This window comes from Hylobates moloch, unplaced genomic scaffold, assembly GCF_009828535.3.
Source record: "Hylobates moloch isolate HMO894 unplaced genomic scaffold, HMol_V3 SCAFFOLD_1, whole genome shotgun sequence".
NCBI lineage: Eukaryota > Metazoa > Chordata > Mammalia > Primates > Hylobatidae > Hylobates > Hylobates moloch.
In genome coordinates this window covers 113,904,787-114,014,911 of record NW_026652276.1, presented here as the reverse complement: position 1 = coordinate 114,014,911, position 110,125 = coordinate 113,904,787, and the positions used below count along the sequence as shown (strand labels likewise).

The 110,125-nt window shown below is 44.6% G+C and overlaps 2 protein-coding genes across 6 annotated transcripts; both read right to left on the bottom strand.

Moving 5' to 3' along the window:
* Window positions 1–7,078: 7,078 nt before the first annotated feature.
* On the bottom strand, window positions 7,079–13,387 carry MRPS17 (mitochondrial ribosomal protein S17). Of its 3 annotated transcripts, none has more exons than XM_032757991.2 (3): window positions 13,257–13,387; window positions 11,859–11,998; window positions 7,079–8,720 (listed from the first exon to the last, which is right to left on the bottom strand). In XM_032757991.2, the coding sequence occupies exons 2-3, from the start codon at window positions 11,979–11,981 to the stop codon at window positions 8,451–8,453; spliced, it is 393 nt and encodes a 130-aa protein (XP_032613882.1). In that variant the 5' UTR covers window positions 11,982–11,998; window positions 13,257–13,387; the 3' UTR covers window positions 7,079–8,450. The 3 variants fall into 3 exon arrangements, with proteins under 3 accessions (XP_032613882.1, XP_032613883.1, XP_058300643.1); XM_032757992.2 differs by having other exon boundaries at window positions 13,239–13,321; XM_058444660.1 differs by lacking the exon at window positions 13,257–13,387 and adding an exon at window positions 13,221–13,243.
* A 13,814-nt stretch (window positions 13,388–27,201) lies between these two features.
* ZNF713 (zinc finger protein 713) lies at window positions 27,202–85,948 on the bottom strand. 3 transcript variants are annotated; one of them, XM_032757986.2, is made up of 8 exons: window positions 85,773–85,948; window positions 65,134–65,262; window positions 61,870–61,979; window positions 60,881–60,969; window positions 49,678–49,804; window positions 49,269–49,361; window positions 32,777–33,757; window positions 27,202–27,418 (listed from the first exon to the last, which is right to left on the bottom strand). In XM_032757986.2, the coding sequence occupies exons 3-8, from the start codon at window positions 61,892–61,894 to the stop codon at window positions 27,333–27,335; spliced, it is 1,401 nt and encodes a 466-aa protein (XP_032613877.2). In that variant the 5' UTR covers window positions 61,895–61,979; window positions 65,134–65,262; window positions 85,773–85,948; the 3' UTR covers window positions 27,202–27,332. The 3 variants fall into 3 exon arrangements, with proteins under 3 accessions (XP_032613877.2, XP_058300641.1, XP_058300642.1); XM_058444658.1 differs by having other exon boundaries at window positions 27,202–27,413; XM_058444659.1 differs by lacking the exons at window positions 65,134–65,262; window positions 85,773–85,948 and having other exon boundaries at window positions 60,881–60,937; window positions 61,870–61,918.
* Between the last annotated feature and the right edge of the window lie 24,177 nt (window positions 85,949–110,125).

Here is a 110,125-nt window from a genome sequence, read left to right as displayed (position 1 = left end):
TCAGCACCGGTGGGCACTGGCCATGGGGAATGCCCACTTGGTACCTACCCTCAAGGCCGTCTGGGTCTAGTGGGGACAGAATGTACAATGATGATTGGACTGAGTGTGCTAAGTGTCAAGATGGACAGGTTCACGAGACGTGAAAGAGGCATGGAAAGAGAGCATGCAACCAGGGGTGGCTGTGAATTAGAGGATAGACGGGGAGAAAATTCTCCAAGGAGCTGGCAGGACATATCAGTCCCAGGGGAAGAAGGGAGGGCATCCCTGACCGAGGAGATAACTTAAGCAAAGGCGTGGATCTGGGTGGCTGGCGCTGTAAAGGGAAAAATGTGTCCTCCAGGAAGATTAAAAAAAAAGCCACAAATGTAGCCGGGCGCGGTGGCTCACATTTGTAATCCCAGCACTTTGGGTGGCCGAGGCGGGCGGATCACTTGAGGTCAGGAGTTCGAGACCACCCGGCCAACACGGTGAAATCCCATCTCTACAAAAATACAAAAATTAGGCAGGCATGATGTCGGGTGCCTGTAATCCCAGCTACTCGAGAGGCTGAAGTGAGAGAATCGCTTGAACCTGGGAGGTGGAGGGTGCGGTGAGCCGAGATCGTGCCAGTGCACTCCAGCCTGGGCAACAGAGTGAGACTCCGTCTCCAAAAAAAAAAAAAAAAAAAGAAAAGAAAAGAAAAAGAAAAAAGCCATAAATATAACCATGAAAACTGCAACCAAGGCGAGGGCAGGAGGAAGGAAGCTGGACCCTGGGGGTGGGGGGAGAACGTGGGAGGAGTAGGGGCTCTGGCCACCAAAGGCAGCATTTCCAGGCCAGTGCGGGGCTGCAGAGGCAGAGAGGAAAGTGCCCTCGGGACTGGGTTGCTTGGAGGTCATAAGGTGGACAAAAACTGGGAGGTTCCCTGAAGCTGGTAATCTTGGGGGCCAAGGGAGCATCAGGGCTCAAGGGGTGCAGTTTTCTGACTGGGGTAGAATTTGAACACGTTAGTATGGCAAGGAGCCACCAGGGAGGACAGAGGTGGACCCTGTGGATGGAGGAGGGCTTTGCCCCAGAGCATGGAAAGGCACCTGTCCCTTGGAGGCCAGTGGGATGGAGGCCAAGGGACACAAGGATAGGAGGCCAGAGGCTGTGTGGCTGAGGACCTCCTGGCCTCAATTAGTGTATGCTTAGTAAAGCCGTGGAGAACCCTGTAAGAAGTACTTTTTAAGCGGTCCATTTTCAGAAAACAGATGGACAAGTCTGGGCAGCTGCCTTGTGGATGTGACAAGACGCACGGTACAGACATCTGGGAAGAGTGATAAAACTCACGGAAGTCAGAGGGGAGGGAGAAAAGTGGCGGGGGTGTCTAATCCATAAAAGGAAAGAAAGCTTCGCCACTGGGAAATCGAAACTTCAAGTAGGGAAGAGGACAAGATGTAACCTAATAAGAGGATAATGAAAGGTGATGTCCAGGAAGACTGCAACCCCATATTACTCAGCCTGTGAGAAACGGGGGGAGGGACCTGTGCTCTAGGGGATAAATTGTTGAAACTGCACTGGGTGTGCCTGCCCATCACACATCCAATCTTGCAAAACCGTTACTAAAAAGTCTCACTTTTGTCTGGGTGCGGTGGCTCATGCCTATAATCCCAGTATTTTGGGGGGCTGAGGCGGGTGGATCACCTGAGGTCAGGAGTTCAAGACCAGCCTGGCCAACATGGTGAAACCCCATCTCTACTAAAAATACAAAAATTAGGCAGGTGTGGTGGCACGTGCCTGTAATCCTAGCTACTCGGGAGGCTGAGGCAGGAAAATCACTTGAACCTGGGAGGTGGAGATTGCAATGAGCTGAGATCGCACTGTTACACTCCAGCCTCAGTGACAGATCGAGACGAGGTCTCAAAAAAAAAAAAAAAAAAGTCTCACTTTCACTGTTCTTCATGCCTCTAAGTCCATTCTTTGGGTTTGAATGGGTGAGTGTGTTTCTCACACTCCAAAGAGAGGCAGAAGTGAGCTCTCTCCAGGGTATCAAGGACTTGGCCCAGCCCTACAGAGCAGGAGGCCAGGCCTCTTTAAGGGTGGATGAGCTCCTGTGACTGTCACAAATGCCCCCAATTTCTCAGCTCTGTTTCATAAGACACCTGCTTTTAAATTTATTCTGAAATATAAACTGTAGCTAGACACTTCTTTGCTGACCTTGCTTTTGTGTTTGGTATTAGCCTGCTTAGCCTGCATTGCTTTTCTCCACTATCATTTTGTTGTGGAGTTCCATTCACTCAGGACTTTTTACTGGGGAAAAAGAGGGTACTCCGATTTCACGGCTGTGTGGCTTCAGGTATTTGAAGCCATAGAATAAACATAGCAAGTCTTCCTGGAGCATAAGTTTTATACAAAGACTCTCAGGAAAAAGTATGTGTTAAAATATAAACAAGTATCATTTATATGTTAACACTTCAGTGGTACTTAGGTATAATTTATATTTTAATACTTCGATGGTACTTAAGTATCATTTCTATTTTAATACTTGAATGATACTTAGGTATCACTTATATTTTAATGCTTCAATGGTACTTAGGTATCATTCATATTTTAATACTTCAATGGTGCTTATACATCATTTATATTTTATTTTAATTTTTATTTTTTTGAGACGGAGTCTCACTCTGTCAGCCAGACTGGAGTGCAGTGGCACGATCTCGGCTGACTGCAACCTCCGCCTCCCAGGTTCAAGCGATTCTCCTGCCTCAGTCTCCTGAGTAGCTGGGATTACATGCATGCACCACCACGCCCCGGCTAACTTTTGTATTTTTAGTAGAAACGGGGTTTCACCATGTTGGTCAGGCTGGTCTCCAACTCCTGATCTCGTGATCCGCCTGCCTCGGCCTCCCAAAGTGCTGGGATTACAGGTGTGAGCCACCACGCCTGGCCATCATCATTTATATTTTAATCCTTTGATGGTACTTAGGTACTATTTATATTTTCACATGCTTTTAATTTTATATTTATGCTTTAATACTTCATTGGTACTTAAGCATCATTTATATTTTAACATATTTATAAATTATGCTTATTTATAAATGTTTAAATATTTAAACCTTTAAAATATTTTAGAGATGGCTTGGACTCCATCCCAGAGCTGGTGACACATGTGTCACCATATGCTAGGAGCACCACTTGGAGATGTCTGATGCTTTATTTTTAATTTTTTTTTTTAATTTTAACTTCTGGGATACATGTGTAGAACATGCAAGTTTGTTACATAGGTATACATGTGCCATGCTGGTTTGCTGCACCTATCAACCCATCATCTAGGTTTTAAGCCCCACACGCATTAGGTATTTGTCCTAATGGTCTCCCTCCCCTTGCCCCCAACCCCCCGACAGGCCCCAGTGTGTGATGTTCCCCGCCCTGTGTCCATGTGTTCTCATTGTTCAACTCCCACTTATGAGTGAGAACATGTGGTGTTTTGTTTTCTGTTCCTGTGTTACTTTGCTGAGAATGATGGTGTCCAGCTTCATCCATGTCCCTGTAAAGGACATGAACTCATTCTTTTTAATGGCTGCATAGTATTCCATGGTGTATATGTGCCACATTTTCTTTATCCAGTCTATCATTGATGGGCATTTGGGTTGGTTCCAAGTCTTTGCTATTGTAAGTAGCGCTGCAATAAACATATGTGTGCAGGTGTCTTTATAGTAGAATGATTTATAATCCTTTGAATATATACCTAGTAATGCAGTTGCTGGGTCAAATGGTATTTCTGGTTCTAGATTCTTGAGGAATCACCACCCTGTCTTCCATAATGGTTGAACTAAGGTGATCTTTTTTTTAAGCTGCTTATTAGTGATATGCACTCTCAAAGCAAAAACAGCCAAGCATGTTATTTTCACAGATGTCAGACTACACAAGTGTGTTTTCAAAATCTCTGGTTACTCCTTGGGTTTCTAACCCTTCCCCTCAACTGTGTAGATGGTATTCTGGTGTTTTCTTGAACTTTCTATCATAGAGAAAAAGCCAGGGTCAGTCTGATTTTCATTCAGTTCTAAGTAATTTTCTCAGATCCTGGAATGGTTTAAAGTTTTCCAGCATTTCAATACATATTTGGCCAGGATGTGTCTATGTGAGGATCTCTTTTTATAGAACATGATTTTTCTAAAGGTCAAGAAAAAATGTTTTCTATTTCTTTTTTTCATTAGTTTGTGTTTTCGTTCTACTCTATTCTGAAAAACGTATTATATTTATATTGGAGTTTTAAAATTGAGTCTCACAGAACTATCATTCTCATTACTTTCATTCCTTTATCCTTTTCCTCTACATTCTTAGAGAACTTCTGAAGTGTATTCTTACTATCACCGATTTGACTTTTCTTTTTTTCTTTTTGAGACAGAGTCTCGCTCTGTTGCCCAGGCTAGAGTGCAGCGGGGTGATCTTGGCTCACTGCAACCTCCGCCTCCCAGGTTCAAGCGATTCTCCTGCCTCAGTCTCCTGAGTAGCTGGGATTACAGGCGCGCGCCCTCATACCCTGTTAATTATTGTATTTTTAGTAGAGACGGGGTTTCACCATTTTGGCCAGGCTGGTCTCGAACTCCTGACCTCATGATCTGCCCACCTCGGCTTCCCAAAGTGCTGGGATTACAGGCGTGAGCCACCACACCCGGCTGATTTGACTTTTCTACGATATCAGTCTTGCCTCACTTCCATGTGGATATTTAAATGCTTTTTGATTTCTTGCAAATCTTATGGCACATATGGTGGTCCCCTCCCTGTGTCCACATGTGTGATGTTCCCCTCCCTGTGTCCATGTGTTCTCATTGTTCAACTCCCACTTATGAGAATATGTGGTGTTTGGTTTTCTGTTCCTGTGTTAGTTTGCTGAGAATTATGGCCAGCTTCATCCATGTCCCTGCAAAGGACATGAACTCATTCTTTTTTTTTTTTTTTTTGAGACGGAGTCTCGCTTTGTCGCCCAGCCTGGAGTGCAGTGGCACGATCTCCATTCACTTCAAGCTCCGCCTCCCAGGTTCACGCCATTCTCCTGCCTCAGCCTCCTGAGTAGCTGGGACTACAGGAGCCCGCCACCACACCAGGCTAATTTTTTTTTTTTTTTTTTGTATTTTTAGTAGACAGGGTTTCACCGTGTCAGCCAGGATGGTCTCGATCTCCTGACCTCGTGATCCACCTGCCTCGGCCTCCCAAAGTGCTGGCATTACAGGCGTGAGCCACCACGCCTAGCCTTATTTTTTATTTTTTTTGAGATAGAGTTTCACTCTTGTTGCCCAGGCTGGAGTGCAATGCTCACTGCAACCTCCGCCTCCCAGGTTCAAGCGGTTCTCCTGCCTCAGCCTCCAGAGTAGCTGGGATTACAGGCATCTGCCATCACGCCCGGCTAATTTTTGTATTTTTAGTAGAGACAGGATTTCACCATGTTGGTCAGGCTGGTCTCGAACTCCTGACCTTATGATCTGCTCACCTTGGCCTCCCAAAGTGCTGGGACTACAGGCATGAGCCACTGTGCCCAGCCGAACTCATTCTTTTTTGTGGGAGATGCCTGATACTTTCATGCACCCTTCCAGGCTAAGCAGTCCCACAGCCCCACCTGTCGGAGACCTGGACAGTCTAAGATGCTTCCCTTTCATTCACCTACCCTGGCACCAGTTCTACCTTGGAACCTGTTATTTAATCCCTCACTGCTGTTACTCAGTCCTTTCCTGCACAACTCAGTTTGGGTCTTAGGACCAGTCTTTGAACTGTGGTCTCCCCACCTCTATCTAACATGTCCCCTTCCAGTCTGTTCTCTACAATCATGCAATCACTTTTATTAAAATGCAAATGCAATTGTATCACTCTTTAAAATGTTCAGCCACTATCACTTATAGTTACTTTCACCTATTTCTGAGTTCCACCACTGCTGAAAATGTTGCAGCAATCCTCATCTGCTTCCAGAAGTCCTGGTTATACTTTCATTCACTTTGTGGATTTTACATTCCCTTTCCTCTGCCTCAAATGCCCTTTCCACCCCATCATCTACTGTCCTGGAGACTCTTGCTTCAATGCTTACTTCTAGCACCATCTCATCTCTCCTGAGAAGTGACCTTCAGTTCACCCTCACCCATATCCTGTTTGCCATGGAGGCACCTGTGCATACCTCCCCAACTAGATTGATCCCTGAGGCAGGCAAGGCCTGTGATCATCCTGGAAACCCTGTGCTTACACAATACATCTATCAAGGCTGGGCGTGGTGGCTCAAGGCTGTAATCCCAGCACTTTGGCAGGCTGAGGCGGATGGGATCACCTGAGGTCAGGAGTTCAAGACCAGCCATGTCCAACATGGTGAAACTGTCTCTATCAAAAATACAAAAAATAGTAATAAAATTAAAAAAAAATTAGCTGTGCGTGGTGGCAGGCAGCTGTAATCCCAGCTATTTGGGAGGCTGAGGCAGGAGAATCGCTTGAACCCAGGAGGCAGAGGTTGCAGTGAGCCGAGATCACACCATTGTGCTCCAGCCTGGGCAACAGAGCGAGACTCCATCTGAAAACAAACATGTATCAGCTAAGATTGAAATATTCCCCTTTTGGCCAGTCACAGTGGCTCACGCCTGTAATCCCAGCACTTTGGGAGGCTGAGGCGGGGAGATCACCTGAGATAAGCGTTCGAGACCAGCCTGGCCAACATGGTGAAATATCGTCTCTACTAAAAATACAAAAAAAAAATTAGCTGGGCGTGGTGGTGCACTCCTGTAGTCCCAGCTACTCGAGGAGGCTGAGGCAGAATTGCTTGAACCCAGGAGCCGGAGGTTGCAGTCAGCCAAGATTGTGCCACTGCACTCCAACCTGGGCAACAGAGGGCGATTCCATCTCAAAAAAAAAAAAAAAAGAAAAAGAAATATTCTCCTATTTCTCTTTCTAGGGGCCAGAAAACAGAAATATACTGCTCAATGCTTAAGTCAAAATCTAAATTATCGTGGTATATTAATGAATAGCAACAAAACTCACTCTCCATCTCAAATGCATGTGGGAGAAGTCCTACAACTTAATGTGTCAGATTTTAGGAACTTAACACCTATTTAATCTAGCCTAGGATGTAAGAAAAGTGACACAGAATTGTAAAATTTTATTTTCCACGCATCAATATTCTTATTAACACAGCTTGATTGAAAGAATTCTGAACAGTGGCTGGTCATTACATGCAGTGGCTCATGCCTGTAATCCAAGCACTTTGAGAGGCCCAGGTGGGCAGATCACCTGAGGTCCGGAGTTCAAGACTAGCCTGACAAACATGGAGAAACCCCATCTCTACTAAAAATACAAAATTAGCCAGGCGTGGTGGCACATGCCTGTAATCCTAGCTACTCGGGAGGCTGAAGCAGAATCACTTGAACCTGGGAGGCGGAGGTTGTGGTGGGCCGAGATCATGCCATTGCACTCCAGCCTGGGTAACAAGAGCGAAACTCCAGCTCAAAAAAAAAAAAAAAAAAAAAAGACTTTCTTCCTTCAAAATAAAGGTTCTAAGATAAATTCAAAATTCCTTTGAATGAAAAAAAAGGAAACCGGCTGGGCACAGTGGCTCAGGCCTGTAATCCCAGCACTTTGTTAGGCCAAGATGGGCAGATTGCTCCCAGGAGTCCGAGACCAGCCTGGGCAACACAGGGAGACCCTGTCTCTACAAAATTTACAAAAAATCAGCCAAGTGTAGTGGTATGTTCCTGTGTTCCCAGCTACTCAGAAGGCTGGGGTGGAAAGATGCTGGGGCCAGGGAGGTCGAGGCTGCAGTGAGCCAAGATCATACCACTGCACTCCAGCCCGGGCAACAAAGCAAGACCCTGTCTCAAAAAACAAAAATAAAACCTAAAACAGTGAGCTTGCCGAGCACAGTGGCTCACGCCTGTAATCCCAGCACTTTGAGAGGCCGAGGCAGGCGGATCACGAGGTCAGGAGATCAAGACCATCCTGGCTAACACGGTGAAACCTTGTCTCTACTAAAAATACAAAAAGAAAAAAAAAAAATTAGCCAGGCATGGTGGCAGGCGCCTGTAGTCCGAGCTACTCGGGAGGCTGAGGCAGGAGAATGGCGTGAACCCGGGAGGCAGGAGAATGGCGTGAACCCGGGAGGCGGAGCTTGCAGTGAGCCAAGATCGCACCACTGCACTCCAGCCTGGGTGACAGAGCGAGACTCCATCTCAAAAACAAAACAAAACAAAACAAAACACAGTGAGCTTACAAAATGCAACAGACTGCTAGGCACACTTAGTGTAACGTGGAAGTATGTTCACTGAAATGATGAAAATTTGAAACATGACCATAAACCTTTATGAAAAACCATAGTATGCCCTTTACTTCATTTGCTTTTAGCTATTTCATAAACACCACAGAGAAACTGGACACGATTTGTGATGAAACTTAGAAAAATTTCTTTTTCCATAACATAAACATGTCAGTTTTTCCCTTTAGATCCTTCTTCCACTCCCGCTTCACTGTGCTGAAGAGATATTGAGTTCTTCCAGATTTTTGCTTAGCTGGGTGGTTTCCGAACTCAGCGGACTCTCCAGGTAGGTAGTTCCTGCACAGGGCTTTCCTGTCACTGGATCTATGACTTTTCCAACTTTGAAAACGATCTCAGCCAGTTCATGTTTCACATGCTTTGCTCGTGGAACAGGTAAAGCTCTGAGAAGCACAATATCCCCAACTGTGCACTGCTGAAGGGCATCGTGAGCAAAGTAGGTTTTCCGCTTATTAAAATACTGTTGAGAGAGGGAGAGAAGCAAATCAGTAGTTCCCATCTGTGACCTGGTAATGTAATACGTAATATGAAAAAGTAATGCACAGAAAACAAGCCAGGACTTAGGAAAAGATAAGATACTTAAGGAGGCTTCTAGTACAAAAATTAGAGCCTGAGTGATACAGTGAGACCCCTTCTCTAACAACAAAAAAAAAATTGCCAGGCATGGTGACATGCCTCTAGCCCTAGCCACCTAGGAGGCTGAGACAGGATGACAGCTTGAGCCCAGGAGTTTGAGGATGCAGTGAGCCAGAATCATGCCACCGTACTCTAGCCTGGGCAACAGATATCCTGTCTCAGAAACAAACCCCACAAAATTAGCTGCTTACTTTTTAGAAAACAGGATGACGTTTCCAGAACTGATCTTCTCCCCAAGCTCTCCAGGCCATTCCCTTCAGCACCCTTGCTCTACCAGTTACCATCTCTTCCTATACGGTTTACATTCTTCCTTCCCACTGGAGCCTTCCCTCTAGCCTAAAAGCATGCTACCCTCACCACTAGCTGTGAGTCACTTAACTACTCCAAGCTCAGTGTTTTCCACGATAAGATGAGGCTCCAGTACCTGTACTTCTAAAGTTATCAAGACAATTCAACGTTATAATATACATCAAGCACTTAGCTCTATGCTTGGCTCAAAGTATCACAAATAAACTACAAATGGTAAGTAGAATCACCTATTATACTGATTGATTGACAGAGTTTCGCTCTTGTTGCCCAGGCTGGAGTGCAATGGCACGATCTCGGCTCACTGCAACCTCCGCCTCCCAGATTCATGAGATTCTCCTGCCTCAGCCTCCCACGTAGCTGGAATTACAGGTGCCTGCCACCATGCCCGGCTAATTTTTTGTATTTTTTTTAGTAGAGATGGGGTTTCACCATGTTGGCCAGGCTGGTCCCGAACTCCTGACGTCAGTTGATCCACCTGCCTCGACCTCCCAAAGTGCTGGGATTATAGGCATGAGCCACCGCGCCCAGCCTAGAATCACCTATTCTTTATAACAACCCTGCTGCAGCAGGTATTCCCATTTTACATATGAGAAAAACAAGTTCAGGGAGGTTAAGCCATGTGTGTAGCTGGTAAACAAGAGTCAGTATTCAAACTAAGGTTTCCCAAAGGTCAAGGATCATGCAGTCACTCTTCAGCTTGCTCCTGTGTTTCTAATCCTTGATAATGAACAGCATTGCTACCCACCTGTGTGCCGAACTTTGGATATGAAACCATCCTTGGCACCTATCCGTCCCCTGGGCACAGCAAACAAATCAATGACTCTGTCCTTTCTTCCTGAAATATTTTTTCCACTCCATCCCCACTACATCAACTTTAGTTCAGGTCCTTATTTCCATCCTAGACTTTTGCAGCAGCCTCTTTGCCCATTCCCTTACCTCCAGTCTTCATCCCTACCCGTGTTTCCAAGCCTGTCTTTGGGTTCAAGCAGGGATCCCCAACCCCCAGGGCAGCAGACTGATACCATTCAGCGGCCTGTTAGGAACAGGGCCGCACAGCAGGAGGTGAGCGGCGTTGAGCCAGCATGAGTATTACCGCCTGCACTCCACCTCCTGTCAGATCAGCAGCAGCATTAGATTCCCACAGGAGCACAAACCCTATTGTGAATTGTGTATGGGAGGGGTCTAGGTTGTGTGCTCCTTATGAGAATCTAACTAACGCCTGATGATCCTGATGATCTGAAGTGGAACAGTTTCATCCTCCCCCCACCCCTCCTCTGTGGAAAAATTGTCTTCCATGAAACTGGTCCCTGGTGCCAAAAAGGTTGAGGACTGCTGGCTTAGAGGATGAAATCTAGCTACTCGGGAAGCTAATGCATAAGAATTGGTTGAACCAGGAGGCTGCAGTGAGCTGAGATGGCACCACTGAACTCCAGCCTGGGTGACAGACTGAGACTCTGTCTCAAGAAAAAAAAAGGATGAAATCTAAAACACAAAAGACCCTTCACAGTCTAGCCCAACTGTCCTTGTCATTCATTTAAGAATGCCTACAAAATGCTAAGTTCTAGGCTCAATGTTGCCAAACCACTGTATGTTCCTGTAGAATGTCATGCCCTATCATGGCTAAATGAACTTCCACAAACCACTCATCATAGCTGAAATGACTTCCCCCAACTCAGTCCTCTGGATGAAATCATTTTCTTTTTTTGAGATGGAGTTTCGCTCTTGTCACCCAGGCTGGAGTGCAATAGCATGATCTCAGCTCACTGCAACCTCTGCCTCCCAAGTTCAAATGATTCTCCTGCCTCAGCCTCCTGAGTAGCTGGGATTACAGGCATCTGGCACCACGTCTGGCCATTTTTTGTATTTTTAGTACAGACAGGGTTTTGCCATGTTGGCCAGGCTGCCAGGCTGGTCTCGAACTCCTGACCTCAGGTGATCTGCCTGCCTCGGCCTCCCAAAGTGCTGGGATTACAGGCGTGAGCCACTGTGCCCGGCTGGATAAAATCCGTTTTGAGATTCAGCTAAAATGTCCCTTAATCAAGGTTGCTCTCCTACAGCACCCATAGAGGAAAGAATGAGATGCCCTGCTCTCTGCTCCCACAGTACTGTTTTTTGTTGTTGTTGTTGTTGTTTTTTTTTTTTTTTTTTTAAAGGCGGAGTTTTGCTCTTGTCCAGGATAGAGTGCAATGGTACAATTGTGGCTCATTGCAACCTCCGCCTCCCGGCTTCAAGCGATTCTCCTGCCTCAGCCTCCAGAGTAGCTAGGATTACAGGTGCGCACCACCATACCCAGCTAATTTTTGTATTTTTAGTAGAGACGGGGTTTTACCATGTTGGCCAGGCTGGTCTCGAACTCCCGATCTCAGGTGATCCAACCGCCTCGGCCTCCCGAAGTGCTGGGATTACAGGTGTGAGCCACCTCATCTGGCCAGTACTTTGCAAACCGAATGACTACAACAGTTAGAGTGGATTGACATTAACTCTGTTTTCTTGGAATGTGTGAACTGTGTTATACCCACAGACCAGCAGAATGCCTGGCTCAAAGCAGATGAGAGACAAGACATCTTTACTGAGAGAGAAATGCTTTTTTGCTCACAACCCAGGACATGGTGGTGATTTACCAAAGCCACCCCGAAACAAGAATGTTTCTCACCTTTAATAAATAGGGATCCAGAACAAGCCTGGTCACTCTTACTTTAGCAGTCTTTTGCATTTTTGTCCCAATCACCTTCCCCACAATCCATTTGGCATGGACTGATGAACGAACTACGGACATTACGTGGCTTTGGTCACCTGAAAAGCAAATTCCAAAGTCTCATATTCTGGTGGTTATGATGCCAAATGAATTTTGTCACAAGAACTGTCCAAGTTAGTCCAGAAACAGTTTTTTTCTTTTTTTTTTCGTTCCCCTCTCCATTTTTTTTTTTTTTTTTTTTTAGACGGAGTCTCTCTCTGTCGCCCACGCTGGAGTGCGGTGGCGCGATCTCGGCTCACTGCAAACGCCGCCTCCCGGGTTCACACCATTCTCCTGCCTCAGCCTCCCGAGTAGCTGGGACTACAGGCGCCCGCCACAACGCCCGGCTAATTTTTTTGTATTTTAATAGAGACAGGGTTTCACCGTGTTAGCCAGGATGGTTTTGATCTCCTGACCTTGTGATCCGCCCGCCTCGGCCTCCCCGAGTGCTAGGATTACAGGTGTGAGCCACCGCGCCCGGCTATATTTATTTTTCTTGAGATGGAGTTTGGTTCTTTCGCCCAGGCTGGAGTAAAGTGGCGCGATCTCGGCTCACTGCAACCTCCGCCTCCCGGGTTCAAGCGATTCTTCTCCCTCAGCCTCCCGAGTAGCCAGGACTACAGGCCCGCGCCACCACGCCCGGCTAATTTTTGTATTTTTAGTAAAGATGGGGTTTCGCCATGTTGGCCAGACTGGTCTCGAACTCCTGACCTCAGGTGATCCGCCCGCCTCAGCCTCCCAAAGTGCTGGGATTAAGAGGCGTGAGCCGCCGCGCCCGGCTCGAATCACCATTTTAGAGATGCTTACATGTTCCCCATTACCCAACCTCTCATCTTTACAGCGCTTACAAAGCGGTAACTTTAACCGCCAAGCCTCACGTTCCCCTTCTGCAAAATGGGCGGGCCTATTTCGCAGGAGTGCTTTGAGAATTTGACCCACAGAACGCTCAATACCACGGACAAACGCTGGCCGTTACTGGTCCCTTATCTCTCTCCACCCCGCTGGGCCGCCTCTCCCCACAGGCTCAGTGCCCAGGTAGCACTCAGCAGGGCCGCCGCGGTGTCCCCCTCCCCGCCCCAGCGACGGATGACTTGGGCTGCTTTTGAGATCAGTTCATAAGCCATTCCACCAGGCTTCGGATAGGTTGGGGTGATTCGTGCCCTCGCCCCGGACAACCCCGAGGTCAGACGAAGCGATTCGCTCTCAGGGCTCTCATGCGAGGGTGCCTCGGATCCCCAGCAAATCCTCCCCCGGCAGCAACACTCCGGAGCCCGCGCTCACCTCCACCACGGGACTCACCTCCGCCACGGGACTCACCTCCGCCAAGACTGTGCAGCCACCTGCCCCGGGGAGCGCCGGTCGCAGCAGGATGGCGTCACGCCGTACGCATTGGCTCCGTCCCACACTGCGCCTCTCGTAGGCCGTGCGACTCCTTAGCCGTGGGCGGAGTTAAGGCAGGAACCCGCTCACTCTCCCTTAAAGGGACCCGCGGCGGTGGCGGGGCGGAGGGCGCTGACCTCTCCTTTCCTAACGCGCGTAGCTAGTGGACAGTGGCGCAGGAGGTTTCGGACTTTTCTTTCATTCTTTTGTTTTCTTTCTTTCTTTTTTTTTTTTTTAGACGAAGTCTCGCTCTGTCGCCCAGGCTGGTGTGCTGTGGCGCGATCTCTGCTCACTGCAACCTCCGCCTCCCGGGTTCAAGGGATTCGCCTGCCTCAGCCTCCCAAGTAGCTGGGATTACAGATTACAGGCACGCGCCACCACGCCCAGCTAATTTTTGTATTTTTTGTAGAGACGGGGTTTCGCCACGTTGGCCACGCTGGTCTCGAACTCCTGAGCACAGGTGATCCGCCCGACTTGGCCCCGCAAAGTGCTGGGATTACAGGTTGAGCAACCACGCCCGGCCTCTTTTTTTGTTTGTTTTTTGTTTCTGTTTTGTTGTTGTTGTTGTTGAAGATAGTGTCTTGCTCTGTTGCCCAAGCTGAAGTGCAATGGCGGCGTGAACATGGCTTACTGCAACTTGACCTCCTGGACTCAAGCGATCCTCCTACCTCAGCCTCCCGAGTATCTGGGACCACAGGCGCGCCACCATGCCTGGCCAGTATTTGCATTTTTTGTAGATAGGGGCTCGCTGTATTCTCCAGGATGGTCTCTTAACTCCTGAGCTCAAGTGATCTGCCTGTCTTGGCCTCCTGAAGTGCTGGGATTACAGGCGTGAGCCACCCTGCCCAGCCAGCGCAGAGAAATTTCTACCTTACCTTGCTTTCCTGCTTCCTTTCTCCTTTCCATCCTTTAAATTGTCTCTCCTCTCTTCTCTATTGTATTCTGTAATTATTTCATTCTGGAAATCTTTAATTTTTTTTTTTTTGACGGATTCTTGCTCCGTCTCCCAGGCTGGAGTGCAGTGGGGAGATCTCGGCTTACTGCAAGCTCCCCCTCCTGGGTTCACGCTATTCTCCTGCCTCAACCTCCTGAGTAGCTGGGACTACAGGCACCCACCACCACGCCCGGCTAATTTTATGTATTTTTAGTAGAGACGGAGTTTCGCCGTGTTAGCCAGGATGGTCTCAATCTCATGACCTCGTGTTCCACCCGCCTCGGCCTCCCAAAGTGCTGGATTACAGGGGTGAGCCACTGCGCCTGGCCTAAAAATTTTTTTATTACTTTTTTTTGAGTAGCCGGGATTATAGGTGTGGGTCACCATGCCCAGCTAATTTTTGCACTTTCAGTAGAAATGGGATTTTACCATGTTGGCCAGGCTGGTGTCGAACTCCTGGCCTCAAGCAGTCCACCTGCCTCGGACTCCCAAAGTGCTGGGATTACAGGCAGGAGCCACTGCGCCTGGCTGTTTATTTAATTTTCTATGGATGGTGTCTTTGAATGATAAATTTTGTTCCCTTTTGTATTAAAATGTTTAGCTTTACTTTGGGAGGCTGAGGTGAGTGGATTGCTTGAGCCCAGGAGTTCCATATCAACCTGGGCAACATGGTGAAACATACAAAAAAATATGAAAATTAGGCTGGGCGCGCTGGCTCACGCCTGTAATCCCAGCACTTTAGGAGGCTGAGGTGGATGGATCACCGGAGGACAGGAATTCAAGACCAGCCTGGCCAACATGGCGAGACCCTGTCTCCACTAAAAAAAAATGCAAAAATTAGCCGTGCGCAGTGGTGTGCACCTGTAGTCCCAGCTACTCGGGAGACTGAGGCAGGAGAATCGCTTGAACCAGGAGGTGGAGGTTGCAGTGAGCCAAGATCCCACCACTGCACTCCAGCCTGGGTGATAGAGTGAGACTCCATTTTAACCACACACACAAAAAAAATTATCCAGCGTTGGTGGTGGCACAAGCCTGTAGTTCCAGCTACTCAGGAGGCTGAGGTAGGAGGATCACTTGAGCCCAGAAGGTTGAGGCTGTAGTGAGCCATGCTCATGCCACTGCACTCCATACTGGGTGACAGAGTGAGACTCTGTCTCAAAAAATAAAAAAAGTTTTGCTTTCACATTTCTCCTAGCTGAAATGTTAGAATTATGTAATGTAGGTGTTCATCTAATTATCTGATCCTGAATATAAAAGTACCACACACGGACCCAAGAAATATCCATCTTTCTTACCATACTGGGAGGCTGAGATCTATCTGGAAACATTTTGGTACTCATTGGCAGGTATTATTATTATTATTATTATTATTATTTTGAGTCTCATGCTGTCACCTAGGCTGGAGTGTAGTGGTGCGATCCTGGCTCACCCCAACCTCCGCCTTATGGGTTCAAGCAATTCTCTTGTCTCAGCCTCCTGAGTAGCTGGAATTACAGGCTCCTGCCACCACATCCAGCTAATTTTTGTACTTTTAGTAGAGGTGGGGTTTTACCATGTTGGCCAGGCTGGTATCGAACTCCTGACCTCAGGTGATCTGCCTGCCTCTGCCTCCCAAAGTGTTGGGATTACAGGTGAGAGCCACTGTGCCCGGCCTATTATTATTATTATTATTATTATTATTATTATTATTATTATTTTCGTGACAGAGTTTTGCTCTTGTTGCCCAGGCTGGAGTGCAATGGCACGATCTTGGCTCACTGCAACCTCCACCTCCCGAGTTCAAGCGATTCTCCTGCCTCAGCTCTCGAGTAGCTGGGATTACAGGCATGGGCCACCAAGCCTGCCTAATTTTGTATTTTTAGTAAAGATGGGGTTTCTCCATGTTGGTCAGGCTGATCTGGAACTCCCGACCTCAGGTGATCCGCCCACCTCGGCTTCCCAAACTGCTGGGATTACAGGCATGAGCCACCATGCCTGGCCTATTATTGAGATGGAGTTTTTGCTTTGTTGCCCAGGCTGGAGTGCAATGGCACGATCTCAGCTCACTTCAACCTCCGCCTCCCGGGTTCAAGCCATTCTCCTGCCTCAGGCTCCCGAGTAGCTGGGATTACAGGCGCGCACCAACACGGCCAGCTAATTTTTGTATTTTTAATAGCCACGAGGTTTCATCATGTACGCCAGGCTTGCCTCGAACCCCTGACCTTGTGATCCACGTGCCTCAGCCTCACGAAGTACTGGGATTACAGGTGTGAGCCACCATGCTTGGCCCACTCTGGGCTAATTAAAAAAAGTGTTTTGTAGAGATGAGGTCTTCCAATGTTGCCCAGGCTGGTCTTGAACCAGACCTGCGCTCAAATGATCCTCTTGCCTCGGCTTCCCAAGTGTTGTGATTGCAGGCATGAGCTACTGCACTCAGCCTCTTTATAGCTTTAATAAAATTGATCTAGGATCTAATCAAGAATGACGCATTACATTGAGTTGTCATCCTTCAGTCTCCTTGACTCTAGAGCAATCCCTCTGCCTCCTTTTTTTCTTTCATGACACTGACATTTTAAGAGTCCTGGCCAATTGTTTTGCCAACTGTCTTTCAATTTGGTTTTGATAGTCTCCTCATGGTTGAAATCAGGTTAATATTCTTGGCAGGAATATTACATGTGATGTGTCTTTTTTTTTTTTTTTTTTTTTTTGAGACAGAGTCTCACTCTGTGCCCAGGCTAGAGTGCAGTGGTGCAATCATGGCTCACTGAAGCCTCGACCTCATGGGCTCAAGTGATCCTCCCACTTCAGCCTCCCAAGTAGCTGGGACCACAGGTGTGTGCCACCATGCCTGGCTATTTCTTTTTTTATTTTTCTTTTGTAGAGATTGGGTCTAGCTATGTTGATCAGGCTGGTTTCAAACACCCGGCTTCATGCGATTCTCCCACCTCAGCCTCCCAAAGTGCTGGGATTACATGCGTGAGTCACTGCACCCTGCCCTTTTTCAGAGCATCATATCCAGAGGTACATGCAGTGTGTCCCACTTTTGATATCAAAATTTGGTATTTGGTTGACATAGTGTCTGCCAGATTTCTCCACTGTAATTCTCATTGTAATTAATAAGTAATTGCTGAGATGATTTTGAAACTGTGTGAATATCCTGCTTTTGAAACAAATTTCAGACAAAAAAATGTAGCATCCATTGATGATTGTTTCCTCAAGTAATTATTACTATGGTGGTTACAAAATGGTGATTTTTCTCCATCCTATTGTGAGAAACAAATTCGCCCATCCAAACCCAAAGAATGGACTCAGAGACCCAGAGAACAGCGAAAATGAGATTTTTAATGACGGCCTTGCAAGATCGGGTGTCTTGCAGCAGACACACCCAGCACAGTTTCAACAAGCAATTTCTCCCCTAGTGCGCAGGTCGCTCCCCCGGTTCCTCATAGGCTGAGTACTATGGGGGTCACAATCTTCCTGGACGTCGCCTATTGTTAGGCAGGGGCTTCAAGTATGTTCTTTGGGGTCTTTCTGCTGCATTTTATTGTTTTATTGTAGCCCACCATGCATTGTGACTGTCTCAGGACTCTTCAAACTTTTTTTTTTTGGAGACAGAATCTTGCTCTGTCACCCAGGCTGGAGTGCAGTGGTGTGATCTCGGCTCACTGCAGCCTCTGCCTCCTGGGTTCAAGTGATTCTCGTGCCTTAGCCTCCCAAGTAGCTGAGACTACAGGAGCCTGCCACTATGCCCGGCTAATTTTTTTTTTTTTTTTTTTGTATTTTTTGTAGAGATGGGGTTTCACCATGTTAGCCAGTCTGGTCTTGAACTCCTGACCTCAGGTGATCCACCTGCCTCAGCCTTCCAAAGTGCTGGGATTACAGATGTGAGCCACCGTGCCCAGCCTCCTCTTCAAACATTGGACTTATAGCCCTAGTGGCTGCACTTAGCTTATAAGAAAGGGTACAATTATCTATGTTGCAAGCTAGCCTAAACCAAATTCTCAGTGGGGTGGGGAGGGAGTAGTTGAGGGGGCCCTAACTGATAGGTGCCTGGCCGCTGGGTGAAAGGGAAGACAGGAAAGAGGAGGGCAGTGACTCAGTACACTCTGCTTCTTTATCTCATCATTTCCATGTAGCATGCTTAAAACTAAGGCACTTAGAATTGAAAATAAACCATCACATATAGGTTATTTCCTACACTATTATATTTTTAGTTGGCATTCTTTTGTAAAAAAAATAGCTTTCCTTTTTCCCTACATCACATTTAAAAATTTAATTGCATTTGGGAAGCCGAGGCAGGCAGATCACTAGAGGGTCAGGAGTTCGAGACCAGCCTGTCCAACATGGTGAAACCCTGTCTCTACTAAAAATACAAAAATTAGCCGGGCGTGGTGGCATGTGCCTGTAATCCCACCTACTCAGGAGGCTGAGGCAGGAGAATTGCTTGAACTGGGCAGGTGGAGGTTGCGGTGAGCTGAGACCATGCCACTGCACTCCAGCTTGGTGACAGAGTGAGACTCTGTCTCAAAAAAAAAAAGCGATATAAAATGCATATATAGGCCAGGCATGGTGGCTCAGTGCTGTAATCCCAGCACTTTGAGAGGCTGAGGTGGGCAGATCATCTGAGGTCAGGAGTTCGAGACCAGTGTGGCCAACATGGTGAAACCCCATCTCTACCAAAAATACAAAAATTAGCTGGGCATGGTGGTGCACGCCTGTAATTGTAGCTACTCAGGAGGCTGAGGCAGGAGAATCTCTTGAACCCAGGAGGGAGCAGTTGCAGTGAGCTGAGATTGCATCACTGCACTCCAGCCTGGGCAACAGAGCAAGACTCCGTCTCAAAATAAAAAAAAAGTAAATAAATTTAAAAAATGCGTAAGTTTTTTCTTTCTTTCTTTCTTTTTTTGATACAGGGTCTTGATCTGTCGCCCAGGCTAGAGTGCAGTGGCTCAAACTTGGCTCACTGCAACCTCCTCCTGGGCTCAAGGGATCCTCCCACCTCAGCCTCCAGAGTAGCTAGGACTACAAGCATGTACCTCCACGCCCAGCTAATTTTTGTATTTTTTGTAGAGATGGGGTTTTGCCATGTTGCCCAGGCTGATCTCAAACGCGGGCTCAAGCAATCTACCCACCTCGGCTTCCCAAAGTGTTGGGATTACAGGTGTGAGCCACCGTGCCTGGCCCTAAAGTTCTCTCTTGCTCCTTCCTCGTCAACTGATCTTCTCCAGAAGCAAACACTGGTCTAATTTCTACCACCATACATCAATATTGCCTATTCTAGAGCTTCCTATAAATGGAATCATACAGTATCTATTAAGTCTGGCTTCTTTCCCTCAGTATATTGTTTCTGAGATTTTCAGGCTTTTGCACTCACACCTTTTAAAAATTTAACTTTTTTTTGTTATCTGTATGAAGTTATGGATTTTAAAATATAATCTTTTAGTCCTGTTACTCATTTTGAGTTCAAATTGTTCTCAAATTCTACTAGCATATTTGGGATTAAGAAAAAAAAAAAACATTGTTCTAAAATTGGCCGGTGGGAGTTTTTTTTTTTTTTTGAGACAGAGTCTGGCTTTGTCGCCCAGGCTGGAGTGCAATGGCGCAATCTCGGCTCACTGCAACCTCCACCTCCCAAGTACAAGTGATTCTCCTGCCTTAGCCTTCCAAGTAGCTGGGTTACAGACACCTGCCACCACTCCCGGCTAATTTTTGTATTTTTAGCAGAGACAGGGTTTCACCATGTTGGCCAGGCTGGTCTCGAATTCCTGATCTCAGGTGATCTGCCCACCTTGGCCTCCCAAAGTGCTGGAATTATAGGCGTGAGCCACTGCGTCTGGCCAGGTGGGAGCCTCTTTAAGCTGAGGGCTGCATCCTCTTCTCTTGTATCCATCAGTTTTTGTTTATTTCCTTACTTTCTGGCACAAACGTATGATCCAGGTTTCCTTCCTTCCTTCCTTCCTTCCTCCCTCCTTCCCTTTCCTCCTTCCCTCCTCCCTCCTTCCCTTTCCTCCTTCCCTCCTCCCTCCTTCCCTTTCCTCCTTCCCTCCTCCCTCCTCCCTCCCCTTCCCTTCCCTTCCTTTCTTTCGAGACAGGGTCTCTCTCTGTCACCCAGGCTAGAGCGCAATGGCATGATTTCGGCTCACTGCAACCTCTGCCTCCCGGGTTCAAGCGATTCTTCTGCCTCAACCTCCCAAGTAGCTCGGATTACAGGCGTGCACCACCATGCCCAGCTAATTTTTATATTTTTAGTAGAGATGGGGTTTCACATGTTGGCCAGGCTGGTCTCGAACTCCTGGCATTAAGTGATCCAATCACTTTGGCCTTTCAAAGTGTTGGAATTACAGGCGTGAGCCACCGTGCCCGGCCTAAAAGTGTCTTTTTTTTTTTTTTTTTTTTGAGACAGGGTCTCACTCTTGTCTCCCAGGCTGGAGTGCAGTGGCATGATCTTGTCTCACTGCAACCTCTGCCTCCTGGGTTTAAGGGATTCTCCTGCCTCAGCCTCCTGAGTAGCTGGGACTACAGGCATCTGGCACCATGTCCAGCTAATTTTTTTTATTTTTAGTAGAGATGGGATTTCACCATGTTGGCCAGGCTGTTCTTGAACTCTTGGCCTCAAGTGATCCACCTACTTCGGACTCCCAAAGTTCTGGGATTACAGGCATGAGCCACTGTGCCTGGCTGGTCCAGATTTACCTATACTTTCCCTGACCAGTTATTGTATCAGAAGTTTTTCAAAAGAAATATGGGAGTAGTACTTAGCAACAAAGCTCTGAGTGCTAGGTGAGCAACTTGCTACTGGGATTTTCCTGCCTGTAGGCTATTTCAGCAGATGTAGCTATCGATATACTGAAACACACACATGCACACACACACCCCTACCTTTAAACACCAGTGGGTTTCTTTCTTTCTTTTTTGGGATGGAGTCTGTCTCTGTTGCCCAGGCTGGAATGCAGTGGCGCGATGTCGGCTCACTGCAAGCTCCGCCTCCCAGGTTCACGCCATTCTCCTGCCTCAGCCTCCCGGGTAGCTGGGACTACAGGCGCCCGCCACCACGCCCGGCTAATTTTTTTTGTATTTTTAGTAGCGACGGAGTTTCACTGCGTTAGCCAGGATGGTCTCCATCTCCTGACCTAATGATCTGCCCGCCTTAGCCTCCCAAAGTGTTGGGATTACAGGCATGAGCCACCGTGCCTGGCCTTCATTTTTATATGTTTGTATACAATTTTGTATTCGAGGATAGGAAAAACCCTATCCTTTTAATCTTATTTTTTGAATGTGTAAATCATTAAAATGGTTCAAAAATTAAAACTTTAAGGCTGGGCGCAGTGGCTCACGCCAATCCCAGCCCTTTGGGAGGCCGAGGCATGTGGATCACCTGAGGCCAGGAGTTCGAGATCAGCCTGTGGCAACATGGTGAAACTCCATCCCTACTAAAAATACAAAAATTAGCTGGGCATAGTGAAACACGCCTGTAATCCCACCTACTCAGGAGGCTAAGGCAGGAGAATCGCTTGAACCTGGAAGGTGGAGGTTGCAGTGAGCAGAGATGATGGTGCCAGTGCACTCCAGCCTGGGTGATGGAGTGAGACTCTGTCTCAAAAAAAAAAAAAGGGGGGAAGGGAAGGGGAGGGGAGGGGAGGGGAGAAGGAAGGACTAAAACTTTAAAAAGATACAAGTAGAGAAATTTCATTTCGTTCCCAAACTTTTTGATCTTGTTCTTGTTTCCCATAGGTAACTAATTCGTTAGTTTTTGGTTTGGCCTGCTTATATTTCTTTTTGCAAAGATTGTATACATTCTTTCTTACAAAAGTAACATTCTATGTAGACTGCTTTGTATTTGCCCTTTTCACTTAACATATCCTGGAAGAATCGCTCCAAATCAGCTTCTGGAATGGACTGAACATGCTGATCTTTCTTTTCAGTTGCACAGAACTTTACTATGTGAATGTACAATAGTCTTTTTTTTTTTTTTTTTTTTTTGAGACAGAGTCTCACTCTGTCACTGAGGCTGGAGTGCAGTGGGGTGATCTTCACTCACTGCAACCTCTGCATCCTGGGTTCAAGTGATTCTCCTCCCTCAGCCTCCCCAGTTGCTGGGATCACAGGCACTCGTCACCATACCCGGCTAATTTTTGTATTGTTAGTAGAGACAGGGTTTCATCCTGTTGGCCAGGCTGCTCTTGAACTCCTGGTCTCAAATCACCTCCCAAAGTGCTGGGATTACAGGCGTGAGCCGCTGCACCCAGCCTTATTCATTATTGACACCAAAAATATATATTTTTTCTTACTAGGTATGGGCATATGTACACACACACATATATATGTATGTGTATATAGATTTGTTCCTCTTTAATCAAGAAATAATAAACACTGGGGTGCTAGGCAAGCCAAGTAATCTTGGAAAAAGTTACTTCAACAAAGTAGGAAGATGGTCTAACAGTTCACTGGCTCTAATGATTACATACAATAATAACAAAGGAGCAGCAGGATTCAACAGTGTGTTTCAAAATGATTAAGCAGCCAAATGTTCTACAATGAAAAGCTGACTACAAAAACTGTACTCTTCACGAAGAAGGAGCTGGATGGCCTTTTAATTATACAAATAAGGAATATAAAGGCTTTGGAATAATGCTAGCTAAAAAGATCATTATGTCCTGTCATAAAAATGACCAGACAATGGCTAGATGCTTTTGGGAAAGTTCAAGTCTCAAAAATTTAAAGTTTATACAAAAGGTCTTAAAATGTCCCACAACATTACACGTGATATTTTGTTATAAAAGGAGACCAAATAAGAGTTATCTCATCGATGCAAGGTCTTATGGATGACGTGACCAAGGATGAGGCATTGCTATGCATATGCTACAATTTAGTTTGAGAGAGTATTATTATTTTGGGTCTGGTAAGATTGGCAGGCAGATCACAAGGTCGGGAGTTGGAGACCAGCCTGGCCAATATGGTGAAACCCCATCTCTATTAAAAATACAAAAAAAAAAAAATTAGCTGGGCGTGGTGGTGCATGCTTGTAATCGCAGCTACTAGGGAGGCTGAAGCAGGAGAATTGCTTGAACCCAGGAGGCGGAGGTTGCAGTGAGCTGAGATCACGCCACTGCACTCCAGCCTGGGCAACAGAGCAAGACTCTGTCTCAAAAAAAAAAAAAAAAAAAAAAGGTCAGGCGCAGTGGCTCACGCCTGAAATCCCAGCACTTTGGAGGCCAAGGCAGGTGGATCACCTGAGGTCAGGAGTTCGAGACCAGCCTGGCCAACATGGCAAAACCCCATCTCTACTAAAAATACACAAAAGTAGCTGGGCGTGGTGGTGGGCACCTGTAACCCCAGCTCCTTGGGAGGCTGAGGCAAGAGAATTGCTTGAACCTGGGAGGTAGAGGTTGCAGTGAGCCAAGATCGTGCCATTGCACTCCAGCCTGGGTGACAGAGTGAGACTCTGTCAAAAAAAAAAAAAAAAGAACATAAACCTAGAAACATATGGAAAATTGGAACCCTGGTAAAGTGTTCAAATAAGGATAAGAAAAAAATTAAATCCATGCAGTTAACATTTTTATAACTGGTTTTGGTATAATGATTGTGACATCTGGGTGTATCTTTTCTGTTTCTTGAAGTATTTAAAGCATTTAATAGAATCTGACAGTTTAAGTTTGGATATAATGAAACATTAAGATCTGTTTACATCTGAAGTTAATGTTTAAAAGAGTAGGCATATCTAATTTTAGAAATTCTAATTTTTTATTTATTAGTTGCAAATGTCCAAATAAGTAGAGGAATGCTGACTGTTTAAAGAATGTCAATTGTTTTCTTAAATAAATACACAGAGTTAGGTGTCATACCTCATGCCTGTAATCTCAGCACTTTGGGAGGCTGAGGCAGAAGGATCACTTGAGCCTAGGAGTTCGAGACCAGCTTGGGCATGAGACTCTGTCTCTTGAAAAAAAAAAAAAAAAGCCTGCCTGCCTGCCTCCCTGCCTCCCTGCCTCCCTCCCTCCCTCCCTTCCTTCCTTCCTTTCTTCCTTTCTTCCCTCTGTGGCCCAGGCTGGAGTAAACGCTGCTCGCTGCAGACTCCTTGCGTCCGGCTCCCGTGATTCTCCTGCCCTGGCCTGCGGGCTGCCTGGGATTGCCACCGCGCGCCACCACCACTCCCTGGTTGTTCTCCTTTGGCTGGAGGCGCGGTTTCGCCGTGTCGGCCAGGCTGGTCTCCAGCTCCTGACCTCCAGTGCTCTGCCCGCCTCGGCCTCCCGAAGTGCTGGGACTGCAGACAGAGGCTCGCTCATTCGGTGCTCGGTGTTGCCCGGGCTGGAGTGCGGTGGCGTGGTCTTGGCTCGCTGCAGCCTCCGCCTCCCAGCCGCCTGGCTTGGCCTCCCAGGGTGCTGGGATTGCAGCCTCTGCCCAGCCGCCGCCCTGTCTGGGAGGTGGGGAGCGTCTCTGCCTGGCTGCCCATCGTCTGGGTTATGAGGAGCGCCTCTGCCCGGCCGCCCCTTCTGGGATGTGAGGAGCGCCTCTGTGCGGCCCCCCGTCTGGGAAGTGAGGAGCGCCTCTGCCTGGCCACCCCGTCTGGGAAGTGAGGAGCGCCTCTGCGCGGCCGCCCCTTCTGGGATGTGAGGAGCGCCTCTGCGCGGCCGCCCCTTCTGGGATGTGAGGAGCCCCTCTGCCTGGCCGCCACCCCGTCTAGGAAGTAAGGAGCATCTCTGCCCGGCTGCCCTATCTGGGAAGAAGTGAGGAGCGCCTCTGCCCGGCCACCCATCGGCTGGGATGTGAGGAGTGCCTCTGCCCGGCCGCCCCGTCTGGGAAGTGAGGAGCGCCTCTGCCCCGCCACCCCGTCTGGGAAGTGAGGAGCGCCTCTGCCCGGCCACCCCATCTGGGATGTGAGGGGCACCTCTGCCCAGCCGCCCCGTCTGGGAAGTGAGGGGCGCCTCTGCCCGGCCACCCCTTCTGGGATGTGAGGGGCACCTCTGCCCGGCCGCCCCGTCTGGGAAGTGAGGGGCACCTCTGCCCGGCCGCCCCTTCTGGGATGTGAGGAGCGCCTCTGCCCAGCCACCCATTGTCTGGGATGTGAGGAGCGCCTCTGCCCAGCCGCCCCGTCCAGGAAGTGAGGAGCCCCTCTGCCTGGCCGCCACCCCGTCTAGGAAGTGAGGAGCGTCTCTGCCCGGCCGCCCCATCTGGGAAGTGAGGAGCACCTCTGCCTGGCCGCCCCGTCTGGGATGTGGGGAGCGCCTCTGCCCAGCCACCCCATCTGGGAGGTCTACCACAGAGGCCAGAAGCAATGTGGGGGCTGGACGTGGTGGCTCACGCCTGTAGTCCCAGTACTCTGGGAGGCTGAGGCGGGTTGATCACTTGAGGCTAGGAGCTTGAGACCAGCCTGGCCAACATGGCGAAACATATGAAAAATACAACTGTCAAACCAACCAACGAACCAAGCGACAACAAAACAGGTCTACCCTGGAGTCATACTCTAATTTTTTCTATTTTCCTCCCTTTCTGATCCTTTATCCCATTTTCTTTTTCTTCCTCTTCCTTCTCCTTCGTCAAATTTTGAGTTATTATCATTGATCCATACAAAGTCCCTCTCTCATTTATTTTCTTTAATTCCCACCCCCCATTTCTATTCCCCGTCTTCCCATGTGCAACCTTCCTAATATGTTTGATATGCATCTTTTTGTTTGTATGTACTTTTAGAAAATGTTTATCGTTTTGTGTGCAAAAAAAAATAAAATTAAATTAAAAAAAAAAAAAGGCTGGGCACCGTGGCTCATGCCTGTAATCCCAGCACTTTGGGAGGCTGAGATGGGTGGATCACAAGGTCAGGAGATCGAGATCATCCTGGCTAACATGGTGAAACCCTGTCTCTACTAAAAATATAAAAAATTAGCCAGGCGTGGTGGTGGGTGCCTGTAGTCCCAGCTACTCAGGAGGCTGAGGCAAGAGCATTGCTTGAACCTGGGAGGTAGAAGTTGCAGTGAGCCGAGATTCTGCCACTACACTCCAGCCTGGGCAACACAGTGAGACTCCGTCTAAAAAAAAAATACACTGAACATTAATCAAAATACAAATTCTAATGAGTATTTGTATTAGTCTGTTTTCTCACTGTTACAAAGAAATATCCGAGATTGGGTAATTTATAAAGGAAAGAGGTTTGACTCACAGTTACACATGGCTGAGGAGGCCTCGGGAAACTTACAATCATGGCAAAAGGGGAAGCAGGCATGTCTTACATAGAGGCAGGCAAGTCAGAGTGTGAGTGAGCGAAGTGGGAGAAATCCCTTATAAAACCATCAGATCTCATGAGAACTCACTCACTATCACAAGAACAGCATGGGGGAAAATGCCCCCATGATTCAATCACCTCCCATTAGGTTTCTCCCTTGACACATGGGGATTACAATTTGAGGTGATATTTGGGTGGGGACACAAAGCCAAATCATATCAGTATTTTTCTCCATGCTAACAAGCTCTTTGGACATACAAGAACCAATCAACAGAATGATTCTTTACTAATACTTTGAGGTTATGAGAAATAGTCACACAGATTTTGGTGTTGAGCAGCAATCTTTCCTTTTATTAAAATTCATATATTTACCAAATGTTTTCAGAGTGTTATAATAGACTGTCCCAGGCACTGTTTGTATCTACTGGATTAGGAGTCAAATGACTGATGTTATAGTGACATTTCAGTCAGAGAAACCCTGAATAATAAGTCATCTACTACTATGTGTAGCTTAAGTATTTCTTCTCATAGAAGGACAACAACACCTGGGTGGATGCACCAAAGAAACTAATACACGTGAAAGGGTAATATATTGCTCTCCTAGATAGAAACAAGTCATAACAAATAAGTGCTGGAATGTGTACACCTCTGGCTCCCATACACTTGGGGGTACCAGTATTTTGATATAATGAACATATTTAGGCTTCACTCCTTAACTTGGAACATTTTGAAGAGAACAAAGGACAACATGAGAATGAATCCGCACCAATTTTACTGTACAATTAACATAATCATTTGTGACCCTAAGGAATATATAATAGGATTCTAATGTACCATTCCTATGTATGAAGAATTGGTGAAAGTCCTTGGCCAACTGTGGTCGGGTTCAGTCCAGACACCTTTTTTCTGGGATGTCCAAGTTCTGCTCATCCTCTTCTGAGAATTCCATCTTGTTCTTGTTTTTCACCTGTGCTGTGATACAGATACACTGCCTTATAATGGAGCCTTTAGAACTCTTTGCAAAGTACATTTTTTTCCTGGTTGCAAAAGTAAGCTTTTTTTTTTTTTTTTTTTTTTTTTTTTTTTTTGAGATGGATTCTCACTCTGTCACCCAAGCTGGAGTGCAGTGGCATGATCTCGGCTCATTGCAACCTCTGCCTACCGGGTTCAAGCGGTTCTTCTGCCTCAGCCTCCCGTGTAGCTGGGACTACAGGTGCGCACCACCATGCCCGGCTAATTTTTGTATTTTTAGTAGAGACGGAGTTTCACCATATTGGCAAGGCTGGTCTCGAGCTCCTCACCTCATGATCTGCCCGCCTCAGCCTCCCAAAGTGCTGGGATTACAGGCATGAGCCACTGCGCCCAGCCACAAAATTAAGCTTTGATCAAAGATTTTACCAAGTGTAATTAACCATTACTTTTAAAAAGTACATACTTGGCTGGGTGCGGTGGCTCACGTCTATAATCCTAGCACTTTGGGAGACCGAGGGCAGGCAGATCACAAGGTCAGGAATTTGAGACCAGCCTGGCCTAAAAATACAAAAAATTAGCTGGGCGTGGTGGCAGGCGCCTATAATCCCAGCTAATCAGGAGGCTGAGGCAGGGGAATAGCTTGAACCCAGGAGGCGGAGACCGCAATGAGCCAAGATAGTGCCGTTGCATTCCAGCTCAGGCGACAGTGCAAGACTCCGTCTCAAAAAACAAAAAAAAAAGTACACACCTCTGCTGTCTGAGACGTCACCTTCGCTCACTCTCTCCCCTCCTGAAATCTGAGTGCCCTATATCCTGCCTCATTATGGCAAATGAATGTTAAATGTGGCTTTTTTTGGGCAAGGATGCTTCCAGAATTGATTTGCCCTGAAAATGCATCGCCACTGCACAGATGTTTGGACAAAATACTATTAGAAATCCTCCCTGACTACAGTAACTCAAGGTTTTATTAACTATTTCATACCTACTGTTGCATGGGACAAAAATGCTTTTGAAAAGTTTAATTTCTACAATGAAATGAGCTTTTTTTTGGGTTTTAGTGTTTTTGTTTTTCAGTCTTTAAATCATTTCAGCTTTGACTCAGGGCCTATAAAATCTAGTCCTTTCTTGGGGAGAAGGAATCAGGGAAGTCTTGAGCCAGGCTCAAGTTAGAAGAAAGATGAGAAAGCAAGCGGGCTGCACTCCTACCTTAACCTTATGGTTTCTTCAGCCATGCCTGAAAAGACAGAGGAAACCTGAAAACCAAGAAACTGGTGTCCCTATGCTTGCAGCTATTCATGGTTTATGACCGTTTACATTTTGAATGCTTTAAAACATCAAACGAGGCCGGGCGCGGTGGCTCACGCTTGTAATCCCAGCACTTTGGGAGGCCGAGGCGGGCGGATCACGAGGTCAGGAGATCGAGACCACAGTGAAACCCCGTCTCTACTAAAAATACAAAAAAATTAGCCGGGCGTGGTGGCGGGCGCCTGTAGTCCCAGCTACTAGGAGAGGCTGAGGCAGGAGAATGGCGTGAACCCGGGAGGCGGAGTTTGCAGTGAGCCGAGATCGGGCCACTGCACTCCAGCCTGGGTGACAGAGCAAGACTCCGTCTCAAAAAAAAAAAAAAAAAAAAAATCAAATGTGGGGCCAGGCACGGTGGCTCACGCCTGTAATCTCAACTCTTTGGGAGGCTGAGGCGGGTGGATCACCTGAGGTTAGGTGTTCCAGACCAGCCTGACCAATATAGTGAAACCCTGTCTCTACTATAAATACAAAAATTAGCCAGGTGTGATGGCGCGCACTGTAATCCCGGATACTCAGGAGACTGAGACAGGAGAATTGCTTGAACCTGGGAGGCGGAGGTTGCAGTGAGCCAAGATCAATCCACTGCACCTCAGCCTGGGTGACAGAGCAAGACTCCGTCTCAAAAAAACAAAAAAACAGAAAAAAACATCAAATGTGACTTCTGTCAAACAAGGCAGCAATCATAAAAATCAAATGAAATCACCTTAAATTCTGATACTTTGGATATTTGTCCCTTCCAATCTCAGGTTGAAATGTGATCCCCAATGTTGGAGGTGGGGTCTGGTGGGAGGTGTTTGGGCCATGGGAGTGGATCCCTCATGAATGGCTTGGTGTCCTCCTGTGTTACTGAATGAGTTCTCACTCTGGTAGTTCATGTGAGAGCTGAGTGTTTAAGAGCTTGCAACTTCCCCCATCTCTCTTGACCCCTCTCTTGTCATGTAATATGCTGGCTCCCATTGACCTTCCACCATAATTGGAAGCGTTCTGAGGCCGTCAACAGAAGCAGACACCAGCACTGTATTTCCTGGACAGCCTGCAGAACTATGAGCCAAATAAAGGTTCTTTTCTTTATAAACTACCCAGTTTCAGGTATTCCTTTATAGCAATGCAAACAAACTAATATGAATTCTTTTTGGAAAAAAGTGTTACAGATATATATTTCTTTTTTTTTTTTTTTTGAGATGGAGTCTCACTGTATTGCCCAGGCTGGAGTGCAGTGGCACAATCTTGGCTCACTGCAACATCCGCCTCCCAGGTTCAAGCAATTCTCCTGCCTCAGCCTCCTGAGTAGCTGGGGTTACATGTGTGCATCATCATGTCCAGCTAATTTTTGTATTTTTAGTAGAGACGCGGTTTTACCATGCTGGCCACGCTGTCTTGAACTCCTAACCTCAAGTGATCCACCTGTCTTGCCCTCCCAAAGTGCTGGGATTACAGACGTGAGCCACTGCGCCCGGCCCGGATATATATTTCAATAAATAAAATAAATGATTAAGCCAATTAGACTACTTCTTTAGGTGTTTATATAAGCCACTGCAGCTCTCCCAATTCCCACCCTCAACATGGCACCAGGGCTCACCAGCAGGTACAGGTCCTCACTTCTCCATCTTCCAGTGATACAGGGTGGCATGGGAATTCTTAGCCTCTGGTCATTATTTTACAAAAACCCAAAACTTCTATTCTACAAATACAGCAGAAATAATTTTAACTGAAAAAAATCTAGACTTGCCACAGGGAAATTTAAAGCTAAAACAAAATAGAAAAGCAGACTTCTCTGAATCAATATTTCAAAGTTCATCAATAGGACCCTCAAGTCTTCAAGGCTCTTCTCAAAGTGATCCTAGGATTCATGTGATGAAAATAATGTCAAGATTGCAAAAAGAATCATCACAGGATATTGCCACAAACTATCACACTGTTTCTCAAACAACGGCGCACAAGATTTTGGGTGGTACATCAATGAATATTTTTTAATTTCAAGGTTATGTATCTATTTTGATGAATAGTAGAATAAATTTAATTAGCATATAAAACTAGCATATAACTTATTAGTTTTATATGCTAAATAGTATTTCCTAGGAGAAGGCTAAAAATCTTGTATCCCTTTATAGAGAATATTAAGTAAATACTAGATATGGTAAAAACTGTAAAGAAAGCATACAAATAACTGATGTTTGTGAAATATTGCTTTTTTTTTTTTTTTTTTGAGACGGAGTCTCCCTCTGCCTCCCAGGCTGGAGTGCAGTGGCGCGATCTCGGCTCACTGCAAGCTCCGCCTCCCGGGTTCATGCCATTCTCCTGCCTCAGCCGCTCTGAGTAGCTGGGACTACAGGCGCCCGCCACCACGCCTGGCTAATTTTTTGTATTTTTAGTAGAGACGGGGTTTCACCGTGGTCTCCATCTCCTGACCTTGTGATCCGCCCGCCTCGGCCTCCCAAAGTGCTGGGATTACAAGCGTGAGCCACCGCGCCCGGTCTGAAATATTGCTCTTTTATGTTTATTTCAAGTTAATGTGACGGGCTGCGCTACAGCATTACCTTTATTTTTTAATTTTACTTATTTTTTTTTTTTTTTGAGACAGAGTCTCACTCTGTCGCCCAGGCTGGAGTACAGTGGCGCGATCTCGGCTCACTGCAACCACCGCCTACCGGGTTCAAGCAATTCTCCTGCCTCAGCCTCCCAAGCTGCTGGAACTACAGGCGCACACCACCACACCCTGCTAATTTTTGTATTTTTAGTAGAGATGGGGTTTTACCATATTGGCCAGGCTGGTCTCAAACTACTGACCTCAGGTGATCACTCCACTTCGGCCTCCCAAAGTGCTGGGATTATAGGCGTGAACCACTGCCCCCAGCCAGCATTGTCTTTAATTAATCAAAATTTCTGATTTAAAAGTTTTATACCATAAACTGCCAGGTGCAGTGTGGCTCACGTCTATAATCCCAGCACTTTGGGAGGCCGAGGCAGGCGGATCACAAGGTCAGGAGTTCGAGACCAGCCTGGTCAATATGGTGAAATCCTGTCTCTACTTAAAAATACAAAAAAAAGTTAGCTGGGCCTGGTGGTACGCACCTGTAGTCCCAGCTACTCGGGAGGTTGAAGCAGAAGAATCGCTGGAACCCAGGAGGTGGAGGTTGCAGTGAGCCGAGATTGCGCCATTGCACTCCAGCCTGGGTGACAGAGCGAGACTCCGTCTCAAAAAAAAAAAAAAAGTTTTATACCATAAAACTTACAGGTAAGTAATTACAAGCCGTTGCCTATAGGCTTTCTTTCTTTCTTTTTTTTTTTTGAGACAGAGTCTTGCTCTGTCGCCCAGGCTGGAGTGCAGTGGCATGATCTCAGCTCACTGCAACCTCCACCTCCCATGTTCAAGTCATTCTCATGCCTCAGTCTCCAGAGTAGCTGGGATTGTAGGTGTGCACCACCATGCCTGGATAAGGATTTCTGATTTTTTTAAAACTTTTATATCAGATTTGGAACATGACTCCAAATATAATCTCATTTGTAAAATAAATTATTTTTCCTTTTTATAACCCCTCCTGGGAATGTAATATGCTGCTAGTTTAAGGTCTAAATTAACTTGGTTTCTACGTATTGAAAGTTTATGGCCAGGCACAGGGGCTCAAGCCTGTAATCCCAGCACTTTTGGAGGCCGAGGTGGGCAGATCACCTGAGGTTAGGAGTTCAAGACCAGCCTGGCCAACATGGTGAAAACCCGTCTCTACTAAAAATACAAAAAATTAGCTGGGCGTGGTGGTGCGTATCTGTGGTCCCAGCTACTCAGGAGGCTGAGGCAGAAGAATCGCTTGAACCCAGGAGGCGGAGGTTGCAGTGAGCCGAGATGGCACCACTGCACTTCAGCCTGGGTGACAGAGTGAGACTCAGTCTCAAAAAGGTTTATGTATAAGCTTTCTCTCCACTATGAATAATTTGATATTGAATGGGATAAAAAGGTCTGACCAAAAAATCTCCTACATTTATATATTTATCTGATTTCCCCCACTATGACTTATGTGCTGCTAAGTGAAGGACTGTGGCGAACGGTTTGCTCACATTTATATTCACATAATTTCTCCCGAGTATGGATTTTCCTATGTTGATTAAGGTGTGCGCTCTGGCTAAAGGCTTTCCCGCATTCATTACATTTATAGGGTTTCTCTCCTGTATGAGTTCTTTCATGTTGATTCAGATGCGTCCTCTGACTGAAGGCTTTGCCACAGAAACCACATTCGTAAGGTTTCTCTCCGGTATGAAGTCTATGATGTTCAGTAAGGGATGTGATGCGGCTAAAAGCTTTACCACATTGATTACATTTATAGGGCTTTTCTCCAGTATGAATCCTCAGATGCTGACTAAAGGATGAATGCTGACGGAAGGCTTTCCCACATCCATTGCATATAAACGGCTTTTCTCCTGTGTGAATTCTCTGATGTTGAATGAGATGTATCCTCTGGCTGAATCTTTTTCCACATTCATCACACTTATAGGGCTTCTCTCCTGTAAGCACCATCTGAGGCTGGGTAAGAGATGAGGTGTGGCTGAAGGCCTTCCCACACTCACTGGGTTTCTCTGCATTATGAATATGATCAGTAAGAAGAATATGTTGATTGAAGATTTTTCCACACTCATTGTATTCATAGGGAGTCTCTCTTACATAATTTCCCTGATAGTAAATCAAGTCTGAATTATGTTTTATGCTGTTTCCCTGTGTGTCAGAATTCAGGGGTATTTTAATGGAAGGAATTCTCTGCTGCATAAGGTTTGAGTTCAGATTACAGTTTTCTGCAAATTTATTACACTCAAGGCTTCTCTCCCGTGTGATCTTTTTGTGGGTCAAAGTTATTTGTCCTAAATATCTCTTGTGGTTTTCTTGGTTAAACTCTGGATGGTAATCAAGATCCCAGAGTCCTCCTAGGATGGAGTACCAGAAGCTGTCACCTGCGAGTCTCTCCATTATCATCTCATGGGTTTGATTTTCATCAGAAATATTCTGGCTTGTGGTTGACTTTTTTATTTCGGGTCTGTTTTCTCCATCTAAAAGAAATTCAGAACATACAAATACTTTCCAATATTATCATGTTATCTATGATTTGAAAAAGAAATTGTTGCACAGCGAATTACCAAATAAAACTGACAGTAATGTGTACAAGGCATACACGGCATTCAAAGTTTTCCAATGTGGCCACATCACAAAGGGAAAGACTATGAGAAGTCACAAGAAGCAAGGAGCAGGGGGAAATTTTTAAACATGGGCAGTAATCACAGAAAGAAGAGATCATCCAGGAGTATCCGTGCTTGAAAGCAGATGGACAGGAGAATAAGACATATCAGGGAAAAGTCTCTGATCAGTGATGGGGTACAGAGGAATGATTTAATTAGAGAAGGCTGGTCTGAGGCCAGGCCTTTAAAATCCCATATGCCAATGACTTGATTGTAATGCCAGCTACTTGTTCATTTAAAAAGTATTTCTTCCTATTTTTATCTTTTGTTTAAAATGATAAAACAAATACTTGCTGATAGAAACATATTCAAATAACATGAGAATGTGTAAAGAAAGAATCCCACCCATTAAAGGAAATCCTTCTTAATAGTTTGGAGCCTGTCTTGTCAGATTTTCCCTGTGTGCACACAGGTATATATGAAAAACATATTTTGGACAAGCATGACTTATGGATTATGATTTTTAAATTTCATTTTAGTCTCCCACAACTTCTTTAAACTTTACTTAGTGGAGGTATTCTTTCTCTACTTCTACATGAAGACTTGAACAGGTCCCATGGCTTTCCCCTTCTTTTTTCTTTTTTTTTTTTTTTTTTTTTGAGATGGAGTCTTGCTCTATCGCCCAGGCTGGACTGTAGTGGTGTGATCTCGGCTCACCGCAACCTCCACCTCCTGGGTTCAAGCAACTCTCCTGCCTCAGCCTCCCAAGGAGCTGGGATTACAGGCGTGCACCATCACACCCAGCTAATTTTTGTATTTTTAGTAGAGACAGGGTTTCACCATGTTGGCCAGGCTGATCTTGAACTCCTGACCTCAGGTGATCTGATTGCCTCAGCCTCCCAAAGTGCTGAGATTATAGGCATGAGCCACCGCGCTCGGCCTCTTAATTCTTATTTTTTGAGAAAGTGTCTCACTCTGTCACCCAGGCTGGAGTGTAGTGGCATGATCATAGCTCCCCGCAGCCACCTCCTGGGCTCAAGCATTCCTCCCACCTCAGCTTCCCAAGTAGCTAGGACTACAGGTGCCATGCCTGACTAATATTTTGATATTTTTATTTTTTAGAGACGGGGTCTCACTATGCTTCCCAGGCTGGTCTGGAACTCTTGGCCTCGAGCAATCCTCCTGCCTTGGCTTCCCAAAGTGCTGGGATTACAGGTGTGAGCCACTGCTGCTAGCCTCCCCTTAATTCTTAGGTAACAGATGTTCGTACTGTTACATTGTCACAAACACAGTATCTACTCAATAATTAAAATGCTCAGTCCTGGGTAATAGTCAAAACCCCCAAAGTAATTCCTTTGCCTTCCCCTGGGTGGGTTACAGAAAGGGCCATGTTCTATCTTCCTCCCTGCTTGAGTCGCTCCCCCACTCTACCCTCTCCCAGTGAGTCTCCTTGTCTCTACTCTCTTGCTTCTTTCCCCGCTTAACTACTTCCCTGCTCAGCCCTGCCCTCACTCACTGTAGTTTTTTTCAATTTTAATTTTTATTTTGTTTGGAGACAGAGTCTTGCTCTGTGGCCAGGCTGGAGTGCAGTGGCGTACTCTCGGCTCCCTGCAACCTCTGCCTTCTGGGTTCAAGTGATTCTTGTGCCTCAGCCTCCTGAGTAGCTGGGACCACAGGCATGCACCACCACACCTGGTTAATCTTTTGTATTTTTAGTAGAGACAGGGTTTTGCCATGTTGGTCAGGCTGGTCTCGAATTGCCGAGCTCAGGCAATCCTCCCACCTTGGCCTCCCCAAGTACTGGGATTACAAGAATTAGCCACCGCACCCAGCCCACTCACTGTTGTTTAGTTTCTAACAAGAGTTAGAGATTAGGGACTGTGTGGAGGGAAGAGAGAAAGGCTCATTTTTGTATGGCTGACTGGCTTCACATTCTCAGCTTGGCAGATGGTTAAAATGGCTTCATTTTGGAGAAACTTTACCACTTTTGGGAGGCTCTTGCTAGACACCTCCCCCTCACCCCTTGTCATTTCCATAATCTAGATAGATATATCTCTACTTTGGGCATGCATCCTACTTGACAAGATCCAAGACCACGCTGGCTGACCCATGGGAAACACTGATGATACCTTGCCCCAACAAAGTGGGGCAGTGCAGACTCATCCCAATTCAGCAGCTTCTCCTGGCTGACCCATAAAGGCCATTTAAGTCATCTCTTCCTGCTCTTGGACTTTCTGAGTGGGTCAGCTTCAGCTTTCTTACACATGAGGTCCACACCAGTCTTCACCTTCCAACCATAGGGAACAGACATTACAACTGCCAGAGTGGTCCCCTTGAAGCTGGGTTACCAGATAATTATTGTCTTAATTGGGACACTTGATGGTAAAAGGCAGTATCATCATTAATTCTGCCAGGAACTGTCACGGGAAACTGGGTGGGGAGAATTCTGACCATTCCACCTTGGCTCAATTCTTAATATGCATCCTTCTACCTCTTCCCTCAAAAGGGGGTCAGGAACTCACAACATGGTTTTCTGCTCTTTACCCAATCTCCTCACAGAAGTCCCTCTCAGATCTCTTTTTTTTTGAGACAGAGTCTCACTCTGTTGCCCAGGCTGGAGTGAAGTGGTGTGATCTCAGCTCACTGCAACCTCCGCCTCCTGGGTTCAAGTGAGTGATTCTCCCACCTCAGCCTCCCAGGTAACTGGGACTACAGATGCACACCATCATGCCTGGCTAATTTTTATATTTTTAGTACAGACAGGGTTTCACCATGTTGGCCAAGTTGGTCTTGAACTCTTGACCTCAAGTGATCTGCCTGCCTCGGCCTCCCAAAGTGCTGGGATTACAAGCATGAGCCACCATGCCTGGCCTCTCTCAGATCTTTCTTTTTTTTTCTTGAGATGGAGTCTCGCTCTGTTGCCCAGGCTGGAGTGCTGTGGCGCCATCTTGGCTCACTGCAAGCTCCGCCTCCCGGGTTCACGCTATTCTCCTGCCTCAGCCTCTTCGAGTAGCTGGGACTACAGGCGCCTGCCATCACGCCCGGCTAATTTTTTTTGTATTTTTAGTAGAGACAGGGTTTCACCATGTTAGCCAGGATGGTCTCGATCTCCTGACCTCGTGATCCGCCTGCCTCGGCCTCCTAAAGTGCTGGGATTACAGGTATGAGCCACCGCGCCTGGCCATCAGATCTTTCTCATATCCTTGCCCTGGCTGGCCAAGGGATGAGGTTCATGAGGCCATTTCCTGTGCTCATGGAGATGTGGGTGAGGGTTCCTACACCTACTTTGGTACGCAGGTATCTTCTGTCAACTCTCAGGGAGGAAGAGTTCCTTCTAACACACACATATATATGAGTAACTATGTGTATGTATTTATACATACATAGTTTTAATTTATTTTTAAATCAAAACAGGATAATGTATGTATTGCCTACGTAATTTTGTTACTTAATAATATTCTTTCTAAATGTGTATATATATATAGGTCTACTTCATTTTTTTTAAAGGGCATATCCTACTTTTAAAAAATCTTTTTTCCTGCTGTTAAATTTTAGGTTTCTAATTTTCTTTGCTATTTCATACAATAATGCAATGAACATCCTTATACAAACATCTTATGGACCTAGGCTAGTATTTCAATAGGACAGACAATATGCAACGCCAGGCCAGGCACGGTGGCTCAGGCCTGTAATCCTAGCACTTTGGGAGGTCAAGGCGGGCAGATCGCGAGGTCAGGAGTTCAAGACCAGCCTGGCCAACATGGTGAAACCCCGTCTCTACTAAAAGAATGCAAAGATTAGCTGGGCATGGTGGTACATGTCTGTAATCCCAGCTACTCGGGAGGCTGAGGCAGGAGAATCACTTGAACCCAGGAGGCAGAGGTTGCAGTGAGCCAAGATCGCACTACTGCACTCCAGTCCTGGCAACAGAGCAAGACTCCGTCTCAGGAGAAAAAAAAAAGCAATGCCAGATCATAGGGTTTGCACACTACAAATTTTGATAAATTTTGTCAAATTGTTCTCTTAAAAGGCTCTACCATGGCTGGGCACAGTGGCTCACGCCTGTAACTGTAGCATTTTGTGAGGCCAAGGCAGGCAGATTGTTTGAGCCCAGGAGTTCCAGACCAATCTGGACAACACAGCGAAATCCTGTCTATAAAAAATACAAAAAACATAGCCAGGTGTGGTGGCATGTGCTTGCCATCCTAGCTACTAGGGAGGCTGAGGTAAGAGGACCACCTGAGCGTGGGAAGGCTGGGGCTGCAGTGAGCCATGATTGTGCCACTGTACCTAAGCCTGGGAGACCAAACACACATAAGGCTCTACCAAATGCACATAACAGTATGAAATGTAACTCATTTCACCCACACCATTCCCAATACAAGATGTGGTAACATTGTGATTTTGCCAATTTGATGGGTGAAAAATGGTACCTCATCCATGCTTTAATTTTTATTTATTTCATTATGTTTAGCTTGAGCATTTCCCCATATATTTATGGGCTGTTTTATTCCTTTTGTGAATATTTTGGTGGTACTGGGGATCTGTAGACCTGCTAAAATTGAACACAAAGTTTTGTGTGCAAGTACATACATATATTTTTCTGGAGCGAGAACCATAACTTTCATTAGATTTTCAAAGGGGTCCAAGATTCAAAAAAAGTTTAAGAGCCTCTGTTTTAAGGATATCCTAACTAGTCTCTTTGCCAACAGTCTTTCCTCCCATTTCATTATTCAGCATAATAAAACTAAATTATTCTTCCTAAGTCACCGATTTCATCATGTTCACCCACACAAAATCTGGTAGCCCCAACCCTTTTAAATTATCCTTAAAAAATTAGGCTCGGTACGGTGGCTCTTGCCTGTAATCCCAGCACTTTGGGAGGCAAAGGTGGGCAAATGCTTGAGCCCAGGAGCTCAAGACCAGCCTGGGCAACATGGCAAAACCCTGTCTCTACAAAAAGATGCAAAAATTATCTGGGTGTGGTGGTGCGCACCTATAGTCCCAGCTACTGGGGAGGATGAGGTGGGAGAATTGCTTGGGCCTGGGAGGCAGAGGTTGCTGTCAGCTGAGATCGTGCCACTGCACTTCAGCTTGGGTGACAGAGCGAGACCCTGTCTCACAAACAACGACAAAAACAAAACAAAACAAAAATTAGTTTATGCATGGCCAACAAGCTATTCCTACTCATTTAATACAGTACATTCAAATAAGTAAATTCAAGCATAAAATTATAGGAGGAGGCTGGGCGCAGTGGCTCACGCCTGTAATCCCAAGCACTTTGGGAGGCCGAGGCAGGTGGATCACCTGAGGTCAGGAGTTCGAGACCAGCCTGGCCGACATGGTGAAACCCCGTCTCTATTAAAAATACAAAAAATTAGCCAGGCGTGGTGGCACATGCCTGTAATCCCAGCTACTTGGGAGGCTGAGGCAGGAGAATCACTTGAACTCAGGAGGTGGAGGTTGCAGTGAGTCGAGATCGTGCCATTGCACTCCAGCCTGGGCAACAAGAGTGAAACTCCGTCACAAACAAACAAAGAAAAATTACAGGAATAAAAGTAGGCCTTAAGACCTTATGTATGAAATTATTATCATTATTTTTATTTTGAGACAGGGTCTCGCTCTTTCACCCAGGCTGGAGTGCAGTGGTGTGATCTCGGCTCACTGCAACCTCTGCCTCCCGGGTTCAAGTGATTCTCCTGCCTCAGCCTCCCGGTGTAGCTGGGATTACAGGCGCCTGCCACCAGGCCCAGTTAATTTTTAGTATTTTTAATAGAGATGGGGTTTCACCATGTTAGTCAGGCTGGTCTCGAACTCCTGACCTCGTGATTCACCCTCCTCGACCTCCCAAAGTGCTGGGATTATAGGTGTGAGCCACTGCGCCCAGTCAGTACCAAAGTATTTTTAACCGATCCACGTTTAGGTTGTAGCTTCTTGTTATTACAAATAGCAGAGCAGGAGTAGTTAGTTGGCCACACATATATTAGATTTTTTTTTTTTTTTTTGAGACAGGGTCTTGCTTTGTCACCCAGGCTGCAGGGCAGTGGTGTGATCATAGCTCACATCAGCTTTGACCTCCTGGGCTCAAGTGATCCTTTTGTCTCAGCCTCCAGAGTAGGTGGGACCACAGGAACATGCCACGATACCCAGCTTTTTTTTTTTTTTTTTTTTGGTAGAGACGAAGTCTCCCAGTGTTGCCTAGGCTGGTCTCAAACTCCTGGGCTCAAGTGATCCTTCCACCTTGGCCTCCCAAAGTGCTGGGGTTACAGACATAAGCCACCGCGCCTGGTCACAAATTTTTAAAAGAAAAAAAAAAAGTCCAGGTCAAAAAGTTATGGAAAAGAGATCAATAGGTGTACAAAATATATACAAATGACTGTGGTCTAAGATTAAATTTCATGTGGAAAAATTAAAAGTATATGTGATTACAGTTATACGTGATTGAGAAGATTAATTTTAAACCAACGTATTATTTCAACCAAACTATCAACTGGAACACTTTCTTTTCAGCCAAAAGGTTTCTGTTTGCACGTGGACTTTGACTCCAGTGTTTGAAATGATTGGCTGGAGCTCTACAGACTGCTTCTCACGTCTCTTAGCACTGAATCTGCAGCCTGTGGACCTGGTTCCTGAACCCACAGGGAGGTATGGTCCTCTAGGCTCCTACTGCACAGGAGTCTGGAGTTCAAGGCATTCATTGCCTAAGCTCTAGCTTCCAGAACTTTAGTTTATCCCTGGAAATATGGTATCTGGATCACCATGATCATGGACACTTTTGCTGATTTCCTTCCTTCCACATCTTGCCTCTGTGAGGGAAATGGAAAAACTCCTGCAGCTGCCTGACACACTTGCTATCTACTGATACCAGAAGTGCCTGTGCATGCACTGTAGAGACACTGATCACTCACTGAGGATGGTCCCAAGGCATACTCACATCTTCAAAGGGCAGCCCATCTATATCCTAGCACCAAATTGCAGATTGAGGCAAAGACTGCCTTGGGCTTTTAGGCAGCTTTGAGGAACAAACTGTATTCTATTTGCCCCAGCTCCTCAGCTAATCTACGTCCCCTATGTTAGCAGATATGATTATAACTGCTCTCAAAAGGAAAGTGGGCACTGAGTAGGATAAAGCCCCCACTAAGCCATGCATAAGGCAGCATGCAGAAATACTGGTCACTCATTATCCACTGTCTACTTCCTTCCCGGTTCGGCCTCCCCTGGCTAGAGGTCCAATCATTCACTGAAACCTCCAAGCCCTTCTTTGTACTTTCACCTAAGTCTGCTATCAGATCTCATGCTACTTACCTGCCTGCTGTCTGAGATTATAGACAAAGTGCTCTTTGGGAAGAAACTGTTTTCAGACATGGAAGCAGAGGAGCTTTCCTTGCCCACAGTAAGAATGACATGAAATCTAACTTGTGTACAAATCCCAAGTTAAGTGATTGTAAGACCTCGGGCATAGCTACAGACTAAGGCCCTCTGGCTTATAGCAGGGGTTCATCAGGCTTCCATTGATCTTGCCTGAGGGCTCTTTATAAAAAATAACAAAAAACTGGGGATTAGCACAGATTACTGTAGTCTCAATGTCTCTACTATTTTTGCCCATTATCTGTCCCCACTGACTCTATATTCCCTGGACCCACTTTAGGGGTATGAGTCTTTAATAAAGTTAGACGTCTGGGGCACCTATGACCTCCTTTGTATCTAAGAATGGATACCTTCTAGACAGGCCTGTGGTCAGTATGAGCATGCTATGATGCCACTGGGCAACCTGAAGAACATCTTGCAGGGCCTCCGCACAAGGGCATGCCTTGCCAGGCAGATGTTTCCCCTGCTCAGGCCCATCCATGCCTTTTGAACTAAACTGTTTAGGAAACAGGAAGGAAGGAAACAAGGAAGTAAGAAAGGAGAGAAGGAGAGAGGGAAAAGGAGGGAAAGAATTAGGGAGAAAGGGAAGGGGGAAAACAATTTTTTTGAAAAAATACTAATCCTTTCTACATGTAAAGCATCATCATATTTTCGGTTCTCTTTTATTCATTTAAAAGTGTGTCACAATTTACAGTGGGTTATGACTTTAATTCAGTAGTTAATTCACATTAGAAACAAACAGAATATGCTAAAAAAAAAAAGACAGAAAATGTCAGAGTTCATCAGACATAGTGATAAGGATAAATATTGTTGGGTAACACTTCTGTTTCAATTTTTTTTTTTTTTTTTTGAGACAGTTTTGCTCTTGTTGCCCATGGAGAGCAATGACGCGATCTCGGCTCACCGCAACCTCCACCTCCCAGTTTCAAGTGATTCTCCTGCCTCAGCCTCCCGAGTAGCTGGGATTACGCCCACCACCATGCCTGGCTAGTTTTTGTATTTTTAGTAGAGACAAGGTTTCATCATGTTGGTCAGGCTGGTTTCGAACTCCTGAACTCAGGTGATTCACTTGCCTCGTCTCCCAAAGTGCTGGGATTACAAGCATGCGCCACTGCGCCAGGCCTCAATTTCAATTTTATAGATTATATAGATCTATGGATGGCAAGAAAAATGCATTTTTTAATGAGAGTGGTGGTTAACAATAATTTACAACTATTGCTCTGGCAAGGTTGACAAGTTTTTTTCTGTAAAGGGCCAGATAGTAAATATTTTAAGTTTTGTGGGCCATATAGTCTCTGTCGTACTCAGCTCTGCTGTTGCAGGTTGAAAGCATCCATAGACAATGGTTTTTTGGTTGTTTTGTTTTTGAGACAGTCTCTGTCGCCCAGGCTGGAGGGCATTGGCACAATCTTAGCTTACTGTAACCTCCTCCTCCCGGGCTCAAGTGATCCTCTTGGCTTAACACTCAGCCTCCCGAGTAGCTGGGACTACAGGTGTGCACCACCACGCTCAGCTAATTTTTGTATGTTTTTTGGCTATGGGTTTCGTCATGTTGCCCAAGATGGTCCTGAACTCCTGAGCTCAAGCAATCCTCCCGTCTCTGATGTAAAAGAATGAGTGTGGCTGTGATCCCATAAAACTTTATTTACAAAAACATGTTACTCTATACTACATTATTTTTCATCCAAAGAGCCTACAACGCCAAACAAGGTATGTGGAAAGGAAGCCCCATGACTGGTCTAGGATGTCTTTGTGCTGACTTCCAGTTCATCTGATCCCAGTAATGTACGAGAGTGCTTTCCTTCTCATGGACCCAGCAGTGTATACTGCCAAACTTTTCAACTGTTGCTAATATGGTAGGCAAGAAAATATAATTTGCATTTCTCTTATTATGCATTTTTAATTTGCATTTCTCTTATTATGACAGAGATTGAACATTTTTTCATACGTTAAATGTATTTGGATTCCTTTAAGAACTGTTCATAACCTGGGAGGCAGAGGCTGCAGTGAGCGGAGATCATGTCACTGCACTCCAGCCTGGGCAACAGAGCGAGACTCCATTCAAAAAAAAAAATAAAAGAACTGTTCACATTATTTCTATTGGGCTGTTGGCCTCTTATTAATTTAGAGGAGCATTTTATAATATTAATGGATGATCAGCTCTTTTGACATAAGTTGAAAATATTTTCCTCCATTGTTACCTTTTTACTTAGTTTATTATTTTACATCATGCAGAATTATTATTTTATACCATGCAGAATTTTTGGATTTCTGTGTATTGAATATATGAATCTCCTCTTTAATGGCTTCTGGATTTTAAATCATAGTCAGAAAAAACTCCCTCATTTCAAGGTTATAAAAGATTTCTCCCATGTTTTCTTCCAGATCTCTCCCTCCCCCCTTTCTTTTTTTTTTTTAAGAGAGTCTTGCTCTGTCACCCAGGCTGGAGAGCAGTGGCGCAGTCTCAGTTCACTGCAACCTCCACCTTCCAGGCTCAAGTGGTTCTCATGCCTCAGCCTCCTGAGTAGCTGGGACTACAGGTGTGCGCCACTACACCCCGTCTCTTCCAGATCTCTTATAGTTTCATGTTTCACGTGTAAAATCTGTTTCCTTTGGAGTTTATCTTGGCTTAAGGGGTAAGTTATAGATCCAATTTTGTCTCTCTCCAGATGGCTACCTACCATATATGAAGAGGTGCACATTTCAAAAGCACCAGTTGTCTCAACACTTTACTACAATGGCCCACTTTCCACCTCCTAATTTGAAATGATGCCATTATTTAAAATAATGCCTTTATAGTAAATGCCCACATGTATTTGGGTTTACTTCTGACTTGTCTATTCTGTTCAGTTGGTCTGACTTCATTAATGAAATTTTACTGCATATTTTAAATATCTAGTAGGAATAATCTCCCTTATTGATTTTCCTTCTCAGAATTTTCTTGGTAATTTTTGTGCTTTGGATTTTCCATATGAACTTTAGATAAGCTTACCTAGCTTTCCCCTCAAACTCTTGTAGGCACGTTTTTTATTTTTGAGACGTAGTCACACTGTTGCCCAGGCTGGTGTGCAGTGGTGCAATCACAGCTCACTGCAGCCTCGACCTCCAGGGCTCAATCGATCCTCCTGCCTCAGCCTTTTGAGTAGCTGGGACTACAGGTGTGCGTTACCACATCTGGCTACTTTTTTTTTTTTGGTAGAAATGGGCTCTCAACCTGTTGCCCAGGCTGGTCTCAAACTCCTGGACTTAAGCAATCCACCTGCCTCGGTCTCCCAAATGCTGGGATTTGTGTGAGGCCTGGCACCCGGCCTGCAGGTACTTTTTATGGAATTGTATTACATGTATAGTAGGGACATTGCCATCTTGGCATGTCTATTTATTCAGGTTTATTTTTGCGTCTGTCGGAAGTATTTAAAGTTTCTCCTATGAAGGTACTGCATATCTCTTGTTGAAGTTTATTCCTAGGTGTTTTATTTTTTTCAGTTGCTATTACATGGATGCTTCTCTTCCAACTTGTAATCCAACTGGTAGTTGTTTGTGCCTTCACCTTTGTTCCACCTTCAACAGTCTACTTACAGAATACATTCATATTCTGGACCTTGCCTGCTCCACGTAAGAAATCTCCAACTCATTGTTAACACTCTCCTGACTTACTCACACTCTGCCTCTTTCTGACCTCTTCTACATCTCCATTTCTTTGACTCTCCCTTGGTCTTTTAGTTTTAAGTCCTCTTCAGGCCTCATTCTACTTCCTGTCACTTCCTAGACTTGTCAAATCATTTGAATTAACTCTCATACAGTTTCACACAGTTTTCCTCCATTAGTCCCTAAAATCTAACACTCTCAACCCCTGTCCTATAAACCCTTTCCAGTGTTAAATATAACAGGAGGAAGAGCATACTCATGCAAATTAGAAACCACAGCTGTATGAGGCAGAGTCTCACTGGGGCCCTCATCGCTGCTCAGTGCTGCCTCTGCTCGTCTTTGGTCAGCTTCCATTGACTCTTGTAAGCTTCAGCAAATGTACCACGAGTCCTCTACCTGCCTTCGCAATTACCTTACACTCAACAAAGGACACTGCTTCCTAATTTGCCAAGAAAACAGAAGTCATGATGTGTGAACTCCCCCAAAATCCCACTCCCATTTCTTCTAGAACCTTGCTCTATCTCTTGTAGCTTTTTTTTTTTTCTTTTGTTTTTTCAGACAAGGTCTCACTCTATTGCCCAGGCTAGAGTGCAGTGGTGCCATCGTAACTCACTGCAGCCTCGACCACCTAGGCTCAAGTGATCCTCCCACCTCAGCCTCCCAAGTAGCAGAGACTACAGGCTCATACCTCCACATCCGGCTAACTTTTAAATTTTTTGTAGAGATGGGGGTCTCACTATGTTGCCCAGGCTAGTCTTGAACTCCTGGGCCCAAGGGATCCTTCCACGGTCTCCCAAAGTGCTAGGCGTAAGCCACTGAGCCTGGCCTAGAACAATCCTGTATTGACATTACCTTTTATTCTGGCTGCTAATATCCTCTTTATTATTTCCCCTTCCCACTCCTCACTCTAGCTAGCTGCTGCTTCTTTTTTTTTGTTTTGAGACGGAGTCTAACTCTGTCACCCAGGCTGGAGTGCAGTGGCGCAATCTCAGCTCACTGCAACCTCTGCCTCCCAGGTTCAAGTGATTCTCCAGCCTCAGCCTGCCAAGTAGCTGTGATTCCAGGTGCCCACCACCACGCCTGGCTAAGTTTTGTATTTTTAGTAGAGATGGGGTTTCACCATATTGGTAAACCCAAGGCTGGTCTCAAACTCTTGACCTTGTGATCCATCTGCTTTGGCTTCCCAAAGTGCTGGGATTATAGGCATGAGCCATGAGCCACTGTGCCCAGCCCTCACTCTAGCTGCTTATAAGAATATTACACACTTGCTAGCTCTAATTTTTTCTTTTTAAACCTCCCCATTGTTCATGCAACAATGTACAAACTGACTGTTCTTCTAATCATCCTCCTGTCACTTCTCTCAGTAATATAATTGCCAATCTTCTTGCTGCCAAATCTACTGGGTATTTTCCAGGTCTCAGCTTAGCTTAAGAAAGATTTTAGATAAATAAGGACCAGCAAATGTCAATAACAATGAGGCATGCAGTAACCTAGTGGGTGTGCAGAATTAGGCTGCATAAGCTCTATCATTCTCTTAGCCTCCTGACAAACAGAAATGTTTTACTACATCCTCTCAGGGGAACCCCTGATTCTGTCTCACAGGATATTGAAGAAATGCAAGCAGTCACCTTAGAGAAGATGGTTAGGCTGCCTGTCCCTGATAAGAGATGTGAAAAAAACCACTTGCTCAAGCTTATCTGTGAACCAAGAGCCTTGGGCATCCACATATAGATGTACAATGAAATTTGGAAGTTTTCTTTTTATTTTTTTGGAGACAGAGTCTCACTCTATTGCCCAGGCTGGAGTGCAGTGGCACAATCTTGGCTCACTGCAACTTCTGCCTCCCAGATTCAAACGATTTTCCTGCCTCCGCCTCCCAAGTAGCTGGGATTCCAGCACCCGCCACCATGCCTGGCTAATTTTTGTATTTTTAGTAGAGATGGGGTTTCACCATGTTGGCCAGGCTTGAACTCCTGATCTCAAGTGATCGTCTGCCTTGGCCTCCCAAAGTGCTGGGATTACAGCCATGAGCCACTGTGCATGGCCAAAATCTGGAAATTTTCCTAAGTTAGCAATTATTTTTTCAAGTTGGGGGTCTGTGGAGAGGGACACAATAGGAGATAGTGTGGGTCCTACAGATGGCAGCATATGTGCCTGGGGGAAGGAATAGCTCTGCTCTCTGCTGTAGGTCCCCACCCTGGAAATTTACCTGAAAAGGGAGTTCTCTAATTTGTTCCTTTAGTTTCCTACTCCCCAGGTTTGGGGATGTAGAAGGCTGTAGAAATATGTCCCAGCGTTGTCAGGGAAGGTACCCGGGCTTCTTGACAAAATGTCTTAATTACCAGCTCTATTCACGGAATGTGAGCACTGGTTAGGTGAAAATTCTGGTTCAGTGAGGCTAAGAAATCTCAGTGAGGCTGAAACAGGAACAAAGTTTTTTTTCCTTTTTTTTTTTTTGAGATGGAGTCTTGCTCTGTTGCCAGGCTGGAGTGCAGTGGCGCGATCTCGGCTCACTGCAACCTCTGCCTCTCGGGTTCAAGCAATTATCTTGCCTCAGCCTCCCAGGTAGCTGGGACTACAGGCACACGTCACCATGCCCGGCTAATTTTTGTATTTTTAGTAGAGACAGGGTTTCACCATGTTGGCCAGGATGGTCTCGATCTCTTAACCTCGTGATCCGCCCGCCTCGGACTCCCAAAGTGTTGGGATTACAGGTGTGAGCCACTGTGCCCAGCCAGGAACAAGGTTTTCTACCTAAGATCACTTAGAGCATTAAAAGCAAGAAGGTTAGCCAAGTCAAAGTCAACTTGAAAAAGCCGAAGAGTTTGAATGACAGAAAACCAAGTCCAAGTGATGATGCCAGGTACCAGAGCAAAGAGCCAGAGTGGGAACTCACAGAGATGGGGTAGGTTCACCTGGTGTCATGGACCAGAGTAGAAACTACCTAACTCAGCATCTGGTGCACAGTCAGCAGTCCACTCCTTGTTAAAACAGCCAAGCAGAACATTGCAGGTGGTATGCCAGCAATAGGAAACTAAGGTGGTTGGGATTTTTTTTTTTTTGGTCAAGAAATCCCATATTTAAGGGAATGCTTTAAAGAAGAGAGTATAAAGCCAACAGATCCAGGTTTTGAAATATTTAAGTAAAATGACAGCATGACACTAATAAACAAAAATATAATCTAAATTGTTTTTTTATTTTTGAGATGGAATCTCACTGTTACCCAGGCTGGAGTGCAGTGGCGCAATATTGGCTCACTGCAACCTCCACTCCCAGGTTTAAGCAATTCTCCTGCCTCAGCCTCCCAAGTAGCTGGGCCTACAGGCGAGTGCCACCACGCCCGGCTAATCTTTTGTATTTTTAGTAGAGACTGGGTTTCACCATGTTGGCCAGGCTGGTCTCGTACTCCTGACCTCAGGTGATCCATCCGCCTCGGTCTCCCAAAGTGCTAGGATTACAGGCGTGAGCCATCGTGCCCAGCCATAATCTCAATTCTGACAGGAGAATGTGGGTGAAATACTGGGACCAGAAATGGAGAAATGGGAAAATGATACAGAAGGACTACTTAAAAGCACTTTACTGCAGAGTGGAACAGCCAGTCCATAGGGATACATATTTTTAGGAGAATAAGGAGGAAGAAAATGCAGGAAAGGGGCAGAGGGAGATACAGATAGAAGCTGGAAGAGACAAGAGTCATGTGCATCACAAGCCAGGGTGGAAGAACATTTCAAGAAGGGAAAATCAACACAATCCTAACTGGCTTTGTAGCCACTGGATTTGACTGGAAGGAAATTAGTGGTAATCTCCAAGGAAACAATGTTAGTAGTAGAGGTAGGAATCGGGGTCATATCACAAAGGAGAGCAAGAGAATTAGAAATTAGGCTGTGGGTGGTAGACAAGTGTCAAGAGTTTGATGATAAAAGGAAAAAGAAAATATGAAAAACAGATTAAAATGGCAGAAGATTTTTGATATGGAAAAGAAAGCTTTTTAAAAAATTTCTTCTCGGATCATCTCTCATGGAAAAGAAAGATTTAAAGAATACTGAGAGGGGATGTGTAAACAAAAAATACAAAGAAAGTTCTGTGTGGATATCTGCAATATCAAGATATTTATGGGTGTTTAAATGGATACCTTCAAAATAACCTCTGTTTTGTGTGCATTTTTAAAACAATAAGTGTATATTATCTGTTCAATGAGAAAAAATAAGACAGCCGTTTCAACTTCAGAAAAATATAAAATATGAACTGATTTTGTTCAAAAGGCTTAGTATTCCTTAAATCTCAGAGGGAGATTTTTGGAACACTCCACTGAGTGATTCAGAAGTGGCTGTTTTCCCTCATTAAGTAGCAGTGCCCAAGAGTGTGCACTTACCTGGATGAGTGTCCAGCAGGCTGTCTCTTTCTATCACCCATTCTTCCTCTAGCTCCAACTGCACGATTACCTCTGGCTTATAAAGCTGATACCCTATTCATGGGAGTAACATACATCTTAGGAGTTTGTACTGGGAACAAAATTCTCAGACACATTCCCAACCTTTTCAATCTTTAGAGCCTCTGGAGGGGAGACTTCGGAGGCAGCAAAATAAAGCTACCCATCTCAAACTCAATCAAGACGTTCCATTGCAGGAGAAAGCAGAAAACAAAGGTCTCTGACTCCAAAACTGATTAGCATTCTTCTGTCCCAGCCCAAACTATATTCACAAAAGCTTTGGAGGCTTCCACTAGTTCAGGAAATAAACCCACGTGAATGGCTTCCAGTTTCACAGGGATACCATCCTCACCCAGTGCAACTAGATTCCTGTAGTTCTCCAGCATCACGTCTCGATAGAGGTTCTTTTGGGCAGGGTACAGCTGGTCCCACTCCTCCCTGGTGAAGTCCACGGCCACATCCTGAAATGTCAGTGATTCCTGAAACATCAAGCACATCCCTGGCTCAGGCAAAAACGGTTCTTACAGGGACCCTCAGGGGAGTGAGTGAAAGTGTAGCACCAGGTTATCTAAGCCGTTGTGCTGATAGTCTTCAGGACTCTGAGTCATTCAGGTCAAACTTTTCTTTTAAAAAAATTAGCACGTTTCTATCATCTTGCAAGACAAAAACATACATGAAATAATTTCTGCGTTTAAGTGTTTAAAATTTGCTGCAGGGGAAAAATGACTCTCATTTCATCCAAATGATTAAAAAACTACAAGGACACCTCAGAGATATTGTGGGTTCAGTTCAGACACCACAATAATATTGCAATAAAGTGAGTCACATGAATTTGTTGGTTTCCCAGTGCCTATAAAAGTTAAATTTACTCTGTATTTGGTCTATTAAGTGTGTAATGGCATTACATCTAAATAAATAATGTGCATACCTTAATTTAAAACATTCAATTGCTAAAAAATGGTAATGATCATCTGAGCCTCCAGCGAGTTGTAATCTTTTTGCTAGTGGAGGGTCTTGCCTTGATGCTGATGGCTGCTGACTGATCCGGGAGATGGCTGCTGAAGGTTGGGATGGCTGTGGCAACTTCTTTTTTTTTTTTTTTTTTTTGAGACGGAGTCTCACTCTGTTGCCCAGGCTGGAGTGCAGTGCCGCAATCTCGGCTCACTGCAACCTCCGCCTCCCAGGTTCAAGCAATTCTCCTGCCTCAGCCTCCCAAGTAGCTGGGACTACAGGTGTGCACCACTATGCCCAGCTATATATTTTTGGTAGAGACGGGGTTTTACCATGTTGGTTGACCAGGATGGTCTCGATCTCTTGACCTTGTGATCTGCCCACCTCGGCCTCCCAAAGTGCTGGGATTACAGGCACGAGCCACTGTGCCCGGCCAAGTCAACTTCTTAATATAAGACAGCAATAAGGCTGGGCGTGGTGGCTCACGCCTGTAATCCCAACACTTTGGGAGGCTGAGGCGGGCGGATCACTTGAGGTCAGGAGTTTGAGACCAGCCTGGCCAACATGATGAAACCCCGTCTCTACTGAAAATACAAAAAAATAGCCAGGCATGGTGGCGAGTGCCGGTAATCCCAGCTACTCGGGAGGCTGAGGCAGGAGAATTGCTTGAACCCGGGAGGTGGAGGTTGTAACGAGCCGAGATTGCACCACTGCACTTCAGCCTGGGCGACACAGCGACACTCTGTCTCAAACAAACAAGCAAACAAACAAAAGACAGCAATAAAGTTTGCTGCACTGACTCTTCATTTTACGGAAGAGTTCTCTGTAGAATGTGATGCTGTTTTATAGCATTTTTACCACAGTAGAACTTCTTTCAAAATTGGAGTCAGTCTTTTCAAATCCTGCTGCTGCTTTATCTAATAAGTTTATGGAATATTCTAAATTAATTGTCATTTCCACAGCATTCAAAGCATCTTCACCAGGAACTGATTCCATCTCAAGAAACCACTTTTTTTGCTCATCCATAAGCAGCAATTCCACCACATCTTCAGGCTCCACTTCTAATTCTAGTACTCCTGCTATTTCCACCATGCCTGCAGTTTGTTCCTCCACAGAAATCTTGAAAGCCTCAGTCATTCATGAGGGTTGGAATCAACTTCTTCCAAACTCTTGTTAATGTTGATATTTGACGTCCTCTCCCGAACCACAAATGTTCTTAATGGCATCGGAATGATGAATTCTTTCCAGGAGGCTTTCAATTTACATTGGCCAGATCCATCAGAGGAATCACTATCTATGGCAGCTAGAGCCTTATGAAATGCATTTCTTAAATAATAAGATTTGAAAGTCAAAATTACTCCTTGATCCGTGGGCTGCAGAATGGTTGTTGTGTTAATGGGCACGAAAACAGCATTAGACTTCTTGTACATCTCCATCAGAGCTCCTGGGTAACCAGGTGCATTGTCAATGACCAGCAATCTTTAAAGAGATTTTTTTTTTTTTCCTGAGCAGTGGTTCTTTTATTTTTTTATTTTTTTGAGACAGAGTCTCGCTCTTTCGCCCAGGCCAGAGTGCAGTGGTGCTATCTCGGCTCACTGCAAGCTCCGCCTCCCCAGCTCACACCATTCTCCTGCCTCAGCCTCCCGAGTAGCCGGGACTACAGGTGCCCACCACCACGCCGGGCTAATTTTTTGTATTTTTAGTAGAGACGCGGTTTCATCGTGTTAGCCAGGATGGTCTCGATCTCCTGACCTTGTGATCCGCCCGCCTCGGCCTCCCAAAGTGCTGGGATTACAGGTGTGAGCCACCACACCCAGCCTAACAGTGGGTTTAAAATATTCAGTAAACCATGCTATAAACAGATGTGCTGTCATGCAGGCTTTGTTGATCCATTTCTAGCGCACAGGCAAAGTAGACTTAGCATAATTCTTAAGGAACCTAGGATTTTTAGAATAGTATGAACATTGGCTCCAGCTTAAAGTCACTGCGTGCATTATCCCTTAACAAAAGAAGTCAGCCTGTCTTTTGAAGCCATGCATTGACTTCTCCTTCCAGCTATTAAAGACCTAGATTGGGCTGGGCACGGTGGCTTGTGCCTGTAATCCCAGCACTTTGGGAGGCACAGGCAGGAGGATCACTTGAGGTCAGGAATTTGAGACCAGCCTGGCCAACACGGTGAAACCCCGTCTCTACTAATAAATAAAAGTAAATGAATAAATAAATAAATAAAGTCCTAGATGGCATCTTCTTCCAATATAAGGCTATTTCATCTGCACTGAAAATCTGTTGTTTAGTATAGCCACCTTCATCAGTGATCCTCATTAGGTCTTCTGGATAACTTGCTGCAGCTACTATATCAGCACTTGCTGCTTCACTTATGTATGTTATCGAGACAGCTTCTTTCCTTAAACCTCTTATAGCTTCCAACTTTTCTTCTGCAGCTTCCTTACCTCTTTCAGCCTTCAGAGAATTGAAGAGAGGTAGGGCCTTGTTCTGGATTAGGCTTTGGCTTAAGGGAATGTTGTGGCTGGTTTGATCTTCTATCCAATCCATTAAAACTTTCTCCATATCTACAACACAGCTGTTTTGCTTTCTTATCATTCATGTGTTCACTGGAGTAGCAATTTTAATTTTCTTCAATAGCTTTTCCTTTGTACACATGACTTGGCTGTTTGGCCCAAGAGGCCAAGCTTTTGGCCTATTTCAAATGCATTCAACATGCTCTTCTCATTAATCTTAATCTTATTTTCAGTTTTTGATTGTCATTCCAACAATGTTCAAAGTTATCTTCACCAGGAGTAGATTCCATCTCAAGAAACCACTTTCTTTGCTCATGCATGAGTGGCAAAAAATCCCTGGTTCCTTTTAGTGAAGAATGGACTCTTCCTTTCACTTGAATGCTCAGAGGCCATTGTAGGGTTATTACTTGGCCTAATTTCAATATTGCTGTGTCTCAGAGAATAGGGAAGCCGGGGGAGAGGGAGATGAACAGCCAGATGGCGGAGCAGTCAGAACACACAACATTTATCAATTAAGGTTGCTGTTTTACATGAGTGCTGTTCATAGCATGTATATCCATGTAACAAACTTGCACGTTCTGTATATGTACCCCAGAACTTAAAGTATAATTAAAAAATAATAATAATACACTTGAGGAGGTAGAGAGTAGGAGAGAACACACAGAAGGATCTTCTGGGATACTGGTAACGTTCTGTTTCTTGATCTGGATGAAGATTGCACGGATGAATTCACTTGGTAATAATTGAACTTTTAACATTTATAGTACGTGTATTTTTGTATGTTCCTTTACTTCAATAAAAAGTGTAAAAAAATAAAAAAAAATTAGCCAGGCGTGGTGGCACACACCTGTAGTCCCAGCTACTTGGGAGGCTGGGGCAGGAGAATTGCTTGAACCCAGGAGGTGGAGGTTGCAGTGAGCCAAGATCGTGCCACTGCACTCTAGCCTAGGTGACAGAGCAAGACTCCATCTCAAAACAAAACAAAACAAAACAAAAACCAAACTGGAGTGTTTACCAATTTATAATCCAGCTACACTACAATACAAATGCCACACCCACAAATCTCTTTGAGATCAGCCATTCTCTCCTTTGGGTTCCTCGTGAGCTGCAGTGGCACGTCACCTTAACCATTCTTAGAAACCTTGTGTTTAAGAGAGGACAGGTCCTCTGAGGGATTGTCCTGGATCCTTCTGAAGTTGTTACACAGCATATTATAGTCCATCCTGGATTAGATCTTTGGTGTAAATCCCTTTCTGAATTTGGTTATTATTTGCTGCTTCGACGGATGTGAATGAGAAAGTTTTCTTTTCAAACTCAGGAGTTCATTGTTCACTTATACTTAACAGTTCTTCATTTAGTTTATCTATTTCCCTCACATTTTACTTTAGGCAGCCAGGAACTGCCAGTTGGGACTTTCAATCTTCTACTGGAGAATCTCCTTAGTAGATTGTTGAGTTCATTAAGTACATTCTCTATTTTCCTTTTTTTTTTTTTCTTTCTTTTGAGGCAGAGTTTCTCTCTGTCACCCAGGCTGGAGTGCAGTGGTGCAATCTGGGCTCACTGCAACCTCTGCCTCCCGGGTTCAGGCGATTCTCCTGTCTCAGCCTCCCGAGTAGCTGGGATTACAGGCGCAAGCCACCATGCCCTGGCTAATTTTTGTATTTTTAGTAGAGATGGGGTTTCACCGTGTTGGCCAGGCTAGTCTCAAACTCCTGACCTCAAGGGAGGCCTTGGCCTCCCAAAGTGCTGGGATTACAGACGTGAGCCACCATGCCTGGCCTCTATTTTCCTTGTAACTGAAGGTAACAATGTTATCCCACGTTTCTTCTTCAAGGGTCCTCTATCCTCCAGCTTCTAATAACATTCTCCTTACTATCCTTTGAGTTTTGACAAAGGCCCTTTAGGCTTCCATTAACTCTCCTTGAGGCCCTTTATGATTTCACTCATTTTCTATCTTATTCCCAGTGCTCAGTTCCAAAGTCAGTGCCCTATGGTTTAGGTTTTTGTTTTTTCAACACTCCACTTTCAGGTACTAAAATCCCTAACAATTATCTTGCTCCATAACAAACCATCCCAAAACTTGGGGGATTAAAATAGCAAGTATCATTTACTTTGCTCATAAATCTGCAATTTGGGCAGGACTAGGTGGGAAGGTTTGGCTGGGGATTGGAGGATTCACTTTCAAGATGGCTTACTCACAAGGCTGGTAAATTGGTGCTGGCTTTCAGCTGGGAGCTCGACTAGGGCTGTGGGCCTTGGCTCCTCTCCATATGGGCTTCTCCATGGGCTATCTGGGTTTCCTCCTGACAAGGTGGCCGGGTTTAGAGTAAGCATCCCAACAGAATGAGGTAGAAGCCTTACTGCCATTAATGATCTGCCTTGGAAGTCACAAAGCTTTGCATCCTCCAGTCACAGCCTTGCCGAGATCCAGTGGAGAGCACACAGACCTCCACATCTATAATGGGATGAGTGTCAAAGTCACTTGCAAAGAAAGCATTTGGGATGGGAGGTATTTTGGCCATTTTTCTGAAAATGCAATCTATCGCATTCTCACCAGCAGTGTAAGAGTGTCTGTTTCCCCACAGCTTTGCCAACAGAATATGTTATACTTGTGGAAAATATCAAACTCATGGCAAATATCAAGCTTGGTGATAAAATATCCAGCTTTCTCTAGTTTTAATACAAATTTCCTCTTGTTTTCAGTACAGATGGACACTTTTCCTGTGTTTAAGATCCATTTGAGGCCGGGCGCGGTGGCTCACGCTTGTAATCCCAGCACTTTGGGAGGCCGAGGCAGGCGGATCACGAGGTCAGGAGATCGAGACCACGGTGAAACCCCGTCTCTACTAAAAATACAAAAAAATTAGCTGGGTGTGGTGGCGGGCGCCTGTAGTCCCAGCTACTCAGAGAGGCTGAGGCAGGAGAATGGCGTGAACCCGGGAGGCGGAGCTTGCAGTGAGCCGAGATCGCGCCACTGCACTCCAGCCTGGGCGGCAGAGCGAGACTCCGCCTCAAAAAAAAAAAAAAGATCCATTTGAACTTTATTTGCTGTAAACTGTCTTTTTAAAAATTTTTTTCTTTTTTTTTTTTTTGAGACAGAGTCTCACTCCGTCACCCAGGCTGGAGTGCAGTGGTGCAAACACGGCTCACTGCAATCTTCACCTTCTAGGCTCAAGTGATCCTCCGATCTCAGCCTACTGTGTAGCTGGGACTACAGGTGCACACCACCAATAGTCCCCTGGCTAATTTTTGTAGTTTTGGTAGAGATGAAGTTTCACCATGTTGGTCAGACTTGTCTCAAACTCCTGACCTCAAGTGATCAGCCCACCTTGGCTTCCCAAAGTCCTGGGATTACAGGCATGAGCCACTGTCCCTGGCCTTTTGTACCTTTTTCTGTTGGACTCCTAATCTCTTGCTGATCTAGAGAAGTATTTTATATATTAGAAAGATGAGACCACTGTAATTTGAGTGGCAAAATATTTTTTTCAACTTGACATGTCTTTTTACTTTGCTTATAGTTTTTTTTTTTTCATGCAGATGCTTTTGGTGTGTGTGTGTGTGTTTTTTTTTTTTTTTTGAGATGGAGTCTCGCTCTGTCACCCAGGCTGGAGTGCAGTGGCGCCATCTCGGCTCACTGCAAGCTCCGCCTCCTGGGTTCACGCCATTCTCCTATCTCAGCCTCCTGAGTAGCTGGGACTACAGGCGGCTGCCACCACGCCTGGCTAATTTTTTGTATTTTTAGTAGAGATGGGGTTTCACTGTGTTAGCCAGGATGGTCTCAATCTCCTGACCTCGTGATCCGCCCACCTCGGCCTCCCAAAGTGCTGGGATTAAGGCGTGCGCCACCGCGCCCGGCCACTTTTGGTGTTTTTAATGAGTTAAACCCATCAATCTTTTCTTTTATGGCTTCTGGATTCTCAGTTGTGATTAGAAAGTTTTTCTTTGGTGAAAGTTATAAAGGAATTCTCCCATTTTTTTCTTGCATAACTTTTTGTGGTTTCATTTTTCATATTTAAATCTTCGATCCATTTGAAGACTATTCTGATGTAAACTATGAGGTAGAGATCCAACTTTATCTTTTTCCAGGTGGTTCCCCAGAAATCCCATCAACTATCGAACAAAGCAGCTTTTTATCACTGGTTTCAGACGTTACCTTTATCATATGCTAAATTCCCCATGTGTTTAATGAATGGTTATTCAGTGCTTCCTATATATATGCCAGGCATGGTGCTTGGGATGTACCAGTGAATAAAAGAGACAAAAACTCCCTGCCTTTATGAAGCTTATATTCTAGAAAAGAAGGTAGACAACAAGCAGCATAACTGGGTAAATTATATAGTATGTCAGATGATAAAAGTAAAGTAGGGTAAGGGTTCGAGAATACGGGTGTGGGGCAGTTACAAATTTAAATAGGGTGGTCAGGAAAGATGGCACTGGAGAGGTGACATTTGAGAAAGAAGCTTGACAGGTTAATACTGCAAAGGACCCAGGGCCATGTTTAAGGAAGAAGAATGAGGCCAGGATGGCTAGAATGGAATAAGGGGAAGAAAAGTAAATGATGAAATTCGACAGGTAACAGGGCCAGATTCTATAGGACTGTTTAGGCCATCTTAAGGACTTTGGGTTTTACTCTGAGTGAAATGGGAGCCATGCGCTTTGAGCAGAGGAATGACATGATCTGATTTACCAGTACCAATAGTGCCATTTCCTGGGTTCCACTCTTTGAAGTCATCTTTTTTCTTCCTTTGCTTTTTACCCCTTAGCTAATCTCTGCTGTTTCCAAAGGAAAGCACTCAAATCTCCCTCCTTTCCTCCAATGACTAGTTTTACGCTATTTTCTGTCATTGAGAATGCTACAGTAGCTTAACCGGTTTTTCTCCTTTCAACTTCTGCCTCTCACAAATTCAGTTAGTATATAGAACCAGGATGATTTTTAATGTAGAATTGGATTACTTATTATGTTATCTTTCTGCTTAAATTCCCCCAAAGGCTTTCCACTGCACTCAGAGTAAAAGTTTTCATAGCCACAGGCTTTGTGTATTTAAGCCCTGCTCACTTCTCCAAGCTCACTTCAAGTCATTCTCTCCCTCCTTCTATGCCAACCACAGTGGTCTTCTTTTAATTTCTCAAATATACCCATGTTTTTTTGCAGGTGGTTTTTAGCACATGTCCAAAATGCTCTTTTCTACTTACTTTTTGTAGGTTCTACGTATCTTTTCTTCCTCATCTTAAATTTCACTTCCTCACAGTTTCTCCCTGATTCCCTAATGTGTATTCATTGTACCGTTTTCCTTTTGTTTAAAAAACATCTCTTTTGCAATTTATTAGTATAGTTGCAAAATGTCTTTCAATAAGCTCTGTGGGTTTGGGGTCATGTCTATTTTTCTCAGTGATGTCTAGCTGATAAAAAGCATAATTTTTGTCACATATGAAATGACCAGTAGACCATAAGAAGAAAAAAGGAAAAGAAAAAAAATTTGTCACATACTAGCTGCTCAAAAAGTATTTATTGAGTGAATGAATCATCTTCCTTCTAAACATAATAAATGGTTCCAGAAAATTAAAACTAACTCCTCGGGCTAGAATGTGGAAAAGCAGACATGCCACCTTAGTTCTAGATGTCTTTCTATTCCTGTCTTTGGGGAGTCTTACAGTTAATTAAGAATAAACCAAATAGGCCAGGTGCAGCGGCTCATGCCTGTAATCCCAATACTTTGGGAGGCTGAGGCGGGCGGACCAGCCTGGCCAATGTGGCGAAACCCTGTCTCTACTAAAAATACAAAAACTAGCTGGGCGTGGTGGCGCATGCCTGTAGTCCCAGCTACTTGGGAGGCTGAGGCAGGAGAATCACTTGAACCCGGGAGGCAGAGGTTGCAGTCAGCCAAGATTGTGCCACTGCACTCCAGCCTGGGAGACACAGTAAGTCTCTGCCTCAAAAAAAAAAAAAAGAATAAACCAAATGAATCTATCCCTTGAAACCCAAAGACCCCAAAGCACTAATATACACCAAATAAAAGCTCAGCTCTAGCTGACAGTCTCCTTATTGTCCCTGCTCTTGCTCAAGTTTTATTTCCTGTCTGCAATGGCCCCCTGTTTTCTCTAATCTCCAAACCCTACCTGCTGGTATCAGCACAAATTCAAACTCTGCCTTTTTCGTGAAGTCTTCCCTCATCCCCACAGTCTCAATCAGACTTCTCCCTTCTCCCAGCACCTGTTGTATTTGTTGTCTTTTGCATTCACAGCAGCATACAACATTATGCATTTCTGAATATTAGTTGTGTGATGTGGGTTTTAACAAGTCCCCCATGCTGCGTGTGCTGGCTCACACTGTAATCCCAGCACTTTGGCAGGGAGAGGTGGGAGGATGGCTTGAGCCCAGGAGTTTGAGAACAGCTTGGGCAACATAGTGAAACCTTGTCTCTACAAAAAACAAACCAAAAAAATCCCCTTCAATGAGTTTATTGGCTACATAAGGATAATGATTATCACATATAATTGGAATGATAGAAATCCTATCTGAAGCAATTGAGACCAGTATCTGATGTGTTAAGCAAAAAAGATGGCTAAACTAGTGATCCATAAAAGAGATCTTAAATATTTTATTTTAATTTAAAACATAAATGTGCATTCATTTTCTCATCTTTGGAAATAAAGCTAAGCCTTTTTTTTTTTTTCAAGATGGAGTCTCGCTCTGTTGCCCAGGCTAGAGTGCAGTGGCACGATCTCGGCTTACTGCAACCTCTGCCTCCTGGGTTCAAGCGGTTCTCCTGCCTCAGCCTCCTGAGTAGCTGGGACTACAGGCACCCGCCACCACGCCTGGCTAATTTTTGTCTTTTTAGTAGAGACAGGGTTTCACCATATTAGTCGGGCTGGTCTTGGAATTCCTGACCTTGTGATCTATCCACCTCAGCCTCCCAAAGTGCTGGGATTACAGGCATGAGGCCCTGCACTCAGCCAGCTAAGCCTTTTCTATGAGTGATTTTAAAGACTGGGTGCTCATACCTATAATGCAACAGTTTCTGTTTCATGAAGCAGTTTCACAAGCAACCGACACTTGGGAAATAATATTCGTGGAGGAATCCTGAGAGTTTTAAGATTTTTCTTCAGTGATGTAGTATTGCTAACACCTAATTTGATAGCAATTTTTAAAAAGTGACAGCATTTATCAACTCCTTCCAAAGCATTTGACTAGTTTTCATAGAAACGACTCTTGTTGCACTCATACTCATCAGTTTACATAATACCAATTCAGATTGTAGAATCATAACAGACTTAGGCCAGGCATGGTGGCTCACGCCTGTAATCCCAGCACTTTGGGAGGCCGAGGTGGGTGGATCACGAGGACAGGAGATCGAGACCATCCTGGCTAACTCAGTGAAAGCTCATCTCTACTAAAAATACAAAAAATTAGCCGGGTGTGGTGGCAGGCACCTGTAGTATTAGCTACTCGGGAGGCTGAGGCAGGAGAATCACTTGAACCCAGGAGGCAGAGGTTGTGGGGAACCGAGATCGTGCCACTGCACTCCAGCCTGGGCAACAGAGCGAGACTTCGCCTCAAAAAAAAAAAATAAAAATAAATAAATAAATAAATAAATAAATAAAAAAGGAATCATAACAGACTTAAACAGGTTTTGGAAGAGATACAATAGATGCTTGAGAAATATTAATTTGTGATAGATGTTACCCTCAGGCATACTTATTAATCCCATTAGCTTTAAGCAGTCCTAGGGGCCTGGGCATCAGTCACTGTGTTTACAGAGAGAATGCAAGCATTGTTTAAATTTTAGTGAGCTATTTAAGGATGATTAAAAGACAGTCCATTGTTTTCTTTTGTTTTCTTCACAACGTCCAGCACAGGCATGAATCCATGAAATTACATCTGGTGAAAATGCTGGAAGGAGGGAAGAGCTAGAAAGAGCTACATAGGTGAATGGAAAACATGCTGTGGAGAGTATATCATCTGTCACATGAATCTCCTGGGCTCTGGATTTTTGGGACTCAGCACTTCTGAGAAGTGAAAAAGTAAAAGTGCCCACATTCTGAGAACTGTAATGGTATTTTAGAGGAGAGGAAAACTGAACTTACCTGAGATCTCACCATCTGTGAGCCATCATTCATTTCCTTCTCCTCCATGTTCCCCTCCTGAGAAAAAGCAGCATTCTGAGAAGGCATAACTAGGAAAAAGAGAAGCATCTTGTTAATATATGACACTAAGGCTAAATTTAAATCCTGGAGATTCTGCTTTGTGTAGGTATAGCAGACAGTACAGAAAAGCCCTCTAAGACATAAGCCTAAAGGCTGTGACATCTCTACTCCTCTATGACATTGGGGAATTCAATGCAGAACTGTCTCTCTTCTGGGGTGCAACTCCCCTTGTTGTGGCATAGGGGAGCTCATGGGCTTTCAGCTCTGGCTAAATACTGCTGGCAATTTAAAAAGAAGCCAGTGTTCAGCCCCTACACTCAGAGATTTGGATTTAATTGATCTGGGGTGGGTCTGAGCAACAGCATTTTAAATTGTAAAGTCTCCAAGTGACTCTAAGTGTAGATGAGAACTACTGGGATGAGGCGATGGAGAGGACATGGATGAGGGCCCATTCTTACTCTTTATCCCCACAAGGAATGAATTCACCCCAAAGTGAACACTCCAGAGATCTGCCTCTCCTCTCCCCTAAGGTAATCCTTCCAATATACAAAGGAGACGTCACTATTCTCATTTTTCCGAGTGTTTGCCTTCCTTTTTGAGTCTCTGGATTCAGTCTTCCACTGTGATTATACCTCTCTGCAATTCTTATGTTGTAATATCACCAAAGCTCTGCTATCTTCTACATGAAAGTCAGGAGATGCACCAGGACCAGCAGCTTCAGGAGCTGGGGTTGCTCTTGAAAGCTGATTTCTAGTACCTTATGGGGAACAGCCACTCCCAGGTACTAAAGGTATCCCATCTCTGATGAGAGCCTCAGGAGCCAACGGATAGCCACAAGAATGATTTCTGCTTCCAGGGGCGGCTACTCTCACAATCTTGCTTTGTTTATGCCAAGTTGAGATGTAGGGGCTCTTGAAGGTTGTTATTACCTTTTTTTTCCCTCCCTGAAAGCATCACTTCTTCATGTACAGACTTCACTATGGTATTCAAATCTGCATCCTGGCAGGGATCTTGTAAGATAGAATTTTAGGTTGAAGACCTGTAATGAGATGCACCAGGGTCAGCAGAAGAAATCCAGCAGTCTCAGCCACCTAGGGGCGTACAGAGTCTGTAAAGAGACATACAAACTATTCTTCACACAGAGAGAGCACAGTAAGGTGTGGCATTCTTTAATTAAAAAGCACTTTTAGAATTTATCAGATTCACACATTACAAAAGGCAGAGATATGTACATGTGTCAATGACAACAAATTCAGCCTCAGTCCTTTCCTAACCTTTTCCAGAACAGAGAACACATGCTCTCTGCCTCGAGAAACAGTGACTGTTTTCTTTAGAAAGATAGAAAAACACGTGCTTCAACAACAGAGTAAGACTGTATTATTATTTGCTAATAAGCATGAAGGAATACATTTTTTTCTGTTCACAAAGGTTGACCTGAGAAATCTATTTTAAAATGTGAGTGAGTGATGGAAATAAAGAAAGAGGCCATTCTGAGGAGCAATTTTTTAAAAGAGAAAACTGCCGTTCCAGTGAAATGGTCCTGTGAGATGAGGCAGCCATTCACGGCCCAAGCATGCCAGGAATCTAACATTTCAAAACCCCTTCATTAAGAGGCAGACCTTTCAGGAGTGATTTAAAAGCACTTTAAGAAATAGGTTCTTCATTCCCTAAGCATAAGCTTGGAAGAAGCCCCACAGTCAGGAGAAGCCATGGGTTTTTCTCCAAGATGGGCGACTAGAGATGGCAGAGCCAGTTGTCTGCAGAAAGAACCAAAGTTACAGGTGAGTATGACCGTGGATGGAGGGGAAGACTGAGGGAAGAGTGCTGGAACCTGTCAGAGAACCCACAGGCAGAAGCTGGGGCACAGTGGAGCCAGGCGCGGTGGCTCATGCCTATAATCCCAGCACTTTGGGAGGCCGAGGCAGGCAGATCACGTGAGGACAGGAGTTTGAGACCAGCTAGGGCAACATGATGAGGCCCTGTCTCTACAAAAAATACAAAAATTAGCTGGGTGTGGTGGCTTGCGTCTCTAGTCCCAGCTACTTGGGTGGCTGAGGTGGGAGGATCGCTTGAGCCTGGGAGACAGAGGTTGCAGTGAGCCAAGATCATGCCACTGCACTGAAGCCTGGGTGACAGAGTAAGACCCTGTCTTAAAAAACAAAAACAAAACCAAAAAACCCTCAACAAACCAGGCATCAAAGGAATATACCTCAAAATAATAAAAGCCATGTATGACAAACCCACAGCCAACATCATACTGAATGAGGAAAAGCTGAAAGCATTCCCCTAAGAACTAGAACAAGACAAGGATGCACACTCTCACCACTCCTATTCAACATAGTACCAGAAGTCCTGGCCACAGCAATCAGGCAAGAGAAAGAAATAAAGGACATTCACACTGGAAAAGAGTAAGTCAAGTGATCTCTGTTTGCTGATGACATGATCTTATACCTAGAAAACCCTAAAGACTTGATAAATGACTTCAGTAAAAGTTTCAAGATACAAATTAGTGTACAGTGGCTCGTGCCTATAATCCCAGCATTTTAGGAGGCTGAGGTGGGAGGATAGCTTGCGCTTGGGAGTTCAAGACCAGCTTGGGCAACATGATGACACCCTGTCTCTGTTTAAAAAAATACATACATACATATATATATATGTATGTGTATATATATGTTTACATATATATGTATATACACATCTATATACACATACATACATATATTCGAAAAATAAGAAAAAAATTAATGTAAAAAAATCAGTAATATTTCTTTTTTTTTTTTTTTTTTACTTTTTATTTATTTATTTATTTATTTTTTTTAAATTATACTTTAGGTTTTAGGGTACATGTGCACAATGTGCAGGTTTGTTACATATGTATCCATGTGCCATGTTGATTTCCTGCACCCATTAACTCGTCATTTAGCATTAGGTATATCTCCTAATGCTGTCCCCGCCCCCCCCCCCCCCCACCCCACAACAGTCCCCGGAATGTGATGTTCCCCTTCCTGTGTCCATGAGTTCTCATTGTTCAATTCCCACCTATGAGTGAGAACATGCGGTGTTTGGTTTTTCGTCCTTGCGATAGTTTACTGAGAATGATGTTTTCCAGTTTCATCCATGTCCCTACAAAGGACATGAACTCATCATTTTTTATGGCTGCATAGTATTCCATGGTGTATATGTGCCACATTTTCTTAATCCAGTCTATTGTTGTTGGACATTTGGGTTGGTTCCAAGTCTTTGCTATTGTGAATAGTGCCGCAATAAACATACGCGTGCATGTGTCTTTATAGCAGCATGATTTATAGTCCTTTGGGTATATACCCAGTAATGGGATGGCTGGGTCAAATGGTATTTCTAGTTCTAGATCCCTGAGGAATCGCCACACTGACTTCCACAATGGTTGAACTAGTTTACAGTCTCACCAACAGTGTAAAAGTGTTCCTATTTCTCCACATCCTCTCCAGCACCTGTTGTTTCCTGATTTTTTAATGATGGCCATGAAACTGGAAAACATCATTCTCAGTAAACTATCGCAAGGACAAAAAACCAAACACCGCATGTTCTCACTCATAGGTGAGAATTGAACAATGAGAACTCATGGACACAGGAAGGGGAACATCACACTCCAGGGACTGTTGTGGGGTTGGGGGAGGGGGGAGGGACAGCATTAGGAGATATACCTAATGCTAAATGACGAGTTAATGGGTGCAGGAAATCAACGTGGCACATGGATACATATGTAACAAACCTGCACATTGTGCACATGTACCCTAAAACCTAAAGTATAATAAAAAAATAAAATAAAATAAAATTAAATTAAATTAAAAAAAAAAAACCCAGCTGGTGATGGTCACAAATGAAAAACCAAGCCCCAATCCCCAAAAATAAAACACAGCTGCAATCTTAAAAGCATGCTCTATAAAATGAGACCATAGGTACCACATTGCCAATCCCTTACCCTAACCTCCCGTCCCGAGGCAGAGGCAGAAAAACCTTGACCCAAACTTTCTGCTGTGACAGAGGCAGAAAAAAAAAGGCAGTTCTCTGCAGATATCTTGACCTTAATCTCCTGTCCAAAGACAGAGACTAAGGCCCTCACTCTTAAGGAAAAGGGAAGATTTGAAAAACAGCCCAAATAATGTCTACACCTTCACCCAAAGAGTGGGAGGTCTGAATTCAGGAGAACTTACCCAAAACACCTGGTGGGATTGCTGAGGACGGGGAGTTCATGCTGGTGCCAAGCGCCACTTTCAAAGAGAAACACCAGTGGTGAGTGAGAGTCACTCTTAATCTTGCCTCCTTACACCTGGTATGTTGACCTAAAAGGAAGAAGTTGAGGCAAAGTTAATCTAAGTGGAGAGCTTACTTGGGCCAAGCTTGAGGATTGCAACTTGGGAGCATAGATTCAAGCTGCCATGAAAATACACTGATTAACAGCAGTTATAAGCGGATTTTTTTTTTTTTTTTTTTGAGATGGAGTCTCACACTGTCGCCCGGGCTGGAATGCAGTGGTGTGATCTCAGCTCACTGCAACCTCTGCCTCCCAGGTTCAAGTGATTTTTCTGCCTCAGCCTCCCGAATAGCAGGGACTACAGGTGTGCACCACCACGCCTGGCTAATTTTTGTATTTTTAGTAGAGACGGGGTTTCATCATGTTGGCCAGGATGGTCTCGAACTCCTGACGTGGTGATCCGCCCGTCTTGGCCTCCCAAAGTGCTGGGATTACATGCATGAGCCACCGTGCCCAGCCATCAGTGGATTTTTAAAGGAAAATAAGGAGCAGTTCCTGAGTTGTTTACCAAAAATCTACATCAAAATCACATAAGGTATTGATTGGCTATACATTGTTCTTTGTATCACAAATTCCAGGAATGTGAAGATAATGGATGAGTCTGGAACAAAATGACTCTAAACAAGTACGCCCTGCATGGGTGCAGTGGGGCGACGTTCTGCACCCAGGGCGCAGAACAGCTCAGACTGATCCATTTTTCTTTTCAGTACAAACTGAAGAGGGCTCCAGAGATTACCTAATTGTAGTTTTCCCAAAGTGTGCTAAATTAGTATTTTATGTCTGTTACATTGGTTCCAGAACCCCCATGGATACCAAAATCCATGCCTAAGGAATACCTGTGAAGCTCACTGCCTGTGTAGTGGTTCTGTCTGAGCTGTGCATTAGACACACTAATGTAGTAGTGTGTCTAATGTAGTGATTTTAAAATACACAGACTTAAATACATAGATGTCCAGGTTCCACCCAAGAGCTCCTAAGTCAGAATCTGCAGAGGTGAAATCTGCCATCTACATATTTTTAAAATGCCCCACAAGTGATTTTGATCCAAGCCAGAGTTCAGAACAACTATTGGAGCCTTTCATTTCCTTGACTTCCTCAATCTCAATGTTTTTCACCATCTTTCTACTTCAGTCACCCACTTCAGAGGCCACGCCCCTTCTGAAATCTTTCTTACCTTAGAAAACACTAGGCAGTGAGATCTAGACTGGATAGGGAAGAAAGTGAAGACAAGAGTGGTTTAAAAGGAAAGAAATTAGGCTGGGCGTGGTGGCTCACACCTATAATCCAGCACTTCGGGAGGATGAGGTGGGTGGATCATTGAGGTCAGGAGTTTGAGACCAGCCTGATCAACATGGTGAAACCCCGTCACTACTAAAAGTACAAAAATTAGCCAGGTGTGGTGGTGCATGCCTGTAATCCCAGCTACTCAGGAGGCTGAGGCACAAGAAATGCTTGAGCCAAGGGGGTGGAGATTGCAGTGGGCAGAGAGATCAAGCACTGCACTCCAACCTGGGTGACAGAGACCCTGTCTCAAAATAATAATAATTTAATGTCTCTCCAACATTAAAAACTCTCACTGGCCACACACCCCTTTTGCAACTACCATTCTCTCTTTTTTTCAAGGCCACAACTCTTCAAAAAATTGTCAATACTTTCTCTACTTCCTCACCACCCATTTCTCAGTTCTCTAGAGTCTGGCTTTTGTTCTGCCCTCAGTACTCTGCTGAAACTGCTCTGGTTATGACCACCAAAAAACCTTTATGTTGTTCATGCAACGGACCTCATTACTTCTTTCTTTCTTTTTTTTTTTTTTTTTAAGATAGAGTCTGGCTCTGTCGTCCTGGCTAGGGTGCAGTGGTGTGATCTTAGCTCACTGCAACCTCTGCCTCCTGGACCCAAGCCATCCTCCCACTTCAGCCTCCAAAGTAGCTGGGACTACAGGTGTACGCTACCACGCCTGGCTAATTTTTGTATTTTTAGTAGAGGTGAGGTTTCATCATGTTGCCGAGGCTGGTCTCAAACTCCTTAGCTCAAGTGATCCACCCGCCTTGGCCTGGTGCTGGGATTACAGGTGTGAGCCATCAGGCCTGGCCTGACCTCATTACTTTTTCCAAGACAGTATCTGATACTGGTGACTGGTGACTCTTGCTTTACTTCCACCATCTCTCTCAGGGAGCTGTGATCTAGTCTCTTTTCCTTTGCCTGCCTTTTACATGTTGCTGCTTCTTAGGTTTTCCCAAGATCTACTCTTATTCCTCTGTAGTTGACTTACAGGGATCTTAAAAAGACAAAAACCTGATCGTATCAGTCCCACACTTAAAATTATTCAGGGCATCCCGCCACTCTTAGGTTGGAGTAGAAAGCTGTGAAGAATCCTATGACTGACTGCTTCCTGCTCTCTGCAGTCACTCTCCTGTTTGCTCCAGAGGCTTCACTCACATGGACCCGCTGTTAGGTGCTGAAACGTGTCATGTGCCCTCCACTCCCATGACAACATCTACTCCTTTTTCAGGTCTCAGGGAAGATTTTGACATCACAGACCAGGTGAGGTTGCTCATTTACATCTTCCTTTTCCAGGTAGCATTTTTTTTTTTTTTTTTTTTCAGACAGTCTGGCTCTGTTGCCCAGGCTGGAGTGCAGGGGCACGATCTCGGCTCACTGCAATCTCTGCCTCCTAGGTTCAAGCGATTCTCCTGCCTCAGCCTCCTGAGTGGCTGGGATTATAAGCATGTGCCACACCTGGCTAATTTTTGTATTTTTAGCAGAGATGGGTTTCACCATATTGGTCAGTCTGGTCTCGAACTCTTGACCTCAAGTGATCCTCCTGCCTTGGCCTCCCAAAGTGCTAGGATTACAGGTGTGAGCCACCACACCTGGCCATGGGTAGCATTTTTTAATCACTGTAATTATTTGTCTAGTAATTCATCTTTATACCTCACCATTGTGTTATGTTAATCTCCATGACAGTAGGAACCTGGTCTATCTGGTTAACTATTCTATTAATATTTTCTATGTCCCGTGCCTGGCACATAGAAGGCACTTAATAAATATTTGCTAAATTTGTAAATGAAAGGATTCTGGTGTTTGCTTTTCTTTTTTAAATTTTTTAAAAACTTTTAATTTTAAACCCATTTTAGACTTACAGGAAAGTTGCAAAATAGTGGAGTTCCTGTATACCACTCACTCTGCTTATCCTAATGTTAACAGTTTACAAAACCACAGTACAATGCTCAAAACCAAGAAATTAACACTGGTACTTTTTTTTTTTTTTTTTTTTTGAGACAGAGTTTTGCTCTTGTTGTCCAGGCTGGAGTGCAATGGCACGGTCTCGGCTCACTGTAACCTCCGTCTCCCCGGTTCAAGAGATTCTTCTGCCTCAGCCTTCCAAGTAGCTGGGATTACAGGCACCCACCACCACACCCGGCTACTGGTACAATATTATTAGCTCAAATTATTCACATTTCATTAATGTTCTCTCTCCACTAATGTTCTTTCTCTGATCTAGGATACACACTGCATTCAGTTTTATTTTTCCTTAGTTTCCTCCAATCTGTAATAGTTTCTTAGGCTGTCTTTCATGAGCTTGACACTTTTTAAAAAGATTCAAAAGCATTTTATGACATTACATGTATTTAAGAGATAGGGCAAAAATGGAGAGATATAGGTTATATGCCTGAGCATCAAGCCTGAGAGACCACCTCCCTGTTCAGGCCCAGGCTCTGGAGTTCATTCCCATCAATGCCATTGTGATTCTGTAGTAAGACGAAAATTCGTCTTTACAATAGTTACGATGACAAGAGAAATTCACACTATGCATCAAATAGCAAAAGGTGAGGAAGTAAATTATAACAGCACGACAATGCAGGAGCAAGTAACCAATAGATTAACATCACTTTGTCTATTAAATGCTTCAGTGCTCTTGTATACTTACCAGTGATTTAAATGGTTTAATAAACATCTAGTTTTATTACACTTTGTACTAGAATAATCTCAAAGGTACAGTATAATGTATTTTAGCAAAAGAGTAAAATCCTATCGGTTTTCTATTCCTTCTTATATATTGACATTCTTATTTTATTTTTATTTTTTGGAGATGGAGTCTCACTCTGTCACCCAGGCTGGGGTGCAGTGGTGCAACCTCAGCTCACTGCAACCTCTGCCTCCCAGGTTTGAGTGATTTTCCTGCCTCAGCCTCCTGCGCAGCTGGGATTACAGGTACGCGTCACCAAGCCTGGCTAATTTTTGTATTTTTACTAGAGATGAGGTTTTGCCATGTTGACTGGCTGGTCTCGAACTCCTTACCTCAGGTGATTTGCCTTCCTTGGCCTCCCAAAGTGTTGGGATTACAGGCATGAGCCACTGTGCTCAGTCATATTGATATTCGTTAACTGTCACATTAGTTGATGCAGCAAACTACATGTCATGTGTTAGTAAGTGATACAAAGGTTTGCTCTGCAGAGTTAATAAGCTGCACTATGGCTGCAGTGAAAGCATAATACGTGATCTGTTTAATGAAGGTTAAATCCTTTGTGTTCACTTAACTCAGGAACAGCCAAATGTAAGAGGTAAATTGGGCAAGGGGTGGAGGGTTGGTGGGTGCAGAGCTTCCATGCCCTCTCTAGGCACAGCAACCTCCAGCATCTGTATGTGTTCACCAATCTGGAAGCTCTCCAGACTCCTTTTTTTAAGTGTTTCTATGGAGGTTGCATTATATAGTCAAGATTGATTAATCTACTGGACATTGGTGACTTTAAAAATTTTTTAAGTTTCTAATTGACAAATAATTGTATATATTTATAGAGTACAATGTGATGCATTAATATATATTTACATTGTTGATGTGGTTTGGCTATGTTCCTACCCCAAATCTCATCTTGAATTCCCACATGTTGTGGGAGGGACCCAGTGGGAGGTAACTGAATCAGGGGGCAGGTCTTTTCCATGCTGTTCTCATGATAGTGAATAAGTCTCATGAGATCTGATGGCTTTATAAGCTAGAGTTTCTCTGCATAAGCTCTCTCTCTTTCTCACTGCCTGCTGCCATCCATGTAAGATGTGACTTGCTCCTCCTTGCCTTCCACCATGATTGTGAGTCCTCCCCAGCCACTTGGAACTGTAAATCCATTAAACCTCTTTCTTTTGTAAATTGCCCAGTCTTGGGTATGTCTTTATCAGCATCATGAAAAGACTAATACACATTGTGGAACAGCCAATTATCGTTATCTGTCACCTCACATACTTTTCAATTATTTGTGGTGAAAACATTTAAAATCTACTCTTTTAGTAATTTTGAAATATACAATGCATTATCAGCAAGATGCAGTGGCTCACGCCTGTAATCCCAGCACTTTGGGAGGCCAAGGTGGGCGGATCACTTGAGGTCAGGAGTTCGAGACCAGCCTGGGCAACAAGTTGAAACTCCATCTCTAAAAGAAAAAAAGACAGAAAGAGAGAGAGAGAGAAAGAAAGAAAACAATGCATTGTTATTTTATTATTTTAGTCATCATTCTGTGTAATAGATACTAAAGCTTATCCCTCCTGTCTCACTAAAACTTTGTACACTTTGGTCAACATCTCTCTAGCCCCCTCCCACACAGCCCCAGATTCTAGTAACAACCATTCTACTCTCTACAAGTTCAACATTCTTAGAGTCCACGTTTTAAGTGAGATCATGCAGTTTCTGTTTTTCTGTGCTTGGCTTACTTCACTTAATACAATGTCCTCCAGGTTCATCTATGTTGTCACGAATAATGTAATTTCTCTGTTTTTGAAAGCTGTATAGTATTCCATTGTGTATATATACCACATTTTTTTTTTTTGAGACGGAGTCTCGCTCTGTTGCCCAGGTTGGAGTGCAGTGGTGCAACCTTGGCTCACTGCAACCTCCACCTCCCGGGTCCAAGCAATTCTCCTGCCTCAGCCTCCTGAGTAGCTGGGATTACAGACACGTGCCGCCATGCCTGGCTAATTTTTGTATTTTTAGTAGAGACAGGGTTTCACCATGTTGGTCAGGCCGATCTCAAACTCCTGACCTCTTGATCTGCCTGCCTCAGCCTCCCAAAAAGTGCTGGGATTATGGGGGTGAGCCACCATGCCTGGCTACCACATTTTTTAAATCCATTCATCCAGTGGACATCTAGGTCGCTTCCATATTTTGACTACAGTGAATAATGTTGCAATAAACAGTACAGATATCTCTTTGGCATACCCATTTCAATTCCTTTGAATATATACTCAGGTCCTGGTGTGGTGGCTCACACCTGTAATCCCAGCACTGTGGGAGGCTGAGGTGGGTGGATCATCTGAGGTCAGGAGTTCAAGACCAGCCTGGCCAACATGGTGAAGCCCTGTCTCTACCATAAATACAAAAATTGGCCGGGTGTGCTGTGGCGCATGTCTGCAATTCCAGCTGCTCAAGAGGCTGAGGCACAAGAATCACTTGAACCTGGGAGGCAGAGGTTGCAGTGAGCTGAGACCATGCCACTGCACTCCAGCCTGGCTGATGGAATGAGACTCTGCCTCAAAAAACAAACAAACAAACAAAAAGAATATATACTCAGAAGTAGGACTGCAGGATCATATGGTAGTTCGATTTTTTTATTTTTATTTTTTTTGAGATGGAGTCTCGCTCTGTCGCCCAAGCTGGAGTGCAGTGGCACCATCTCGGCTCACTGCAACCTCTGCCTCCCAGGTTCAAGCATTTCTCCATCTCAGCCTCTGAGTAGCTGGGATTAGTTGCCTGCCACCACACCCAGCAAATTTTTTTATATTTTTAGTAGAGACGGGGTTTCACCATCTTGGCCAGGCTGGTCTTGAACTCCTGACCTTGTGATCCACCCGCCTCGGCCTCCCAAAGTGCTGGGATTACAGGCATCAGCCACCACGCCCAGCTGATTTTTTGTTTTTTGAGGAACTCCTATAGTTTACTGTGATGGCTGTATTAATTTACATTCCCACAAACAGTGCATAAGTGGTCCCTTTTCTCCACACTCTCACCAATACTTGTTATCTTTTGTCTTTTTGATAATAAGCCATTCTAAAACAGGAGTGAGTGTTCTCTTATTGTGGTTTTAATCTGCATTTCCATCATGATCAGTGATAAGCATTTTTTCATATCTCTGATGGCCATTTGTATGTTGTCTTTTTTTTAGAGGTAAATGGGAAATTTTGAATTTAATTTTCTGTGAATGAGAATGTCTATTCAGGACATTTGTCCATATTAAAATTGCGTTACTTGTTTTCTCGCTACTGATTTCCTTATATATTTTGGACATTAGTCCGATATGGTTTGGATTTGTGTCCCCACCCAAATCTCATGTTGAATTGGAAGGTGATTGGATCACAGGGTGGATTTCCCTCTTGCTGTTCTCGTGATAATGAGTGAATTCTCACGAGATCTGATGGTTTAAAAGCATGTGGCACTTTGCACTCTCTCCTCCTGCCACATGAAGAAGGTCCTTGCTTCCCCTTGGCCTTCTGCCATGCTTGTAAGTTTCCTGAGGCCTCCCAGTCATGCTTCCTGTACAGCCTGTGGAATCGTGAGTCAATTAAACCTCTTTTCTTCATAAATTTCTCAGTCTCAGGTAGTTCTTTATTAGCAGTGTGAGAACAGACTAATACAGTCCCATATCAGATGTATCATTTGCAAACATTTTCTCCCAATCCTTGGTTTTTCTCTTCATTTATTGTTTCCTTTGCTGTGTAAAAGCTTTTTAGGTTGACAAAACCCTATTTGTTTACTTTTGCATTTGTGGTCATATCCAAGAAATCTTTGTCTAGACAAACGTCATGGAGCATTTTCCTTTCTGGTAGTTTTATAGCTTCAGGTCTTCTGTTTAAGTCCTTAATCCATTTTGAGTTGATTGTCCATTGGTGATTAACTCTATCTTCAACCCCTCTCTTCTCCTCAGAGGTGGGGTGGGGTTTAGGGTTGGGGCTTAAAGTTCAACCCTCTAATTACATGGTAGTTTCCTTTAGCCACTAGCCTCCATCCTGAAGCTATGTAGGAACTTGGAGTCACCAGTCATTTCATTGGTTATGAATAGCAAAAGATGCTTCTATCATCCCTATCACTCAGAATATGACGAGGGTTTTAGGAGCTCTGCAGCAGGAACTGGACATGAAGATCTACTCTATAGGATGTCAGTATGTCTACGATGTTTACGATGTCAATATGTTCATGATGTCAATATGTCTCATTAATGGTAATATGTCTCGTTAATGGCAATATGTTTCATTAACGGTAATATTTACCATTATCACTTGGTCAAGGTGGTGTCTACCAGGTTGCTCTATGGTAAAAGTTACTATCTTTCCTTTTGTTGCTAATAAATATCCTGGGGGAAGATACTTTAAGGCTACCTACAGGACAGACGGACAGACGCAGTGGCTCATGCTTGTAATCTTAACACTTTGGGAGGTGGAGGTGGGAGGATGGCTTCAGCCCAGGAGTTTGAGACCAACCTAGGCAACATGGTGAGACCTTTATGAAAAAAAAAAAAAGAAAAAATTAGCTGGGTATGGTGGCGAGTGCCTGTAGTCCCAGCTATTTGGGAGGCTGAGGTGACGGGGTTGCTTGAGCCTGGAAGGTCGAGGCTGCAGTGAGCTGTGATCATGCCACTGCACTCTAGTGAGCCATGATCACGCCACTGCACTCCACCCTAGGTGAAAGAGTGAGACCTTGTCTCAAAAAAAAAAAAAAAAAGAAAGAAAGAAAAAGACTATGTACATATCTTGCTTCTCAAACCCATTAATTTTAGCATCATCAGTGTATCTCATCTCATCTGCAACAATTATTAACGTGGTGTTTGCCTAATGGTGTTCTTCTATTTCTCTCTTACTAATTTAGTATTGGAATTTTTCCATAAGGAAAAGCTGCTTCTTATCCCCTATTCATTCATTTATTAGATTATTTGTTTATATCTATAGAGACTCATGGATACTTACTTTATTCTATGAGTTAAAAGTCAAATACTTTTCTTATTTATTTTATTGCACAAATTGTTCCAGCTTTGGCCATTACGAGACTCCTGTGTTACTTCAACCAGGCTTTCTCCTTTCTTAAGCACTTTCTCACTTCCTGGCAATATAAGATGTTCCAGGCTGTTGCATTTTTTCCTGCCCAGCCTTGGAATCAACCGTTTCTCCAAAGTGCCCTGGTTCCTTTTACTAGAGAACAAGATTTAAAGATTTGGGTGCTAGGTGTGCCTATTGCTACTGGGGTATCATTGCTTCTAGGCCCTCTTAGCAGACATAGCTAGGAAATATATACTATATATATACTATATACTATATATATACACACTATATACTATATATATACACACACACACACACTAACCATGTATATACACACATCGATTATGTGTGTGTTTATGTGTGTGTGTGTATACATATACACACACATACATATATATTAAATATCATGAGTTCATACTGATATCTGATTCCAATCTAATACCATATGGTTCATTTTAGTCTTCCCTTTTCCCTTACTGGTAACTTCCTTCTTCAACAGTAAAAAATTGGTGGCTCTTATTATCTACTTATTTGTTCAATTGTGACATACATATAACATAGCTTTATAATAGAGTTGCTAACTCATACCCTAGTGAGAAACACAATTACTGACTTGATTACAGCATTTATGTGGAATTCTTTTCATCTTTAGCCTTACAGTACCCAGTTAAGATACTGTTTCCTAAAGTTATTTAAGGTTAGTTATTTTCTTCCTCACCTCTTTCAATGTGGTTACATGCTTCCTTTGTAATGTAGTTAGGCCCAATTTATTAGTGTCTATATTCACTCTCCTCTATTTTTTATTGTATTTATTCTCAGGTGGCTTCTCTCATTGCCTTGGTTTCACTGCTCATCCTTTCTGAGCTACAGAAAAACATACAAATGTAACCACCCTCCTGGACACCCCCAGGTAGATGTCCCTCATATTTCTCAAGCCTAACATATCCAAAACTCATTCTCTCTCAAGTCTCTTGCCATTAATTTGCCATACAGTAAGGCAGGTCAGAATGGTGACTCCACAGCCAAACAAAACGGGTTTGACTCCCAGCTCCATGACTTCAGCTGTATGAGTCTGGTTGGGTAAATTACTCAACCTTTCCAGGCTTCCATTTCCTCATCTATAAAACTAGGAATAATAATAGTATCTACCTGTGGGTTTGTTGTGAGGATTAAGGAAAAGTGAAAATTTGTAGATATTTAGAATATAACAGCACAGGCCAGGTGCAGTGGCTCATGCCTGTAATCCCAGCACTTTGGGAGGCCGAGGCGGGCAGATCGCCTGAGGTCGGGAGTTCGAGACCAGCCTGACCAACATGGAGAAACCCCTTCTCTACTAAAAATACAAAATTAGCCAGGCATGGTGGCGCATGCCTGTAATCCCAGCTACTCGGGAGGCTGAGGCAGGAGAATTGCTTGAACCCAGGAGGCGGAGGTTACAGTGAGCTGAGATCATGCCATTGCACTCCCGCCTGGGCAATAAGAGCGAAACTCTGTCTCAGAAAAAAAAAAAAAAAAAGAAAGAAAGAATATAACAGCACATAATAAGTGATAGATAGATAGATAGATAGATAGATAGATCTTAATTCTAACTCTTCTATCATATTCCCCATCTCAATGAATAGCAACACCAAGCCTGAAATCCGAATGGCATCCTGAGCTCCCTCGTTCTCCCTTGGGCTCTCTATCTAATCAATGTCACATTCTGGTATACGTATTCCCTTCAGTATCTTGTGAATGTTTCTGGTCTTCATCTTCATGTCTAGTACATTGGTTCAGCCACCATCATCTCTCGCTTTGATTACTGCCATTCCCTTCTAACTTGTCTCCTTGACTTTAGTCTAACCTTTTCTTCATACTGCAGCCAGAGTGATCTTTCCTATACCCCTCTCTACCATGGAAATATCCTCATTTTACTTTTTGGCAAATATTAAAATACAAATTTTAGTAAATATAAAAAAAATGAAAATCACCTATAATATCACCTAGAGATAACCAGTTACCTTATTTTTGGGATTTATCCTTTCAGGCTTTTTCCATGTATACACACATGCATATATTATTATTTTTTTTGTTTTTGAGACAGAGTCTTGCTCTTTCTCCCAGGCCAGAGTGCAGTGGCGCGATCTCGGCTCACTGCAAGCTCCGCCTCCCGGGTTCACGCCATTCTCCTGCCTCAGCCTCCCGAGTAGATGGGACTACAGGCGCCCGCCACCGCGCCCAGCTAATTTTTTGTATTTTTAGTAGAGACGGGGTTTCACCATGTTAGCCAGGATGGTCTCGATCCCCTGACCTCGTGATCTGCCTGCCTCGGCCTCCCAAAGTGCTGGGATTACAGGCGTGAGCCACCGCGCCCGGCCCCACACATGCATATATTATTAAATGTATAATTTTCTTTTTAGAAATCTACCTTTTAATTGACAATATTGTGGATCTCACTTCATGACAGAAAACAAAAGTCAAAACATTCATTTTCTTAATAGATTAATAATATATTCCTTTGCATGTAATAACCAAAACTTATTTCATTATTAATAGACCTTTAGGTTGTTTTCTTTCTTGCTTCCTTGCTTGCTTTTATAGACAACAGCAAACACTGTTAGACATACAGTTTTTGAATGATTTTGCCTGAGTAGTTCCTTAGGAAAAGTGTAATTGCAGGGTCAAAGAAAAGGCAAAACACTGTCCAGGAAGGTTGTATCAATTTATATATTCATCACCAATATATGAGACCATTAACCAATGTCAGGCTTTGTTCTTTTGAAATACATGAACATATTTAATCACTGCTTTAACATGCACTTCTTAGAGATATGAGATAGAAGTTTTTATATTTTTAGCTTTATTTTTTAAATAAATTACCCTTTCGTGTCATCTGTCCATTTTTCCACTATTGTCTTTTTCTTGACAATAGTGATTTCTTGATTTGCAAGAGGTCTTTAGACAGAAGGATAGTATAAAGTAAAGGGACTAACTCAGCAGAACTGGATGGTCCAAACCCTAAACATTTCAAGAAAAGGTATCCTGGCCTGCCTCCTTGGGAGACAAACTCTAAACCCCTGGAATATCCTACCAGTTAAGAGTGTTGGCCGGGTGCAGTGGCTCATGCCTGTAATCCCAGCACTTTGGGAGGCTGAGGCGGCTGGATCACGAGGTCAGATCGAGAGCATCCTAGCTAACATGGTGAAACCCCGTCTCTACTAAAAATAAAAAAAATTAGCCAGGCGTGGTGGCGGGCACCTGTAGTCCCAGCTACTCAGGAGGCTGAGGCAGGAGAATGGCTTGAACCCGGGAGGCAGAGCTTGTAGTGAGCCAAGATCACGTCACTGCACTCCAGCCTGGGCGACAGAGCGAGACTCTGTCTCAAACAAACAAAAAAGAGTGTCTTTGTTTGCCTGAGGCCATGGGACATGTTCAGATGTTAATGCTAACAAAGGGACCCCGTTATGTTGAGAACCGCAGGCCATGTGGTAGCTCCTCCTCTGAAAGGGCTGGAGAGTGAAGGTCAGCCACAAGGGTGATCAGCCAAGCCTACATGACTGGTGTTGGGGCTCAGAAAATGATACTGCAAATTAAAGGCCTCAAAAGCACAAGTTTCTCTCTGGCCGCCTCCTGCCCTCCTTTCTCTCACCCCTCATTCTCCCCTGAGACTAGGCTTAGAAACTAGAATACCCCTTCCCCAAGGCAGGACATAGAAACAACAACCCTTGGCCAGGCGTGGTGACTGATGACTATAATCCTAGCAATTTGGGAGGCCAAGGTGGGCGGATCGTTTGAGGTCAGGAGATTGAGACCAGCCTGGCCAACATGGTGAAACCCTGTCTCTACTAAAAATACAAAAATTAGCCAGGTGTGGTGGCAGGTGCCTGTAATCCCAGCTACTCAGGAGGCTGAGGCACAAGAATGGCTTGAACGCGGGAGGTGGAGGTTGCAGTGAGCCAAGATCGCGACACTGCACTCCAGCCTTGGCAACCAGCAAAACTCAGTCTCAAAACAAACAAACAAAAACAAAACAAAACGACAACAAAAAAAAACAGGAACGCTTTTTCTCCAAAGCCAGTTATAAAACCTAAAAATATTACCCTAATTCCCTGCCTTCTGTATAATAATTGGCCATAAATAAATTATCTGACCTACCTTGTTTCACTGTAGGTCATAAGACCCTCATTCTAGAGTAGTCCTACCCCACACTGGGTAGGAAGGAATACTTCCCAAAGAGAACAAAGAGAATCTGAACAGCCAGGCCTGGCTGCATTTTCCCATTCAATCTATAGCATGAGATCATACCCTTTTTTGTCCAATCATATTTATACATGGATGTCCATACCTAAACATAAACTGTATGTTTCTGTTTCCCCATCTCTTTGCGTCTTCAGTCTGAAGGCTCCCATGTCACATAAAACTATGATCAAATAGTCTGGGCGCGGTAGCTCACGCCTGTAATCCCAGCACTTTGGGAGGCCGAGGCGGGCGGATCATGAAGTCAGGAGATCAAGACCATCCTGGCTAACACAGTGAAACCCCGTCTCTACTAAAACTACAAAAAAATTAGCCGGGCATGGTGGCGGGCGCCTGTAGTCCCAGCTACTCTGGAGGCTGAGGCAGGAGAATGGCGTGAACTCGGGAGGCGGAGCTTGCAGTGAGCAGAGATCGTGCCACTGCACTGCAGCCTGGGTAAATTTGTAGGTCTTGTCTCCTATTGCTCTTTTTTTTTTTTTTTCAAACAGTTTCACTCTTGTTGCCCAGAATGGAGTGCAATGGCATGATCTTGGTTCACTGCAACCTCACCTCCCAGGTTCAAGTAATTCTTCTGCCTCAGCCTCCTGAGTAGCTGGGATTATAGGCTCCCGCCACCACGCCGGGCTAATTTTCTATCTTCAGTAGAGACGGGGTTTCTCTATGTTAGTCAGGCTGGTCTCAAACTCTTGACCTCAGGTGATCCACTCGCCTCGGTCTCCTAAAATGCTGGGATTACAGGCAGGAGCCACCTCGCCCGGCCTATTCTGTTTTGTTTTGTTGTTTTTTTTTTTTTGTCAGTGCTTTTCAGCAAACCTTCAGAGGGCAAAGGGGAAGTTATAAAACTATTATCAAATAAACTTGTTAAAACTTGTTATGCTTTTCTCTTGTTAACCTGTGTTTTGTTATAGGGTTTTCTGTCATGACCCTTATGATAGGGAGAAAAGGGATCATCCCTACACCAGCCCCCAGTTAAAACCCTGAACACAAAGCTTGAGTGAGCTTCCCTGGTTTTGTATGGCACCAACGCAAATCTTCACACATTGTTCCTGGGATTTTTTTTTTTTTTTTTTTTTTTTTTTTTGAGACGGAGTCTCACTCTGTTGCCCAGGCTGGAGTGCGGTGGCGCGATCTTGGCTCACCGCAAGCTCCATCTCCCGGGTTCACGCCATTCTCTGGCCTCAGCCTCCAGAGTAGCTGGGACTACAGGTGCCCGCCACCACGCCTGGCTTTTTTTGTAGTTTTAGTAGAGATTGGGTTTCACTGTGTTAGCCAGGATGGTCTTGATCTCCTGACCTCGTGATCTGCCTGCCTCGGCTTCCCAAACTGCTGGGATTACAGGTGTGAGCCACTGTGCCCAGCCTTTTTGATTTTTATTTACTTACTTTTTTGAGACACAGTTTCGCTTATGTTGCCCAGGCTGGAGTGCAATGGCGTGATCTCGGCTCACCGCAACCCATGCCTCCTGTTCAAGCGATTCTTCTGCCTCAGCCTCCCGACTAGCTGGGATTACAGGCATGCACCACCACACTCGGCTAATTTTGTATTTTTAGTAGAGACAGGGTTTCTCCATGTTGGTCAGGCTGGTCTCGAACTCCTGACCTCAGGTGATCCACCCGCCTCGGCCTCCCAAAGTGCTGGGATTAGAGGCATAAGCACCCAACCTGTTCCTGGGAGATTTAAATGTTATCTGTAAAATTCCACAGAGAGAGAAGACAATGGGAAGCCTGCACCTGGTCTCTCCTGGACCTTGGAGCTTGCTCTATGTGCTTTTTTCTGTTGCTGATTTTATTCTTTTTTGAGATGGAGTCTCATTCTGTCGCCCAGGCTAGAGTGCAGTAGCGGAATCTCGGCTCACTGCAACCTCCACCTCCCGGGTTCAAGCGATTCTCGTGCCTCAGCCTCCCAAGTAGCTGGGATTACAGGCACCTGCCACCACGGCCAGCTAATTTTTGTATTTTTAGTAGAGATGGGGTTTCACCATGTTGGCCAGGCTGGTCTTGATCTCCTGACCTCAGGTGATCCACTCACTTCAGCCTCCCAAAGTGCTGGGATTACAGGCATGAGCCACCATGCTTGGCATGTTGCTGACTTTTAATTTGCATCCTTTCACTCTAACACTCTACCATAAATGCAATACAGTATTTGCTGAATTCTAGGACTTCTAGCAAATCACTGAACCAGAGGGTGGTCTTGGAGACCCAAGAACACAGACAGTAACCAGCAACTTCCTTGTCAAACACACACACACATATAGTCTCCATTCCACCATCTGTCTTTTATTTTTGCTGCTTTCTAAAAGGAGCTAATTTGTAAAAGGTCTGCATTGTAAAATTTGTTTTTTCCTCTCTGTAGAGGTCCTAAGTGTGTGTGAGGGTTTTGTTCTTTTATTCCTTATATAAGTTAAACACATTATTTTTTTAACTCAAGTTCCACACATTTTTTACGTAAGCTCACAAGGCAAAAACATGGGAATATATGGAGTAAAATGTGAGGGCCCTTCAAATCCTCTTTTTTTTTTTTTTTTTTTGAGAGAGACGGAGTCTCGCTCTGTCGCCCAGGCTGGAGTGCAGTGGCGCGATCTCGACTCACTGCAAGCTCCGCCTCCCAGGTTCACGCCATTCTCCTGCCTCAGCCTCTTCGAGTAGCTGGGACTACAGGCGCCCGCCACCACGCCCGGCTAATTTTTTTTTTGTATTTTTAGTAGAGACGGGGTTTCACCGTGGTCTCTATCTCCTGACTTCGTGATCCGCCCGCCTCAGCCTCCCAAAGTGCTGGGATTACAAGCGTGAGCCACTGCACCCGGCCGGTCAGGCTGGTCTTGAACTCCCGACCTCAGGTGATCTGTCTGTCTCGCCCTCCCAAAGTGCTGGGATTACAGGCATGAGTCACTGCACCTGACCTCAACTTCTCTTTCACTCTACTTCCCTCCTTGGAAGAAATCCTTGGCGTGCATTGCTTTCTACGCATTTTTTTTTTTTTTTTGATATGGAGTCTCGCTCTGTCACCCAGGCTGGAGTGCAGTGGCATGATCTCGGCTCACTGCAACCTCCATCTCCCAATTCAAGCGATTCTCCTGCCTCAGCCTCCCGAGTAGCTGGACTACAGTTGCGCAACACCATGCCTGGCTAATTTTTTGTATTTTTAGTAAAGATGGGGTTTCACTGTGTTGGCCAGGATGGTCTCGATCTCTTGACCTCATGATCCATCCACCTCAGTCTCCCAAAGTGCTGAGATTACAGGCATGAGCCATCGCACCCAGCCACTTGTGCTTTTTATAAACAAGGGTTTACTACTTCCCACTTTAGATTCATAGATAACAGTCCATCTTAGTTGAGATTTACTTTTTTCTTTTCAATGATTTAATTTTTTTCTATTAAATAAATGGACATCATTTCTCTTAATCTTTTTTCTCTCCTGATTTCTATTTTCATACTTTGCCTTGCAAGTCACATTATACTTTTGTTCCTGCAAACCATTATATATCATGAACTAGTGTGGGTGAGATAAAAATTACAACGACTATGTCCTAGACACAATTTTTCTATTAAATAACCATGTGACTTTGGAAAGGTATTTAGACTGAGCTTTAATTTCGTTCATATTTATATTAGAACGTTGAAACTGAATTATTTCCTAGTTCCTGTATATAAACTTCTAATTGTTCACATTTATTTGCCAATGAATTAATCAAATAGTAGCTTTTTCATTTAGTGTTCATTCAAAACTTAATAGTTTAATACCTTAATCTATGCTAGGAATTGTTCCTAGCATGTGTGGGAGTAGGCACCCTCCTTAATTTTTTTCTTTTTTTTTTGAGACAGAGTCTCACTCTGTCCAGGCTAGAGTGCCGTGGCAAAATCTAGGCTCACGCAACCTCTGCCTCCCGGGTTCAAGCACAATTCTCCTGCCTCAGGCATGTGCCACCACACCCAGCTAAAATTTGTATTTTTAGAAGAGATAGGGTTTCACCATGTTGCCCAGGCTGGTCTCAAACTCCTGACCTCAGGTGATCCATCTGCCTTGGCCTCCCAAAGTGCTGGGATTACAGGCATAAGCCACCATGTCCAGCCTCTCCTTAATATTTGATTCTCCTGTGTCTCTGTGATACCAGGATAATTCTTCTTATATCTTTATATAGAATTCTCTCACGGGATACTTTTTTTTCTTATGATTTAATTGAGGCAGTTTTAATCTTACAGCAGATTAGAATTTTCTTTTTTTTTTTTTTTTGAGACGGAGTCTCGCTCTGTCACCCAGGCTGGAGTGCAGTGGAGCAATCTCGGCTCACTGCAAGCTCCGCCTCCCGGGGTCACGCCATTCTCCTGCCTCAGCCTCTCTGGTAGCTGAGACTACAGGCGCCCACCACCACGCCTGGCTAATTTTTTGTATTTTTAGTAGAGACGGGGTTTCAGCGTGGTCTCGATCTCCTGACCTCGTGATCCGCCCGCCTCGGCCTCCCAAAGTGCTGGGATTACAAGCGTGAGCCACCGCGCCCAGTCTAGCAGATTCGAATTTTCAACTCATTTTGATATTGTAACTGTTATGGACTGAATTATATTCCACACCCACAAATTCATATGTTGAAGTCCTAACTCCCAATGTGACTTTATTTGGAAACAGGGCCTTAAAGGTTGTAATTTTTTTTTTTTTTGGAGACAGGGTCTCACTCTCTTGCCCAGACTGGAGTGCAATGGCGTGATCTCGGCTCACTGCAACCTCCACCTCCCGGGTTCAAGCAATTCTCCTGCCTCAGCTTCCCAAATTGCTGGGATTACAGGCACCCACCACCACACCCAGCTAATTTTTGTATTTTTAATAGAGATGGGGTTTCACCATGTTGGCCATGTTGGTCACGAACTCCTGACCTCAGGTGATCCACCTGCCTCAGCCTCCCAAAGTGCTGGGATTACAGGCATGAGCCACTGCGCCGGGCCTGCAATTAAAGTTAAATAAGGTCATAAAGGTGGGGTCTTAATTCAATAGCAGTAGTGTCCTCATAAGAAGAGGAAGAGACACCAGGAGTACATGCACCCAGTGCAAAGGCCAGCAGAAGAGGACACAGAGAGAAGCCAGTCCCTTCTGCAAGCCAAGAAGAGAGGTTCACTGGAAACCAACAGGGCAGGCACTTTGATTTTGAACTTCCCACCTCTAGAACTGTGAGATACCACATTTCTGTTGTTTGCACTCAGTCTGCAGTATTGTATAGCAGACTGAGCAGGCAATGACAGTCACCAAAGATACATACTCTAATATAAAATTAAAAGCATGGTCTTCACAGCTGACATTTCCAATCAGTTTGAAAATGACACCAACATGTTACAAGAACTATAACTCATACAGATTTATATAGTCCTCTTTTCTAATGAAATTCACATACAAATCTGCACTCAAATTAAACTGCTTTTCTTGGGGGAAAAAAAAGCGCAAGGGTGTAAGGCAAAGCCAGATGCAATATCAAGATCATAAAGGGCTTTGAGGGCATCACTAAGGAACTAGAACATTTTCCTGATGGCAGCAGGGAGCCACGTGCAAGTTTTCAGCAACAGAGTGACTTTCCACCAACATTCATCACTGAATAACTATTTAGAACCTACTAATTGCTACAACCTACTAAGTGTTCCAACCTGCCTTTTAAAAAATTATCTTTTTTTTTTTTTTTTTTAACTTTTCTGTATCTTTTAAATGCCTCACAATTTAAGTTAAAAGAAATAGATCAGGCCGGGCACAGTGGCTCACGCCTGTAATCCCAGCACTTGTGGAGGCCGAGGTGGGCGGATCACCTGAGCTCAGGAATTTGAGACCAGACTGACCATTATGATGAAACTCTGTCTCTACTAAAAATACAAAAATTAGCCAGGTGTGGTGGCATGTGCCTGTAATCCCAGCTAATCGGGAAGCTGAGACAGGAGAATCACTTGAACCTAGGAGGCAGAAGTTGGGGTGAGCAGCGATCACACCATTGCACTCCAGCATGGGCAACAGGAGCGAAACTCCGTCTCAAAAAAAAAAAAAAGATCATTATATGAAAGGATATAATTAAGGGGGATTTGCTTAAAATATTTATTTTATTTTTTGAGACAAGGTCTGGTTCTGTCGCCCAGGCTGGAGTGCAGTGACTGGCTCACTGCAACCTTCATCTCCTGGGCCAAAGCCATCTTCCCACCTCAGCCTCCTGAGTAGCTGGGGACTACAGGCACACACCACCAAGTCCGGTTAATTTTTCTAGTTTTTTTTTGTAGCAACAGGGTCTTGCCATGTTTCCCAGGCTGGTCTCGAACTCATGAGCTCAACTGATCCTCCTGCCTCTGCCTCCCAAAGTGCTGCGATTACAGGCGTGAGTCACCGCAACCGGCCTAAACATTTTAAATGAAAAAATCTATGTATGTATGTATGTATGCATGTATGTATGTACATATGTACGTATATATATTCAGTGTAGAAACTGTCAGGGCAGTGAAAGAATCTAGAAACAGCTGGCTGAACGCAGTGGCTCATGCCTGTAATCCCAGCACTTTGAGAGGCCAAGATGGGAGGATCACTTGCACTCAGGAGTTCCAGACCAGCCTGGGAAACATGGTGAGACCTGGTCGCTAACAACAACAACAACAAAAACCCGCGCATGGTGGTGGGCACCTGTGGTCCCAGCTACTGGGGAGGCTGAGGAAGGAGGAGCTCTTGAGCCCAGGGGTTTGAGGCTGCAGTGTGCCATGATCGTGCCACTGCACCGCAGCCTGGGTAATAAAGTGAGGGCCTGTCTCAAAACAAAAACATAAATAAACAGAAACACATCTGGGTATATACACGCCTGCAAAATGTAATAAAAGTGTCACTGCAATTCCGTGGAAAAGTGACTCAACGGATAATGGCAAGGCAATGAGAGAAAAAGGTAAATCCCTACCTAACCCCTTACCACAAATGTCATACTCAATGAAATACAGATAAAAAGGAGAAAAAGAAAATATTTTAAAAATTATTTAAACGTATTAGAAGAAAATAAAGGCGAACATTTGTATAATCCTGATGAGGAAAAACTTTCCCCCAAAATGACACCTATGGACGCTTGCCCAGAAATAAACTGCAAATTTTTTTTCAGCCTCAGAATCATTCGCAGATAGTAGAGGACAACGTATTTATAATATTGGAACGGGTAAGACCTTCCTATAAAAGACCAAAAATCCGAAAGGGACACGGGGCGGGTGACAGGAACGAGGACAGCAGGGACAGCAGCCTCCCGCCTCCCGCCTCCCGCCTCCCGCCTCCCGCCTCCGCCCGGCGCGCACTCACCTCCGCAGACAAAGGGCGCTCCGAAAGGCTCCGCCCACTGACGCCGCCGCCGCCGCCAGGGTGGGCCCGGGCGGGAGAAGGTGCCGAGGGCCCCGACGCCTGAGCCAATGACGCCCGGTGACTGGGCTCCTGGGGCCGGTCCAGCCACCGACGCACCAGGCCTGCTCTGAGGACAGCCTCCCCGCAATGGCGGCGCAAGGCGCTGGCCTCAGATCCCCAATACGCATGCGCCCGCGGCACTCCGCGCCTGCTTCCCTCATCGCAACCCTCATCGCCGGGGGTTCCTGACTCCCATCAGCTTCCCCAGGTCTGCTTTTCGTCGGGGCTATGCGGACCCCGGGGGCTGCGGCCTCGAGCCTTCCCAGAATTTTCCGGTCCCAGAGGGCCGAGGGGGACGGGCCGAGGACCCGTCCCTTGGTCCCTGCCAATCACAAGCGTTGTACTGTCCGTCTCCATGGTGACGACACAAGCCTTGCTCTCAGTCCTGGAACCACCCCTCCTTCCCATCAATTTCATATTGATAAAACTCAAAATATAATGATGATGATGTTATTGGCCGGGCACGGTGGCTCACGCGTGTAATCCTAGCACTTTGGGAGCCTGAGGCTGGTGGATCACCTGAGGTCAGGAGTTCGAGACCAGCCTGGCCAACATGGTGAAACCCCCGTCTCTAATAAACATACAAATATTAGCTGGGCGTGGTGACGGGCGCCTGTAATCCCAGCTATTTGGGAGGCTGAGGAAGGAGAATCGCTTAAATTCGGGACGGGGAGGTTGCAGTGAGCAGAGATCACATCATTGCACTCCCGCCTGGGCAACAGAGTGAGACTCCATCTAAAAATATATATATAATGATATGATTATATCATTATATAGTATATGCTACTGATGCGAAGAATGGAATTTTATTTATTTATTTTTGAGACGGAGTCTTGCTCTGTCGCCCAGGCTGGAGTGCAGTGGCGCCATCTCCGCTCACTGCAAGCTCCGCCTCTGGGGTTCATGCCATTCTCCTGCCTCAGCCTCCCAAGTAGCTGGGACTACAGGTGCCCGCCACCATGCCCAGCTAATTTTTTTTTTTTTTTTTAGTAGAGATGGGGTTTCACCGTATTAGCCAGGATGGTCTCGATCTGACCTCGTGATCCTCCCGCCTCGGCCTCCCAAAGTGCTGGGATTACAGGCTTGAGCCACCGCGCCCGGCTGAAGAATGGAATTTTTTTTAGGCATAACATTTTGCTTAATTGGAGTTCGGAGTTAGTGAGGTTTGTTTTGTTTTGTTTTGTTTTGTTTTGTTTTGTTTTGTTTTTCAGACAGGGACTTGTTCTGTCGCCCAGGCTGGAGGGCAGTGGTGCCATCATGGCTCAGTGCAGCTTCAAACTCCTGGGCTCAAGCATCCTCCTGCCTCAGCCTCCCCAGTAGCGAGGACTACAGCAGCCCTGAGCCACTGCGCCCCGCTAATTTTTAAAACTTTTTTGTAGAGATGGGGATCTCACTATGTTGTCCAGGCTGGTGTTGAACTCCTGGGCTCAAGGACTTCTTACTCCTCAGGCCCCCCAAGGTGCTGGGATTACAGGCGTGAGCACTGTGCTAGGCCCCAGAGTTAGTGTTCTTCAGCATCAAAATTGTGTACATCTGTTTATACCAGTTATAATGAGATTTTACATATTTCATCTTTGAAAATGTTTTTAAGATAGATACATACTGCCAAACACTGATATCATCCATGAACATATGATTTAACTTGAGCATATTCATTGCTTGGAAGAATAGAGTTCTGTTATATTCTTCTCTTGAAATTTGCATTTTAGCATGTCATTATATGGCAGATTAATCACTTCCAATTGAAGGTTAGGGGGGAACTCCTCAACTGCACAGTTACAGGGATATTGAAATATAGAAATGTGCTTTGCATTTGCATAGAGGTCCAAAAATGCTACCAGAACTATAGATTGAGCTTGGAAAATATAGCCACTGCACATTTTGAGTAGGGATGGTGATCTTGCTTCCTAACTTTCCACAGCACTGAAAGTATATAAAGCAGCTTGATATTACTTGTGATTCAATGTTCGCTGTCATTGAAATGACTTTATGGTAGTATAAGTTACAGGTTACAAGGTTTTGCCTTGTAATTTTAGTTTGAATTCATTAAGTAATATTATCAAGTCTGCAGCAAAAGCTAATTTCTGAAGCCATTTGGTGTTTTATAAGTGGTCGGGGGTGGTTCTTTTCATGTAGAAAAAAATTTAATCTCAGCCCTGAGCTAAAACCAAAAATCTTGATAAAACTTTACCACTGTCAAGCCATCAAACTGCTGTGTGGTACGAAAGTCAGGATATTTAGCTTCTATTTCTGACAGTAATTCATGAAACTGACAATGGCTAAGTTAACGAGAGCAAATGAAGCTCTCTGTTGTCATTACTGGTTCAATAGCCTATGGCAGATCCAAATATTTTCCACAAAGTACCTGCTTAGCAAACTCCACTTGAGTTATGCTGTGGTTTGAATGTGTTCCCCCCAAAGTTCCCATGTTGGAAACTTAATTCCCAATGCTGCAGTGTTGGGAGGTGGGGCCTTTAAGAGGTGATTGGGTCCTGGGTTGAGTACTCATTAATGGATTAATGGTGTTATGGAGGGAGTTAGTTTTCTTAGGAGTGAAGTAGTTCTTATGAGAGCAGGTTGTTATAAAAGTGAGCTTAGCTTATTCTTGCAGTCTCTTTTGCATGCATGCTCACTTCCCCTTCACTTTTTTGCCATGTTATGATGCAGTATTAAAGCCCTCACCAGAAGCTGTCACCATGCTCTTGGACTTCCCAGTTTCCACAAACATGAGCCAAAATGAACTTCTTTCATGTATAAATTACTTGGTCTGTTTTCTGCAAACCAACTAAGATAAGGTTATATAAGGTTGATGTAAAAGCAATTGTAGTTTTTGGCATTAAAAGTAATGGCAAAAACCACAATTACTTTTGTACCAACCTAATGCTAAATTAGGGTTTTCTTAACTTCTTTAAAAATATTCTTGCCTGACCAGGTGTGATGACCCACACCTATAATCCTAGCACTTTGGGAGGCTAAGGTGGGCAAATTGCTTGAGCTCAGGAGTTTAAGACCAGCCTGGCCAACATGGTGAAACCTCATCTCTACTAAAAATACAAAAATTACCTTGGTGTGGTGGTGGGTGCCTGTAATCCCAGCTACTCAGGAGGCTGAGGCACAAGAGTTGCTTGAACCTGGGAGGCAGATGTTGAGATTGCGCTACTGCACTCTAGCCTGGGCAACAAGAGAAAACTCCATCTTCAAAAAAGTCTCACACACACACACACACACACACACACAGATTGACATGATACTTTTTAATGAAAGACAAAGTGAATTATATTTTAACTTCATGGGATTTTGCTCACTCAAGTAACTTGAAGTTCATTGTTCTTATTCCTTGCCAAAGATCCACCAGTATAAATGACATGGAGGGGGAGACTCCTTGTGGGATATGTTGGAAGGAGGTTCTTGGCTCCCCTTTTACCTCATCTTAGGACTCATGTGGTGTGTGACCAGAAACTGCTCAGTCTCCCAGAAAAAAATGACAGTTTTTTTTTTTTTGAGACAGGATCTCCATCTGTCGCCCAGGCTGAAGTGCAGTGGTGTCATCATAGCTCACTGCCACCTTGACTTCCTTGGCTCAAACAATCCTCCCTCCTCATTCTCCTGAGTAGCTGGAGGCATGCACCACACCTGGTTAATTTTTAAATTTTTTGTAGAGATGGAGCCTTGCTATATTGCCCAGGCTGGTCTCAAACTCCTAGCCTCAAGTGATCCTCCTGCCTTGGGCTCTTAAAGTGCTGGGATTACAGGCGTAAGCCACCGTGCCCGGCCCCTTAGCTTCTTTTTTTTTTTTTTTTTTTTTTGAGACGGAGTCTCGCTCTGTCGCCCAGGCTGGAGTGCAGTGGCGCGATCTTGGCTCACTGCAAGCTCTGTTAGCTTCTTTTTTGATGAGCTGCTGCTCACTGCTAGGGAGGAGGGTGGAGAAGGAGGGCATCATTATCTATTGTGAGGAAAAGTTTTAGTTCTGGCAACCATGATATCTTACTCAGCAAAACAGACTACCATCTGGAAATTTAGTTCCTAGACTGACTTTGTGAGTGCAGCCCAATCCAGTTGCCTGAGCTTAGTGGGACATGGCTCAGGCCAGAATTTGGGGTTTGGAGGTGAGACGGGCTAAAGTGGCCTGAGGAGCCCTGCCCGGGCCAGAACCTGGGTTGGAGGACATAGGATGCAAAGACAATCTTTGTGGGTTTAGAGAGGCCAAGACTGAGGAAGTGCCCAGAGCCCACTCTGTATGCATGTGTGTGAGTGTGTTGGGGCATCCGCCCTCAGCAGGGTGGGTGTGTTTGTGTGTGTCACTAGTGGTCTGTGTGTGACAAACATCTGCTCTCCGTGTGTGTGTCTGTCTGTCTGTATTTGGGGGATGGTTAGTGTGATTGTGTAGTGTATTGAGGCAACCCATGCCCACAGTGATGTGTGATTTGTCTGTTTTCGTGTGCACGTGGGGTGGTGTGAGTAGCTGTGTGGTATGTATCCTCTGTGGTGAGTGTGTGCATGTGCACATGCATGTGTTTGTGTGTGTGGCGGGGTGGATGTGTGACTGATGGTGTGTATGGTCTGTGTGGAGAGGAGCATGTGCACTAAGTGTGTGAGTGTGTGTGTGGGGTGTATGGTTGTGTGGTGCATTGGGGGAATGTGCATCATCAGTGGTGTGCTGTTTGTATTTATGTATCAGTCCATGTGTGTGGGTGGTGTGTAAAGGGTGTGTAAAGAGTGACCATTCTCTCGTGGACCCCTGCCTGTTCCACATCGTGCAGCATACACACCCAGGTGCAGCTCTGTGGGCCTTGAGGGTGGTGCATCAGCATAAATCAAGTTTCATTGCAGCAGGAAGAAGGAAGACCGGGCTGGGCATGGTGGCTCACATCTGTAATCCCAGCACTTTCGGAGGCCGAAGCGGGCGGATCACCTGAGGTCAGGAGTTGAGACCAGCCTGGCCAACGTGGCGAAACCCCAATTCTACTAAAAATACAAAAGTGGGGCGTGGCGGCACATGCCTGTAATCCCAGCTACTTGAGAGGCTGAGGTGGGAGAATCGCTTGAACCTGGAAGGCGGAGGGTGCAGTGAGCCGAGATCGCATCATTGCACTCCAGCCTGGGTGTCAGAGTGAGAATCTGTCTCCAAAAAAAGAAAAAAAAAAAGAAAGAAGACTAAGTATGAATTAACAGGAGTTAGGAAAGGTTTCCTGGAAAGAAGGACTTCCAATCTATGCCTATGCTCTATTTGGCTGGGATTTCAGCAAGCAAAGGTGAGTGTTCTGTTTAGGGGATAGAGAGAGAGGTAAACTTATCATATAGGATCTTGCAAGTGACCAAAGAGCACAGCAGGTGATCCTGGGAGGGTGAGTGACAGGGAGCAGAGGCATCACAAGAGAGCTGAGGTGTCAGACCCAGAGCACCATATCCAAGAGCCAGGGTTTGCTTCTTTACAGGGAAGAGTCAGTGAGCATTCTTGGGCTTGGGAGTGACAGGTTCTGGCCTGGCCACTGCCAAATAGGTATTGAAGCTGGGTTCAGTGGCTCAGACCTGTAATCCCAACACTTTGGGAGGCTGAGGTGAGCGGATCACCTGAAGTAATGAGTTCAAGACCAGCCTGGCCAACATATAGTGAAACCCTATCTCTACAAAAATACAAAAAGTAGCCGGGCGTGGTGACGCGTGCCTGTAGTCCCAGTTACTCAGAAGGCTGAGGCAGGAGAATTGCTTGAACCTTGGAGGGGGAGGTTGCGGTGAGCCGAGATCGAGCCACTGCACTCCAGCCTGGGCAACAGAGTGAGACTCTTGTCTCAAAAAAATAAAAGGTCAGATGCAGTGGCTCACGCCTGTAATCCCAGCACTTTGGAAGGCCGAGGCGGGTGGATCACGAGGTCAGGAGTTCGAGACCAGCCTGGCCAACATGGAGAAACCCCGCCTCTACTAAAACATATACAAAAATTAGCGTGGCGGCATGCGCCTGTAATCCCAGCTACTCGGGAGGCTGAGGCAGGAGAATCACTTGAACCCATGAGGCGGAGGTTGCAGTGAGCTGAGACTGCACCACTGTACTTCAGCCTGGGCGACAGAGTGAGACTCAGTCTCTCAAAAAAAAAAAAAAAAAAAAAAAAAACTAAAAAAAAAAATTTGGGGGAAAGGGTGACATTCTTCAGAACAGACCGTATGTTGGGTCATAAAACACACCTTAATACATTTAAAAAATATTGAATTATACAAAGTATCTTTTATGATCACAATGGAGAGATGCCAGATATTAATAAGCATAAGAAAACTGAAAAATTTGCAAATATATGCAATTAAAACATTAAAACAATTAAAAAAAAAACACTATTTTTTTGGTAGCAGAGGACAGGGTCTTGCTCTGTCACCCAGGCTGGAGCGCAGTGGCACGATCACAGCTCACTGAAGCCTCAACCTCCTGGGCTCAAGCTATTCTCCCATCTCAGCCTCCTGAGTAGCTGGGTCTACAGGCATATATCACCACACCAAGCTAATTTTTTATTTTTTGTAGAGATGCAGTCTCACTGTGTTGCTCAGACTGGTCAAACTCCCAGGCTCAAGTAATCCTCCCACCTCAGCCTCTCAAAGTGCTGGGATTACAGGTGTGAGCCACCATGCCCAGCCTCTTATGATGTTTTTACTTGGCTTTAATATTTGGATAATACTGGCCTCACAGAATGAGTTAGGAATTGTTTTTTCCTCTTTCCCTTTTGGAGAGTGTGAGAAGGATTGCTGTTAATTCTTTTTGAAATGTTTGGTAGAATTCACCAGTGAAGCCATTTTTTTGTGGACTTGACTTTGTTGGAAGGTTTTTAATGCCCTGTTTTACTACTGCTATTCAATATTCTACTAGAAGTTTCAACAAGAACAATTAGACAATTTAAAAAAATGAAAAGTATCAACACTGGAGAGGAAGTAGTCAAACTATATTTATTTGCAGATGAGAATACATATCCCAAATAGATAGCAAATCCAAAAGAATACATGAAAAAGGCTACTAGAGCTAATAAATGAATTCAGCAAAGTTGCAGGATGCAAGATTAACATATGCACAAAAATCTATTATGTTTCCATACAATTGAAATCAATAAACAAAAAAGTTAAGAAAGTAATTCCATTTACCATAGCATCTAAAAAGTAAAATACAGGCTGGGAGTGGTGGCTCACCCCTGTAATCCCAGCACTTTGGGAGGCCAAAACGGGCAGATCATTTGATGTCAGGAGTTCAAGACCAGCCTGGCCAACATAGGGAAACCCTGTCTCCACTAAAAGTAAATTAGCCGGGCGTGGTGGTGCGCGCTTGTTGTCCCAGCTACTTGAGAGAGTGAGGCAGGAGAATCACTTGAACCTGGGAGGCAGAGGTTGCAGTGAGCCAAGATCGTGCCACTGCATTCCAGCCTAGGTGACAGAGTGAGACTCCGTCTCAAAAATAAATAAATAAAATAAAATAAAACACATAGGATAAATTTGAGGTGAATGGCTTATACACTAAAAAGAACACAACGTGGCTAAAATAAATTAAAGAAGGGCTAAATAAACAGAAAGACATCATGTCATGGGTAGGAAGACTCAGTATTGTTAACATGTCAAGATTATTCAAAGTGATCTATAGATTCAACATAATTCCAATCAATATCCCAACCGCCTTTTATGCAGGAATAAATAAGACAATGCCTACATCCATATGGAATAACTATAAAGGGCTCCAAATAGCCAAAAGCTTGTAAAGAATTACAAAGTCAGAGGAATCACACTTCCCATTTCAAAGCTTGCTTTTTTTTTTTTTGAAGGGTTTTTGTTTGTTTAATACATCTGAAAAGAATGCATACACAAAGAATTGAGACATGAGAAAGCATTGGTTCAACAATAATGAATCTACAAGAATTAGGATTGGGAAGGTGGAAAAGATTACCTCAACATTTTTACAAATTAGAAACTGCAACCAAAAGAAGCTGCTAAAATCCCTAATAACACTTATGGAGAGTCTTCATAAGACTCTTTCCGGCTGGGCGTGGTGGCTCATGCCTGTAATCCCAGCACTTCTGGGAGGCCGAGGTGGGTGGATCACCTGAGGTGAGGAGTTTGAGACCATCCTAACCAACATAGAGAAACCCCGACTCTACTAAAAATACAAAATTAGTCAGGCGTGGTGGCGCATGCCTGTAATCCCAGCTACTCGGGAGGCTGAGGCAGGAGAATTGTTTGAACCCAGGAGGCAGAGGTTGCGGTGAGCTGAGATGGCGCCACTGCACTCCAGCCTGGGCAACAGAGCGAAACTCCGTCTCAAAAAAAAAAAAAAAAAAAAAAAAAAGGCCAGGCATGGTGGCTCACACCTGTAATCCCAGCACTTTGGGAGGCCGAGGCGGGCGGATCACGAGGTCAGGAGATCGAGACCATCCTGGTTAACATGGTGAAACCCCATCTCTACTAAAAGTACAAAAAATTAGCCGGGTGTGGTGGCGGGCACCTGCAGTCCCAGCTACTCGGGAGGTTGAGACAGGAGAATAGCATGAACCCAGGAGGCAGAGCTTGCAGTGAGCTGAGATGGTGCCACTGCACTCCAGCCTGGGCGACAGTGCAAGACTCTGTGTCAAAAAAAAAAAAAAAAAAAAAAAAAAAGAGGCTTTCCATGATTTTTATTAAACTAGAGAGCCTCATCTGGCTGCTCTAGGGTTCCTCATATATAAAACAGAAATAAGAGGATTCCTTTGACTGGCCCCCATGTTGTTAAGTGTTCTCCCCACCCCCACCCTACTCCCAGCTTCTTAATGAAGCAGGCCTCCATCCTCCTAACCTGAGAGGATGTGAATCATTCCACAGATGTCTGTCTTCTAGCACCACCCACCCCTCATATTTCCTCTACATACCAGTTCTTCAGCTGCGTTCTAGGAACACCACGTACTACTGAGTTGCAAATCTATGCTAAGCATATAAGACAATGACTGACAGGAAAAAAATTTTTAATTACAAACTCAATTCATTCGGTGTATTTCAAAGGTGCAATACTTTTCTTCATTTATTAGTGAAAGAAGTTAGAAAGTAACTTCCCCAAAAAAGCAGCAAATGGCAAACAAATGTCCTTGAAAGTCAGTCACATACAGTGCGTCCTAGAAAAGAGGAGGGGCAAGACAACTTCCACCCACTTTCATGAGTTTCATCAAATACTGGATCTACTCCAGGGTGGAGAGAAAAGGCAACTTTCAAAAAGGAGTATGTTATTAAATGAGGCATTTACTATACTCCTTCCTAAGAGCGCCAGATGGGGAACATGTTTTCTCAACTTGATCTAGGAAGTGGAATGTGGAATCATTCTGTCCTCCTCCCTTTAAGGGCTAGCCACTGGTTAATGAATTAAAAAAACAAGACTGAGAAACAAACCCCACACACACTCCCCCCAAAAGAGGAGAAAAAACCAACAACACTAAGATGTCCCAGATTACTCTCCAGAGTGGAACCAGGGAGCAGCTTCAACAATTGCAATTAGTTTGTTACAGTCATTCACAAGCATGCCTTGCTGTTTTTTTTTTTAATTTGAAACAGTCTTGCTGTGTCACCCAGGCTGGAGTGCAATGGTGCAATCTCGGCTTACTGCAACCTCCACCTCCAGGGTTCAAGTGATTCTCCTGCCTCAGCCTCCCGAGTAGCTGGGACTACAGGCGCCCGCCGCTACGCCCAGCTAATTTTTTGTATTTTTAGCAGAGATGGGGTTTCACCGTGTTAGCCAGAATGGTCTCAACCTCCTGACCTCATGATCTGTCCGCCTCAGCCTCCCAAACTGCTGGGATTACAGGTGTGAGCCACTGCGCCTGGGCCCATGCCTTGCTTTTAAACAACAACAAAAAATTTTTTTGAAACAAAACAAAAACTAGTACTAATCACTTTTCTGACAATACACTATTACTCAAAATTAACTAGTCCTGGGAGGGGGAAGGGGGGCCATACCTGTAGGCCTTGTCTCACATTACTGCATGTGGGTAGGTGCAGGGCATTTGTCATTATTGCAAAAATGAATTTTACTTTTTAATCTTTAGTTTGATTTAAACATTGCTTTTAGTATGATGCTGACACCAGCTATGCAGAAAGGGCTCTGGAGAAATGTTCATAGCAGCACACATCTGTGGCTCTTCTTTGGTTCTGGAGGCTCCAGGGCAGCCAATATTGCTTCGTCAAATACATTCCTTAGGCCTTTCTGTGTGAGTGCAGAATACTCCACATACTTGACAGCCTTCAGGTCATGGGCCAGCTTTTCAGCAGTCTCTGGAGTGATAGGCTTCTGTTTGTTCTTGGAAAGTTTCTCAATAGTAGAGGGGTCATCTCTGAGGTCAGTTTGGGTCCCAGCAAGCAAGATTATACACACAAAAAATAAACACACGTTCTCTACAATGATTTTGTTATTTATGTTGTGAAAAGTTCAGAATAACCGTATTACTTTTGGGTCCAAATTGTACTAATATCAGAACGCTGAAAATAAAAATGTACCTTTCTGGGTTCTTGTATTCAGGGAAGAATTGTTCTGCTCCAGGACTGTAATAGAAAAATTAAAATGATTTTTATAAAAACTAATATCTAGATAAACCATAACGAGTTTAGTTTCTTACTTTGAAACTTTGTGTGTCATTTAAAATGGGGACAGTCTTTAATAAAATTAACTTTTTCACCTCAGCTTCCCAAAATGCTGGGATGACAGGTTTGAAACACTGCAACCGGCCTGTTTGCCTTTTGAGGAATGGCCACACTGTTTTTCAGGGCAGCTGCAGCCCCCACCAGCAATGTATGTGTTCCAGTTTCACCACCTTGCCACAACTTATATTCTGTTTTTGGTTTTTCAGTAGCCATCCTAGTAAGTATAAAGTTGTGGTTTTGACTTGAGTTTCCTAATAATATTGAATATCTTTGCATCTTATTTCCCATTTGTATATTTTCTTTGGAAAAATGTTCAAGTCCTTCATCCAGTTTAGTTATTTTTCCTTTTTGCTGTTGAGTTGTAGGAGTCATTTATACATTTTGGATATCATACCTTTATCGCATATACAATTTGAAAATATTTTCACCCATTCTGTAAGTTGCCTTTTCACCTTCTTGATATTGTCCTTTGATATGCCACTGCCACACAGTTTTGATTACTGTAGCTTTGTAGAAAGCTTTAAAGTTAGGGAGTGCTGCCAATGCCCTCATGGAGAAGCTGAGGTCAACATCAGATTTGAAATATTTAAAGTGGATACAAAACTATTTCAGCAATGCAGACAATTAGTGTGTTGTTGTGGGCGATGGTGCTGTTGGTAAAACATGTCTCCTGATATCCTACACAACAAACAAATTTTCATTGGAACATGTACCAACTGTTTTTGACAATTATGCAGTCACAGTTATGATTGGTGGAGAACCATATACTCTTGGGCTTTTTGATACTGCAGGGCAGGAAGATTATGACAGATTACTACTACTGAGTTATCCACAGACAGATGTATTTCTAGTCTGTTTTTCAGTAGTCTCTCCATCTTCATTTGAAAATGTGAAAGAAAAACCTGAGAGGTTAAGGCAGAATTGCTTGAACCCAGGAGGTGGAGGTTGCAGTGAGCCGAGATTGTGCCACTGCACTCCATCCTGGGCAAAAACAGTGAAACTCCGTCTCAAAAAAAAAAGAAAAAAAAGAAACCAATTACAAAAAGCACTGTTGGGTTTCTGAGAAGTAATTTGTTATGCAACTTATGCTTTATCTTTGTGTAACATTATTTTTAAAATCAACATATAATGTACACAGGAAAATGCAGGGATTTTAATGAGCTTTTACCAGCATTTAAATCCAGAAAGTTTCTTCAGGCCCCTTTCAAGTCAGCCTTCTCATCTTAATGGCAAACGGTGTTCAAATTCTTCTTGCCGTGGAATATCTTTGCTTTTTCTGAAGTTTCACATGAATGAAATCAAATAGTACACACAATTTTGTGTCTGGCTTTTTCTACCCAGTATCTTGACTTTGAGATTCATCCACTTTGTTTCATATGTGAGTAACTCCTTCTCCATTGCTGACTAGTATTCTTTGAATAAATACACCACAGATTGTTTATCACCTTCTTCTTGGACATGTTGTTTATAGTTTTAGGCTATTTTGATAAAGGTGCTATTAACATTCTTATATAAGTTTTTTGTAGACATATGCTTTCATTTACATTAAATGGATAGCTAGGAATGTAATTTCTGGGTTATATAGTAATTGCATGTTAATTAAAAGTACGAAACAGAGGCCAGGTGCGGTGGCTCATGCCTGTAATTTCAGCACTATGGGAGGCCAAGGCGGGAGGATTGCCTTAGCCCAGGAGTTTGAAACCAGCCTTGGCCGACATGATGAGACCTTGTTGCTACTAAAAATACAAAAATTAGCTGGGCATGGTAGCCTGTGCCTATAATCCCAGTAAGACTTGTCTCAAACCCCCCAACGCTCCCCCCAAAAAACCCAAAACTACTAAACAGTATTTTTTTGTTTTTTTGAGACAGACTCTCACTCTGTCACCCAGGCTTGAAGTGCAGTGGTACAATCTCGGCTCGCTGCAATCTCCACCTACTTGGTTTAAGCGATTCTCCTGCTTTAGCCTCTTGAGCAGCTGGGATTACAGGCTCCTGCCACCATGCCTGGCTAATTTTGTATTTTTTTTTTAGTAGAGACAGAGTTTCACCATGTTGGACAGGCTGGTCTCGAACTCCTGACCTCAAGTGATCCACCCGCCTTGGCCTCCCAAAGTGCTGGGATTACAGGCGTGGGCCACTGCGTCTAGCCTCCAACGACACCATTTTGAGAGCAAGCACCTGCCAGACTGCATCCTGCCCTGGGGCCCAAAAACTCCTGTGTCTCCACATTCCTGGAGCCCCACTGACATCCCCCTCATGTCCTCCTGGACGGCTGCAGTGATGTAACACCAGCTGGACCCAACCCTGCGGCCAGGTCCCCAGCACTGTAGCCCACACAGTGTCTTATACTTCAAGGAATGGGGGAGGCTGCCTTTGGGATACAGGCAGCTAAAGCACGTGCTCCGAGTTACCTGCCTAGGACTGCTGCCACTGACAGCAACCCTACTCCCCGATGCCCTGCAACAGAACTGCTGCATACTGCATAGAGCATACAGCATAAAGCCTGGGGACCAGCAGGCACAGATGCCGTCCCAGGCTCAGAAGATAGGTTCTATTTGCCCACCATTGCTGCAGCTGTTGCCACCCAAGCACACCACCTAGAAACCACCTTGGGGATCATGTAGGGTTTGCTTACCCATCTGTTGCCCTGGGCACACGTGCACACCATCAGTAGGTCTGACAAAAGACCCAGGTGGCCTGCTGATGGTGCGGGAGCATACAGTCCCAGGGCCCAGGGATCACACCGCCCCATGCACCACAGCCTGCACCCATGGGCACCATGGCGGGGGGTGCTGAGGAATGGCCTGCCATAGCTGATGCCATTGCCCCAGTGCCAAATGCACTTTCCAAGGGCCTGGGGATTGCCTTGCCACGCCTACCCCCTCTGGCATCTGTGCACTTCTATCAGGGGACTGAAGACAGACCTGCCTACCCTGCCACCACTCCCATTGCGGGCACTCACCCTCACATGCCACCTGGGGGCCTAGGGAGTGGCCTGTCCACCCATCGTCACTGCAGCTAACACCAGTGATTGCTGCCAGGGAGCTCAAGGGTTGGCTTGCCCCTTCTACTGCCACTGCCAACATCATGCATGCTGCCCAGGGGCCCAAGAACCTGCCCATCTGCTTGGCCCACCACTGCCACTGCCTGTGCTGAAGCAAGCCACCTGTAGGCCAAGAATTGGCTTGCCTGGATCTGCTAACAATGGTATCCGTGTAGGCTACCCAAGTCAAGATCTTTAACCTTAATCATAATCTCCCCAGCTCAAGATCTTTAACCTTAATCATATCTTCAAACTGTCTTTTGCCAGGTAAGATAAGATACTTACAGGTTCTAGGGATTTAGATGTGATCATCTTTGGGGGTGGTGGGCATTATTCTGTCTGCCCAACTCTGAATCCTATAACCCAGAAACCAGGCTAGTAAGCATTGGCTCCATAAAGTCAAATTTAGGAATAACTGAAGTTCCAATTACGCTCTGGTAACAATGAGTATAGGCCGGGTGCAGTGGCTCACGCCGGTAATCCCAGCACTTTGGGAGGCCGAGGCGGGTGGATCACAAGGTCAGGAGATCGAGACTCATCCTGGCTAACACCGTGAAACCCCGTCTCTACTAAAAATACAAAAAATTAGCCGGGTGCGGTGGTGGGCGCCTGTAGTCCCAGCTACTTGGGAGGCTGAGGCAGGAGAATGGCGTGAACCTGGGAGGCGGAGCTTGCAGTGAGCTGAGATCGCGCCACTGCACTCCAGCCTGGGCAAAAAAGCAAGACTCCCTCTCAAAAACAAACAAACAAACAAACAAACAAACAAACAAAAAACAATGAGTATAGATTCTTATTGAACCTATGCAAAATAATTATAAGGCCATGAAAATAAGAAAATGAGGGTGTTGGGAGAAAAGCTGAGTGTTGGGAAAGAAGCTGAGGCAGGGCTTGCATGTCCGCTAGACTTGCTGGCTCCTTGCTTCTAGCACTCCCATTATCTTAAGCAGCCATATGTTTCTCATTCAACCAAGTGTTTCTTATACACTGTTTCCTTTCAACCCCCACATCCTCACTACCTGTTTCTTTGTTTGAGCACCAATGAATAGTGTGGGCTTCCAGAGCTCGGGGCCTTTTCAGCGTCCACACTCCTGTTGGCCCTCTGGTCCCACTTTCTCTCTCAAACTGTGTTTTTCTCATTCCTTCGACTCCGCTGGACTTCGTCGGCCCCATGACCTGGTGTTGGGTCTCATCACCCCAACATAAGGGTTTTCAAATTCTGGAGGAGCCAGGCAGGGAAAATTAAGATATATATATAAATGTTTCACTTCCGTTTACAAAAGCATAGACTATTAAATTTTTATGTTATAGATCTCTTATGAGAAAAAAGAGGTTTCTTATATATGCAAAAAGTAAAACATTAGAACATCAGCAAGAGTCCAAATAACAAAGTCATTACTCATCAGCTCACTCATTTCTGTGTAATTAATTATTGTTCAGCTCTATCTTGAATTTAGTAGTCTCTGGCACCCAACTTGGACTTCTGGAATTTGTGACTCAGTTTACTGGTAGAGTCTCAAATTTAAGTGATGCCATCAGAAGCTGGACCCCAAAGTACCTGGTGCAATCCTTTTCAGTTGAGCTCTGAGATAGTGCTGCTGCTTTTTTTTTTTGAGATAGGAGTCTTGCTCTGTCACCCAGGCTGGAGTGCAATGGCACAATCTTGGCTCACTTCAACCTCTGCCTCCTGGGCTCAAGCAATTGTCCTGTCTCAGCCTCCCAAGTAGCTGGAATTACAGGCGTGTGCCACCACGTCTGGCTAATTTTTGTATTTTTAGTAGAGACAGGGTTTCACCATGTTGGCCAGGTTGGTCTCAAACTCCTGACCTCAGGTGATCCATCCTGCCTCGGCCTCCCAAACTGCTGAGATTACAGGCATGAGCCATGGCGCCCAGCCGATAGTGCTGCTTTTTTTAAGATGAAGTGCCGTAGCCTGTAGCTGATGGCAAGTGCTTTCAGGGAATCATTAGAGTAAGACAAAAACTACTGGTAGACTATAAGAGACTAAAAATGGCTGTGGTTAACTTATACCTGTATGCTATAATGGCAGTGGCATCAGTGCCCAAGATGCCTGGGCTGAGGCACAAGAATCCTTTGAACCCAGGAGGTGGAGGTTGCAGTAAGCCAATGTTGCACCGCTGCACTCTAGCCTGGGTGACAGAGTGAGACTCTGTCTCAAAAAACAAACAAACAGAAACAAAAAAATAGGCCGGGCACGGTGGCTCACGCCTGTAAGCCCAGCACTTTGGGAGGCCAAGGTGGGTGGATCACGAGGTCAGGAGATGGAGACCATCCTGGCTAACACGGTGAAACCCCGTCTGTAGTGAAAATACCAAAAATTAGCCAGGCGTGGTGGCGGGCGTCTGTAGTCCCAGCTACTCTGGAGGCTGAGGCAGAAGAATGGCGTGAACCAGAGAGGCAGAGCTTGCAGTGAGCCGAGATCACTCCACTGCACTGCAGCCGGGGCGACAGAGCGAGACTCCGTCTCAAAAAAACAAGCAAACAAACAAACAAAAAAACAAAAAAAATAAAACATAGGCGTGCATGGAATGACAATGAGTCTGGGGTCCTCAGTGTAGGCTAGCTCACTGTAGAGGTGGTTCTGATGTCTGAGACATGGGCACTCATGGAGCAGTGGTGGAACTGAACTCTGGAGCACAGATGTGCAGAATGACCACACCTTCATGACCTGGGGTGGGGTTAACCAGCTGTGGTGGTGGTGGTGGTGCCTGGAGTGTAGGTATGCATGGTGCAGCCACAGAGCTTGGGACTGGAGTGTGGACACACATGGGGTGGCTTTGACTCTAGTATGCAGATGTTTAGGGTTGTGGGTGTTGGTGGCTCCAGCTGGGGTGGTACAACAGTGGCTTTCTAGCGGACACAGTAGCAGCTTTCTCTCCAGGAGGTGTGCTGTGGCAATGGCTTTTAGTTAATTAAGTGGCAATGCTGGTGTCCTCTGCAGAACAGGCCACTGGGGACCATGGTGACACCCACTCTGTGGCTGATACTGATAGCTTCTGCCCTTCTTTGTTCTTCACCATCCCCAGACATCTCAGATATGTCAATCTCTCCAGCAATTCTTTCTGTGTGGCAATTATCCATTTTTGGCTTTGCGGTGTTGCTGCAGGTTTTTAAGTGGACATGTGAGCCCTCCCAAAGCCATTTGCATTCATGATTAGCTCTGTAATTTTTTTTCTACTTCCAACTTTTATTTCGAGTACACGTGCAGGATGTGCAGGTTTGTTACATAGGTAAACATGTGCTACAGTGGTTTGCTGCACAGATCATCCCATTACCTAGGTATTCAGCCCAGCATCCATTAGCTGTTCTTCCTGATGCTTTCCCTCCTCCTACCTCCCACCCTCTGACAGGCCTCGGTGTGTGTTGTTCCCCACCATGTGTCCATGTGTTCTCATCATTCAGCTCACACTTGTGAGTGCAAGCTGAATGATGAGAACTCGTGGTACTTGGTTTTCTGTTACTGCATTAGTTTGCTGAAGATAATGACTTCCAGCTCCATCCATGTCCCTGCAAAGGACATGATCTTTCTTGATCCTTTTTATGGCTGCATAGTATTCCATGGTAGATCTATACCAGATTTTCTTTATCCAATCTATTATTGATGGGCATTGAGGCTAATTCTATGTCTTTGTTATTGTGAATAGTTCTGCAGTGATCATACAAGTGCATGTGTCTTTATAATGGAATCATTTATATTCCTCTGGGTATACACTCAGTAATGGGATTGCTGAGTCAAATGGTATTTCTGCCTCTGGGTCTTTGAGGAATCCCTACACTGTCTTCCACAGTGGCTGAACTAATTTACTCTCCCACCAACAGTGTAAAAGTGTTTCTTTTTCTCCACAACCTCACCAGCAGCTGTTGTTTTTTGACTTTTTAATAATCACTATTCTGACTGGTGTGAGATAGTGTCTCATTGTGGTTTTGATTTGCATTTCTCTAACGATCAGTGATCTTGAGCTTTTTTTCGTATGTTTGTTGGGTGCATGTGTGTTTTCTTTTGAGAAGTGTCTGTTCATGTCCTTTGCCCACTTTTTAATGGTGTTGTTTTTTTCTTGTACAATCGTTTAAGTTCCTTATAGATGGTGGATATCAGACATTTATCAGATGGATGGATGGCAAAAATTTTCTTCCGTTCTGTAGGTTGTCTGTTTACTCTGTTGATAGTTTCTTTTGCTGTGCAGAAGCTCTTTAGTTTAATTAGATCCCATTTGTCAATTTTTGCTTTTGTTGCAATTGCTCTGTCCTCTTTGTTGTGAAATCTTTGCCTTTGCCCATGTCCTGAATGGTATTGCCTAGGTTTTCTTCTAGGGTTTTTATAGCTTTGAGTTGTACATTTAAATCTGTAATCTATCTTGCATTGATTTTTGTGTATGATGTAAGGAAGACGTCCAGTTTCAATTTTCTGTATATGGTTAGCCAGTTCTCCCAGCAGCTCTGTAATTTTTTAGAGACAGGGTCTTGCTCTGTTGCCAAGACTGGAGTGCAGTGGCACAATCCTAGCTCACTGCAACCTCAAATCCCAGGCTGCTTTTTAGTTTTAAAAAAGTTCTTTATGTATTCTAGATTCAAGTTCAGTGTTAAATGTGTGGTGTGAAAATATTTTCCCCTAGTCTGTAGCCTGTCTTTTTATCCTTTACACAGAAATTTCACAGTGCAAATATTTTTAATTTTTTAATTTTAATTTTTAAATTTTGATGATATTTAATTTACCAGTTTTTTCTTTTATGTATCGTCTTTGTTGTCAAGTCTAAGAATTTTTCACCAGTGCCAGGTCCTGAAATTTTTCTCCTCTTTTCAAAACTTTTATAGGGGCCAGGTGCAGTAGCTCACACCTGGAATCCTAGCACTCAGGGCGATCACCTGAGGCCAGGAGTTCGAGACCAGCCTGGCCAACATGGTGAAACCCCATCTCTACTAAAAATACAAAAATTGGCTGGGCATGGTGGCTCACGCCTGTAATCTCAGCACTTTAGGAGGCCGAGACAGGTGGATCACCTGAGGTCAGGAGTTCAAGACCACCCTGGCCAACATGGTGAAACTCCATCTCTACTAAGAAAACACAACAATTAGTTGGATGTGGTGGTACGTGCCTGTAGTCCCAGCTACTTAGGAGGCTGAGGCAGGAGAATCATTTGAACCTGGGAGGCGGAGGTTGCAGTGAGCCAAGATTGCACCACTGCACTCCAGCCTAGGTGACACAGTGAGACTCCATCTAAAAAAAAAATAAATAAATAAAATAATGAGAAATACAAATACAAAAATTAGCCGGGTGTGGTGGTGCATGCCTGTAGTTCCAGCTATCTGGGAGGCTGAGGTGGGAGAATCACTTGAATCTGGGAGGTGGAGATCATGCCACTGCACTCCAGCCTTGGTGACACAGTGAGACTCTGTCTCAAAACAAACAAACAAACAAAACAACCACAGTGATATAGGACTTCACACCTGTAAACCAAAAACAGAATTCTAAGTCTTCCCAACCATCTGAACGGACCCCTCCTCTTAGCCAAGGACATTCCAAGGTTAACCTGAAAAACTAGTTCAGGTCAGACATGCCTCATACACCCTCTTCCCTTTTGGAATTTAGGAAAAACTGACCAGCATTAACATCAACACAGACTTTGAGTCTGATAAGAAACATTTATAATCTGTTCTCTCTGAAGCCTGCTACTTAGAGGCTTCATCTGTATAATAAAACCTTGGTCTCCAGAACCCTTTATGGTAACCCAGACATTCCTTTCTATTGATAACAATTCTTTCAACCAAATGCCAATCAGAACATTTAAAAATCTACTTATGACCTTGAACCTCCCCTCCCCCCACTACTTCAAGTTGTCTCACCCTTCCAGATCAAACCAATGTAAATCTTACACATATTGATTGATGTATATTATGTCTCCCTAATGTGTAAAAGCAAACTGTACCCCTGACCACTTTGGGCACGTGTCATCGGGACCTCCTGATGCTGTGTCACAAGAGTGTCCTTAACCTTGGCAAAATAAACTTTCTTTATCTCTTTTTTTGGAGATGGAGACTTGCTCTGTCGCCCAGGCTGGAGTGCAGTGGGCACGATCTTGGCTCACTGCAACCTCCACCTCCTGGGTTCCAGCAATTCTCCTGCCTCAGCCTACAAGTGCCTGCCACCATGCCCGGCTAATTTTTGTATTTTTAGTAGACGGGGTTTCACCATGTTAGCCAGGCTGGTCTCAAATCCTGACCTCAGGTAATCCACCCATCTTGGCCTCCCAAAGTGCTGGGATTACAGGCATGAGCCACCGCACCTGGCCTTAACTTTCTAAATTGATTGAGACCTGTCTCAGATACTTTTAGGTTCACACACCCATTAGGATGGCTGCTATCCAAAACCACAGTAATATGTGCTAGTGAAGGCACGGAGAAGTTGGCACCCTGTGCATGTTGCTGGGAATGTAAAATGGTGTGGCTGCTGTGTTTGGGTTTTCTTTAAAAATCAAACATAGATGCTGGGCACAGTGGCTCACGCCTGTAATCTGAGCACTTTGGGAGGCTGAGGCAGGCGGATCACCTGAGATCAGGAGTTCGAGAACAGCCTGGCCAACATGGCAAAACCCCATCTCTACTAAAAGTACGAAAAGTAGCCAGGCACTGCGGCGTGCGCCTGTAAGCCCAGCTACTCGGGAGGCTGAGGCAGGAGAGTTGCTTGAACCCAGGAGGCAGAAGTTTCAGTGAGCTGAGATCACGCTATTACACTCCAGCCTGGGTGACAGAGTCAGGCTTAGTCTCAAACAACAGCAACAACAACAACAACATTAAGCACAGAATTACCATATGATTCAACAATTCCACCTCAGGGTATATGCCCAAAAGAATAGAAAGTAGGGTCCAGAAAAGGTATTTGCACATTTATATTCACAGCAGCATTATTCACAATAGCCAACAGGTGGAAGCAACCCAAATGTCCACTGATAAATGAATAGATAAGCAATATACGGTATGTACGTACAATGGAATATCATTTAGCTCTAAAAAGGAAGGAAATTCTGACACGTTACAACAGAGATGAACCTTGAAGACATTATGCTAAGTGAAATAATTCAGTCACAAAGGGACAAATGTTACAGAATCCCATTTGTATGAGGTATCTAAAGTAGTCAAATTCATAGACACAGAAAGTACAATTGTGAGTCCCAGAAATAGGGGAGAAAGGATAGTTATTGTTTTATGGATATAAAGTTTTAGTTTGGGAAGATTTGGATTTTTTGAGATCTATTGCACAGGTTGGTGAATATACTTAATAATTGTGCACTGTCGGCTGGGTGTAGTGGCTCACACCTGTACTCCCAGCACTTTGGGAGGCTGAGGTGGGCAGATCACCTGAGGTCAGGAGTTCGAGACCAGCCTGGTTAACATGGTGAAACCCCATTTCTACTAAAAATACAAAAAATTAGCAGGGCATGGTGGCGCATGCCTGTAATCTCAGCTACTTGGGAGGCTGAGGAAGGAGAATCGCTTGAACCCAGGAGGCGGAGGTTGCAGTGAGCTGAGATAGCACCATTGCACTCCAGCCTGGGCAACAATAAAATACTTGTGCACTGTCCATTTCAAAATTACCAAGACAGTAAATTTCAAATATTCTCACCACAAAAAAAACTAAATATTTGAGGTTATGAGTATGTCAATTTGATCAGTTATTTCACATTGTACTAAAAATTTATGACATCACTTTGTACCCATAAATATATACAATGATAATTTGTCAATGTATAATAAAATTTAAAAAAATCTGATCTGTCTGACTCTTCGAATGGATCGTAAACTCACCTATATCTTTGTAATGTCAGGCATTGGTCATTTGAAAAACATCTGTTGGCCAGGCCCACTGGCTCATGCCTGTAATCCTAGCACTTTGGGAGGCCGAGGCGGGCCGATCACAAGGTCAGGAGATCAAGACCATCCTGGTGAAACCCTATCTCTACTAAAAATATAAAAAATTAGCCAAGTACAGTGGCATGCACCTGTAGTCCCAGCTACTCGGGAGGCTGAGGCAGGAGAATCGCTTGGACCAAGGAGGCAGAGGTTGCAGTGAGCCGAGATTGTGCCACTGCACTCCAGTCTGGGCAACAGAGTGAGACTCTGTCTCAAAAAAAAAAAATCAAACATTTGCATTGTTAATATCGCTACCAATGTTTTTAGAAAAATTTTTAAATGTTGGGAAGCTATCAAGATCATGATGGTTGATAGAATTTCTCCAAAAACTCTAATATTAGCTGTAAAGCTCATATTACAAAATTTACAAAAATGTAAATTTTATCGTTTAAAAAGTACATTTTCAGTTAGTTTTCTAATCTTTTCTTTTCATTCATTAATTTTTGTTTGTTTGTTTCTTTAGGCAGGATCTCACTCTGTTGCCCTGGCTGGAGTGCAATGGCGTGATCATAGCTCACTGCAGCCTCAAACTCTGGTGCTCCAGCAATCTTTTTGTCTCAGCCTCCGGAGCAGCTGGGACTACAGGCATGCACCACCATGCCTGACTAATTTTTAAATTTTTCTTTTGTAGAGACCAGGTCTCGCTACGCTGACCAGGCTAGTTTCAGACTCCTGGGCTCAAGCAGTTCTCTTGCGTCAGACTCCCAAAGTGCTGGCATTGCATGATCCACCTCGCCTGGCTTGGTTATTTTTCTTGATGTTACAAACCATGCTTCATTCATTTTCAAGAATCTGTCTTAGAAATCCCCAAGCTTGGCCCAGCGCGGTGGCTCAGGCCTGTAATCCCAGCACTTTGGGAGGCCGAGATGGATGGATCACAAGGTCAGGAGATGGAGAACATCCTGGCTAACACGGTGAAACCCCGTCTCTACTAAAAATAACAAAAAATTAGCTGGGCGTGGTGGCGGGCGCCTGTAGTCCCAGCTAGCCGGGAGGCTGAGGCAGGAGAATGGCGTGAACGCAGGAGGCGGAGCTTGCAGTGAGCCGAGATCACACCACTGCACTCCAGCCTGGGCGACAGAGCGAGACTCCGTCTCAAGAAAAAAAAAAAAGAAATTCCCAAGCTTAAATCATCAGTGTTTGTCAGTTGCACTTGAAATTAATAATGTTCCATGAAAAAAGGAGTTCTGATTTCTCAAAACTCAATCAATCACAGAACTTGTTTTCCTAAAGACAACCATCATACGTCTATACAGTATAAATGCTTTATGTGTATTCATTGGTTTTTGTTGTTGTGAATATGTGAGGTGAATAGTGCAATAACTAATAATACAATTTGGAGCCATTTTTTTGGTGAAGGTAGCAGTTTTTTGTGTTGTTTTGTGTTGTTTTAGCAGTTTTGTTTTGTTTTGTTTTGAGACGGCGTCTTGCTCTCATTGCCCAGGCTGGAGTGCAGTGGCGTGATCTCTGCTCACTGCAACCTCTGCCTCCTGGGCTCAAGCAATTCTCCTGCCTCAGCCTCTCGAGTAGCTGGGATTACAGGCGCCCGCGACTACACCAAGCCATTTTTTTGTATTTTTAGTAGAGACAGGGTTTCGCTATGTTGGCCAGGCTGGTCTCGAACTCCTGACCTCAGGTGATACACCCACCTTGGCCTCCCAAAGTGTTAGGATTACAGGTGTGAGCCAGCGTGCCCGGCTGAAGGTAGCAGTAATTTTAACCACCATTGCTTTTGAACCATCAGTGTAAATATCAACACAGCAGAAAGGCAAATTAAACCCTACTACTGGCTAAGTGCAGTGGCCGTACTACTCACACCTGTAATCCCAGCACTTTGGGAGGCCAGGCAGAAGAATTGCTTGAGTTCAGGAGTTTGAGATCAGTCTGGGCAACATGGCAAAACCCTGTCTCTACAAAAAAATACAAAAATTAGCAGGGCATGATGGCAGGTGCCTGTAATCCCAGCTATTTGGGAGGCTGAGGTGGGGAGGATCGCTTGAGCTTGGGAGGTTGAGGCTACAGTAAGTTGCGACTGAGCCATTGCACTCCAGCCTTGGTGACAAAGTGAGACCCTATCTCAAAACAAAAACAAAAAACCAAAAACCCTAGTATTATTAGAAAAAAATTGAACCCATGGGCCCCCCTAAAAGAGTCTCAGGAATCCTCAGGGCCCAGTGATCGTACTTTGAGAACTTCTGCTCTAGACTTATGTGAAAGAAATAAACCCCTCTTTGTTTAAGACACTTAATTAGCCTTTTAAATACAAGATAAGTTGCATCTCTAGTTCTCAAATAATTTTTGGCAGATTTGCCAAAAATTCAGTCATTATACAGAGATAGAGACTCTTGAATTTGTAGTAGTTTACTTCAAATTATTACAGTATTTCAAAAACTATATTTATTGTTGATTTAAATAAACATTGTTATTTATTTTTTGAGTCAGAGTCTTGTTCTGTCTCCCAGGCCGGAATGCAGTGGTGGGATCTTGGCTCACTGCAACTTCCACCTTCTGGGTTCAAGCAATTCTCGTGCCTCAGCCTCCTGAGTTGCTGGGATTACAGGCCTGCATCACTCTGCCCGGCTAAGTTTTGTATTTTTGGTAGAGACGGGATTTTGCCATGTTGGCCAGTCTGGTCTCAAACTCTTGGCTTCGAGTGATCCTCCTGCCT

Excerpts from the sequence above, each read along its gene's own strand:
- ZNF713 (XM_032757986.2), bottom strand. The coding sequence starts at position 61,894 with ATGCTTTCAGGGAGGGAAAAAAAAG. Across the intron at positions 49,805-60,880 it reads CACAGATGGTGAGATCTCAG|GAATCACTGACATTTCAGGA; the intron begins GTAAGTTCAGTT and ends TTGATGTTTCAG. Across the intron at positions 49,362-49,677 it reads CAGGAATCTAGTTGCACTGG|GGTATCAGCTTTATAAGCCA; the intron begins GTGAGGATGGTA and ends TCCCATGAATAG.
- MRPS17 (XM_032757991.2), bottom strand. The coding sequence starts at position 11,981 with ATGTCCGTAGTTCGTTCATCAGTCCATGCCAAATGGATTGTGGGGAAG. Across the intron at positions 8,721-11,858 it reads TGGATCCCTATTTATTAAAG|TATTTTAATAAGCGGAAAAC; the intron begins GTGAGAAACATT and ends CTCTCTCAACAG.